The sequence below is a fragment of the Odontesthes bonariensis genome, chromosome 24 (assembly GCF_027942865.1).
Source record: "Odontesthes bonariensis isolate fOdoBon6 chromosome 24, fOdoBon6.hap1, whole genome shotgun sequence".
Lineage (NCBI taxonomy): Eukaryota > Metazoa > Chordata > Actinopteri > Atheriniformes > Atherinopsidae > Odontesthes > Odontesthes bonariensis.
This window is the reverse complement of record NC_134529.1, coordinates 23,713,174-23,857,352: the sequence shown is the minus strand read 5'-3', so window position 1 is coordinate 23,857,352 and position 144,179 is coordinate 23,713,174. Positions and strand designations below refer to the sequence as shown.

The window sequence follows — 144,179 nt, the reverse complement described above, 5'->3', positions numbered from 1 at the left end:
AAGGCAGCAGCAGGTTTCACTAACATGTAATGATGTGTAGCTTATCAAGATTGGGCAAACACATCCAAAGACGTGTTTGTAGATCAATTGGTGATTCTAAATTTGCAGTTACACTGTAAGAGTAAAAACTAAAAAAAAACTTAATTAGCATAACGGAGAGGAATAAAACTATAAAACATCCTTTTAGTTAATTAAATTTATTTCACACTGGCAATACATAAATGTAAATTAGAACAAGGCTATTGCCTGAGGAGCACTGAGCTGTTTGCCTCATTCCAGATTTGTTACAGTGAATGGAAAAAAATGCAGGCTGAGAACTCACTTCTCTTTAACCCAAAAAGAATACATTTCTATGAAGCTAACATAATAAATTAAACTGAGTATGGCATTAAGTTTGGCCATGGCTATCATCAAACTGATAATGATCTATCAAAAATAATTCTGAAGAATAAAAAGCTGACTGAAAAATATCATTACAATATAATATCTAAAAACAATGCTCTCGATATACTTCGAAACATAATATAACTTTGATCTATGTTTGTGACCAATTCAAAATACTTCAATCCTCTTGTCCTGCACTATATCATGTCATTATCAAATCTATTTTTCTTTGGTAAAATATTAGTCCTCTGGGCTGCCAACATTTCAGTATCACATCATGCCACGTTCAACATTACCTCAACATTCTTATCCTATGATATTGGTCTATTTGGGTTTTTCAGACCCAACTCTGATTCTACTCGATTTTGTTCTGCTGTAGCAAAGCCAAACTTGTTGCACAAGATTTCCACTTCGTTATCCCCGCTAAATGTTGTTGCTGCCACCCTTGAATCGGAAAGAGAGTTTTTCTTTCAATACGCCCATTTCATCAGCCCTTACCGAAAGCCAGGTGAAAAAAAAGAAAAACATTTCCATGTTGTCCTACAACCCCTGGCAGAAAATATGGAATTGCCTCCATTGGAAGATTTGACTATTTTATTTGTGTAGATATTATTGTGGGATACATGCATGACCGAAAAGTATTTTATATAACAGTTGAATATTCTGGCTTTGTCAAACATAGACCAATGATAATGATGATATTAATTGAAATACTTAAAATTGAAATACACTCTTAGGGTCAATTTAGAATTTAAAGATACGTATTTTCATACTCTTATCAACATAGGAGCAAATATGATTGCTTTATGCAAATCATATACATAAACATATTCATATATATTTATATGAATTCCATAGTCACTGATGATATGGGATTGATGTCAGGGAAAGGATGAGGGAAGATGGCATTCAATACCTCTACAGTAAATGTACAAGTGGACATTGAAATGTGGACAATTTTCTCATTTCAGTTGAGTGAGTTTGCTAATGATGAAGTCATTCTTAGTATTACAGCTTTTCCCTACCTATAAAAAAGCAGGCAAGATTTTTTTAACTTTGGCATGTAAACAAAACAATGGCCAAAAAGTACCTTAAATTCAACACAGTCTGATTTCAACTTCAAGTTCTTTGTACATGTCATCATATACTACAGGAGGACTGTGTTATTTGAGCTGACCTGCAAACTGTTGTATCTTTGATCTATATCTTTGTTATCTATTTGATTGACATGTTGCTTCATACTAAATAACTGTTTTTTTTGTTTTGTTTTTTTTTTAATAATTGTTGCATTTTTCTCTGTTGACAGCATGGACTCCATGTTTAGCTGGAAATTTAAATTTGCTTAGTTTTCTATTAAACTTTTGTTACTATACATACCCTGGATAGACGGGACAAAAATATTGCCCCATACATTTAATTGAAATAAGTCAGATTCATTATAGTGGTTGCTTGCTACCTAAGTTTTAGCAACTGAGATTTTAGCTCATAGAGCACTCGCAAGCTGGCTATCACTTCTGCCTGTGGTGCAGTGTTGTCAAAACCTTGGCCAGTTCAATGTATCGCCTGCAATAGCATTGTGCTAAAGAGAGATCTGCACTAACTAAAGCTGGTAAAATGAACAAAGAAATGAATGAATACATGAATACATGAATACATGAATACGTGTTCTTTGACAGCTTAGATCAGGCCAAATGGGGACACTGTTTCCAAACAGGTTGCTTCTCTGCTGCTATTATTGTTTGAAATTCATGTCCAGACTAAAATTCATCGCAAAACTATACAGATCAGGAAAGAAGTCCAGGCTTCCCGGCAAAGTCTGTAAAGACACAATGTATAGGGTTTGTGCACTAGGGAAAAGGTTGTTTTACACAGGGGGAATGCCTTTGTGGGAATGCCTTGCAGTGTGGGAAAATCAGGTCTGATTTTGCAAAGACTTGTGGGAATCTCATTATAACCCAACCAACGGTTCAAGTTTGTAAATCTTCTGGATTACTTCCAAATTTTCACACCCACTGTCTCCACCGCACACACACTCCCACCGACACATGACCCCTCAAACCAGTACACACTGATTTATCTTGAGGGCTTCTCTGCAGCTGTATTCCCTTCGTGGATTTTATTTTTCCATCAACATATAGCTGAACCATAAGGAAACAAGGAAAACAGTTTTAAGGCCCCCAAGGTAAAGATCAACTGGATTTTAACAAAGGGTATTTTTATGTTTTGGTTTTTTTTATCATTATTTTGGAAGTTTTAATCTTCATACCATTCAGAATAAGTGTTATAAACCGACATATCATCTTGCTGGGATATGATACCACCACACCCAGAAATGCTGTGTTCTTAAAAGTAAGATACAAGTAGGTTTAAAATGACATGTTTCTTTCCCCTTAAAATATGTGGGTTCTTCCTACTTTGCCTACTTTGATTCCGATGCTTTCATTCTACTCTTATCTTAACAAGCAGAATAATATCAGTCACCAGTTCTAATGTTATCATGGGCTGTTCTGTGTTGGCTTTGTTTTCACATGTAGAACAAAAGGTGTGGAAGGAGCCAAAAATTTATGTGTGCAGAACTCTGTGTAGAACATGGAAAGTTGGACAGGACAAACGTGTATGAATTAAGAAATAAATATGTGGATGCACACTGGTACTTACACCTAGTTTTAAATGGTCTGGGGAGAGTATTCTTGTTCCTAGGTTCAAGGGAAGTTCAGAAATGTATGTGCCAGAGGGACAGTCTTATTTACAGCAGAGTAGGGAAAACACACAAAGGGTTTTCCTGCCAAGTCCTGGATGCATCCATGTAGCTTGACAGTTGCCCTCCAAGTGGGACTTGGAACAGTAGAGAGGAAACCTAAGGGGAAATGGTGGTGTAACTGGTCTTTAAGACTGGTCTGTATATATACAGCATATACTGCCATGCTTAGATAACATGACAAATATGTGCACTGTTGGCTGATATTCTTGCATTAGTGCTTGTTCCATAAAAATGGATGGGAAAAAACTATTAACATTATCCTCCTTCCCATGGCTGCTGTAAAGTTTATATCCATCTGTAAAAACATTTCCTTTCACTGAAGACAAGGGGCATGGTTGTTTGTGTAGTTTGTCTCTGTGTGGCCCTGTGATGGACTGTCAACCTGTCCAAGACTTGATGTAACTATTTTCTTTTTGAAGTACGTTGAAAAAAGTGTAAGTGTGGTCTATAATGGTGTTTCTATGGAAAAAATCTTAAAGTCTCACTCCAGCAGTCATGAATATACTAACAATTCTTCTGTGTAAATCAAAATTGCACATTTTGAGTTTTTGCTGTGGAAAAAAAACTATCATACCTTTAAAGTTGTTCGGGATATGGCTTTACCTATTTTTCATCACTCACTAAATGGGGATCTAAGAATACCTTTTCCACCCACCAGCAGCTTTCCATTTTTCTGCTAAGGAATGACTTATCCTTATATTGGTGTAATTCAGACACATATTTATGTATCTTTTGTGTTATGGATTGACATGTTCAATAAAGCCCAGTTTAGCTCATGTTTGACCAGAGGCTAGCATCAAGCTTATTGCTGCCTGACATATCTCGGTGTGCCACAGGTCCTTGCTCAACTTTGCATCTGCTGTGCTCTCAGTGTAGCCTGTAGCAACTTTGCCTTGTCTTCCTATCTTTACATTTAATCTGTTCCTAACAGTGCATGCAAATTAGATGCACAGCCCCACCTCACAAACAGTTAGGATTGGTTTGAGATGGTTCTTCCAAATAGGCTATATAGAACTACAGGTTGTCTGATCTCACCATTTGGATACTTTGGGTAGTGCTCTGCAGAGCACTAAACAGAAAGATTGATTTTGATCATGACATCTCTTTCATCCATCCATTAATTTTCTGTAACCAGCTAATCCAGTTCAGGGTAGGCTGGAGCCTATCTCAGTTGCCATTGGACGAAAGGCAGGGTACACCCTGGACAGGTCACCTGCTCATCTCAAAACCATATGTCTTACAAGAAATATTTAATGGACATCTTATAAAGGTTAAAAACCTGGCTTTTAGCAGAGGAGGACTTTAAAACATTTTTCTTATTACATTTCAGTGAGGAAAGCCCTTAATATGGGCAGCAAGCTGCTGCTATTCATCTGTCTTCAAATAAGAAAGGAGGGAATTTATGGTGTGTTGAATTTTTGAGTATCTCCTTACTGTACTCCTTTATGAGATTAGACATAATTGCAGGAAATGTAATAACAGGGGCATGTGCCAATAAATCTACACTATGTTTGAACACGCACCTCCACTGTTTTCTAGGCAAGAAATGAAAACAGACAAAAAAATCCAGCATCTTGCTTTTGATTCCTGTTTGAAATGAGTGCTGATGGGACAGTTACAGGAGCTGCAATTTTTCTGCTGTGCTCAAGCCCTACCTCTTTCAAAAACACAGGGAGTAAATAATCTGGTTCTATGTCAGAAGAGTACTGTTTGGGGGTGGTCCATGGCGTAGTGGGTTGAGCAGGTGCCCCATGTACAAGAGGCCACAGTCCTCGCTGCAGCTGCCCCCAGTTCAAGTCCCGCATCGGACGGCCCTTTGCTGCATGTCGTTCCCCTTGCTGTCCCCTTTGCCTCCCCCTCCCACTTTTCTGTTTCTAGAAGTCAGGTGAAGAGGCAGTTGGAGAGACTGAACCGGAACAAGGCTGCAGGTCCAGATGGTGTCAGCCCCCAAGTCCTGAAGGCCTGTGCAGAGCAGCTCTGTGGGATTCTACAACACCTTTTCAACCTTAGCTTGACCCAAGAGAAGGTACCACTGTTGTGGAAGACATCCTGTCTGGTTCCGGTACCAAAGAAAACTCACCCTTCAGTCATCCATGACTACAGACCTGTTGCCCTGACATCCCACATCATGAAGGTCCTGGAGAGACTCCTGTTGACCCACCTGTGTAAGCAAACCAGCATATATCAGGACCCCCTGCAGTTTGCTTATCGCCATGGAGTTGGAGTTGAAGACGCTATTATACACCTGCTTCAACAAACCCACTGTCATCTGGACAAAGCAGGCAGCACTGTGAGGATCATGTTCTTTGATTTCTCCAGTGCATTTAACACAATTCAGCCTGATCTGCTTCGTCTGAAACTCCAGAAGACTCAGGTGGAGGCCTCAACAATCACCTGGATTAATGACTACCTGACAAACAGACCACAGTTTGTCAGACTGAAGAATTGTGTGTCTAACCAGGTGATCAGCAGCACAGGAGCACCACAGGGGAATGTACTCTCACCATTCCTTTTCACTCTGTACACTTCAGACTTCCAGTACAAGTCAGACTCCTGTCATCTACAGAAATATTCAGATGACTCTGCAGTTGTCGGGTGTATCAGAGATGGACAAGAAGCTGAGTACAGAGAGCTGGTGGACCACTTTGTGGCATGGTGTGGGAACAATCATCTCATCTTGAATGTTAACAAAACAAAGGAGATGATTGTAGATTTCAGGAGAAACAGGGTCAGATCAAACCCTGTTTCCATCATGGGAGAAGTGGAGGTGGTTGAGGAATATAAATACCTTGGTGTTCATCTGGACAACAGACTGGACTGGAGACACAACAGTGAAGCAATCTACAAGAAAGGACAGAGCAGACTGTACTTCTTGAGGAAGCTAAGGTCCTTCAAGGTTTGCAACAAGATGTTGCAGATCTTCTACAAGTCTGTTGTTGAGAGCGTCATTTACTCTTGCGTCATCTGTTGGGGCAGCAGCATCAGAACCAGGGACCTAAAAAGACTCAACAACCTGATAAGGAAGGCTGGTTCTGTTCTGGGGACGACTGTGGAACCTCTGGAGACAATAATGCAAAGAAGGATTTTGCATAAAATCAAGAGAATTATGGACAACCCTGAACATCCTCTCCATGAGACTGTTATCAGAAAACAAAGTCTCTTCAGTCAAAGGCTTCTTCAGTTTGGATGCAAAACGGACTGCTACAGGAAATCTTTCCTGCCCACAGCCATCAGCATCTATAATAACTCCTTGATTTAATTGAGTTACATCAACATTTAATTTCTCTCTGGGATAAATAAAGTATTTTTGAATTTGAATTGAATTGAATTTGAATTAACCAGCTCAACGACTCAACAAGGAAAGTGGAAGTCTTGATAACTTTCAAACAGGCTTCAGACGTCATCACAGCACTGAAACAGCTCTGGTCAAAGTATTAAACGACATCAGGTTGAATACTGATTCTGGTAATGTTTCAGTCCTGGTTCTGTTGGACGTGCTGCGTTTGACACTGTAGATCACAGAATCCTGTTGCACAGGCTGGAAAACTGGGTTGGACTTTCTGGAGTGGTCCTTAACTGGTTCAGGTCCTACTTAGAAGGCCGGAGTTATTTTGTTACAATTGGCAGCTATGAATCTGAGTGAGTGGCCATGACTTGTGGAGTTCCCCAGGGGTCAATTCTTGGACCTCTTCTGTTTAACTTTTATATGCTCCCTTTGGATCAGATATTGCAGAACTTTAACATCAATTATCACAGTTATGCAGACGATACACAACTTTATGTGTCTCCGTCACCAGACGACTGCAGCCCAGCAGACGTACTGTGTCAATGTCTGGAGAAAATATCCACCTGGATGAGAGAGAATTTTCTACAATTAAATGAAGACAAAACAGATCATTCTGTTTGGTAGCAAAGAGAAGAGGGTCAGCATTGGTAAATATCTTGAGACTTGGGACCTTACAATCACTGACCAAGTTCGTAACCTCGGAGTGTTGATTGACTCAGATCTGACTTTCAGCAGCCACATCAAAGCTGTCACCAAGGCAGCTTTTTACCATCTCAGAAACATCAACAGAATTAAAGGTTTTCTCTCCCAAAAAGACCAGGAGAAACTCATCCATGCATTCATCTCCAGTAGACTCAATTACTGTAATGCTCTTTTAACTGGACTTCCCAAAAAGAGCATTAAACATCTGCAGCTCATCCAGAATGCTGCTGCTAGAGTTTTAACCAGGACAAAGAGATCTGAACACATCACACCAGTTTTAAAATCTTTACACTGGCTTCCAGTCAGTCACAGAATAAATTTTAAAAGCCTGTTGATGGTTTACAAATCCCAGAACGGTTTAGGCCCAAAATGCATCTGTGATATGTTCAGAGAATGTAAACCTAGCAGAGCTCTTAGATCCAAGGACTCAGCTGGTCCATTTTAGTTGAAAATGTTTCGTAATCTCTGGCAGGGCTCCAAGATAATTCTGTCTGTTTAACAAGAAGTTTATCCTCATAGCTTGATGTGTTTAGTTTTACCATTTAAATTATCTGCAAGTGTGATGGACTAACAATCTTTGTAAGTACAATGCTTACATGTTCCTGACAAACACGCAATAAATAAAGTTTTATGTTTATATTTGTATTCTTCCTTTGGTATGTTATTAATTATTTCTTATGATCCAAACAGAGCTACTCAGGAATGGAAAAAAAGATGCTCAAGATAATGAAAATGTGACATGTTTTGCTTGTTTAACCTGAAGGCTTGTAGGATCATCCAGGAAAAATGGGGGGAGCATTTCCTGCCATTGAGGTGCTGCTACTACCATCCCCCTCGTTCCAACACAGTGGGATTTATGTCGTGTAAAATCTATCCCAGTGTCTGACATTATGGAGCATAATATCCTCACAGGTCAGTGAGGCTCAGAGAAGGAAAGCAGGATGCAGTCCTGCCAGAATTTCACAATCAGAACCAGCTGAGATGAGTTGGCTTGACGGTTGGCCAAAATATTTTGGCCATGATCTCTTATACATTTAAGTTTCATAATATTATGTTGCTTCATTACAATGTGTTATGAGATTATGATATCCACCTTAGGAACATGTATGGATTTCAAGACTTAAGTCTTGCCAGATGAAGAACTGCGGTATTTTCAACATTAAGCCTCATTTATGAGTCGTCTGCAATGTTTTAGAACCCCCCTCACCGCTTTTTTGATGTTTACTGCTGTCTCCGGTATTTGCCTAATTTTGATTCCTCTCAACCTGCTTCAGAATGGCAAGCATGGTGCATGTCCTAAAAGGTCCGTAAAAGCACCATAAACTTCCGTTTTCAAAATCATCAACTCACCGGAGTGGTTACTGGTGTGCACTGGTAATCCATATCAAATTTTGTTGCGAAAAGTTGCTTCTGTCGTGTTTTATTTGGCAGCTTGTTCATGCTTGCACTATTTTCTCAGCGGTGGCGGAGTAATATCAACGAACATCCAGTACAAAATGTCAAATGTCGTGTTTTATTTGACGACTCATAAATGAGGCTTAATGTTGAAAATACCGCAGTTCTCCTTTAAAGTGACAATCCGGGATTTTGGACACAGGACCTCATTTCCGAGTCAGCCAGGGTGTAAGAAATGTGTCCAGAACGTTTTTTTTTGCATTCCATGCAGTCCTTGTGAAATCCCATATCCCTGTTGCTAAGCTAGCGAAAGTGAACGGCTATGCTCTAGCCTGTCCCAAAAACAGTCTTATCCAGTTTAAACAACATTCAAAACAAAACCGTAATTATGCCAGGCTCCGAATGTAAATGTTTGTCTTCATATAATGAGGTCTGAAATAAAACCGACCTAGCACTGCCTGGATTTTAGAATGTTGAGGGACTATTTTCTCGGGGTCAGCGGAATTTTACCTCGCTGTCTTCAGTTGTGATGTAACCACACTGTCATCAACAGGGAGCCGCAAGAGAGATTGATGGTGATCAAACACAATTGCAAGGTTGGTTAACTTCCTAAACGCCCCCATCAACACATATATTTGCATCGATAATCTGCCATGATAATTGAGTTGCTTTCAGTGTTAAATAAATAGGTTTAGAGTGTTTTCGGGGCAGGCTAGAGCATAGCCGTTCACTTGCGCTAGCTTAGCAACAGGAACACGAGATTTCACAAGGACTGCATGGAATGTAAAAAAAACCACCTGGACACATTTCTTACACCCTTGCTGACTTGGAAATGAGGTCCTGTGTCCAAAATCCCGGATGGTCACTTTAAGTCTTGCCAGATGTTTTGGAGTATTTTCTTACAGCAGCTCTTATTATAAAGTGGATTGGCTTTTTAGTTGGTAGATTTCTAATTTATTGGACTGTTTTTAAATCAATTACATTTTTTGAATACCATATTGGTTCATCTGGTTTTTCTGAACAGGATATAAGAGGTGACAAAGATCTTTATGTCACAATAGTAAAAATTATAAACCCCTGATTGTGACAGCAGCAAAGAAATAATTTCCTGTGAGGCCAACAGTGACGTTAAAGAAGATTTCCACAACAATCTAACATTTGATTACGCAGTTGCAGCTATAGTTGCCATGGCAACATGTTCGCAAGGTAGCAACAGAGACCTTTGTATGTAAAGTAAAATCTAATCTGGCAAAAACACAAGGAATAGACAGTGGGATGGATCAGCCAAAACACTTTGTCCTCCCTCTCTGCTCTGCTTCATCTCTCCATCCTCATCTCTCTGATGAGGAGACTGCACGTTCCCAAAGCTCCTAACCATGATAAATTCAAAAGTAGAGTTTACTTTTTCTGCTGTCCTCCCCAGCTACACTGATTCACACTGGATTTGATGTTGTGGCTCATGCTAGACATTTTAAATGCAATTCATCTATCAAAATACTATCAGACTGAAAACAAAAGTGCTTTGATCTGATTAAATGTTTGCTTTTTCTTAAAAAATTTTTGTAATTTTTTCCAAAGTCAATGTCAACCCTTTCGGAGAAACAATTGCTCTGGCCATTTACTCAGGGAGCATTAATTAGGAATTTCCTTCCTAATACTATAAAACAAGACTTTTCAGGTACAAAAAGATCAGATAGACTCTGACTGACAAACTAACTGAAAAGTTTTCACTGGACCTAACTAGCTATCGGGTCACAATAACAGTGATTGAATTATCCATCCATCCATCCATTTTCTATACCCGCTTAATCCAATTTATCCAATCCAATTTTGCCGGCCGTGGGGGGGCTGTAGTGATTAAATCATAGTTGTGTTAACTTTCTTCAGAAAATATCAGACCTGAACAATGATTCAAGCAGTCATCTCAAATGTGAAAAAGTGCTATGATCCCAGTCAGGAATTAACTTATTCTGAAAAATTTGATGACAAGCATCATTCTGCAAGGTCCCCTTCTGTGATTGATGCTGACACTTTGCAGGGAACCAGACACATCTTTGGTGTGTCTGGTTCTCTAGTTTACAGGTACATGTAACAAATATAGCCTTTTTGTAGTTCTGGAGGCTTGGTTATCTGAATTGGAAGCTCAGCTCTGCACCATTGAAAACCATCCAATAGCTAGCATAGCTAGCCCCATTAGCCGCCCTTAGCAGAACCCGAGCAGCCCGGACCTAAGACAGGCTGGGTGACGGTCAGAAAGACGAGGCATAGCCTTAAAGTCAAGCCCATGGTTCCATCAACCTGTCCACGTTTCAAACAGATTTTCCCCACTGAACGACACAACCGCTGAGGATAAAACCCTGGTAATTGGCAGCTCTATAGTCAGAAACATGGTATTAGAAACACCAGCGACCATAGTCAAATGTATTCCAAGGGATAAAGCAGGCGACGTAGAATCCTATTTGAAACTACTGGCTAAGGATAAGTGTAAATACTGTAAAAAAGTTATTCACATCGGCAGTAATGACACCCGGTTCCGCCAATCAGACGTAACTAAAATTAATTTTAATCGGTGTGTAATTTTGCCAAAACAATGTTGGACTCCGTAGTTTTCTCTGGATCCTTTCCAAATCTGACCAGCGATGACATGTTTAGCCGCATGTCTTCCTTCAACCGCTGGTTGTCTAGCAAACAACGTAAGAAAATTGGCAATCTTTCTGGAGAAAACCTGGAGAGACAGCATCCATCCCACTTTGGAAGGAGCAGCATTGAAACTAAACAGTCAACAGTATTCCTTTATAACCCTGTCTCATCTTACCATTTTTTGATAACTTTCGAGTTTACATTACTTGACTAAAAAGCTTCTTGAAAAGAAATTTACATATAGAAGGTGTCTATCAGACAGAGAATACTGTAACCAGATTTAAAGAATTAATTCCATCATCCTTTTCTTCACTGCCATGTGTAACTATTACAGAACACATCTACCTAAATTTTACTCCAGCAGAACTTGACTTGACAGCTGCGTACTTTAAAGCAGACTGCAAGAAAGCTGGAGAGACAGTGGCGTTCCTTTAATTTAGAAGAGTTTCAGTTAGTCTGGAAAGATAGTCTAATAACATATAAGAAATCCTTTCGTAATGCTAGAACTGCTTATTATTCATAATTAATTGAAGAGAATAAGAATAATCCTAGGTTTCTTTTCAGCACTGTAGCCAGGCTGACGAAGAGTCCGAGCTCTGTTGAGCCAGGTATTCCTTTTAACGCTAGGAATGATTTCTTGAGCTTCTTTACCAGTAAAATTGTTTTTATCACAGAGGAGTTAATGGAATCCTTCCCACTATTGTCACTAATGTATCATCAAATACAGCAGCTTTAGAAGTATCTTTAGAACCTGATTTGTATTTACACGTGTTCTGTCCAGTTAATCTATCTGAGCAATAGTCTCTTCTAAACCATCAACATGTATTTTAGACCTAATCCTAACAAGACTGTTCAATGAGGTTTTCCTCTTAATCAACACTTCCATAATGGATTTGATCAATCTGTCTTTGTTGACAGGATATGTACCTCAGACTTTTAAGGTTGCTGTAATCAAACCTTTACTTAAATTCCACTGAAATGACCACTCTACGCTGAACTAAATTACAAATATGAAGTTTTGGTGTTGTTAGTCTAATAGAAAATTCTCCATTATTTTGTAGAAAACTGATAAGTTGGTGTCTGTGTGTGTGTGTGTGTGTGTGTGTGTTTACATAAAAACCAACTGCTCCCCAGAGGGTATACAAGCAGTCATTTGTGTGGTTATGTACACTATGTGTCTGTCAAGTGGTGCCACCCATTTCATAGCAACAGAGCTTAGTCAGTTCCTCTGGGTGTGGGTAGCAAAGAATAGCATTGTCAGACTTGCAGTAATTGTGTACAGTGTGCATTTACAGTAGACTTAGTTTAGAGGGTTCTAGTGTGTGTGTGTGTGTGTGCATGTGTGCATGTGCCTCCTTGTGCCTCCACATCTGGATGTGCAGATATGATTAACTTTGTGTAGATATGTGTACCAGAGGCCACATGTGAGGTCACACCTTCTTTTCATCCTCATACAGAACATGGAAACGCCTCCCTTTTCCTCCTTAGCTGATGATAGCACACTGACATGCTGTGTAGTTTCTGCGTGTATCTCACTCTGGTGGGCGACTGACATCAAACGGTTTACTTCAAGTTAAAGGTTAAGCAAATATTGTTCAGACAAATAAGATCTGAGTCAGTCTTGTGTTGGGTCAGCCATAACATTAGCTCCCAAGCTGCCATGGATGCAGAAACATTCTCAGTGTTTGGGCTCAGGCTCTTTGAAGACTGTTCCAAACCACAAGAAGAGTCTGACTAATCTGAGAGCAGCCAAAAGAGCTCATATCTTCAGATGAAAATTAAAAACTCACATTTTCCTTTTAGCCTGAATGTTTTATTAATTTACATCTTTTTACATTTAAATATTTCATACTTTTTGTTTTAAAAAGGTTTTTTTTGCTTAAATTTTTCTTTAACTATAAACTCATTTAAATCCCTTTAATCGGTCTTATCACTTTACCATTCTTTATTCTCGGATGCATTCGTCTACAGTCTTGTTGCAATGTTGACAGTATATCACACTGAATTGCACTTACCTGTGTGAAAACAAATGAAAATAACAAATAAAGTTCGATCACAAAAGCAGTATGTTAACTGCATGGGCCTTCAAATATTAAAATTATTTGGCAAAATCAGCAATAGAGAAATTCAATGAAAAACAATAATTCCCAGAGTCAGTGGAATCACCCACTAAATAGATGAGTAAATTTCCATTCTAGAAAGTAATCCAATAATGATAATTAACTGGTTCAATCCCTATGATGCTGTTCCCACTGACCAATTTAAATGGTAATTTACAAATCTCCTGGATTAGAGCTGATCTGTCATAATAGTTTCGCTTTCCTCTGCAGTTTTATTTTTTTATTTTGTTCTACATTATGCAACATTTCATTCAATAAAGAAAGTATATGGTGAGGAAAACTAAAGCTATCTGAGTTTACAAACATGCCATAGTAAGCAGCAAACATGATAGCTTACTAACATGACAATTGGTTCATACTGTTTTATCATAAAACAAGTCTTGCCATTGATTATGTTATATACTGGTCTGTGGCACACATTTCTTGATAACAGAGGAGGATTGTTTATAGTAGATGTAAAGTGTAACTGATAAGCTAAAATGGGTTCCACCATTTTGGATTATTTATCTTCTCTTCATAGGTTAGCGCTAAAAAGACCTGAGTGCTTGAACTGTTAAACATTGTTCTGTTTTCTCCATGTCGATGATCCATATGATGAACCTTAAAGGATCCACCACACAATGCAAATCCCAGATAAGTCTCAGAAAACATGGAAAGGAAAGTGTGTGTGTCTGTGCAGGAGAATGGAACTTCCAGAGCTCTGAAATTACTTTAGCCTCTACACTTCAACATCAAAATCTGTAGCCAAAAATAACATTAATTCAACTCAGCACGCCTGCAGAAAAAAATGAAGATATTTGTGATGTCATCCACAGTTTTGTGCCACTCCCTGCAATTTATTTTGGTTACCAAAGGCAAAATGTCCAGAAAGGGAAGAATTATTACCTCCATGAAGTGTAAACACAGTATTTCTTTGTTATACTTTTCAACTGACCTTTTCAGTCATATATTCAAGAAGAAGTATAGTTTACTGCTAAGATTTCTTTCTATACCTGTATTTTAGCAAATACATTTGGGAGCTATAAGCGATGTCAGTTTAGTTAAACTCCCTAAAATTCTCTGTTTTACATGGCTGACAAAGCAGATCTGTACAGCAACTTAGTAACTTTTGTCCTAAAAAGTTTTCACAACAACATGGCAGAGTTTTTCAGACTATATGTTTTTTCTGTTACTTTTCAAGATTCAAGATTTTTTTTTTTTTTTTTGCAATTTCCTTATGTCTTTATAAAAAATGGGTATTTCTTTATACTAAATTATAAAGAAAATTTTGAAAGATAATGCTTGCTTGCCAAGAGCATCCACCATTGAGGTTTTTAGTGCTTTTCTGTCAGTATGGTTGCGTGAGTCGACCTGTGCTTACAGTTCAACTGTGAAATTTAGCTGGACCATTGTCCTTGTCCCAGTATACACGTGTGGGACTAAAATCAAGTTATTGACTGAAGTATATTCTATGCCACGATGCTGTGGACTGTGTGAGAAAACATTAAAAACATCCTGCCATTTCTAACTTTTTCAAAAACATCTGAATGAAAATAGTCAACTAAATTTGAAGTTACTAAAACTTTTTCTTTTAATTAACAAGCTGACTTTGTGTTAAAATTACACAAAAGTGTTTGTCCCTCTGTTGGATTAAATCCATGTCACCCACTGCTATAGGAATCCTGGAAAAAATCTAAAAATCAAATGTTCATTACTCAAATAAAAACACTGAACTGATTATTTTTGTTTCTACAGCATGAACAAAGAATGTCCTTCCCCAAGGTCCTTTTTCACATCCCCTCCACCCTCTTCCATCCCACCACACCCCTTTCATGGTTAGAAAGAAGGAGGAACTGAATTAGATTTGGGCCACCTCTGAGTTCTATGCAGGTTTTTTGCTGTCATGAACGTCTGATATCAGAGCAATAATGACATTTTCAGGTTTATGAACGCAATTTAAGTTACAATTAAGACTTATTTTCTTCAGAACTTACTTTTGATTGGATAATTTACCGAAACATATTTACTGCATCCTCTTAGTCACTCTATGTCATACTGGAAGGGAATCAGTTGGGGGGTGATAACATTCCTTCAGATCTGCCCGACCCAAACTCCACCTGGAAACTGAGCAGCTCAAGCAGTGAGAATGTGGATAACAGGTTTGTGTAATGTAGTGATGATTTTTTTTTGTTGGGCTTTTCCCCCCTGCATCCTGTGGCATTAGGAAGTCTATTCAGCCTTCATGCTCTTGACTTCCTCTTCAATGTACCCCCACCCTGAGGACATAGGTGAATATGTTGTATGGTTTATGAATGATGACTGATTTAGACTGACCATAAATCCGACAATTGAGTCTCTCCCTCAGAGGTTATTTATGTTCTTTGGAGACATTTGTCCACCTTCCAAACACGAGTCAGACTCTCCAGGATGGAGTTTTTTTCTTTCTTTCTTAGAGCTGATCACATTTCCATTATGAGGTGCATTTTAAATCCCACTGCAACACACTTTGTACAAAGACAAAAATATTCAGTCGAAAGTAAAACATGTCCATACAGCACTCCATACAATATCACATTCTACACATAGTTTTTTTCCTCTTTCATGCACATACACACAACAGTGGACACATAGGAGGCAATGTGGAGGCTCAAAACACATTAGACACATAACTCTAATATTAGAACCTTATGGTTATGGTGGGAGCAAACACTTACTCAGATAATTTCAGCTAAAGCCGTGTTTCTGAATGTGCATTTAGGCACAATACACACTTTTCTTTCAGTTGCTCCCCTAGTTGATCACTGATGTGCATTTGGCCTCTTGCAGACAGTACATTTATCAACTTTTTGATTGAAACAGCTGCTGGGTTCACTGGAAGTTGATACGAGCACTTAGACTGACACAGTGGGCTTTGAAAGTAACAAAATTTTAGAAATAGAAGCTGATTGGTCCACAGAAATAAGAGGAACAATAAAAATGTTAGTAACCTATAAACTAGGCTAAAAAGCACTAACTAATGACACTGTGTAGTTAGAAAATTAACTAAAATTGACTAAAAACAGGCTCGCTGATTATCAGAGAGCCGTACGTGAAGCAAAATCTCAGTATCTCTCTAATATTATTTCTAGAAGCAGTCATTGTCCCGAGGTGTTATTTGATACAATTAACGCTGTGCTTAACCCATGCACTTCTTCTGTGATAGATGTATCAATAGGCACTTGTGAGAATTTTCTTCATTATTTTGTTGACAAAGTGGATTCTGTCAGAAAAGATACCAGTAATGTTATTATGAGTAGAAATAAGGATCTACCTGTTGCACCACCTCATTCTGCTGCATTTGATCAGTTTGAGCTGGTTTCCCTCTCTTCTCTCTGTGACATAGTGAAATCTCTGAAACCTACAAACTGCTCATTGGATATTGTCCCTGCCAAAGTTTTGAAAGGGGTTTTTAATACTGTGGGGCCCAGTCTCCTGGTTTTTATTAACTCCTGTCTGAGATTACGAACTGTCCCAGCTGCCTTTAAAGATGCTGTGGTCAGGCCCCTTCTTAAAAAGTCTAATCTTGACCCCTCAGTGTTGTCAAATTTTAGACCTGTGGACACAGGTAGATTGGACAATCTACCCTTTCTTTTTAAGATTTTAGAAAAAGTTGTTTTTATACAATTACAGTCCTTTCTTGAGGATAACTCTGTTTTTGAGAAATTCCAATCTGGGTTCAGATCTCGTCACAGCACTGAGTCTGCACTGTTAAAGTTGCACAACGATATTGCTCTGTCTGTGGATGCCAAGTGTCCTGTTGTTATAGTGCTGCTTGATCTCACAGCAGCCTTTGACACGGTGGACCATGCAGTCCTCCTGTCACATCTAAGTAATTATGCTGACATCCACGGCACTGCATTGAAGTGGTTTGCGTCTTACTTGTCCAGAACCTTTTCCGTTATGGTTGGTGACCTTTCCTCTTCCAGTGCTCCTCTCTCCTGTGGAGTCCCTCAAGGATCTATTCTTGGCGCTATCTTCTTCTCAATGTACATGCTACCACTTGGGTCAATTATAGTCAGGCACAACCTTTCTTTCCACTGTTATGCAGACAATTTACTAATTTATCAGTGCACAATGTTCTTTGTTTAATTGTATTGCTGAAATTGGGCAGTGGTTGGCCCAAAATTTTCTTCATTTAAATGATGACAAAACTGAATGCATTGTGTTTGAGGATACTGTGATGGCTGGCTTTGGCACCTTGTCTTCAAAGCTTAGTTCAACCGTCAGAAATCTGGGAGTGACCTTTGACAGTCATCTGAGGTTGGACAAACAAATTAACAATGTTGTCAGGACTAGTTTTTTCCAGTTACGTCTCCTGTCCAAAGGTAAAATGTTTTTAAGTCGTCATGCCTTAATAAGTTCAAGGTTAGACTATTGCAATGCACTTTATGTTGGCGTCTCCCAGTCTTCTCTCAGTCGCCTTCAACTTGTTCCAAACGCTGCTGCCCGTCTTTTAACCAACACCAACAGACGTGTGCACATCACTCCTGTTCTTAACTCACTCCATTGGCTTCCTGTCCTTTATAGAATTGATTTTAAACTTTTAATGTTTGTTTTTAAAGCTCTTAACGGCCTTGCGCCATCATATTTATCTGAGCATTTAACAGTCCGAAATCCTGGTAGAGCTCTGAAAAACAAATCAATTTTTGCTGGAAGTGCCCAGGTCAAAATACAAAACACTGGGGTGACCAAGCCTTTTCTGTCGCTGCCCCCAGGCTCTGGAATAAGCTCCCCGTTGAGCTGCGTCTTATTTCTGACTTGGGCCTCTTCAAATCTAGGCTAAAAAGCTACTTATTTAGGATTGCTTTTAATACCCAGTAGTATGATGACACTTTTATCTTATTTTATCTTATTCGATTTTGTTGTATTGTATTGCTTTCACTGTTCTTTTATTGTTTTCATTTGTTTTTACTTATTCTTGTCATTATTTATTACCTACTATAAAGCACTTTGGTACATCGTAATGATTGTTTGTAAAGGGCTGTATAAATAAAATACATTTACATTTACATATAGACCTCAGTTGTCCGTCTGTGCGGAGTCACTTGCTTCCTCTGAGACGTTATGGTCACATTTATGGTAATTCATTTTTTTTTTTTTAAAGGAAACTAGCAATTAAAGTGATTCTATATGCGTATGAGCTAAATGAGAGGTCGCTTTTTGGCTGAGTTCTCTTCTCATGACATTTAAGACCTTCGTTCATCATACATGGACGCAGGGAAAGAGTCACTCCTGGGAGAGTATTGTGGGATTAGATTCATCCCCATCTCATTAAAAGTTCATGGACGCGCGCACGCACGTCAGATGCGTGTGTGTGTGTGTTTTGATGAGCGAGTTTCTCTTAGATAAGGACTTTGGATTGCACAGGAGTTGAGCAATCAAACCGGGGCTCTAAACCACTGGCCAGAACGGAACTTCCTTCCTCACTTGGTCCTACAAAGGAAAAAAAAACAGTCCGGCGCTTTTATAAATGGGGACTATGATCAGCCCTCTGTTTCTGTATCAGCTTCAGACCGTCTAACTGAGAGGTGCGCAACGTCAGTGATCGCAATTAGAAGTCTTTCTTACACCGACAGTATGATTACTACAAAACGATCGATGCTTTTCTTTGCGCTTCTCCTCAGCGGGCTGGAGGAAGCGGCCGCATCACAGCTCGGACATTGCGTCCGCGCGGAAAGGAGTAGTCTTTGTTCCTTTGAAGTGCTCATCGATTTTCAAGTTGCGAGAGAAACCTGCCAAATGTCAAACGGAAACTTATTTGCGTTCAGCTCTGAGGAGGATGTGAAAAAAATAAGGAGCCTGCTAAGCGGATTCAGCGGCAGATACTGGCTGCACAACACTGACAGACAAAAACTCCAAAACTGCCCCGCCGTATCCGTGACTAGGGGGAAGAACGTGACGCTGTTGTCGGAGCCATGCGGAGACAATCTAGACGGTTTTGTGTGTCAATATAAATCCGATGAGGTTTGCAGTCACATTGGAGGCGAGAAGGTGACGCACTTCACCTTTCAAGGCTTCGACCTAGTCGATTCGGAGACGTTTCCATCGGGAACTTCAATCGCAGTGGGAAAGGTTGGCGACAGATACCCGGATTCAAAGCATTTATGTTACTCCAAAAAATGGCTTCAAGCTCCCTGGTCATGTGAGGTGCTGAAAGGCGGCTGTGAACACAACTGCAGTCGAACAACAAACACCTGCATGTGCCCTGTTGGACAGACAATCCATCCCAACACCATCTCCTGCATCGCGAACCCGTGCGCCGCCTGTACTCAAGGGTGCCAACAGGAGGGGGGCAACTTTGTGTGCAAGTGCAACGACGGGTACAGGCTGGCGCCGGACGGGAAGACCTGCGTGGACGTGGATGAGTGCAAGGAGAAGCTGGACGCGTGCACAGCTGTGGGTGAGGAGTGTGTGAATAAGCCGGGGAATTATGAATGCAGTTGCGCAGATGGCTTTACTGAGGAGGACGGAGTGTGTGTGAATGTCACAATCTGTGTGCACTGCGAGCACATGAAATGCCAGAAGATATTAGGGGTGTACCAGTGTGTGTGCAGAGAGGGCTTCAGGGTGTCACCCAAAGACCCCACCAGGTGTGTGCAGCACTGCCCTGACAGACACTGTCCGGCCATATGCGTCCCAAACCCTGATCTGAACAAGAAGGACATGCAGCAGTGCAACTGCCCTGATGGCTTTGTTGTAGAGAGAAGGAACGAGACTGCTATTTGTTATGACATCAATGAATGTGAGCAAGAGAAGATGTGCCACCACAAGTGTGAAAACTTATTTGGTGGTTACAGGTGTTTGTGCAATGAAGGGTTTGAGCTGAAAGATCAGGAGAACTGTGTGAAATTAGAAGAGCAGGACGAAAACGATGGATCAGGGTCAACTCCTCCAGATGTAACTCCTGCCAGCACACCAGCCAGCTCTCAGCCAGCTTCTTTGCCCTTTTATATTAAGACCGGCAGCGTCCTGGGTATCACAGTGTTCTTGTTGATCTCTGTCGTGATACTGGCCTGCCTGGCCAGAAACATGGTGAAACGGTGCAGCAAATTTGAGCTTTCCTCCTTCAAACACCCAGATATGGATATCTTCTACTTGCAGCAGGTGACAACAGAGACATACAAGAGATTGTCCTTTGACAAACAGTTTAAAAACAACTCGCAAAGACTCTGAGCACACCAATTACATTATATAAATTGAATGTATCTCTTCTTGTGTCTCATGCACTGTTTTTGGTCCTCACGGACATGAAATGTACTAAAGCTACAATAAGTTATATTCTGTAAAGTCATACCATATGTCACTCCACAGACGAATGAAGAACAACTCTAAGCCTTTATTCTTAGCCAAATCTTAGACAGATTTCTACATTGAGTAACTGTGGAAAATAAATCCATTTCAATTTATCCCCACTCACTTGAGATGAGATGCAGGAAGAAGTCTGATGGGCATGGTACTAATTACAGTGTAGTTCCCAACAATTCCACATTATAAACCATATTTTTATAGTCATGTCATCTTTGTATATCTCAAGCAAAAAAAATACTCCATCCCTTATTTTTTTCTTACCATTTCATTCTTAAAACAGATATTTTAAAAACAGCATGTGTAACATTTTAACACATCCCTTCTACGTGTGTTGATACAGTCACAAGATTCAGTATGCAAAGAAAGCTGCCCTAACCCCTCTGCGGTTGTGGGATGCCTCACTGTGACAGATGTTTGCTCATGGAATATTCCCTGTTCTTTGGATTTATGACATTTGGGAGAAAAAGTAGATCTCTTTTGGAAGAGAAACAAGTTAACTGGTCAGTTTTTGTAATGTAAAGGCTCCAAATCACGGCCTGGGGGTTCAGATGTTAAACCTCAGGCTTTTTTGGCTCAGTTTGTCTATAAGCAACAGACCAGACCATTTAAAATGTCACATTATAATGTCCACTGTTAATGTCTTGACACAGCTGCCACTGATATTTACACGAGGCGGAATAATTATAATTTCACTGTAAAACAGGCTGATCCTCCGGTCAGCTTCACATGAATGTAAAACTGTGCTGCTACTGACATTTTTAGCTGCAATGTCCACCTCACTCGGAGATGTTTAACAACTGTATAAACTGACTCACTGCAAGCTTTCACTTGTTTCAGTGTTTAACCATTTGCTGTCAGAATTAAATGATGATTTACTTTGTGTTTTTCTTCTGTATCTTTGTACGAAATGAAGAAAGATGACGTCTTTTTCACCTTTATGCACTTTGTGGGTCACACTTTTCTATGCAGACTCCATAGTAGAAACTCATGCAAATCTGTCTCTCCAATTAAAATTGCACCCAAACTGCAGAGGTAGTGTGATATCTCCAAAAGACTTATTCAAACTCATATTAATACACTATTCTCATTTGTGCATTTAACTGGCTCTGTTCAGCGAGAAATAAGGATTTGAAAGTTGCCCTTGTGCTGTGATGTACAACATATATTCCCTTCTTTGCATTTTCAGTTTATTTTCACCTTTTATACGGAGTAAAACATTAATCAATTTAGGAGGCACCGATCTATAATCTCTTTTAAAACTAAACATCTATCTCGTCACTGCATGGACCTTTTCTCATTAATCTCTCGTTTTTAAGTGTAATTATATTTAAAGCCAGAAAAAAACTCTAATACAAATTTAAAATGAGTTCTAAGACTTAAGATAATAACTTGTAACTTATGACTAAACTTCTTACTCAGATGTTAAAAAGGGTGGAAATGGGAGGGGCTATTTCGGGGTAGTTGGTTGTAAACTCCAGTGCGTGACCACGGCTTCTGTGCGTACATGCGTAAAAGCCGTCCATAATTGGAGATGCGGTCTGCTGTGGCGAGGAAGACCGGGACAGCAATATGAAGTTACGAGTCTATAAATGCCAACGGAACGGTTTCTCAAACAAACAAGTCAAATGACAACTGGGATACGCAACAACTTAAACGGACACAGCCGAGGTTCAAACATGAGTAATGCTACGAGGTTGTTTGCCCTTGTGCTAGTTTTCCTGATGGGAAAAGCTAGCGGAATAACGCCGAATAACGGGTACTGTATTGGTAATGAATGTTTCACGGTGTCTCTAGATCCGAGCGATTTTCAAAGAGCGCAAAGTCAATGCAGAACTGCAGGCGGACACTTGATGACGGTGCGCTCATCCGTTTCTCATGATATTCTTTTTATCTTGTTGGGAAACTTTACGGGGAGGTTCTGGGTTGGTTTGTACCTAATGAGCGGCTGTCCAGACACTGAAGCGGGGCTGAAAGGCTTCCAGTGGGTGACCAAAGACAGCGAAAGTGACTTCACCAACTGGCTGCCAGGCTTTGACAACAGCTGCTCTTCGGGCCGCTGCGTGTCCGTTTCCAACGAGGACGACTTTAAATGGATCCAGTCGCCCTGCGATGAACTTTCAGCGGGGTTTCTCTGTGAGTACAGCTTCACTGAGCCGTGCAAAAGCCTAACAGTGGCACCGGGCGACTCTGTCTCCTATACAACTCCCTTTGGGAATTTCGGAGAAGATGTGCTGTCTTTGCCCCCTGGAAGCATCGCCACTCGAATGCCAGCTGAGACCACGTACGTCTGCTTCTCCGAGCAGTGGCTTCAGGCGCCATGGAGCTGCGAAATAAAGGAAGGTGGATGTGAGCACAAATGCGCCGTGGACCCAAACAAAGTCCCATCCTGCTACTGTCCGGAGGGCCAAACCGTCAACCCCGCAAATAAAGTGACCTGTGAAGTGGAGGCCACAGACGATCCGTGCGTGGCCCTGCGCTGCCAGCATGTCTGCTATAAAAACGGGGACTCCTATGCATGCACGTGCGACCATGGCTTTCAACTGGCGGCTGACGGCAGGTCGTGCGTTGACTTCAACGATTGTGCAGACGAGCGGCAGTGTCCTGGGGAGAACTTCATGTGCGTCAACACCGTCGGCGGCTTTCAGTGCGTCTGCAAAGTTGGATACAAGATGAGCAACGGGCTGTGCGCCAACGAGAACGAGTGCGCGTCCGCTCCATGTGAGCACATGTGCACCAACACCCCTGGCAGCTTCATTTGCTCCTGTTATGATGGATACAGAGTAAACCAAAAGTTACCGAACAACTGTGAACTTTACTGCGGGATGCAGGAATGCCCAGCGGTGTGTGACCCGAACAACAAGTACCAGTGTAACTGTCCTGTAGGTTATATAGCAGACTTGAGGGAGCATGAAACATTTTGTCTGGACATAGACGAATGCATGTTCGGCTACTGCGATCAGGGTTGTGAGAACTCGTTCGGCGGTTATGTGTGCTCGTGCTCACCAGGATATACGTTAGTTGGTGAATATAAGTGTGTAAAAAACAAGGACGATGGAGACGGAGAACAGGAGGGCTCTGGGATGACCTCATCCCCAGACACCCCCACCACACCATTTGTCCCATATCCCGGTCCAACGCGGAGGCCCTCAGCAGTGACAGCCGGTGGTCTTGTTGGAATAATAGTTTGTACTGTGTTTTTTATTGTGCTGCTGGTTTTTGTTTGTCATCTCTTGCTCGGTCGCAAGGGGAAGATGGAGAGCTGCGGCTCGCTCAAAGCCGCAGAGGGCGAGGCTCACGGCCTACAGCAAGTCTCAAGTGACAGCTATAGGGACTAAACAAAGGGACAGTTTGAGCAAGACGTGTGAATGTACGAGTCAAGTCTTCAAAAAAACACATACATGCAGTTTGGAGAGGTTTGGGCGACAACACACGATAGAAAGCAGAGGGATATGGTAATGCCACAGAGGTTGGAGACAACACAAACTCATGTTGCAATAGGTTTATACTTTACAATAACCCCGGTTTTTCTTTTAGGAGGGATTTTAACCGCCTTGTAAGAGTGGTTTATTCGCCACTCAACTCACATACATGTGCCATGTAATGAGAAGGGTTTTTTACAGTCTGTATTGCGATATTAAAAATGGAAATGATGGACATGACTGCTGTTTTTTTTTTTTTTTTGCTGTTTTATTTACGAACCTCCTGCTCTTCAGACACAGGGTGAACGCGCCACTGTGTGGTGAAAATATAGAATTACAGCTGCACACAGACCCACTCACACAAACTCAGTGGAGAGACCACACACACATAAACATGGTTTACAACAAGGATCCCAAACTTTTTTCTGGGCGCGCACTTTTTAAATCTGATAAATCCTCTTGCCCCACTCTACTTTAGGCGTAGTTTCTGGAAAAGAGAATTTGTGCATTAAGAAACATTTATGACTATTTCTATTGCCAGTTATCATCTTAAAACTAGCCATTTAAAATTTGACAACATGGAGCTTACTTGCAGAGTAAATGCAGAGAGGGGGAAAATGCATCTCAGAAGAGTTGACAGGGCATCTCACTGTTTTTTATATTCTCATCAGTACAATTTACATAATTTATACTTAATAAAACAAAGTATGTGCAAAATAAGGCAGTTAATACTTTGTTTTTCTCCCTTTTATCAACAAGAACAAACAGAAACAAAAAAATGTCTTTATTTGGCGATCCACTTGTGGGTCGGGACCCTAACTTTGGGAATGAATGGTTGCAGATCACACACAAAAGTAAAAAAGTTCTTGAGCCACCCTTCATCATTTTATATGTTCCCGGGGAAACTAGAAATAGGTGCAGATTTATTTATTGTAGAATAAATTCTTTCTTTCCTCAAGAGTGGCCTCCCCTCCATGGACACAATTTCTGATGAGACTTCAGCGAACAGTAGATGAATCAACTGCAGGGCTAGATGCCTCCCACAGGTCCTGTGTAAGATTTAGCTGGATTTCCTGTGCAAAGTTTTTTTAAGATATTACTTTCGGATACTGTTATGGCCTTATTGAACACCTCCACCCTTCACACACATAAAACCATATATCGTAGTCTTCATACCTAATATGTAGAAATCACCTGTGTGGTTGTGTTTTATGTTCCTCATGATGCAAATCATCAGCAGTGATAGCATTCTCTTAACTGGTGATTTGTGGGGAGATCATGTATTAATGATGATGAATGATGCATAATTTTTCATACACAAATTTCATATTTGAATACTTTTATTTATTTATTTATTTATCTTATTTTATTTGATCTTTTATTTATTTTATTGCCGTTAGGAGCGTGCAGTGCTGACAGTGGTTGCACCGCGATTTGCAGCTGTTTTAAACACACAGCAGAGAGAGGTGAGACAGTAGATGTCGCCAAAGACCAGGGGCCTCATGTACAAAGGGTGTGTACTCACAAAAAAGTGGCTGGTTTCAACGCTTGTGCAGTGGTAGGAACTGTTGATCTTATGCTCCTCCTCATCAGCATTGGACTCAGCCTTTGAGCCAATGGTGTAGCTCTGTAAGCTAAGAGAGCTCTATGGGGGTCTGGACTTTTGCTGAGCAGCTGTTTAACTGTGTGGACAGCTCTCTCCGCTTCCCCTTTGCTCTGGGGGTAGCGAGGGCTGCTGGTCATGTGACTGATATCGTAGTCCTGGGCAAAAATGGCAAAGTCTGTGGAAGTAAACTGCGTCCCATTGTCAGTCATCAAGATTTCAGGTACTCCAAATCTTGCAAAGATCACCTTCAGGCACTCCATAGTTGTAGCTGTTGTCAGGGTTGGGAGGTTTGCTACTTCAATGTATCGGGAGTAGTAATCCACCACCACAATATAATGACCATTTTCCACTGCAAGATATCAGCTGCCATTTTTGCCACGTCCGCGCTGGTAGGGGCGTGGTGTATTAAAGGCTCTGTCTTCGTCTGTGAATACTGGCAACATATTTCACATCTTTCCACCATTTCTTTAATCTGTCTTGTTATCCCTGGCCCCCACAGGGATTCTTGTGCCCTCGCTACACACTTTGTCACTTCTTGATGGCCTTCATGCAACCTTTCCATCATTTCCCCCTGCATGAGTACAGGGATCAGAATCCTCACTCCTTAGAGAACCAGGCCCTCTGCCATGTGAATGTCATTCCTCTCTGGCCAGAATGGCAGAAGACACTCAGGGACGGTTCTCCTGTGAGGGGGCCAGCCTTTTTCTGTGAAAGTTTTTAGCTGCTTGCAAATGCTGTCTGTGCTCTGAGCTTCCCTGATGTGAGCTGGTTTACTTTCAGTGGAAGGTAGATGTTGTAGAATGTGGTCAATGTAGGCACATCATTCATTCTGTAAGCTGCTATTGGCCTTTCTGTCCTCCAGTCCTTGAGGGGCACTTGAGAGAGTGACAGCAGTGACAAGTTGTTTGCCAGGGACATGTATGATTTTGTTGTTGAACCTCAACAGTCTTAGTCTAAATCTGAGAATTCTTGGAGGTAGATCATCTAAGGCCGAGAGCCAAGCAGGGAGATTAAAGGTTTGTGATCAGTCCTCAATGTGAATTCCAAGCCTAGCAGATAAGAGCCGAGTCGCTCACAGGCCCATGTTGCTGCTAGAGCTTCTTTCTCGATTTGCGCATATTGAACCTCTGTGGGTGTCAGGCTTCGTGATATGTACACAACAGGTCTCCACCTATCTTCAGTCTGCTGCTGCAGGAGGCAGCGGCAGACTTTTTTTTATCTTTACAAAGGCTGTTTTCTGCTGTGTGTCCCATGTCCATGTGCTGTCACTTTTTAACAGGTCACGTAGGGGTTTTGTGAGGGCTGGTAGGCTGGGTGAAAACTTCCCAACATAATTCACCATTCTCATGAAACGCCGGACCTCTTCCACATTGTGAGGTTCTGGCATTTTCTCAATGGCGCTGATTTTGTCTGGATCAGCCTCAATTCCTGTTGCACTTATGTTGTTTCCTAGAAATTTCACTTTCTCCACTGAAAACTCCCATTTTTCATTGAGAGTGAAGCCAGCTTTTTCACACCTTTTGAGTACTTCCTGCAGTCTTTCATCATGCTCTGCTTTGTCTTTTCCATAGACCAGGATATCATCCGTGTGGCACACAGCGTCCTTTGCCCCTGTGATGATTTGGGAGATTCTCAACTGAAAATGTTCATGCGCGAAAGATATGCCAAAGGGGAGCCTCTGAAAGCAGTATCTTCCAAAGGGGGTGATAAAAGTCGTTAAAGGCTGTGATTCTTCGTGTAGAGAAACTTGCCAGAAACCAGATGTTGCATCTAATTTTGATAAGACTTTTGCCCCTTCCAGCTGTACCAGTGTCTCATCAACTGCGGGAAGGATGTGTCGCTCCCTGCACACATGGTCATTAAGTTGGGTGAGGTCCACACATATGCGGGGTTTCTTATTTAGCTTGGGGACCACACCACTCAGTTGGGTCTTTGATTTTTTTTATCACCCCCATCGCTTCCATCCTGTCTAACTCCTCTTTAACTTGTTCTTTCATAGGTAATGGGACTTGCGTGGAGCTGAGAGAGCATAAGGAACTGCCCCATCTTTCAGTTTTAACTCCTTGTAGTTTTCCAAGCCCTGAAAACACTTTTGGAAATGTAGCTCTATGTTGATGGCCTTTCTCCTGTTTCTTCTCCTGGACTGAAGCAACTTGTTGAATCAGGTCCAACTTTATTAAAGCAGGGAGTCCCATTAGTGGCATTACTAGGTTTGACACCACATATACATTCTACCTTGGTTTTGTTCTTTCAGTTTTAATGTGTGTCCTCATAATGCCCAAAACCTTTAATGGACAGTTATCTGGACCTTTAATTTTCTTAGATGGTGTCATCAGCCCACCATCCCGTGCTTTAGAGTACATGGAAGATGGAATAGCTGTGACTGAGGCTACCGTGTCCAGTTTAAATGTCACCTTTTCTCCATTGAGGCTGATTTCTTTTAACCATTCCTCTTCAGTTCCTTCTGTGTTAACTGTCCCCATGAAAGTTGTCATTTTCTGTGTCGCTGTCCACTATAGTTTCCACTCTTTGAGATGATCTGCAGGCCGCAGTGAAATGTCCCTTTTTTTTTTTGCATTTGCGACACTCGGCCTCTTTGGCTGGGCACTGATTCCATGGGTGTTTTGCCGCATCTTTTGCATGTCTCATCATAACTTGTCTTGTTTACAGCGTTTGGCTTGGACGTAGACTGCTCTGGTCTACGTGGAGGAGCTTGTCTATAGTGTGTTCTCCCTCAGTTTGTGTTTATGGCAACCACATTAAGCACCTTTAATTTCTGTGTGCCCCCTTGTAGCAGTTGCTGTTGTTTCCTTATTTCTTCCTGTTGACTGACCTGGGTTATTGTTTTCCCCAGCGTCAGGTGTGGGTCTAATTGTAGTCTCTCTGACAGCCTGGAGTCTCTTATTCCAACCACCATGCGGTCTCTTATCATTCCCTCCTTTAAGGCAATAAGGCACCAAATTTGCAGTGTTCTGCCAGTTTATGCACATCTGTGATAAAGTTTTCGGCCTTGTTGCTTCTGTCTGCTATTAAATTTAGCATGTTCATATAACATTGTGCTTACCAACATAATGTTCACTGAAGTCTTTTGTCACCTCTGCATAGACTGCCTTTTGTTGGTCCGTAAGTGGTAATGTACTGAAAATGCTGTCGCTTTTGTCGCCCATTACATACAGGTGGGAGTTGACTTGATAATCCTCTTCTTTTCCATTTAGTCCTGATGCCAGTCTGAACCTCTCAAACCGCCTTATCCATTGCGACCATGAGCTGGGCTTCACAAAGTTGAAGTTACCAGGCGGTGCGATCGAGAATATCTGATCCATCATTTCCCCGTCTCTGTCTGGGCTCCCGTGCGGGTCCGCCTGCTTAGCTTTAGCTTGCCCGCACGTCGCCAGGCCAACGGTCTCCACCGGACTATCTCAGACTTTCTTCCACTAATACTGCCTACCTACTTTATACTCATAGTAGGTTGATTCCGCTTCTGAGACCATGTAGAAGTGGTTATATTAATAAAAGTAGACTCCAGAGACTTCAGGTATGTTGAACACAGCTTCCTTTACTCGTGCCTCCTTAATAACCTAACACATACCCGGCCACGGCACCATCTATGGGCCACATGTGCTATTGCACTGAACATCTCTACATATGTCAACAGGAAACATTTTCATCCGATCATATGTGATGCGTAAATGCAATTAACCAACATTGTGGTGATGTGGCCTAGTTCAACGCACGATTCATACAGTCAGAGCCGGCGCGCCCAATACGCGCACTACGCTCTGTGCGTTAGGCCCCGCGCGACCCGTTACGTCACTGACGTTGACAATTAAAAAAAAAAAAAACGCGAATTGATTATTGATTGATTCCGTTCTTGCAGCAGCAGAGTGTGGTAGCGATAGGTAGGAATATGAAACGACATTTTCCCTCTGGGAACGAAAAAAGAAAAGAGAAAATCATTGAAAATGAGCAACGAGAACAGCAGTCAGGTAAGCAAGGCAACGTAACCCCTCTCTTTTTGGTTATGCTACCCATTGGCAATTGCCCTTCTGTGGCTAATTTCGTATGCGACAGGAGTGAGAATTGTGAGGACTGTTAACTGAGGATTCTGAGTAATAGCATTGTTGGGAACAGACTACAAGGTGGCACAGTGCGCGATAGGTGGCTTCTTGCAATGAGCATGTGACTATTTCTATCCCGTCTTCACAGCATCAATACTAGTCGGTGGTTAAGGTTAGTTTGTTTTTTGCTGGTTAAACTACAGCGTAATGTACACAGGACATGTTACTGTGAAGAGTCGTCTCTGCAGTCCTGACATTGAACTATTGGCAGTAAGTTTTCGTCCATATTATTTGCCAAGAGAGTTCACCAGTGTCGTTTTGGTGGCTGTTTACATTCCACCCTCAGCTGTTGCCATCACTGCATGTGATGTCATCAGTTCCATTGTTGCTAAGATACAGACACAACACCCCAATTCTTTTGTGGCAATATCTGGTGATTTTAATCATGCCTCACTCTCTGCTACACTGCCAACTTTTCAACAGTTTGTCAGCTGCTCTACCAGAGAAAACAAGACATTGGATTTGTTTTACACAAATATCAAGGATTCATACATTTCCAAATCAAGACCTCCCCTGGGTAAATCAGATCACAACCTTGTTTTTCTCTGTTCGGCATATAAACCCCTTGTCCAGAGACTACCTGTCACAAAAAGGACTGTTAGAAAGTGGTCACAGGAAGCTGAAGAAGCCTTACGGGTTGTTTTGATGCAACCGATTGGATTTCTCTTTGTAAGCCACATGGAGAGGACATTAATGCCATGACTGAGTGTGTGACTGACTATATAAACTTTTGTGTGGACAACACCATCCCCACCAGAACAGTGAGATGCTTCCCTAATAACAAACCCTGGATCACCAGTGAGCTAAAGGAACTATTGAACAAGAAAAAAAGAGCCTTTAGGGAGCGAGACAGGGAGTTACTGAGGAGTATACAGAAGCAGCTCAAAGTCAAGATCAGAGAGAGCAAGGAGGTGTATAGAAAGAAGCTTGAGAGTAAACTGCAGAGGAACAATATCAGAGATGTGTGGTCAGGAATGAAGAAGATCACAGGCCTCAAACAGAGGGAGGATCGGATGGATGGAAGTCTGGACAGAGCAAATGAGCTGAACACATTCCTCAACAGGTTCAGTTCAGGAACAAGTTCACCATCCTACCCTCCTGTTCCCAGCCAAAGAGACATCCCACCCTCCTCTGACCCACAGGGAAGTGGGATATGTTCAGATTTCAGGAGAAACAGGGTCAGATCAAACCCTGTTTCCATCATGGGAGAAGAAGTGGAGGTGGTTGAGGAATATAAATACCTTGGTGTTCATCTGGACAACAGACTGGACTGGAGACACAACAGTGAAGCCATCTACAAGAAAGGACAGAGCAGACTGTACTTCTTGAGGAAGCTAAGGTCCTTCAAGGTTTGCAACAAGATGTTGCAGATCTTCTACAAGTTTGTTGTTGAGAGCGTCATTTCCTCTTGCGTCATCTGTTGGGGCAGCAGCATCAGAACCAGGGACCTAAAAAGACTCAACAACCTGATAAGGAAGGCTGGTTCTGTTCTGGGGACGACTGTGGAACCTCTGGAGACAATAATGCAAAGAAGGATTTTGCATAAAATCAAGAGAATTATGGACAACCCTGAACATCCTCTTCATGAGACTGTTATCGGAAAACAGAGTCTCTTCAGTCAAAGGCTTCTTCAGTTTGGATGCAAAACGGACTGCTACAGGAAATCTTTCCTGCCCACAGCCATCAGCATCTATAATAACTCCTTGATTTAATTGAGTTACATCAACATTTAATTTCCCTCTGGGATAAATAAAGTATTTTTGAATTTGAATTTTGAATTGAATTGAAGATCTTGACCCCTGATTATCTGTGTGCAAAGTACTCATGTTAATAACCCTGTGTGTAAAATCATCCTCACCTTTTGCGCTAATTTGCAAAAATAGTATGTGATCCATATATGTAAGTATGTTTAGAGTAATGAATGAAAACTGTATATCCAGTTAACTTTGCCTGCATTTGCATGGTATGCTTTGCACCACTTTGCACATGCTTTTATATCCACTCGTGTAATAGCAGACACATGTGTGTGTTAATTATTCATCAGTGTTAATTGTTCATGTGTCTCAGATGTGCACATCACTCAGTCTGAGGACAAATTGTGTTCATATTAATTTATCAAAACTGTTTCCCAACATCCCCTCTAAGTGTCACCAAAGAAGCAACAGCTATAGAAAAGTGGTTACGCTAGCCCTGAAGTTGGCGTGAGGCACCGCTCATTTCCACGATCATTTCGCTCTTGATACATCTGATCGTTGACATGAAAACGTGTGTACGCCACTTTTTTGTGTGTATGCACCCTTTGTACATGAGGCCCGTGGTCATTTGGGAAATTGCTACATGCCTCTGTTTTAGCAGACCGTTATAAAGGGATAATAACAAATTGCAGACAGACGTTTATTAATCAGACAGAGAAAGTTTGGTGTAACAAGTCTTCAGAGAGGAGGCGTTTTTCCGTAGGCTACCTGTGACCCTGTGATTCAACAGCTCAGGTAAGATTTTTCACATTGTCTCGAGCTGTTCGCTCGTGGCAACAATGAACGGTGTCAAACATAATATCAAGAAGGTGGGGAGGGGACTTAAAACTAGTATTAGTCGTTTCGTTTAAATATGAACGTTGTTGATAGACACCTCCTGGTTGAGGACGAATAATTAAAACGAATGCAGTTAAAAGCAGTCACATTGTGGAATACAGGGTGAATGTCAGCCAGGAATTAAACTTCAACAACACTGGCAGAAATTGTACGGTACAGGATAACATGTTTGCTAATGGAAGAAGCTGCTGTCTCACTGCCTAACAGGCAACAACTTTGGTTGTTGATTTCAAGTGAATTAGCTCTCCAATCTCACAGTTCTGCACTTCTTCTTAATGTGGTTCATGTGGTCATTCGTGCGTGACTCTTACTGTTCCTACAGTTCAATTCGATATCTACCTGTGGTTCTATACAAATGCAGCCTCCAGAGACTCAAAAGATACACAAGCTGTAATTAATTTTTTAAAAAGTGCTTGTTTGGCCTGATATGGACAATAAAGCAAACACAATCTTGTTCTGTTTGCATACATAAATCTGAAACATCAACACTGATTAAACCTAACAGGCGCTGCAGCAGTAATAATTTCACAAAAGTAAACAAGTCAAGTATGAAAAATGGAGCTTTCATATGAGCTGTGCACTATTCACTGTGACACAGAAGCTGCATCAGTGAACCATGACCCTGCTAGAGCAAACTGTCTGACAGGTTTTTCTATGAGAATCTCAGTGTTCATTCATGCAGTCACCAGTATTTTTTACTACTGAGCCAATGCAACAACGTTACGTTCTCTAAGCTTTGCTAATTATTTTGCTTTCACCTTTTTTGTTGTTAGGTTAAGAATAGTATGTGGATGCTGTGATTCAGCTGATTTGGATTGGTTTGTGCCCATAGGTATGTACATATCATAGAGCTTGAAAGTCCCGCCTCCTTGACGTCATTCAACTTCCTCCCCTCGGGACCACGGAAGTGTAATAATTTGACATTCAAGTCAATGACAGAGCCATGACGGAATAAAACTATTTTTTGCGCTTGATGGAATTGAGTCTTGCATTTCACATATGTTGTGTAGGACATTTTTTAATATTTTTTCATACCAGTAGCGTAACAGTTTAGCGGGCATAAGTGCTTCATTGTTAAGTTATTTTTCTGAGCATTTCTCGAACTACAGCATGTAGCGTTTGGCACGGTAAATAAACGTCATCACGTTTGGGCGCGCGGAGGAGTGGAAGAAGAAGAGCAATCATGGCGCTGTCGTTGGCCAGTTTCACTCAGTTTTTCGAGGGCGAACGAAAACTTGTGAGCCGAGGAGAGAACCACTACCAGTCGGGGCACGTGGAGAGCTTCTGCTATGCTGGTGGTGATATGTCTGGCTTCGTCCATGGTGGGAAATATGATCAGTGACGTAGCATATGCGACGCAATGTAGTCTTTTTACCCTAACTTTTTTTTACAACGTTTAACCAGGCACTCCTACGACAAATCGCCAATGTTTTTGCATGAACTCATCCATATTTAACCCCAGAACATCATGCGTGTACTGTAAAAAGGCATATAATGACTGGGAACAGAAGACATCATCCTGCCCATGTCAATAGATCCAGGCATGAGGTCCCATGGGGACGACGGAAGTAGGAAAAAAAAGCAAAAAAGGGGGCGGGACTTTCAAGCTCTATAAACCTCACCTCCACAAATGAATTGTGCCTCCCCCTCTCTCATTTTGAACAGCTAGAGACAAAAACAAGAGATTATGCTTCAAGAATGTTTAGTCAATTCAAGGATCGGATTCCTCTTTAACAAAAGTAAATTGCTTCAAATTTTCATCAATTTTTCTAAAACACACTCATTCACTTTCTTGCCAACAAAATTAAACCATTCTCATATTTGTATGGCAAACATTAAGACTGGCATCTAGAAATGCTCTGTGCAAAGAAAACAATTCTGCCAAGGAGCACTTTTTAAAGGTCATGAATTAATGTGTTATTCTTACTAAATTTAGGTTTGCGTCCTTATGCTGCTCAAAGCTACTGGCTCCATACTTACAGACTAGGGAAATACTTGCATGCCCATCCATTACCTGGACTCAGTTATGTTTTAAAGGGTTGTTTGGAGAGGGAAAGTCCATACAGAAAAAGCATGCTGACACATAAAGGATTCTTGTTTTCCTTATTGTTGTTCTTCTTTTTTTTCTTCCACAAATTTTTCACTTTAGTTTTATTATTTTCTGCAATGTAAAACAAAAGGAAATGCATCGAAACCATGAAATGGCATTTGAATGTTTTCTCATTGGTGACCTATGAAGGTACATTGTGTACAGTAGACGGTGGGGTGAGGAGACACAAACGTGTCATGATCTTTGTGTTTTGGTTGGGTATATCATTGTTCTGATTTCTGTGTTTAACTTTGTTAAGTTCAGGTCAAGATTTCAGTTTTGTTTTCTGATTTTTGATTTGCTCTGTTCCTGTTGGGTTAGTCTTTATTCCTTGTTTTTGAAGGTTGCATGTTCTCATTTAGTTATATGCCATTTTGTCTCATTTCCCTGAGCTTTCTGTTAAGCTTACTTGATGTTCTTGTTCTAACCTGGATTCATTCAGCAAATTCCCACCACCCACCTTTTAGGTCCCTTAAATGCACCTTGGTTTTGTTTGTCCATTGCCAGATCGTCCGTTTATGTCTCCTCTGAGTTCTGTGTGTCAGTTTTTTTTTTAAAGATTTAATTTTGGACTTCCTGCCTTGCAGCAACTTCTGTTGTCTCTTTTATTTATAAAGGGTGTTTGAATTCAATCTCTCCGCCCAAGTCTGCACTTGGGTCCTCACCATACAACAAACAGAAACAAAATATACAGACAGAATATGTTGGCTGTTTTCTTTAACAACCTTTGGAAGCCTGAAGCAGCCCATGAGCCAATGTTGTGCCTGAAAATTAGAACAGTCTCTAAATACTAGTTTTCTTTTTAAAGCCTCCAGCAACATCTACAATTAAATCAATGTAATTTAGAATAACTGATAGAAAAATGTCAGAAGAAAAATCACTATTCTATCAAAACTGTCTGTTTTGTTTTAGGTTATTGTAAAAATTATGCCTGATGATTGAATGAGGTGTGAGCATCTTCCTTTACAAATATTAGTTTCTGTTTAGGAAGAGAAAAGATGAAAGCGTTATTCATGAATTTCACTCTGAAATAGTTTTCACATAGCTCATAAGCCTCATCTTTAGAATGTGGTGGAGTGTCTTGCCTTCTTAATGCATTTGAGTTAATCTAAAGCCTCGTTTCCACTATGCAGTCCGGTACGGGTCGGTTCAGAACGGTTCGCTTATTTCAGTGTTTCCACTACCACGAAAGCGTACTGGTCCCATGGTACCCGTTACCATTTTTGTAAACCTTCTGCTAAGGGTTACCTAGCACACAGGACCGGTTCCAGGCTCTGCTCTCCGTTGTTGGTGAGGAGGGTGTGCAGCGGGAGCTCAATGGTGCTGTGCGAAATGAAAAGGTTTTCCAGCTGATTGCCGCAAAAATGGCAGAGTGGTTTCAACCGGACTGCAAGCCAGTGTCTCATTAAGCTGAAGAAGCTTGGATGTCATTTGCTATTTACGCTTCGGCACGCACTCCGCCCACCCCTGAGGGTCCCCTTTGTACAGTGGGAATGCAAGCGAACCGTACCAGACTGCATAGTGGAAACGAGGCTTGATGTACTATGTAAGGCTAGTGATGAGCTATAGCAAGTCTTAATGGGGGCAGTTGTGGTTGAGCAGGTATCCCTACTACCTGAGCCGATTGGCTGGTTCATCCTCAGCCCCTCCACGTGTCAATGTTCTTTGGCAAGATACAGAATCCCACATTTGCCCAAAATTATTTATTCATCTGATTGTAGAGACAAAAGGGCTGCATATATAGAATCCACATATATAACAGGAAGTGCTGTGTGTGTGAGAATGAGAAAACACTGTATATTGCTTTGTAGGACCTGTGTCAGGACCAGACAGAGGAGGACCACAAATGCATCACGTTAAACAGTTTATTTAGGCTTCAGGGGAAAGGGAGTTGAGGCCGACTCGGATATCGAACCCAGGTCGCTGGCTTGGCAGACTGGTGTGCTAACCACAGTGCTATGGTCCAGGTGCCTGTGCATGTGTGTCCCCCAGTACTTGACCGGCGTCTCGTGTTGGTGGTGGTGGTGGGTCCGAGCTCACTCGCCACGGGGCTGGGAGTCCTGGGGGGAACACACACACACAACAGGAAAGATGACCAAAACGGCAGTACAGTCAAGGGCAATGCAGGAATCGTGGTAGGTAGGCGGAAGGCATGTCAACATTACCGGGGCAGGAGATCACAGAGGATTTCAGGCAGAAGGCAGGTCGGGTATTCAAGGACTGGAGATCAGACAGGGTTTCAGAGCAGGTCCAGGTTTGTCAACAGGAGTCAGAGTTCTTTTGCCAGGGAACAAGAATCAGGAGCGTGCTCGCAGACAGTCTGACAGAGTGGAACTGAAAACCAGAGCTTAATATACAGAGGTTAACGGCAGAGTAAATGCAGTGCAGCTAGCTGGCCAATGAGGAGGCAGAGTGAAAACAGGTGTAGCAATTAAGCAGAGCAGAGTGAGAGTTAATGAAAGCACTAAGTGCTTGTTACCAGGAGCCAGGGGAGAGACCATGACAACCTGGGGCCCGTTGCGCAAAATTAAGATAAGGGATTAAGCCGGGATATGTTGGCTATCCTGGCTCAACTTATCCGTGATCCAGTTGCACAAAAGTGGGATAGAGGGAAGTGGGATATGTTCAGACCCAAGTTACCATGGAGATTTATTCTGTGAAGCTAGCCTGCTCCAGACCAGGCTAAGTTCCAGGATCTATTTAATCTCATTCCTTATCTCAGTCAGCAGTCGCCACAAATGGAAACCAATATTTATTCCACTGCCTAGAACATATTTTTAAAACATTTAACTATACCCACTATCATTATTGAAACATTTGTGATCATTAATTGCAATCATTTTAGATAACTGATGATTTTAGATGAACTTGCAATCATTAGATAATTTAGTTTCCCACAGACTACTCATAAAGTACATCACCATATAAATATAAATACACATTAGAGAGTACCATGATGTTCCTTTATTGAACAAGGATGAATCAAAGCAAGTAAACCATCAGCTCATTTCAAAACTGAAGTCACACAGTGCTCTACACAAGACAAAAAGCACAGAATCAAAGCATGCAGTTTGAGACAAACTGTTTGTAAAAATGGGCTATACAAATAAAATTGCCTTGCCTATAAAGCACAAAAACCTAACAAAAAATCTTCTGCCATCGCAGGCCCAACTTAAATCAACATGCAATATTAATTAAAATAATTTAACATATATTGGTCTCTGACCAGCCGACCACAGTCGTCATCCGGGAAGATGGCAGGAATGTCCCAGTCTATGAGAGCTGGCACTCTGGGGGCCCTCTCCTTTCTCAGGCAGGCCACATTGTGGAGGACAGCACAGGCCACAATGATATCACATGCCCTGTCTGGGCTGACTCTCAGGTGGTTCAGACACTGAAAGCGTGCCTTCAGTAGGCCAAATGTCATTTCTATCCGGGCCCTTGTTCTGGCATGGGCATGGTTGTATGCCAGTTGTGCCTCCAGAGGGTCTGCAAATGGAGTGAGCAGAAAAGGCTGGCAGGCATACCTTCTGTCACCCAGCAATACACCCAGGAATTCACCTGTGAATACAAAATGTTACCATCACAACCTCATAAGTAGTGACATTCTTAACACAGCCATGTTAAAAGTGGTTATCAATAGAGGTTCTGTGGCTCACCTTGTGATAGGCGCTGATAGATCCGAGTTCCGAAACACTCGGGAGTCGTGGACCGAGCCGGGCCACTTTGCCACAACATTACTGATCAAATAGTCAGCATTGCAGACCATCTGAAATGATAAGATGTTAAACCAATTAATGCACATCACAGGCAATGTACAGTGTTCATTAATTAACTTTATCAAAAGTCATGTTCACCTGTACATTGATGCTGTGGAAGTTTTTCCTGTTCACAAAATCCCCCTCATGGCCACCTGAGAGGGATTTTATTTTGATGTGTGTGCAGTCCACTGCACCAATGACATTGGGGAAACCTGTAATACGATGCAATGAGTATCTTACTCTGAATGTTAACATTGTAATTGTAACTGTAAATTTATTTTTTTTTTTTCTTACCTGCAATCCTATAGAACTCCTCCTTGATGTCACAGTCTTCTATGCCCAGGGAAGGAGATGAAGATGCTTGCAAGTCCTTTAATTGCCAGACACACACTACGGTTTGTGCGACAAATTGTGGCCTCATCAGTAGATGAGACATGCCAGGCCTACAGTATGCCTTTGATGGAGTAGCCTACTCACTGGATCAGCATCTTCTGGTACTGGGGGCTCCAGCAGTGTGATGGTGTTTCCAGAGACTGCAAGGCAAACCAAAGTCAGATAGTCCAAATTGATTGAATATGAATGGTTGGTTATGTCTCACATTGAGATGGAAGAATGTACCATGTATGAAGAGGGTGGGATCTTGGGGGGGACATATTTGTGTCTGTCCCCCCAGGGATCCCCTCCAACACAGGCCTGCCCTTGTTGAGCTCCAGTGCCTTGTCCTCTGCTGGGGTTAGGGCAATGTGTGGGCAGGCACATTCTTAATAAAAAGTACACTTATTAAGTATTTGTCAGGGGACTTACCATTCTGCAGGATGTTCTTATATTTTACTTTGACTTGCTGCCATGTCCGTTTTGGCCCAGTCATGTTAAATCTACACACACAAAAACACACAATGAAACAGTGGAGGAGCATGGAGTTACATTTAGATAGTTTCACTCACATGCAGTCAATTTCAACTTATTCATAATCAAAGTAGGCTACAAATATGTTTTCAAATATGTTAATTAACATTTTATTTGGATTGTAGCCTAATTGTGATAGTTTCAATGGAGTGGTGAGTGTGTATTTGAGCACTACTTACGCATTCAGGCGGTCAGCAATGGTTTGCCACGCTTGCTCCCTTTGTTTTTTAAACCGTGGTAGTATTTCCTTTGTTTTATTTTCTCCTTCACCTCTTCACATGCTTCCATTAATAGTTCTTGCTCCGCTGGGGAGAAATACACCGCCCTTGTTGCCATGGTGAATCAGTGAATCTATGATCGATCGTGAGGTCTATTTAAGCAAGCAGTGTGCAGCACTTATCCAGGATCGGTTTCACCAGGCTTGATGAATCCGTGTCTGCTCATCCTGGCTTGGTCTTTGTGCAACCAACTAAGCCTGGGCGCCCATGTTTTGGATTCCTTGAACCTGGCTAAGTAATTCTAGCCTGGCGACGCCATCCTACGTACTTCCGCCCAAAGATTTTGGCTCTGCACATAGTCTGGCCAAATCCCCCTACCTCGGTTCGCTCAATGTTTTGCCAATCAGCAAACAGTTGCGAGTGGTGACGCAGAACTCACGCGCGGAGTCCATTGTAGTCCATATAATTGTAGTTCAACTGCAGCGGAAATAAACATGGCGACGGAAGAACGCTAGAAGCTATCCATGAAGTTGTCTCAACTCTGGAGAGCATTACACAATTAAAACAAGAGCAAGAGGAACGCCTCGTCAATTTTGTTAGTGGCAAGGATGTCGTAGCTCTCCTTCCAACTGGCTTTGGGAAAAGTTTGATTTCTCAAATGGTACCGGTATAATGAAAGCGGATGTGGGAAGCGTGATTCGCGAGCTAGAGCCTCGCGAGAGTAAGCCTCGGCGCATAACCTACGTCCTTTCTAAACATTACTGATTGGTTAAGGGAACTCCAATGAATTTAAGTTGCTGAGTAAGGTCCCACCCTCCATGGAAGCGGATTCCTCTTGGGTTTTCACAGACTGTTTGACGGAGTCAACAGTCTGCTTTCGCCCAGGCTAAAGTAATTCATCCTGGATGTCTAAATCCTACTTTTGTGCAACGGGCCCCTGATCAAGATTACCTCTTGTGTTTGTATATACTGCGCAGAGCCTTTACCACTGGACAATTTGACTGCATTCGAGCCATTTAGACCTGTGCAGCATGGACACTGTACTGTTTCCCATGTTTAAAGGGTATCTCAGGCCTAATGGGCTGACATATGAAATTTATTCTGTTCAGAAAATTTAAGAAACTTGAAAATTTCTTGAACTGCAGTAAGAAAACCTAACAAATACTCTGATTCTCATGATGACACACCAGGAAAGGAGGTCCAAGAGTTTTTTTTTTTTTGTTTTTTTTTTAAATGATGTTAAATTATATTTGAAATCCAAAAATGGTAAACCACCTTAGCTACAACATCCTGCCTTTACTCACCAAGATCTGAGTTTTGTTTGAGCATCATTAAGTTTTGCTGTGTTTAAACGAAGCCGTGGAACCAATGGTTTTGGGATGATTTGGATTGCAGATTCAAATCAAAACATTTTTCTGTTGGGTATTCTTCTATTTGCTGCATAATTCTATGTGTCAGTTTTTAGTTTTTGGTTGTTTTTGTTTTTAACATTGATCTAATTAGAAAAAGTAACCATGGACAGTTGTGTACAAACGTTGTAATTTTATGCAAAAAAAACCTGATGAGCATTCACTGTCACTTTTCCAGGTGATAGATGAAATGTACCCTCCCTATGGGCAGGTAACCACAGGCTAGGATCATGCACCCTGAGAGGACAAAGAGCTGATTGCAGCTTACAGTGGCACCACTGGGTTCCAGCTCTGCCTCCTAGCATCATCCATCTCTACCTGGAGATGAACGACATCGGTGAGATTAACAGCACTTCGCTCAGAGCCTACGAGGAGCTGCAGCAGCTAGAAAGCAGAATGTCATGCTTGTCATCAGGGATGGTGCTTTTCTCAGGCAGATGAAGCTGATGCGGTTGGTCCTCGACTTTAATCTTGGGGTGAAGCTGGAGCCGAGGATATTGTGGATTGTCAGACTCCAACTAACCGAAAGTTATCTGGAGTCACTTTTGGCCTTAGAAACGCTTGACCTCTTTGCTAACCATATAGTAATCCCCCTTTTCCACTGAACATTTTTTTTACCAGTACAGCTCTACACGGTCCCACTCTACCCTGATTGGGAGCTTTTCCACCGCGGGTTGAAGGTGGGACCTGTTACAATTTTTAGCCCCGGCAAGTACCTGCTTCAAAGGTGGGTCTAGTCAGTACTAGCACAGCCATTATAACGAACAGCCTTGCCACTCTCTATTAAGCCCCATTGTACCGGCTTTTTGGCTGCAGTTCCACCAGAATTCCACTGGGGGCGTCGGTGGAGACCAGAATGAATGGGGCCCAATGGAGCTAGATGCTACAAATGGTCAGTTTCACATAAGTCTCCTCAAGAGCGCTCAGATTTGAATGTAGTTTCTGAGAGCTCAACATGGGTTTCAAGTCAAAAATCTACTGAACGAGTACATATATCCCTTTGATTTCTTACAGGTTGGCTTCTTGTTGTCCACAACGCGCTAGCATTGTGCTAATGACAGCTGGTCGACCAGCTATGTATGACGTCATATACACTTCAAATCCTTTTTTTAAGCAAATGAGTGGCTCTAAAAATCTAAAACTCAGCCAGGGGTATTTTCTAAACACCCTCTTTCGAAAACAACATTCGAATTACTAGAGAAAAAATTATATCTTGAGATAAGGGCACGATAGGGCGTACAGCTCCATAGAACTCCATTCATTCTGGTCTCCAAAATTGAGCGCCCCACGTGGAAAGAGGGTGGAACTGCAACCAAAATCGCCTAGTTGGAAACCGGAAATGCACCGTGAGTGGCGTATCTGTCCTATTATAGAATCTGTGGTACTAGTCGGTGCTAAAACGTCACGTGATCAGTGCTGTCCACTGATTGGTCAGATGAAATTACGTCATATAGAGCTTGAAAGTCCCGCCCCCTTTTTTGCTTCTTCTTCCTACTTCCGTCGTCCCCATGGGACCTCATGCCTGGATCTATTGACATGGGCAGGATGATGTCTTCTGTTCCCAGTCATTATATGCCTTTTTACAGTACACGCATGATGTTCTGGGGTTAAATATGGATGAGTTCATGCAAAAACATTGGCGATTTGTCGTAGGAGTGCCTGGTTAAACGTTGTAAAAAAAAGTTAGGGTAAAAAGACTACATTGCGTCGCATATGCTACGTCACTGATCCCACATTAACTGTATACCGGCGGTCTCGCTGGCTGGCATGGACGAAGCCAGACATATCACCACCAGCATAGCAGAAGCTCTCCACGTGCCCCGACTGGTAGTGGTTCTCTCCTCGGCTCACAAATTTTCGTTCGCCCTCGAAAAACTGAGTGAAACTGGCCAACGACAGCGCCATTCTTCCACTCCTCCGCGCGCCCAAACGTGATGACGTTTATTTTCCGTGCCAAACGCTACGCTGTAGTTCGAGAAATGCTCAGAAAAATAACTTAACAATGAAGCACTTATGCCCGCTAAACTGTTACACTACTGGTATGAAAAAATATTAAAAAATGTCCTACACAACATATGTGAAATGCAAGACTCAATTCCATCAAGCGCAAAAAATAGTTTTATTCCGTCTTGGCTCCGTCATTGACTTGAATTGCAAATTATTACACTTCCGTGGTCCCGAGGGGAGGAAGTTGAATGACGTCAAGGAGGCGGGACTTTCAAGCTCTATGTAACGGGTGTGTATTTGGGGATGTAGGAAGAGGACTCAAGACGTTGCTTTTCTGTATTTAATTTTCTGCAGAAGACATCAATAGAGGTTGTTAGCCTTATGTCTCTCCCTACACCTCTGCTCCTAAACATATACACATAGAATGTTAAACACCGCCAGGAAGTGCAAACCAGCAGCCTGATGCTATGGGCTAACCTAACGCATGGATAAATCGCGCCAAAAACGCGAACCTAAAAACATCCATAAAATTTATATTAACGATAAAAAAAATTAACACAAGACAGCTTGGTAACATAAAGTATATAACAGAGAATGATGTACAACAAATATTTAAATCATAAATGGCTAAATTTTCAAAGAAAATGACACGATGTCACTGCTGTATTTTCCCCACAACTTACCCTCAGCAAAACACAACGGGACTGTGAGGACAGAGGGGAGGGGCTACAGAAGCCCAGGAGCAAGAAAAAGGGCAGAGTGCAGGTGTGTAATTAACTCAGGGAAAATGTATAAAATAATGGTAAATGAATATAGCTCAGAGATAAAATTCATAAATACTCAAAATAATCATGAAATGATAAATAAAACTTATAAATACGATTTGGAAATAACAAATAATAAGATGCATTTTTAACAACGTTACACACACACGCAACGAAGCTCGGGGAGCTTTAAATAATCACCCGCCGTATGAAAACCACCTGCGAGAGCAACAGAGAATAAACAGAATTGCGAAGATGGAAGACCAGAGAAGGAAAGCCAGCCCATGGACGATGAGCGAGGTGCAGACCTTTCTGTGTGTGGTGGCCGAGGACCGCATACAGAAGGAGCTGGACGGAGCAACACGAAATGAGAAGGTGTTCCAGGATATAGCCAAGCTGATGGCTAGCCATGTATGGCTAGCCAAAATGAAATGTGCCGTGGGGTGTAGTGTCGGGCTATATTGAACCGAGTAGAGTAGGGCTAGCTTGGCGGTGGAAAAGGGGCATAAGACTCCGTTCCGGCCCGTTCTTTTCAAATCTCACAGAGTTTACACATCTACATCTACACCTGAAACTGAATAAAATTGATAAAATATGTGAAGATCATCAAGTTGGTTTCAGGGCTAAAATATTTACATTCTTCAACATGCAATCCAAAGAATTCTTTAAAAAATATTTTCGTGGGGGAGTTGTTTCCACAAGAACATTGACACGTGGAGGGGCTGAGGATGAACCAGCCAATCGGATCTGGTAGTAGGGATACCTGCTCAACCACGAAGGCCACCCCCTTTCAAATTTTATCAATTTTATTCAATTTCAGGTTTAGATCTCTCACTCTGTGAGATTTGAAAAGAACCTTTATGCTGCAGAAAATTCAAGACGTGTGAAAGAGTAATTTGTTGGCTTTTTGACATGTCTGTTGTCAAATGTAGCAATGTATAGACTAATAAAAGTTGTATTTTTAAACCTTGAACCTCGTCTCATACTGACAGAGTGACTGTGCCTTTAATATGGCAACCTAATTCTCTGGGTGCAATTCCCAGGGTGGTGTTGTTGGTTTTCCTTGTTTTCCCTTTAGGTAAGACTAGTTTTATTTGGTTCCTCTTCCTCACCACATGTCTGTGATACAATAATTTATTTTAACTGAAAAGATGTCACTAGTTGTGTTTTTTTTTTTGTTGTTTCAGTGTAAAAGCTTCAATTTTTTTGTTGTGAATACTTCCTTACATTATTCGGAGTTTACAGAAGTAGTACATGTGTAGAGTTTTGTAAATTGACTAAAATGCATTTTTCTGCCTTTGTGTGTAAACACAGTTCTATTTCATCCCTACTGACCGCCGGAGGGCGGTGCTTAAAAGCACTGAATGTCCCCTTCGTGCATGCGCCGTTTGAGTAGTAATACCTGTGACATGTCGGATGATCAATCAGAGGCTATATAGCCTGACACTAGGCGGCAACTTTCAGGCCTCAGCAGGGGTATGCACCCTCCTCTGCCTCAGTGTCCAAGGCGCCCGCCGGCTGGCCACAGTATTCGGCCGCCACCTCGGGGTTGTGATCGGCCTGGTGGGTTTAATCTTCTGGTTGCACAGCAGAGGCCCAGCAGGGACGTTCGTGAGTCAGTCTGCCAACCAGTCAGGCAGGCCCGTGCCACAAACTCTGGCCGCCGCCCCACAAGGGCCCCTAGGCACCGTGGGGACAACAGACGGTGAGGCCACCAGGCCAACCGTCGGATATTTTTCCTATCAGCAGCTCAGTTATTGGGCTGCTCATGCTGGGGATCCATGGGTGGTTGCCACTCTGACCCATGGTTACTGGCTACAATTCTGACGGCGGCCTCACATGTCACGCTGGGTCAGTGTGACCATAATCACCGACCCGGTGAAAGCTCAAGCACTGGACCAGGAGCTTGCATGAAAGCAGCCCTCTCTCCTCTGCAGGCCTGCGGAATGAAGGTTCTTCCATACCTCGACGATTGGCTTGTCTGCGCCCCATCCCGAGCGCATGCTTCTCGCGATACAAGTCGTCTGCTTGGTCATGTGTCCCAGTTGGGCTTCCAGGTCAACTTGGAGAAGAGCTGCCTGACCCCATCTCAGACAACCACTTTTGTTGGGGTGTTTCTGGATTCACCCTCCATGAGGGCTTACCCATCTGCTCAAAGGGTGAACGATATCAGGCATTTTCCTTATGTTGCCTTCCTGCGGCTACTGGGCAAACTGACGTCGGTCACTCAGGTTGTGCCCTTAGGTCTGCTGTCACTGTGCCCTTTGCAGAGGTGGCTCAACAGCTTCCGCCTGGATGCAGGCGGCACAGGCATCGCAAACTCATGGTGACATGGTCGTGTCTTTGTGTCCTGAGGCCATGGAGAGACAAGAATTATTTGTCCAGGGGTGTCTCCATGGGGATAGTTGTGTGTCGCAGAGAGGTGGTCATGACAGATTCCAGCTCTATTGGATGGGGTGTGGCAACACAGAGCGGCTCACGGTTACTGGGGCCGAAAGGATCGCTCCAAACACACAAATGTACTGGAGCTGCGTGCTGTGCATTTGGCTCTCAGACACTTTTTGCCCCACCTGGAGGGGAAACATGTTCTGATTCGGTTAGACAACACCTCTGCGGTCTACCACATCAACCATCAAGGTGGCACCAGGTCAGTGCAGCTTCTGGAAGTGTCCAGAGATCTCCTGGAATGGGCCTCTCATTGCCTGTCCACCCTGCAGGCAGTGTACTTACCAGGGCGGCACAACCACGTCGCAGACTCTCTTTCCCGCCGCTGGGCGGCTTGAGCAGCTGCTGACTGGATATTCGGATTCCGTCAGACGCACCCTTTTGAGTGCCAGGGCACCCTCTACTCGTCAGCAATATGAAAACAGGTGGCGGCTGTTTTCCCAATGGTGTTCTGCCCGCAATGATGATCCAGTCACCTGTGCAGTGTCCACTATCCTGGAGTTTCTCCAGTCTCTTCTTGATAAGGGTCGATCTCCTTCAACACTTAAGGTGTATGTAGCTGCAATTTCATCTAATCATGCTGGCTTTGAGGGCTGTACTGTGGGGAGCCATAATCTAGGTTCTCTTTTTTTGCGTGGCGCTCATAGGTTGCACCCGCCGATGGTTCCACGGGCACCAGTTTGGGACCTGCCCTTGGTTCTTGAAGCTCTGTGCCACTCTCCAATCGAGCCTTTGGCGCAGGCGGACCTCAGGTGGCTATCATATAAGACTGCCTTTTTGTTGGCTATTGTCTCAGCTAAGAGGGTCAGCGAGCTACATGCTCTTTCTATCAGCCCTTCATGTCTCAGATGGGGTAGTGATGGCTCTGGTGTTACCTTGTGGCCAAACACTGCATTCCTGCCTAAAGTGTTATCTCGTTCTCATTGCAACCGGCCATTGAGATTGGCACGATTTCAGCCTGTGAAAGAAGAAAGAAGCAGCGTTTCTCTCTTGCATGTGTTTTGAAGTTTTTTTTTTTTTTATATATATATATATATATATATAAGAACAACGTCTTATATATTTTTACGTCTTATTTTCAATTCAATTCAATTCATTTTTATTTATATAGCGCCAAATACAACAAATGTCATCTCAAGGCACTTAGATAATAAAGTCCAATTCAAGCCAATTGGAATTCAATTAATTGTAATCATAATTATTCATAAAATAATCCAATTCGTTCATATAGAGCCAATTCAAAAACAATTTCCTAGCTAAGGAAACCAACAGATTGCACTGAAAACTTTTTCTTTTTCGGTCCAATCTCCCGGCCTGAGCGTGCCTGAGGCGACTGTGGAGAGAAACGACTCCCTTTTAACAGGAATATATATATTCAAAATAAGACGTAAAAAAGGGTGACAATGATGAACTAATGACCAACTTGACTTACTACTATTTGATGTATACTTTTTCTCCACTAGATGGTGATGGCTGCATGTTAGTCTGAGTTAATTTGTGGTCACCACATCAAGACGGTTTTATATTTGCACTTTGTGTATTGGATTACGCTACTTACTTTCAACATAAACTGCATATGGCATGGATTCTCTAGGCGCCTGCGTTGGTCAGACAGTGAGATCAGAGTGAATCTTTAAGGGTCAGCCTTTTTCCTTCTCTTTGAGCTGTATTTGAAAACAGGAAGCTACTGGGCAGGGGAAAGCTTCCGGCCTGTTGGCCCTGACTGCCTGCATCCTCCCAGCCTTTATGAGTCAGCTGCTCTGAACGTTAATAGTGGCTCTGCAGACTTCTGTAATTTATATGCTGTGGACAGTCCATTAATCTGAACACAGACAAACACCAACATCTGTGCGGCCTGCCTTTATAATGCAGTTTTGGATACTTTCTGAAACAGATGTTGCCATTGATGCCTCTAAAATGAAGCGGGCCTTGTTTAAAAGATTTCTATATTTTCACTGAGAAAAATGTTACCGAGTTCAGCTGTAATAAAGCTGGAGAGTATTTCATGTAAAACAAACAAGGGCATTGCATCTTTGTAGCAGCTCTCTAAACTCACGGAAAACAAAAGTGGTTGTCGAATATGCTTTGCAAGTTGTACCAAATCTAAGCCTAGAGCCTTCATAACTGTATAAGGGTGCAGTAAAGACCCGAATTTCTGTCTCCAACCCTGTTGGTTCCCTTTTTCCCCAGATTTACAGTTATGACAACATTTTAAAAATCAAGACACGGTGTAATATTAATGAGTAATATTTGTAAATTCATATTAACATCACGTGAAATATTACAGTTTCATTATTTTTCACAAAAAAGCTAAAACACAGAAGCAGTGTGTGGAAAACTAAGTCAACCTCAAGATTCAATAGCTCGTATGACCACCTTCAACGGCAATAACTTAAGTAATATTTTTCTCCATGACGTCATCAGTCTCTCACGTCGTTGTGGAGGATTTTTGGTCCTCTCTGCAACGTTGCTTCAGTTCATTGAGGTTTGCAAGCAGTTGTTTACAGCCTTCACAGCGTTTTAATCAGGTTACAATTTTCTTTTTCACACCTTCCGTTGTAGATTTGCTGCTGTGTTTGGGATTGTTGTCCCGTTTTGTGACCCAATTTCAGGCCTCTAGAACTCTCTGCAACCAAAATTGAGACGGACAAACGTGGAATGCTGTTTATCACATTGAATTGTATTTAGACAGTAACTTTTATTGTCTAACTGTAATAGGCACTGTAAAGACTGAAATACTAATATTTGAAAGGATGGACCAAACCAGCAGATACTTTCACCACCAAACTTCTGTGAACACTTTTAAAAGACCAAATTAGACCAGTTTTACACTTGTGATGTCATTGAGTCATTTATTGATACGGTCTAATTAGAATGCTGACCCGTTTTCCCCCCCAATCTTTTTTTTTTTTCTTTTTGGGCTTTTTATGCCTTTAATGATAGGACGGTTGGAGAGAGACAGGAAGCAGGGGGCAGAGAGAGGGGGAAGATATGCAGCAAAGGGCAATCCGGTGCGGGACTCGAACCGGGGCCCACTGCAGCGAGGACTGTAGCCTCTGTACATGGGGTGGCTGCTTAACCCACTACGCCAGCGACTGCCCCGTTTTCATTTCATTTCATCGTTTCAATCATTTCAGTTTTTTGTTGATGCATTTCATTCCAAACGGACATGTCTGTTTTGCAACGGTGAAGTTACATGAAATTAAATGGGAAAAAAAAAAAAAAACTTAATTTATCCCAAAGGGAAATGATGTGACCTAAATGTAAATAAAGGTATGGACTGATTTTAGATATGAAAAATTTAGTACTTGTTACTTCAAGCGGTTTTGAAATTAGAATGAGAAACATGCATTTAACAGAGGTCATTCTAAAAATCTGATTAGCCTATTGAATGAGAGATGAGAAAACACTTTTTTTTTTTTTTAAAGAGAAATAAAAAAGCAGGGTAAACCCTCTTCACTTCCATAAATCTGGACCAGCACAGGAGCTCCACCAAACTGTAATTTGAAAAGTAGAAGCAAATGTTTACCTTGTAAACAAGCTCTCCAGCTCTGCGGCTTCCTCGCAGTTATTCCAGGCTTGTGGATTATACTTAGAACAGACGCACATGCTTCTGAGAGTCTCCCTCACAGGGAAATGTAATAAACCCTGCCCTGTGGCCACTGCTAATATTTGACCTCTGTTTAAGCAAATATAATTACAGGGATGCTCACGCAAGTCCGTGGTGGGATCGTCAGAGTGAAGTGGACTCATCCTCACTGGACTGACTGAGCCAAAGTGGAGAAGAAAGACACCCGAGGGAGATCAGAGGCTGAAGAGGGACACAAATTGAACTGTATGAGCCAAAATAAGATTTTTCCTTCAACACAGAGGCATCAAGGGAGCCCAGTGCGGGCACCTTATGTAATGTGTTTTATAGTACTCGTTTGTATGCGTGTGTTTGTTTTGGGGATGAGGGTGTGACATGGATGAAAGCAAAGACCCAGCAAAACTGCAGTGGTACTTTTCCTTCAGTCTCTGCAAATGCAGATGACCAACTTCTCCATGAGGAAACACTCTGCCACTCTGACATTATAATCCCCATCTTTCCTCCAGCGATGAAAGAACAGGAAGGAGGAAGATTATCACAGGGGACGATCACTTCTTTTCCCAACTGACCCAAAGAAACAGCTGTATCCTGCCCTTGGTTAGAACTGATTGATTAGCAGACAGGGAGAGTGGGATGGGGGGGCAGCTCATTCCCAGCTCAAAAGTGCACCTCTGTTAGCTCAGGGGCAGATTTGCCGCCTGATCCAACCTCCAACTACACTAGTGGATTAATAAAGTACACATTTCTATTGCTCAGATACTGAGTTTGAATGAATCCATCTGCATATATATATATATATATATATACACATATATACACACACACACACACACACACACACACTGTGGCAGTAGAGACAAGCTTTCCACACAAAATGACATGTAATCCCCTGAAAGGTTCCTGTGACATACACTTAACACATCCAGCAGTTACAGAGCAACAGCAGCATTCCTTTGGGTTTGGGTTTCCAACCACCTGATGAATGATAAGGTTTCCTCTTTCAGAATTTTTCTTAAAATCTCATTTTGGCTTTCACTAACTCCAGAGGTAAAGATCTTTCTCTCGTGCACAATATGCTCTCGAATTAGTTCGGAGACAAGAAACAAACAATCCATCACTGTAAACAGTGAGTAGATTTTGTGCCAGTGTTGTCCAGCTCACATTATAAAAGCATAACTCATTCAAAATATATATTTGTTTGACATGCAAAATGACTACTGAGGCAGCGTTGTTGCTTTCTTAGTGCTTTGTGCCAGAGTGTTGTCTCCCTGTAATTAGAGCTGTCTGCCCCAGCAAGCCTGCTCTGTAAGTTTAGAGCGCTTCTGTCAGTCCATGTAATGATGTAATGTAATGAAGCTCGCAACACAAAAGGATTTTTTTTTCCATCCATATATCTGAATGATGATTTTATGATGAAGGTTTTATCTCTATGTGCAATTTTCACATTTTATGGCTTACGAGTGGAAATGCTGTGAATGGATTGGGAGTTGGACCCTTGAGAAAACGAGCTCAATCACACAAATGGTGATAAAATTGGATCGTTATTCTTGTGTAAATCAAGTCGACATGAGCAGGCAGTTTGGAAACCAGGCGCTGACCTCAAGCCACATGTAACAGATAGCACCAAAGGCGCCAGCCGTTCTGAGACAATGAAGCAGGTGTACCACCGGTGTAGCTAAACTCTTTTCTTTGAAGGGAAAGTTTTCGTTTTAAGGTCTGAACGTGAATCACGTGATGTGAATGCACACAGCAGCAGGACAACAATGATAAAAGAAGACATTTTAATCATACGGTACAACTTTTATCTGAGGCATGTCGCGACTTGAGCACAAGAGCACACTGAAACTTTTACACGAGCTCCCGTGAATACAAAAAAAGTGACAGGCAACAATTGATTTTTTTTGGATTTTTAAAAAAAAAAAATCAGCTTGTGAAATGTGACACGTTGTGTTGGTGATCATATTTGACGGCATATATTGATAAGTACACACAGTTTAGACACTGCACAATGTAATGGCAAATTGCTGCTGTATGGTTATCTTCAACACTCAGGGAGGAGCCCATCACTTCTCACAGTTGACGCACCATCAACTGTTTGTTTCACTGTAGAAAATAAAAGCATAACTGGTATGTGAAGAACTGGTGAGTATAAAACAAAATAGTCATAGTCCGCTCGTGCTTTTTTTGTGAAACACAAAGGCATTTGGTCAACATACACAACTGACACCTTGTACATTGCACAGACATTGAGACATTTTATATTTTTGGACATTTACCATTTGTTCTGGATTGAGTTTTCATTTAAGGAGAAGTTATTTCTGGCATAAAATACATTTATCTACTCGCCGATAACAGTTTGATGAAAGTCGGCGTCCTTCGGAAGATATTTAGATTACTCGAGATCCACGTATATCCATAAAATGGGAGGGAACAGGGCATAGACAATACAGCCTCTAAATAAGGCCAAATGAATGACTGAACGCGTACTATAAGCCCCCGAATAACAACAATATGTCAGCTATGAGCTAACAGTGCAATAGTACGCGTTCATTCAGTCATTTGGCTTAAAGTATTGGTGAAATAAAGACAGATAATGCCTTATTTAGAGGCTGTATTGTCTATGCCCTGTTCATTTACGTTATATAAGGACGCCGACTTTCACCAAACTGTTATCGGTGAGTAGATGAACGTATTTTATGCCAGAAATAAGGTCCAGGTTTAAAAAAAAAAAAGAACTTCCCCTTTAAAATGTCAATCTATTGTCAGCACACTGTTTCAGAGGAAGGATTAGTGTTTGCGAGGATAGGAGGCACGCTGGCATCATTTTTTGACACATTAAACTCTGAAGCTGAATTGCACTTCACTTTCAACGTCCTGTTAAAGCAATAGAGTTTCTTTGGGGAGGCAGAGGACGCCCGCTCTCTTTTCGAGTTCTGCTTGCACTTTTTGACACTTTCCTCCTGTGTAATGGGAACACTTTCAAGCTTCTCCTGGTTTCCAGGGATTTTAGAACAGGCATCAGTATGTGTCACTGTTTCTGGGATCGTGGTGGATGCAGGATTTTCACAAGGGAAATGATCACCGTCCTTCATCCTCTGTCTTTCAAGACAGGCTGTGTGTAGTGAGGGGGAGGGGCAACAAGTGTGAGGTTGTGTCGGGCTCATATTTTGGCAATGGTCAGGACTTGAAATGCTAATTCCATGTCTATGAATGTCCTCTCCTCCGACAGACTCAGAGCCAGGTCCTGGAGCTGGGCCTGTGTCCTGGTTTGAGGCTGGTGTTGTAGATCTCTGTTCTCTGACTGAACCGGCCTGCAGTTTTGCAGACTGGACACCGTACTTCCTGAGATGGCAGGTGTGAGTAGGTCCTTGCCTGGGGGTCACTACTCTTCCCTGGGAGCAGTGATGGAAATGTGTGAGGGGGCAGTGGACATAATGCATACGGCACTCCATGTGAGAGTAGACTGAGTCCTGGTTTGTAGGTACTAGGGCTGTGTTTTGTTTGCTTGGGCTGTTTCCTGAAAGGGTGAGGGGTTGTGGGGTGGGAGGACAGGAGTCCTGAGGTGGCTGAGCACAGGAGTGAGGGGTCCACTGCTGAAGCAGGTGATGAGGAGGATCCCCACATGTACATGTCGTGTTTTGAGAGTACTGACACCTGGATGGTGTGCTCAGTGTAGCTACAAGCCCATTCTCTGGGCCAGTTCTGCCACCGTCAGCACTCTTATAGTGGATGTGTGAAAAAGGCGCAGCATGGTGGTGGTGAGGAGGGATTCCATTATAGAGCTGAGTACACAACTCACGCTCTTCTCGCGGTTTTTCTTGAGCTTTCTGACTAGATGCAAGCGGCTCCAGCTCATAGTGCTCCACTTCCCCACCCCGGGTATCCAGCTGATATTTCCCAAGACCAGAGCTCTTCCCCTGAGGTTGGGGGCTCGTGGATGTGGCTTTGGTGAAGGCCTGACACTGCAGCTTTTTGGGCAGGGGTATCTGGCCACAGGTGCCCTGCGGCCCCAGACAGCGACACATGCACTGAAAGAAGAAAGTTGCAAAGGCCCAACTAATGCACATGATCAACATCATGAAGGTACCTAGCTGCGTGTAGGCTAGTACAGTTGATGGCATCATCATCGCCCCTGCAACGAAGGTGGTAAGTGCTGCCATTGCAATAGCAGAGCCAATTCGACTAAGGGAAAAAATCACCTTCCCCTCGCGATCGGGTTCTGGAGCAAGTCTGTAGGCTACGCCGTAGTGGACGGCAAAGTCCACCGAGAGTCCCACCGCAACAGAAATGGTAACAGACTCCAAGACGTTCAGCTCCCAGCCAAGAAGCACCAGCGAGCCGACTGTCACAAATATGGTCCCAGCAATCGACAGGATGGCGTACAGGCTGATGATGACATTCCAGGTGGTTAGCAGCATGACGCTGAAAGCAACAGCCACGGACAATGCCATGGCAACCAGAGTGCCATCAGACAGACTGTCCTGGAGGTCGTAAAACTCCAGGTTGCTGACAAACCAGCCGTGGCTAAGGCCTGCAGGGGCATAGCGCAGCTCCTCTGTGATCCAGGCATCCACCTAAAACATAATCACAAGTTTGGTTCAGCTCAATCAGAGACTGTCTGCAGGTGAGACTGGAGAAGTTTACGCAGTTAAACCTCAGATGTTAAGTAGCACAGGCCTTACCTCACGGTAGAATTGAAACATCTTCTCATAGGCCAATGTGAAGAGGTATGTACTCTGGAACTCTAAAACTATAGCTCTGATGGTGTCATTGATGTCAAATCGAGGTCCAGGGGTCTTGCTGTCCAGATGGTAGCTTGTACTCCGATCCAACTCCATAATGGCTCGCTTGATGCACAACTCAAATACATCCTGCTTATATGGGAAAGTGGACTGACTGCAGCAGGGGTAGACAGAGGCATCTTCACAGTCCTGGTTCTCCATCCACTGTTAAAAATCACATAACATAAAGCTGATTATGGCAGGTAACACATTACGGTTTACTCTGTATATAATAGATAAATGGTACTAACCTGTTTGAATGTCTCAATGAAGCAGCTAGTGAAGTCCTGCTCGTCTGACTGAAAGACAAAACTCTGGTTCCTCAGCTTCTGGCAGAAGGTGAGGATCCACAGTTGAGATGCTGGACTAGCTATGTTGAAGGTGTTATCCAGCATCAGCTTTCCCTTGTTTTTGGGGTTCAGGGGGTCTCCGTTGTCCACAGGGGTAACCCCCCAAATGATTGTTATAGGCATGTGGAGGTCCTCACCGTGATGTACTCTCTCAAACATAAATAGTTTTTTGTACTCTGCATCATAGCGCTCGAAAGGGTGAGAGGACCGGAACACCTGGAACTCTGCCAGCTCCAGGGAAGGAAGCTTCATTTTTGGGTTTACACAAACTACATATGCCCCACCAACTGTGATGGCAAGGAACCAGAGGAGCCAGAGGTAGCGCAGCTTGATGACGATACAGGGCAGGACCTTCTCAAAGAAGATCCTTGATGCCTCAGAGACTGTGAACAGGCATTTGTTGGCCTTCTGGCAAAGACCAGCCCAGAACATCTGGGTGCAGAAGCCTCTTTGCTGGTGTGGAGGCTTGGAACAGGTGAATATGTTGGGCAGGTAGCGTTCATGTAGCACCACCACAGCAGGAAGCCATGTCACCATTAGAATATAGTTAACCAAAATGGCAGTGCCAGCGTAGACTCCAAAGCAGCGTATGGCTGTGATGTTGCTGACATAGTTGGCATAAAAAGCTGCAGCGGTGGTGAAGCTGGTGACAAACATGGAAAGTGCAGCATGTTGCAGGGTCATGCCAACTGTCTCTGACAACTCAGCATGTGGCTTATCATACTTAGTGTAGTTCCATACATCACAAAGTACGAAGGCGTCATCTGCACCGATGCCTACGAGGATAATGAGGGCCGTGAGATTCATGAAGGGGAAAAACTCAAAGTTGAACACCATTCGATAAAGAAAGTAGGACACAATCAATGAACTGATGATGGCGATTATCGTCATTAAAGTGATGAAAATTGACCGTGTATAGACACACATGACCAGCAGTACAATCACAATGGCTATGGCAGGGTACACTGTGTCAGTGAGGAGGTAGTCCTGAAAGAGGTCGTGTTTGATGCCAAACTCGATCCCCGTGACTGTGGTGATGCCATCTGAGGAGTTCCAGTTCTCAAAATTGTCCAAGTAAATTTTCATCATAGACTCTCCTTTCTCTGTGGGAGAGAAGAGCATGCTGTACTTGAGCATCGGCGGGGGATGCTCCAGGCTCTTGGGACTCAGGAAGTCTTTGTCCACTAGGAAGTGAAGGATCTGGTAAACAGCATTGTACTTTGTGCACTTCCTGGGCACACTGGCACACTTCAGCTGGTCTTTCCGTCGCAGGGTCATGTCCCAGCAGTCAGGTCCCAGTGTACCATTGTGGTAATACTTGGCACATGAGCGCAGGATCTTGAGAGTGTGAGATACATCGCGTTCTGTGATTTTCTGACAGGACGATCGGTTGGCGAGGACAGCAATGTAGTTACCGAGTGTCCAGCTTGGGCAACAGGAAGCGTCACTGGTGCGCTGACAAAGACTCCAGTAGTCACGGTGGGAGCGCACCTGGAGCAGTGAGAATTATAAATACATAGTGGAAAAAAAATTCAGAGGGAATTAGTATGGTCTATGAGAGGCTGTGGTATTCTATGTACTTACTCTTATATTGTCCTGACTGCACATTGATTTGATGGCTTGAATATTCCACAGATTTTTCCCTTCAGCTGATGTGAACACCAGCCTAGAGTAACTGTCACCTGCAGAAAGAAGAGATTCTTATAACTTAAAAAGGAAACAATCTCTGCTGGAGTAATAAAAGTTTGGAAAGCTGACTGTCAAAGTTTTTGTTTTATAACCCCCCCCCCCAACAGCGTATCATTGTGCTGCTTTGGACAAATTTTTACTGAGTTATATTTGTTTTCCCGGAATCATCGTCTGGTTGAAGCTGGACAAAAGTCTTTTCTCAATGCTCCCTGTATCCTTCTGTATTCATAATTTTACCTGGCACATCACAGAAGAACTCTTTACTGAAGTCCCATTCTGCTTGCCGTTTTTCTCTGTCAAAGTGGTCCTCCGGCCATCTGGGTTCCTGGTGACTAGAAAACAATAAATACACATTCACATTGTGTTCATTCTTTACTTTACAAGTCTGTGCTGTGCAAACGTGTTGGACACTACAGCTTAGAGTTGTAAAGAGTAATTAAACTAGCTCTTTCAATACAGCTCTCTACTTAGAACCTGTCCCAAATAACTGAGCGCCTTAACCTCACCTCCAGCGGGTCAAGACGTCTTTTGGAAGATGGTAATTTACTCTTTTTTTCAGACCCTGAGATTGTCATGGAAAAACCACCTGTGTAGCATCATGTATCAAGAGTTACTTTCAACCAATCAGATCAGTGAAATGAAGACAGTAGGGAAAAGTAAAATCCTTATAGAAGCCAGTGAGAAGAATGAAAATATATTTTCCATCAAGGAAAGCATTCAGTGATGTACTGTCCTTCCATCAATAAAAAAATACACCTAATACACATCTTTATCTACCACTCTAGGACACTTGTTGGTCTAACACATCTAGCCACGGCAACAAATGCATAGCCCGGAGTCTGGAAAGATGGTTTCTCTCATGGTCAGAATTGGATATCCCAAGAATCCAGCTGCCTCTCAAGGTAAAGAGAATACCCTCCGAGGAAAGGGACGGCTGCTGTCATAAACTATCCAAAGCCAAAAGGAGAGAACCAAACAAGATGTATGATTTCATAAGTCATAAAACAGAGAGGAGACATGCTGCTGTGATTAAGGCTGAAGAGTCAGCGTGACACAAAATGAAGGAACAGCATTTGAAGGACGGTAATCAAATAAGCAGAAGTAACTGCTCTTCTCTCCAAAATGAGTTAGTATACTACTGTCATTATAATAATAATTATTATAGCAGCTGAGCTGGGGCCCTGAGATATGCAGACAGGCATTTGGAGTGTGTCTAGATCTTCTTTTAGCAAGAATAATGATTCAAGTTAGGGTTAGGCTGATTTATGGTTCAGACAGTCTTTTTTATTGTCCCTTTTTTGGGGCCACGTCTCAGCTAAAAACCGGAAGGCAGAGTAATCAGGTGGTTGTCAGACAGAGGCAAAGGGTTGACAGACAAAGGGATGAGGCAAGGACGCTTGCTGACAGAAGCAGAAGGCTCCTGTATGCTGTACGCACATAAGTACACAATTACATCTGATGACAGACACGTGGAGTGAGACAGACAGGCAGACAAAGGCAGCTACAGACACAGTGGGAGACAGAGAGAATATCCATTATCTCATCAGCAAAGTGGAGTTAACCAACATGGATGGAGGATACATTCCTTTGAGAGAAGCTGATTCAGAGAGCTACTGTCCTGTCAGTGTCATTAAGTGACTGATTTTGTTCTCAATTTGTTGAGACAGTGCAACGGTTTAAAGCTAATTAAGGGTTGTTTATTAGTAGTTATGAATATACATGAACCTAGTGAAGCAAAGCTCTTTGATTATGTGTATAGACACATGACGAGTAAAATATAAGGAATAGGATATTAGCAGGAATTTAGAGCTGAGCATGAGGACAGAGCGCGTGCAGTCATGCAGATATATACGTAGATAGTCGGCAAACACTCTGCTGTTGATTAGTGAAGAATCTCCCTCTGACTGCAGAGGACGACCTGGTAGGCGGACAAGTCTCTTCTTTGTTCCTCTTTTCTTTCACAAGAGGATTCAGACTTTTTAGCATGTCTGTCAACGATATGACTGCACCCCCAACTGACTCCAATCACCACCTCAGCCTCCAACCCTGATGTGGGGTTGTATTGAAGGCCAAATTTAAACAGCCATACACTGGATACATATTTTCCTCATCACAAGAAACAGGTATTTACTTGTTTATCAATCGTGCAGCAAATAACAACTTCCAATGGAATATTCCAGAACTCTGGTTTAACTAATTCTGTACAAACACCTATACTCCAGGACAGGAAGATTTTGGTTCCAAAAGATCTGTGTGGATACAGTATATATTTTACTCAGTGTATAGTAAGTATATAAATATCCTTTTGCAGACTTAAATTGTGAAATAATGTATTATACATTATATATCAATTTAGTGGTGACAAAACAAGGATGACAACAACTTAATATGAAAATACACAGCCTGTCTAAAATTGGGTTAAGAACCGTCCAATACAGCATTAAAACCTGGAGGGATAGTGGTAAACCTCAGGAGTGAATGTATTTGGAAGATTTCAACAATTTAGACCAGAGGTCACTTAAATGTTTGGTGTACTCTAATCGAAGAGAATCAACAGACGACCTGAGGGCAATGTTTAATAGTGAAACTCATTTCCACAGCAAAAATGCTAAGAGAACTTGAGGTATTGTGCCTAAACACCTGTGTAGCCTCAAGAAAACCATTCCACTTTGAAGCAATAGAAAAGAGGTCACATGGTCTAATGAGTCCATATTTAACCTGTTCGAGAGTGATGGGCATATCTTGGTGAGAAGAGCGGCAGATGAAGCGCAGCATCCATCATGCCAAGTGCCATATCTACAAGCCTGTGGGGGCAGCGTTATGATCTTGGGCTGTTTCAGGTGGTGAGAGCTTGGTTCAGCAACATTATAAACACAAAACATGAAGTCACATGACTTACACTGAATCAATAATTTTTTTTTTCTTTCCTGATGGCACAGACATATACCAAACAGACAATACAAGGACTTACTGGGCTCAAATCTAAAAAAGTGTTTCAGGGAGTTCATCATTTCACCCCTCATCTGTTGGTATGATTTAAAAAAAAAAAAAAAAATCAAATTTAAAAAAGCTAATGTCAGTGTGACTGGGACATCAAACCAGGACTAAGAATTTTGTTTTGGTCCAGACAAACTACAAGTGTGAACTCACCCTGTAATTTACTGTCTCCTGCAAGAGAAAAGCCACTGACTCTGAAACAAAGTGATCTCTGTTTCTGTAATCTAAAGCTTTTACTTATAAACTGGGTTTTAAGCACAATTTAGGATGCTAGCTTATCTAAATAATGTAAGAGATAATAATAATGTGAGATTACTTTTTGGCTTGCTCATCGGCATATTTGAAGGGATAGTTGGCCAGTGTGGCTTTATAGCCTGTGTTCTTCACCATATTGTTCCATGTGACCAATCGCTGGCCAATAGCAGTTCCCCGTGGCTCGAAACCCTTTTAGGAAAAGAAAAAAGAGCAATAAGCAAACAAGCTTTGAAATGTTAAGAAAGTTTTTGTCTTCATGAGTGCATAAAAAAAAAAAAATCTCCATCTGGATGTCATTCACAGTTGTGTTGTCAACAGTAACACAAAAACAGAACCACCCCTCCTCAGTAACCCAGGAAAAACAAATGGAAATGATGCTGTGACTGTACTGGTACACCGTGTTGTGGAAAATTATCCGCCTCGTACAAATAAACTAATATTCTCAACATTTATTTATTTTTTTTCAATTTACAGACCATTCTTCATGTTTAGAAGCAGACGAGGTATTATATGTTTCCAAAGGAGAGCTTCATGGAGCTGTACTCACCAGCAACGGGTCAGAGAAATCAGGCAGGTCAGGCACCAGGATGCCCACTAGGGCGCAAACCACAATGAGTACTGTGCACACGCCAAGCACAACTACTGGCCAGTCAGCTATCAGCTCAGCATAGCTGGAGATGGAGACAAGATGGAGACTCTAAGTTTTAATAAAAACACTGATGACAAAACCATATCTACGACAACACCACACCAAAAGAGAAGACTGCATAGAGCATACAGCAAGTCTCCATTTAAATGTGAAGTGAAAGAGGCAGAGAAGAAGATCAAAATAGTCACCAAAAGAAAAAGAAAAAAAGTCAGGTAACTACAGCTACAGATATATATATATATATATATATATACATATATATATCTATATAGATATATATCTATATAGATATATATAGATATATATATAGTTAGCTGCAGCTCTCTGCCAGTCTAAAGCACTGGCACTGATCTGTGATAGGTCTGTTAGCGCATTAGGTCCAACCCCCCCATGGGCGGTGTTGAAGGGTGGGAACTAGCGCTTGTAGTTTCAACAGAAATCCACCCCTCTTACACTACCTCCTACAATGACGCAAAATGACGATTTTTGCGTCATTGTAGGAGGAAGTGTAAAGAGGTGAATACGGATTTCTCCCGTCTCAGGGGGGAAATGAGAGAGTGTTGCATGACCATTCAAAAGTATGACTGGGTTTCTAACAATGCAAAGCCTAATGCAAATGGGTGGAGTGTCCCTTTAATGCTGGGTTTTTTAATGCTGTGTAATGGACAGATGAGGGCATCCAAGTTCCTGGCTACTTGAGGCCAGGTACAGAGAGACTCACAACTCCCCTCCATAACGCTCATGACTCACAACTGAGGAATGATGGCTCCGTAAGAGCAGTGATGGATGGGTGACAGAAATAAAGGGGAGAGGAGGAGGAGAGCTTTGCAATCCAGAACATCAACAGAGTAGAAGCAGATTTTGGCAGGTCTTACCTTTTGGGGAATCGAAAGGGCCTCGCAGGGCTGAAAAACAAAAAGAGGGAGATAAATCAGGTTTACATTTTGAAGTCAAAGCAACAAGCAATCAAAACCAGACTTTTGAGAAAGAGTTGACATATTGTCTTTGTGATCTGAAGTCTTCTCCTTTTTGTCCAGCACAAACACACATCTTTGGTTCTAGACCACTGACAACATTAAAGCTGACATGGCTGTCAAAAGCACTTTCCACTGAACTCATCATAATAGCATGCTCCTTTCTGATGTGACAGACAAGCTTACATGCTGTGTGTTTTTAAAAGACACGTGCCCAAAACAGACAACTCCGATGTACCAAAGTTATAAACATTTACTTTAGAGGCTGACTCAGACCTGAAAATTCCTGCCTGGCTTAAACGAATCCTGACGGATTTTTGTTTGAACCCAAACCAGATCTGAAAAGGGTATCAGCTTGAACCCAAATAAAGCCCCAAATGTTCACAACAACATTTATGAAACTGATCTGAGCCTCAAACCATGAGCCTAAATGAGAAATGCACAATGAAACTTTGTTTTCTAATGTATCACTGTCCGTAATAAGGCCTACTGACACGGTAGGGTCGACCCAAACATACACACATAACATACACACACGGCCTTCAGCTGCTTGGGATTTATCTGGATTTCTCGTCAGCTCCTCCTGGGAGCGGTGGGGGAGCGTCCGGTATGCCGGGAGCAGAAAAATGCCCCAAGTGGAAAGGAGGGAGTGGGAGACTCAGATATTGCCACCTGATCATAGCAAGGCTGAAGGAAACAACTGATCTGAGATAAATGGGTTAAGGGGAGAGAGAAATGTATCTATTTGACAAAATTACAGTTAAAATTACAGTGAAAGGAGTGGCAATATGGGATGGATCAACTTAGAAAATTAAAAAATGTTTTTAGCTGCAAAAAGCACATTTTACTTGATCAGATTCAATTGCCTTTCATTCAGGTGAAGCTGGACATGATATGGCTATGTTTAAAAGACAACCAGGTTAAAAAACTTAAAGCATAAAGTTGAAGCCAAGATCTGTGTCTTTGTCTCATTCAGACAGAGGCCACAACAGCTTGATTAGGTCTACCAGAAAAGACATTTGTTAAGATAAAAAGTCTGCTTCATTTGCCTCAACTAAAAGCTAAAAGGATTCTAGAACTTTTTTTCTTTGAACACAACAGATTAAATCCACATCTCCACTGAAAGGAAAGTGTCCTAAATATGATCATCTGACAGCAAAGGAGGAAAAGAGGTGTCAGCGTGTCACCTTCTTTTGCAGCCAATCAGATCAATTGCAGACCACAGATCAAAAATGTTTGCCGTCAAAGTAAATCTGCAGAATGTTATAATTAGCAGTAATGGGAAGCAAAAATACACAGCTATTGATGAGGAATTTTACTCTGCGGGGGTGAGTTGTAAGAAGTCGGTAAATTCCTTTTAAAGTTTCATTGCGTACATTAATAAGATGGCCAGATGTCAGGTGGTACAGGTTTAGAAAGCCAAGCACACACAGACGTAACGAGGACATCATTTTGCAGATAACACAAGTGATACTTGATAAAAATGTAATTTTAACTCTATTTTAAGGAAACTTGTCCTTGCTCCTCTTGAATATTCAATTATTCCCTTTTCTTTCTCTCTTCAATTTAAACAGCAACCTTTAACCTTGCTTAAAACTAAAATGGCTAATGAGAACCACATTTTCTTGCCCGTCTGTGAACTAATAGCCAGGGGGAAATTTTGTATTGCTAATGTAATTCTAGTCGGTGTGCACCGTCACTTGGCTTTCCATGTATGGCCTTGAACTGCAGACCTCAGGACAGAGATATGGCCCAAAATGGAGGAGTAATGTTATTACAAATACTTGGAACCGATTCATGACAGCGCTCTGAGGCATATCTATTTGTCTGCTAAAGGTCTGTTTTGAATTTCGGTCAGTGGTGCTCTTATCTGAATTTATTTCAGCCAATTGGAAAGATGTGCAGCATACCTGAGGACTTCTAAATGACAAAAAAAAAAGGGATAAATCAAGGATCCATCCAGTCAAGAGTAATAATTCATCATGTTCCCTTAAAACTAATGCTGAGCTTGAAAACTGAGTTAATCTCTGTGCCTGGGACTTCTAGTTTAATCTGCTTGTAGTCTATAAACTAAAGCCAAATTAAAGATGAATTACCCTCACAGCTTGTGAAACTGAAAATGAATGAGGGTGTAAAGCACAAGGAAGGTGGTGAGCAACAGAGAGCTAGTGTTTACTGATGAGGCTCTAAATTCTGCAAGATGACAACCCACTGTATCGGGTTTCCTCCATGACTGCATGATCAGTTCTACTCACTATGCCTTTAATGCAAAATTCAACTGCAGACCCTGTCTTTCTGTCCAACTTTCTATGCCTCTCTCCTCCTTTCCTTGGCTTCTGCCTGCCTTCTTATTTTCTCTCTCCTCTGGTTGTGAGGAACGTCCCAGTGTTATTCTATTTACCAGAGGGAGAGTGTTTCTGGATCACTGGGCTAATTAATAAGATAAACAGAGACCGCCAGCCGCTCACTCAGCACTGTGGTGACAGGAAAGAAACAGAGAAGCAGCTGGGAATTGAGGATGCCGAGGGGCTGCTTTACAGCGCTCAACAGTGCGCAGTATTGCCTTGTACAGGATGATAGTTACGGTTTGTGAGAGAAATAATCACATTTTTCCTCGAGCTAATTGAACAATTCTGTTAGACTGATCTGCTTAAACTCTGCTAGACTGATCTGCTTAAACTTCAAACAACAAAGAAACCGCAATAGATATTTTTAGTCATACAATAAAGAAAAGATACTGTGGGGGACAGCTTTTGTCCGTGTGCCTGGGTTTTCCTACAAGTCTTTGTTTGCAGGGGGGTTGAGGGTGAGGGTTAACTGTCAACACACAGGCAGGTAAATATTTCACGAACAAGGACTTCGTGTCGAAGCAAGAACAATTAATGTCAACAATCAGACCCGCTGGGTCTGCCTCACCCTGATTAGTGCCTTACTGGAACGCTGCACACAATTAGAGGCTCGAGTTAGCCGTGAAATAGGCCCAGGCTACCAGAACTCCCATCCAAAGGAAACTATGAGAGAAGTTCGGCAGAAAACTCTGCACTACATATGTATTTGCACTGAGATAAAAAAGGTTGTGCAAGTGTTTTTAGCGTATTGATAAAGGACTCTTGTGGCTACAGCAGAGCACTGATAGAAACATCAATGAGTCCCAAAGTGAGCAAGTGTGTCTGGCTGAATTAAATTAATATGACTGCAAATATCTAAAAGACCTATTGGAGTTTAGGAATAAAACTTCATCAAAGAGAAAAGTTCAATGAATAATTAGAATTATTCTGTATATCAGGACAAATCAACTGTATAAGATTAAAAAAGGCCTTAAAGAAAACAGCAACAAGTTTGTTTAACAAAGAGCCCAGAAATGGAATTCGGGTGAAATTAGAGCTGCAGTGCAGCTGTAAACAGACAATAAAATCCAACAGTTTAAAAGCTTTTAGATTTATGACTCAAAACATTAACGAAAAGCCCAACAAGGGCTGAAGATGTGCGTCAAAGAGGACACTTTTCTGGAACATCAAGTACTTTCTCCAATATACTTTAAATCTCCAAAAATAGGTGAACAAAATAGATATACGAGCAGTGTTTTCAGTCTTTATCAGTGGTCAAATGTAAAGACCAATGTTACACCGCAAACAGTTTTAATAATAGATTGGAGAATTATCAGCACTGTTCTGAGACACATTGGCTTCAGCAGTAACACACTGATTCACAGGGCATCATGTTTCTAACAGGCCTCCAATAAACACTGGAACAGGCCTGGGCTGTTTAAACACAAAGTTTAAATACGGGTCAGTTGGGGAACTTCTCCTCTCATTATCACATGGGGGAAGCACAACCAGACATGGGACATTTCGTGGAAAAGAAGCAGCAGTTGAAGTTTAATGGGATTATTTGTCCATATGACAAATGACGACCATATCTGTATTTTAAGTTGTGCAAAGAATTAACTGAATTTTTAATGCAGCTCAATTTTTTTTAGTAATGCTTCCATATGTGTGCATATGGACTTCTTTGGGATGACTGCATTCACTGGTGAGCATGGCCTTTTCTGTCTGCACATTCCACTAGCTTGAATTCCTCAAGGTGAAATACGGGCATGCAGAAATTCCAGGCAGACAGTTGGGATTTGAGGACTGTAGCCAATGGTTACAAGCTGTCAGTCTGTGTGACGTCTTCATCATGGCTGCTCCTTGCCTAATCTTTATCACGTCAAGCTTGCAGCTCCAGAGCTCTATGCAGGCTAGGCTGAAAGCGCAGTGGGTGCAGGTCTTCACTAAGATTGTTTTTAAACATTCCCTGGGTGAATCCTGCGCTATTATGGCTGAGTACAACTGTATGCAGCAGTGTGGTCAGGGAGAGCAGTAGACTTTTAAAGGTGGAAAAAGTTGTTTATACCTTCTACTGCATCCATCAGCCTCCTGCCACAGACATGTGATGATTACTGATGACTTAAAATCATTGTGCGATGACCACAAGCGTGCGGTCTTGGTCAAATATGGTCACTGACCAACAACCCAAACCAAACCAAAGAGCTGCATACAATAGTTGCATGTTAAATAAAACCACACCCCTTCAAAACAAAGCTGATCATTGCAGACCTCAGGGACAGAGGCTTCGTTTTCAAAGCTGATGAGTCATTAGCTATCATTTCAAAAACAGGCTCCGTAAAACAAAAACTTTTGACATTAAATAAAAGACAAGTACAAGTCTAGACAATGACAAAGCTTCTCTTTTGAAAGACATTTTAGCTGCTGCTGATGCCGTTGGCTTCTCTTGTGTAAGTAAGACATCTTGTCAATACACTAACTTGAAACACAGCCATCATTATAATCAACATGTAGGGCCACAAACGTATGGGAACAAAGAGCAATTATAGACTTCATGTGATTTCACATGTAGTGGACTGTAATAAAATCTGTCTCCTGCTGATATATGATCCCCTAATGACTCAGACATCACATGTATCTTCACTCAGACTTTCTCTGATCTCATTTATTAACAAAGGAGAGAAAGAAAAGGTCAATGTCCATTTCATTTTTCAATTTTTCACCCTGCGTCCATGCCAGTATTACCTTATTGCGCCAGACTACGAGTCTATTTTCCCCTGAGATTTGTTATTGTCACTTCATATTTGACAATAGGTCTTCTGAGGACATGATAGCTCAGAGAGTTTAAGGGTTGTTTGGAGCAGTGCAGTGACATCTGTTTTTTCCCCCTTTTTTTGGGGAAAAAAACTACCCTTATTTTTTGGTAGAAAACCAAAGCAGCTGATGTGGGCATCTAAAAAATGGCACCACATGCAATTTGGTAAAGATGCACTAAGGAAACCTTGCCACAGCTGAAGCTAAATGATGAACAAAATGTTTCCTCCCAGCTCCTTCAGAGAGCGAGAGAGTGTGTATGTGTACGTGCATGTTAGGATGGGTGTTTTGGTGGGTGTCTGGAAAATTCCAAGCGAAAGTTCACTAAGTAAAGGAGAGGAAACAAAGGAAAAAAAAGGGGTAGCTGTTCATCTCAGTGGGGGCATTGCCTGGTTCTTTTAGTTTCAAACAAACAATAATATGAACCCGATGATGGAGAAGGTGAAATACATCTGAAGCTGGTGTACATTTTACACAGTATTTCCACTTTGATTAAGTTCATTATAATACTTATTAAATACTAACCTAGTGCAAATACTGTGACAAAGTGCCTGGTGACACTGATGTGTCATTTTGGGTTTAGGAAAGCAACTTAACTTCTGCAACCAACACTGTGGGTGTATTTCTTATACAGGAAGCCAACTGATTTAATTTCATGTAATTCAAGAAGATTTTCTTTTAACTTAAATGTAATCTTTTCTGTTTTAAGACCCATCTATGAGCAAATTTTGATAAGTATATGTGCACCATTTTCTCAGCATCTCCCTCCATCAGCAGAGTTCAGGGCAAAACACAGCAGGAATGAAGGAATAGATAAATTATGTCTTTTGATGAGCTACAAAGTAAAGACAGTTTTACAACCTCAGAGAAACATCTGAGGATTCAGAGAATCACAACACTAACACAGTGATTTAAACCACATTTTCAAAAAATAGCCACCATTCATTTTATCTTTAGCTTCAACAGTAAACTGTTCTCTTACTAATCCCCACTCATGAAAATCCAGTAGAACCCACCAGTAAACCATTTATCTAACATATTGAGAAAGGACATCTCAAACAGTCTGGACTGGACACATGTAGTGGTTTATCCTCTTCAAAGTGCAATGATAATCTTTACCAGCCTGTAGCAGCAAGACGTATTTATCCAGCTGAGGCCTGGATAGCTGCTCAGTCAGCTTATGAGAAGTTATGACAACGTTGTGCTCACATCAGTCTTTGATCTGGCTTTATGGGACAGAATGGGCCTTTGATCTGTACTGGCTATCTTATGGGCTTTGCTTAATACTCAGAAATGGAGGTAGTAGAGAAGTACAGAGAGAGAAATGAAAAAATGTCTGTAAGAAAGAAAGTGAAATGTATGTATGTATGTATATATATATATATATATATATATATATATATATATATATAATATATATATATTTTTAAATATGTAAATGAAGACCAGAGGGAACAAAGAAGAAGAGCAACTAGCGAATATGCTCTAAAGGTCCTCATTTCATCACTGCTGTTCCCAGTCAGTCTGTCCCCATCTGTTTTCTACTCCTCTCTCTTAACCTGCATCAGCGAACACTTGCAAATTGAACAGTTGGTTGCTTCACCTGACATCACATTACACCGCTGGCCCCTTCCCCGACTACCAAACCAGCATATGTGTGTAGTTTTTTTTCGTTGCTATTAGTTGAAACTTGTATCATTGATTTTCTTTTTCTTTATGTTCAAGAACATATCAAAATACAAATGGTCAAAAAATATCAGTGGTGGTGTAGCAAAAAACACAGCATTATGTGTTAAGCCTTTTATTTTTTTCTTTCACAATGGGGGAAATCCTTTAAAATATTTCAGCAGTCAAGGATTTAAAAAAATAGTGTTAAGGATTAAAAGTGAATGTCTTTAAATCAAGCTCCACAAGGTAAATATCATGTTGAGTGCGTCTTGAGCGAGAAACTTGTAATACTGCTGTGCATTTAAATAAAAATAAGGCGAGCCTAACGAATGAAAACTCGCTCGTCAGTAAGTTAGATGAACCCAGGTAAGTACAGAGTTCTGACTGATGTTGATGTCACTCAGATGTCTCAGTAGTGGGAAACAAAAGCCTATGTGCATAATAAATCAGAGGTAGACTACAAACTGAAGAGAGTCTGATCCGTCAAAAATTTAACTAAAGCAGAGGAAGGAAAATCCTACTTAGAATTGTCTAAAAAACATTAAAAAAAAAAAAAAGAAAACATTTAAAAAAAAGCATCAAAACCCTGCATCTATATCTTGATTTTGTAGAGAAAATGCCAGCGTGCACTGCTTATAGCCTGGGCTAACCTCGTAACTCCAAGCACTCCAACAGTACAGAGCGGATAAGAGGAGGAGGATGTCAGTAAATCTCCCCCATCCTTCACAGAGCCCTCTGACGTGCCCCAGGAGCCACAGAACATACACATAAATACAGATAATCTTTTTTTCAGATGCAGTCCTCTCATTTCGGTTGACTTTTACAACGTATAACTTGGGCAATAAACTAAACCTATGTAGAGTCGAAACAATCCTAACAGGTAAAGGTGCAGGAGTTTAATAGACCCATATATATTTAGTTTCCCTAACTTCAAATAAACTGGGTAAAGGGTTAATCTACTCCAACACGGCTGACACATACGGTCCACCAGAAATACAGATGCTTGATGCAATGTTGCAAAATGACACATACTGAACTGCTCTGCTCTTAGGAGTTGTCATGTTTGAGGTTAAATACTCAGCGTGACCCTGGATGCCTGAGTGTCAGTGAGCTCCTTCCTTGGTGACTCTGGCAGGGTCGCCAGTGCAGGTAGTAGCAGGTTGGCTGAACCTCAGCTGCCCTGAAGCTACACATAATTTGTTTCATACATATTCTCTCATGACACAGCTCTCTCTCTCTATAGCTACTGTCAGTGTGCAAGTGCAGCCCTCAGAATTTAGCTGTGGTCAAAGTTGGCACTCTTAACCCCAGGTTAACACTTGCACTTCATCCTTGGGGCTTTGCTCGACTGCAGTGAATGATCGTCTTCCAAAAACAAACATTTAAAAACTCCTTGTTTTGCCCAAGAGAGTGGCTTAAGACCTACTAAGCTACGAGCAACGGGGAGCCGAGCTTTCACTATTTCCCCACTACTGAGGTCTAAAGTGTTTCACCTGAAGTCTTTAAACCTGCTAGCACACACAGAGCTGGCTGGAGCCAAACAGCTACAGACATCCCAAGGACACACCGCTTCTCTCTGCTCTAAATAACCCTGTACACATAAAAAGTAGTGAAAAATAATCTCACAATGCAGACAAAAATGGTCCTAATGTTTTCAACAGATATCCACAGAAAAAAAAAAAAAAAAAACTTTAAGCCAAACTGCTGAAAGGGGCTTCAACCTCTCTAAAGATTTGGATTATTTCGTAGATGTAAAAAGACCCAAAGACCCTTTGATCGTTTCTCAAAATAGAAACATTAGGAAACAGAGTGTAGGCTAATCTTTGTAACTGGATTAAGGTTTTGTGAAGCTGAGAATAGGCACAGAAAATGCCCAGTTGTGAAACCCACATAAAAAGGTCTTAATAAAGAGCTGAAGTTACAACTTATCACTCTGTGTGTTTGAGGGGGACAGACTGTATGTGTGAGCAGGACACGAGAACGATGTGATCACAGACGTAATCCCTCCACTAATCTGGCAGATCACAGCCCTGCGGCAAATCAACATGTTACATGACACCGTTTTTTTTCCGACTCTACATCCCCAAATTATCAAGGGTATTATGAATATATAGCATATAAGTTTACATGTGTTGGGGTAAGATATATTTAACTACCACCAAATTCCACAAAGTATTAGTAAAGGGATTGGAGAACTGGAGTAAAAGCGCAACACAGTCTTAAGGTTTTTGTTAGTATCTGAGATCCGGGAAAAATGGCACAACTGAGACAGGTTTATCATTTCCAAAATCTAATCTCTCAATCTGATACAGACACACAAAAACATTAGTGTTCAGGAAAGGGGAATGTTGGGAAAGCAGATTTGGAACAGACCCAGGTTCTATAATTCAAACCTATCATCGCTGTACAAGAGAGACCCCATTTGGTGCATAGATATTCGACAGCAAGACAGATGTAAATGTGTCCAATCTGCTCTAAATACTGATGTGGAATGAGAGAAGGATAAGAAGGGACATGCAGCAAAAGGAGTAAACAAAGACAACATGAGTGGTAAGTAAGAGAGCTGGGAGGGAAGGAACCACAGAGGCTGGTGGTTGCTTCTAAATCCTGGCAACACAATCCAATGGTGCTTCTCTCTGCCCACCCACAGCTTAATATGTGCACACCAGGTTTTGGTGCATCTACCCGCTGTGGCTACACAAACCTCATCCTTCAACGCCACCCACACTGCCCCTCTTTCTAATGAAACTTTATTTCAGTGAGGAAAATTCCACGTTGAGAAGTTAACCAAAATCCTCTCATGCAAATCAGATTCCCCACAACAATCTGCTACCATAAAAAGAAGCTGACATGAGTAAATAATTTGCCCCACGCCTCCCCTTCTCTGTGTAGATGGTAAATAGAGGATTATGCAAATGATTATGAAAGGAATTAAATGGTTCCAGTTTCAAATGTGGTGGAAGGCCTGCGGTTTGGGAGTAAACGGGAAAGAACAAACTCACTAAATATGGATCAGCAGAGGAGAGGTTTGCCAACATATGCTTTCAAAAGTTTGCCTCAGCTGTAAGAGACATGGTCACCATGTGTGTATATACAGCACATGTGTGTGCTCGCTCACTGTTCCCATTAAATTAACGAAAACATGCAAACGTTCTATCATCTTTGCTTTGGCTGTTTCCATTCCAACAGCCTGGAGGCCACAAGCCAGACAAAACTGCATAAAATACTCCACAAAGAACACACAAATTACTCTCAAATAAGGCAGAAAATTCAATCTATGATGATATTTAATACAGGCCATGCATTCAGCCACTTTACAACACTAATCTGTTCTGAGGGCTTCCAGGAGCCGGAGTTCAAGAGTCCAGTGGGAAATTCAACATGGTCCACAGATCATCATAAAGTAATCATAAATCATAAAGTGGACGAAGACTTTTTCCACACACAGTACAGAGAGATTAAAATTATTCTTAATATTCTCAGTTAATTTCTTATTCTTTATAAGTCCTTGCTTTAAATCTGAGACAAAGGAATCAAAGACATAGGAAAAAGCTTTCATTCGTTCAACATGGTTATTAAGTCTTTGTAACCAGTTGGTTGTGACAGTGTGATGAGCCTCTACTTGGGAAAAAAAATTCAATAAGATTTCTCCCTTACTTTAATTCAAATTACTGATCCCTAACAATTGTGACCACTTCTTACTACATTCCAGGCCGAAATGGTTCCCAGGATGAAACATATTATAAACGTGGAGGCATAAGGAGGTGTTCATGAGGGACAGGAAGATTAAGGGAAATCCTCTGTTGCCTGTCTGAGTGTGACTATAGTTAGGGTAAAAGAATCCACAGAAAAGGGGACACATGAGAACATACACAGTCAAAGAATAGCTATTTAAAGGAAATAACAACACATAAATTCTCTCTCAACCAGTTTAGATTACCATTTAAATGAGTGGAGCAGCAATCTAAACTGTTAAGTAAATCAATCCCTTTCCCCCTACCTACCTGATCCCTGGTGCATGTGTCTGGCTCTTTAGGTGCTCTTGCCAATGCTGCTGATGGTGGTGATGAAGAGAGAGATGTGAGGATGGGTGATGGGGATGCTGATGGGAGTATGTGCACGCAGAGAGGCAGCACGGGCAGGAAGAGCTTGTGCCTGTCTGTGGACCAGAGCTGGGGCCGGGGCTCTGGAAGAGGGGACACTCCTGCTGTCCACAGGGGCAGCACAGGGTGGAGTGGAAGTGGCAGTGTGGGCAGCAGAGTGGGGGAGGCTGGAGAGGAGAGGAAGGGGACAGGGTGGAGGAAAGGTGATGTCTGGCCAGTCTCTGGGAGTCTGGTACAGCAGGGGAGGCAGAGGAAGCTGCCGATGGGGGGAGATTCCTCAGCGAACCGTTCTGTTTGACCACACTGCCGTTTTGACTGGGCCTGTTAGCTCTCTGCACAACATGTGATCTCTGCTGCAGTTTGGACGCTTCATTCGAAACAGCAGCATCTTCATCTCCCTCAGCTGTGAGGGAGTCACTACTGGAGCCAGCTGTGAGAGGGTCTTGGCCACTGCTGACTGGTGTACTGGTGCTTGAAGAGGCATTTCCATTAGTACAAAGAGGGTGGTGGCCTCCGTTGCTGAGGGCTAGAGGGTCGCCACTTGGGTCACTGAGGGCCATGTTCTGCTCCCAGTGGGCCTGTCACAGGCACGGTCACTCCTCTAAGAAAGAAAAGAAAAAATAAATTAAAAAAACAGTCCTCCTTGTGTGCTTAATGTGTATACAAGGATTTGTGTATTCAATCATTTCTTGGCTGGAAGCAGTACGTTTCTGGAGTTCAAGCTGAAAAAAACTAGCTTCAGAAAAAAATCCCCATTCCTTGGCAAGAGGGGTCCACAAATATAAGCCACAACGTCATTTTTATATTATGGTATTTGTACAGTTTACAGAGTGGAGAATTGCAGTGTCAATTAATGAGCTCCAGAGACACTGGAGGAGCTTTATTCAAACCTTTGGACAGAGCCAGAAACAGTCCTCTGACTGTGGCTTGACAGATATGACAGTAATATCAATTTTCCCATACAATTCTCACAAAGAAAGCATTTTTCCCAAAGAGTCACATTATTTCATTAGAATGTGAAGTTTTCAAGCTCTTTATTTGTTATTTGGCAGGATCAGAACTGTTGACAAAAAAAAAAAAAAAAAAAAATTATTTTGAGGATGGACCAACTGGATGCATGATGTGCCTCGTCACCACTTAAGACAAAATAATGGAAGATGAGCTATGAAAGTAAGCCGAGAAGGAAAGAAATAGAGGAAGGGGAAAAACTCTAAACTTTTCATGTTGCTCAACCAATTCTGTTCTCACAGAGTGAAGCTAGGTCAAGTAAAATGCTATTAAGATGCAGTGAACATGTCATCTGTCCATCTTGTGTGCAAGTAAAATAAAACAAGCAGATTCAATCGATGCAGCCTGCTTGCTTGTGTAATGACCTGTCATCAGAAACTGAGCAGGAGAGAGAGACAAAGTGTATTGAGATTTTAGCAGAATACCAAGGTCTCAAAACAGTCAGAAATGCATCCTCAAAATGAAATAAATCAAACAAATGAATAGATGGACAAATAAACAGCTACCTGCAGTTGCTAGAGATCTCAGTATTGCCCACCTATCCAGGAAACGACCTGCTTTGAATGCTTGGGTTAAATATGAGGGATTTTTGTCCCTTGAGGTTGGGGTTCACAGATTCTGTTACAAAGGGTAACAGTACAAAGTGGTTCTGAAGTGTCCAAAGAAGCAAATACCATGATTCTGAAAAGAGATGCTGTAGTTTAATTATCTAACAGTGAAAATCAAGAGTAAGATGTCTCAAATAAAATCTGAGCCACTTTGACATTCAGTCTGGGGACAGGAAAGTGTGTTGACTTACTGCAGGCTGACTAAAAGTTCCCTCATTATGCCTTTCAATAATCAGATAATCAGATGCCTGCAGACATGCCGCCAGTGTGAGTATCACTGCAGCAACAAAACCGAAAAATGAATGAATCCCCTCGGTAGTCTTGAAAAAATAAATAAATAGCTGGGTTGGATCTTTTGGATCTTTGGTTGAGCTTGCTTTGTTTGCAATTCATTCATTATGAGTGTTAGTAAGAGTTGCAGCTTGGCTGTTTTCTGGACAGAAAATCATTTAGTTTGGCTACGTGACCTCAGTGACGCATCAAACGATGTAAATAATGAATTATCTAATTTATTGCTGTTGAGCTGTCTGAAATATCTGGACACGAACCTTTTTAAATTTGGAGAACGAACCGATCCTGCTTCTGCGAAGAGATGCAACAACTAATCTGTTTGTTCCTCAACTTGGTCTGAAATATCTGGAACGTGGCCATTCCCTCTCTGGTTCTTTTGTTTGTTCACTCTTTACTTTGTTAAAACCCCGACTGTTGGTGTCTCTGCGTTTTGACATGGCGTGTTCCATAAACTTCAAAGTTGACAGGCACATGTGTGCTCTGCAATTCTGACTGGCACGTGTAGAAGTTACAAAGTAAAGGGTCTGAATACTTATGTAAATGAGATGTGTCTGTTTCTTATTTCTGACAAATAGACAACACAGTCCTATGACTGTTTTTCTAATGTTTCCATTGACAACTGTGAGTTGATTAAATGAAGAATAAAAAAAATCAAATACACTTTTTAGACAAGACTGAAACATAAAAATATGGGAAGCACGAGAGAATCTCCTTCGCTTTTACTCTCCCCTTCTCTGCCTTCTCCAAAGTTAAACCGTTTCTGTCAATATGAGAAAAACAGTTTTTGATGGGGAAAAAAAAAAAAATTCAATCGGCAATATAATGTGAAGAATAACCACTAGCAGTCACTATCTCACTAATAATCCACATTTTTTTAACAAATATCATGATTTACAACAAAGAACATCCTCATTTGTGAAGCTTTAACAATTGAAGGTCATATTTGCCTAATTTGTCAAATGAAATCATTAACATGAATTACTTCTTAATTGACCTAATGTTGATGACAACAATAAAACCCCCTGAGCTGTTTAAGATAACAGATATAATAGAGAATAATAGTTGTGATGACATTAAAAGCGCACAAGTTTTTCAAATTCCACAGTGAAGGACCTTCATCATCTCATATTTGAGTCTGCATCGTGGTGTATTATGAATAACTCACTCTTCATGCGTGAAGAAAGAGCCAGGAATCAGCTATCTTTTGTACCATCGAGTGATAAAACCCTGAACTGGAGGCTGATGACGGGGAAAAAGGCTTTCAGATGCTGCAGACCTTAACGGATTACTGTGGTGTTTTAATTATGTGCCCATATAGCATGAAATATGACTTTTATGTTGTCATAATGCCACTCACAGTCATAGTCACTGAAGGCAGTTTAAAATTTGTAATGTATCCTTTCTGAAGTTAAATGATCCAAGGTCCTATAGTATGCACTCAAACCTCTGCTATTTACTCCGGCTGTCTAGGACAGCTATGTACACACACATGATTTCTGTTCAATAGAACCTTGACTTCAAGAAATAATTTGCCGCAAAATGGATGCACTAGCATTTGAGCGCCAAACGATACATCACATTTGCCTTTTTGCTCCAATGTGCTCTGTGACACCTCAACATGAGTGAGTGGCGAAATACGAGCATGAGAGCCTGGTTGGGTCAGAGGTGGCTGAGAGGATGGGGTTGAAAAAAGGGAAGGAAAGGAGGAAGGAATAACTGCAGAGCCCTGAGAGCTCAGAATAGCAGAGTGCTGAGGGGAACCCAGATGAAGTCATTAGTCTGGCTCCCACAGCTGTCAAAAGCCCACAATGACTTCAAAAGGCTGAATGGAAAGGAAAGGAGAGTTTAACAGAGAGTAAAATATGAAAAAAAAAATTTAGCATTAAGGAACTATCTTTCAGTGCTACAGTATACGAAATGTAAATATCCAACAAAGTGTGCTCTCTGCTGTTTGCGGCCTCATATCTGTGTGTGTATCAATCCACGATGTCGACACACAGGTGAGACATCTAGGACAGACTTTACTTCGAAGACTCCTCTTGTCTCCTCTTCGAAGTAAAATCTGACGGCTGGAGCCAGCTTGATCATGAACAACTGAACGCAGGGCTCAAAAAATGTCATTTTTCATGTCTCTATGATAGAACTTTAGCTGGTGTTCTGAGAATAAACCATAGTTCTGCAGTGATGTTTTCTAAAAAGAATTTTGAAAAATTCCAACACTAGCAACAAAGTAAGCGATAAAATAGCAGTGTTTGAAATTGTGAAGAGAAGATTTCCGCTTGGCTTTTAACATTAGCATTAAATTAAGTCACCTTGAAGAATAACCCATCACTCCCACTTAATCCAACATGTCAAACTCTGTCTAGACTTAGAAAATGTGGTGAAGTGTCATTTCCTCCTCATTTTCACAATAAAACCTGCAGCTTTTAGAGATTACATGTGCCAGTGGGGATAATACTACACTCAGCCCTGCAATCCGCCCAGCTCCCACCTCCCCCTCGTCCTTTCCACCCTCAAAGCCCACAGATCCTTGGTCAGAGGAATTATTTCATAAATCTGACATTCAAAGTACCACAAAATACACCAACATGTTAAATGATTCCAAGTCCAAGTGGTTTTGAAAAACGCAGGTGATGACGAAGCGCTTCTTCTGCCGTCTTTCATGTCAAGTTTATGATTATGGGGTGAGAGCAGGAAGACGAGACCTTAGGCGACAGCATAAGGCAAGGCATCCTGCATCCCTTTAATTAAAGCTAATAGGCAGCAATTACCAGGAATCAGTCAAGAGACAGTTAATAACAACATTGCTTCTAATAATAATACCATCAACAGCAGGCAGTCCTCCTTGCAAAAGTACACACACGCTTGACATGGCTTTAGGACACATACAGTATTCTCTGACATGTTTCTGGTTGTCAAGAGAGATTTTGGACATATATCACCTGCCCTCCAGGGCACTTACTTCCAGCTGGGCTGTTGAACATACCGAGCGGATTGGGGTGGCTCAAGTTTACAGTGTTGATTCTCAAGATAAACCAGCCATTATTCAATCAACCCAAATGTTTCTAAATAATATTATAAATGTAATGCAAATGAACACTTAACTTTTAATTAGTTTAATAGAATTTATCTTCCAATTCATCACAGATGTGGGAGAAGGTTACGAACAGCAAGTGTTTGATTCTAAAAATCACAATAAGTTGAATTAATGTCTGTATAGGTATAGTTAGTTAGGGAGTGTAACTTAAATCGGGGCTGTTTTATTCTGTCATGTAGTAGAAGAACAAAAAAATATCATGACAGCTTCAGAAAATAACTTTTAGGAGCAAAATCGTAAAAAAATTGACATAATTAAAAAAAAAAATTCTGCAAGAAAGTAACATGACTGTAAGAATAGCATTTCCAGCGTATCATGTTCAGAGAAAACAGTTATTAGCCATCCGTTAACTCTTCCAGCCAAACCTCGTAGACAGACCCACTGACGCTCAGCAACGGAAACTCGTGTACTCAAAATGGTCACAACTACCAATTCAAATTTCCTCAGTTAATACAATAAAGCACTCTACGGCTGAAAGTCTTCGATTTTTTTCCATCAATAAAGGTGTCCCAAGTCTACAGAGAGACTGTTTAAAGAAGGGAGCAAACGACAACTAGATACCTGAACAGTGGTCAGTATTTGAAGTATCCTACCGTGTTTCTGTGTCTCCCGGTGCTTTGCGCTCGTTGTCGCCGGTAGGATCCGCAGCACGCGTCGCTTCCAACCACCAAAGAAGGGGGATAAAAAGCCCCAGTTAAGTTAATATATCCGCAAGCGCCGTCAAGCAAGTGACCGAGTCTGAAAAGGCAGCAACAAGTCTTGAGGAGAGCGGGCTGTTTCTCATGGGAGTGTGTACTGCCAGAATGACAAACAGCTACACACACTCAATCCCCAGCTCTGTGCTCTCTCCGGAGGGAAGGAGGCAGGAGGCGGTGGGCCGGGACTACTCCGAGGAGCACTGATAGGACGGTCGCAGTGTCTGCTTTAACCCGCTCACTGCCACAACAGCGGAACGGCACGCGAGACCGGCGATAATGTTTATTTCACAAAGATTTCAGAAAAGTGAAATAGCAAACGGAGGCCAAAGGCTGCACTAAACTAAGCCTGAATACGATGTGAGAAAGTAAACCTCACTAACAGCAATTAGCTACTGTAATAAAATAAAATAAAAAATACGAGAGGACACATCAAAGGAACGTTTGCGTATGGGCCATTAATTATCCTCATAGCTATCAAAGGAGTGTTGAAATTAACAGATTTTTTTGAAATTTCAGAAAAATATCACAATTTAAAATGTATAGGCCTACTGACATTGTTTGCAAACGTAATTAAGTGGACTGGTGGAGAGTTAAGTTCTGTTAAGTTTCAAAACCCATTTAACATTTTTAAATTAGCAAAAATGCCTTAATAATGACTAGGTTTCAGGCATGGCTAGCTCACAGTGCAAAAAAAGGCTAGTCTTTTTTTCCCCTTCTTTTTTAATAAACTTTAATGAAAAATGTTGTATTACCTGAATAATATGCAGTTTTGCTTCCTTGGTTCAACAGCATGCCATGGCAAACAGTGTCATTGCGTTAGCTTGTGGCTACATGACATGGAGCTGTTTTTAAAACAAAAAAAACAAGAGTTATCAGTTTATTTTTTTTGTGTGTGTAATATAAATCTACACTGTCAGCTTTAGAAATCACATGGTCAAAGTAGGCTTTCATCAACCTAGCTTACAGAGACAGAAAATGGCCTTTAATTATCTGACATTCTACCACATAATTCCCTAATGAGGTTGCACTCGTTTGCAACACGTTTACTTAAATTATAGATTACCATTCAATGTGTTGGCTGCTCTTCACAGTTTGATATAATAGCTTAAAAACAGCTCTGTTTCTTTTTCCCTCCCCAGCCAAGACAACAAAAACCTCAGGTAACTGTATTTACAATGAGGGAGAAAACTCTAATTATCAGTGCATCGTCACTTTAAAGTCCTCCTCTAACAAAAAACATATTTTTAACTTTGCTTATAAGATTTTTTAAGTTTTTTATGCCACAAGTTTTTAATGCCACATGTCATGAGAAAAATCAGCCATTAAGGCCAGGCAACCCTTAGGCTACCTTTACACGGAAACGATCTGAAACCAAAACGCAAAAGTGCCGTTTCGTTTTCACTTTTAAATCTGCGTTTAGACGAGCGTTTTAAGGTGAAACTCTGCGTGCATACGGAAACGCAAAAGTGTGTGACGTTTCATTATCGATGCAGTAAACACGCCAGATGGCTAGGTGGCAACACTACCAAGACCAAGCCTTTCTACTTCTCTTTCCGTGATCCATTAAAAATCCGGACACTAGCTCCTCTGTCTCTGGCACAGTGAATGGCAGCTTGATCAATTTAGGCCCGAGGTGAATTGCGATAGCCTCGCAAGTTTGCCTGACTATGAGCGACACAGTCGGTCGGGATAAACCGAAGGCATTTGCCGTTTTGCGCAGCCAACCCTCGTCGCTTAAGTAGTAAAGCGTGCAAGCTACCTTCTTAACGACAGGGACAGGCGCCTGCATGTTTGTTACTTGTCCCTCAATGTGAGGACGGAGTTCCTCACTCAGGGCAAACAGAGACTCCTTCAACATGCGAAAATTTTCATGCCACGCTTGGTCGTCTACCACTCCATTCATGAAGTTATCCCACCACTGAGAAGTCCTCCCAGGTCTCACCCACAGCTGTCTAGGTCGCCTGCTCTCTCTATGAACTTCAAGAATTTTGAGAACGTAGTTCATATTTTTGGTCTGTTCTTTACTACTCTCGCTCATCATTGCTGTTATCTGATGAAATTACTCTTGAACGTCAATTACCGCGCCTAAAGGCTCTAGCATGGTTGCTGCGTCTGCTCGCGCGAGCGGTGTTGATGACGTCACGAGTTCGTGCCTGCGATATATAGTGGCGCAAGTCGATGTGCCAGTAGTTGCAATTTTCTCCGTCACAGAGGTGGCGCTGCTACGTGAAGGTTACCGCTACTCTACAACCACAAAAGTGGAGAAGAAAACAATGAAGAGCAGGAATACTGTCATTAATGATACTGCTGCAGTATTCGGATAATTTAAATTTTTTAATTCAGTTAAAAGAGGTGATGGTCTGAAGCCCCCGGCATCACCCCGTTTTGAGTCTCTGCCCTCTTCTTTGCCTTCACGTATCTGTCCCGTAGCTTCTTCCACACAATCTTACAGAACTTTGCGTTTTTAACCCGTTTTCGTTTCCGTGTAAACGGCCCCTTATATGTCACATAGAAGATTGGTGGAAACCATCCTTTCTGTGTGTAGGTGGGACTTTACAGCTAATATGCATTTGCTGTGAGAAACTGATAAAATATGGAGGCTAGGAAATTTATGTTATGTTTATGGTTATTTAAGATTTAAGATTACTTTATTGTCATGTAGTCACACAAAATCACTCCTCCGCATTTGATCCATCCATGTTGAAACCTGTTGAGCACACACATGCACAGGGTCGCACACTCATGGAGACTGGAGCGGTGGGCAGCCAATAACAGCGCCCGGGGAGCATGGGGGTACGGGGCCTTGCTCAAGGGCACCTTGGCCGTGGCAAGCAGGTGGACTGCCACCCCTCCAGCTGTCAGTCCACCAATCTTTTTTCAAGCGGCAAGAGTGGGAATCGAACCACCTCAGATGTTGTCACACCACAGCAGTTTTGGGTTAAAATTGTTTGTCATTTTTTAAGAATGTTTTTAGAAGAGTTTCTTGTGCTAATTATGGTTATCGTTATTTATATATTCTGAAATAGACTTTTTAAATAGTGAAGTTTATGTCTGCAAATAGATGGCAGTAGCCGCTTTGGTGTGACATTCATTTGAAAACTTTTACAGATATTTTTTCCTCCAGAAAACTTAATTTCAAGGACAGCAACTCAAAACTTTCCTAAAGAATAATATTTCCAGGTTAATTCCAGTATTGCAGTCACAGTGTTATCACCATGAGTATTATTATTTTTAACAGAAGCAGAAGCCAGAGTAACCTGAGTAATTACATCTTTTATTTTTGATGTGAGTCTTTCAGAAAAGTTCTGCTACTTGTTTTTATGCAATGTCAAACTGGACAGATATGTTGTCCAATGGGAGGCATGCTGTGGAGTTGGATCGCTTAGAAGATCCAATTAGACAGCTGCGCTATCCTGCTGAACTGTTCAGTGTGTCGGGCAGTGTGTCCAACTGGACATATGGTATCTCTTTTGGTTAAGCAGTTTAAATCTCTGGCATAGCATACAACTCACCAAGTGCTTTTTGACGAAGCCTCTGTAAAAAATAGACCACCAACAAGATTTTACCAGGACTTAGCCGTAAGACCAGAGCCAATTCTGGTGGAAACGCTAGCATTGGCTTGAGAGACTGCAACCAGCTCCTACAAATCATAACCACCTCCAGGGGGTTGAAAAAAAAACAAAGGGGACACTTATGGAGTGCAGGAACTTTTGCATAGTTCTTAGCAGTATTATCAGAAGACACCTCCCTCTTTTTTTGTGTCCACACCACACAAACTGCGTACAATCATAGTTCCAAGAACTCTGTAGGATCCATTTTAGCTCTTACCTTGGAGTAGGTACATTTCCAGTATAAGGTGAACCCTCCAAGATGCAACAGTGAGTTGACTGATCCAGATGATGTACAGTGTAGTCTATGATGATTGGTTGAACATGTAAACACAGAACTAGGACCTGCCATTAAAAAAGTAGAAAAAACTAAACCAACTCACAAAAATTTGCAGAATGTCATTCTTAACACTGACCACTAAAAAATTAAGCACAACACAAAAGAAAGGACTGACAGTGAAGCCTTGAGTTGAGCCAATATGCGAAACAAGCTTCATACAATAACTGGCTTTATGCTTGTGTTGCTATTTTATGTCATCACAATTAATCAGAGCATGTCATTCGAGTTCCATCAGAAGTCTCGGATTTATGAAAACCTGGTTTGTCTTTACAAGCTGAAATGAGTTTAAAACTGCATCTTGCTCAAAAACAATTGATTTTTCTCAGCAGGGGAGGAGGTTTATCACACGGAATGCTGGGAAGGCAGAGGGCCATACCTGGCTTTAATTTTAGCTGTCCACCAGGATTAGGACACAGTTCATATAGCAAGTGTAATCATCTGCAGTCATCAGGCGCTTGTTCACAGCTGGCCCTAAGGCCAGTGGGAGCCAAAGCCATTCAGTGCTTTGTAGTTGTCTCTGATAATAATAACATGGCATTGATAAGTTGTGTAGTGTTCAGTGTATTGTATTTCATCTTGCTTTTGCCTAAAAAGAAAGTATGTTTAGTTCACCCCTGTGTGAGCAGCAGTTTGTGGGGGGCAGTCAGTTCAACACAATAACACCTTCCCCAAGAAACACACCAGTGAAAATCAGCACTAATGCCAGAGTCTAGCTTTTTACCTCTACCAAGATCAACAGTGAGTTGAAATGTTGTGTTACAATGCATTACAGAAGCTGAGTTTTTCTATAGAAGCCAGCCTGGGCCAAGGTCTACCCGCATGGAACTAAAGAAGGGACTACATCAAAAGCTGTGCACTGTACCAGGAAGGATAGAGGCCCTAGTGAAAGCATAACGGCCACTGAGAAGATTGCTCACAACTCATCAAGTTGACAGGTTTAGAGGACAACGAAAAAAAGGGAGGAGCAGTTTAAAGGAGAGAGAGGACAGGATGTTTCCAAACCATTTAAAGATTTGGCATGGCATGTTAAAAATAACATTTAATGTGTCATTTTCCAAGAACTAATTCCAAATTTTTGTGTTAGAATTACTACCATTGCCCTTACATTCCAATCCTTTCACTGAATCAACTGCACATCGAGCAGATTTCAAGCCCAAACTGCACCCATCATTGAGAAAAGGACATACAACCTCAAACAGCTGCAAATAAGAAAGGACAGGGGAGGGGAATTATACAAAAAGAAGAAAAAAGCCTGCAAGGCTTTGTCCTGCAAGTTTCCAAACATGATTCAGCTTGTGTGATTTGAAAGCACATGAGCCCTGATCTAATAGTAGGGCATTCAGACGTTGGATTGTAATGTGCTTCGACATTTATGCAGGAAGGCAGCAGGTAATCCTAGAAGACCCCTGAGCATTACAGCTATTTCTTCATGTGATAATGCCTGGCTAGGAGGAAAGGGAGGCAGATGATGAAAGAAATATTTAGAGATGAAGGAGTGCATTAGAAAAGTTGACTGAACACAATGAAAGAAGACAGAAGAAAAAGGTGGGTGTATGACTGCAGTGGATGTGTTAAAGACTGATAATAAAGAAAAAGCATACAAGTGCTCCCAGTGTGGATTGCTCACTTCGCTCACTGGCTTCTGTCGGTCTGAGTTTCAGACTGTGAGGACGGACATCGCCCAGCCGATTAGTGCAGCACTCCCTGACTTGTGTCTGGGAGGACCCAGAGGGGTTTAGGAATTACTAATACCCGAGTTTTATTCTCATCACCCACACAGACAACATTACCATTTTGTTAATTCGATTTAATTCCTTTCTATATACTGTCAAGTTTAACAGATGGTCTTTGGGAATCTATCATACACTTTCTAGCTTTACATGTATGTAAAGTCCATGAACACATCTATATATAGATCTCCTTTAAAGCTGCAGGGTCTGTTTATCTATAGTCTTTAAAGTAGCTTTATGCATCCATCCTAGTTTTGAATATTATAACAGTTTGTACCTAAAGAAGAGACTGTAAGTCACTCAGGTGTCCAGCCTACCCTCAGTCCAACATTTGGTTCCTCCTCAGCAATGCTCATTTCATCTAAGCTGGGGGGGAGACAAATATATATTTATAATTATTATCAGACAAAATACCCAATTCAAGATTCTACTTACACTCGAACCCGTTCATTCTTAGTTGGTCTTTAGTACCTTTGATCCCCTTTTTTGAAGGTGGCTTGTCTCTGTAACAAATGAAGGGAAAGAAAAAAGAAATCACACAACATAAAAAAAAAAAAAAAAAAAGAGTACTGAAAAATACAAAATTGTGGTCTTCAAATCTTCACATGCGTTTGATGACCTTTTACTTTATAGCTTGATTAGCTCAGTTTTTACCAAGATCATGTGAAGAAGAAAATTGCCTCAGCAAACCTATCATTAGCTGCACAAAATAAGAAAAAAAAAATACTCCTGAAATGTCAAAACAAGGTCAGTATGGTCTGACTCGTTTCATAACAGCACTGCTTGTTTCACTACATCATCATATTGTACACTTATATAAAATGTTTTTGACAAATTCATGTCGTTGAGCCATCTTACGTCTTAAGTATCTTCTGTCTGACTCTAAATTGGTCCCAACATAAGACATCCACAAATTAGCTCTAGAAATATTCAGGAGACTGTGCAGACTATTTGGTCTGGATTTATTCCACAGCTGATGTTCACAGAGGCACTTCAAAGCAGGAGAAAAAGGAAGACGGTGCAGAGACAGGACATGTTGCATTAAGTACGCTGTGGAGTTCTCCATGTATCACATACATCATGGCAGAAGATGCTCTTGGACAACCATTTTTGTGTTGATACGAGTACCCTATTTACGTGAACGTATCTATATGCGAGGAGAAAGGGGAAAAATCCAGGTTAGGAGAGAAGGGGAAGATGCAGCATCTGCTACCAGAAAACATACTTGTTGTAAATGCTAAGCTGCAACTTTAGCTTCATTCACACTCTCAGCATGGTTATGTGCACAGCTGAGTCGATTTATGCTTACAGCAAAACTTGGCCATTTAATTGGACCATTGTCCTTGTCCCAGGATACATGCAAGGGAGTTTGATTAGGTTATTAACAGAAGAACGTTTTTGACGTTGTGAACTGTGTGAAAAATAGTTCAAAACATTCCACTGCTTCTTTCTCTGTGGGAGATCTTCATATATGCAAGTAGAGCCAAATTCACTGTACAGATATTGTATTTAAGATACTTGAATAGTGATTTAAAATAATAAAAATCTTTCGTAGAAATAAGAATTTGATTAGGAGACCGACAGCCCTAAAACGTTTTAAGAAACTGCGAGTTGGCACAGTCTTAGACCATTTCCAGAGGAATGTATGTTTTTGTTTGTTCACCCACTTAACATTGACCTATGAATCATTCAAGCAAGAAAAATCTCAAGAAATTAACCAGTGCTATGTCTAAACATAACTTAGCACAGACCCTATTCTGAGTTGAATCTTTTAAAACTTATATGGTTACTTTTGGTCCTTCCAACTCCTCATTTAGTTTTGCAAGCCTCTTAGAATCTCTGTCTTTTAATCTTCAGACTCAAGCCAGGAATTTCAGAGTCATATCTGACAGATAAATTCAGTGGTAAAAACTTTTTTTTAAAACTGAAATCCATTATTTCTGGTAATGACTTGAAGGCAGTTGTTACAGCCTTAATCACCTCATGGCTGGGCTATTATAACTGCTTGCTCCTGGGCATCAGTCAGTCTCCTTTAAGCAGTCTGCAGCTCATTCAGAATTGAGCAGCCAGGCTCATAACTTGTACCAGAAAAAGACAAAGTGTCACCTTTGTTCTGTGCTTCACTGGCTCCTGATTAAGTACAGAATTTATTTTCAAAATTATTTTGTATATTTTTAAAGCTTTGCATGGGTTGGCACATGAATATATTTCTGAACTCCTCTGCCCTTAATCTAAGTCCAGACCTCTTAGATCTTATGAGAAACTGCCTTTAGCTGTTCCCTGTACCATCTCTATTGAGAGCTTTAAAATACAACTCAAGACTAATTTGCTCTCCTTGGCCTTTAATATATTAAATCTAGTATTTTTTAATACTATTAAGCATTTTTATTGTTTTATTTCTTTATATTTAAGGAAATCATTTTAATTAGCCTTTACTTGGTGTTGTCTTTTTTGGTTTTATGTGGTTTTAATCTGCCAACTGCTTATATGTTTTAAATCTTATGTTCTTATTTGTTCCATGTTCTACGACATCCAAAATATTGACTTTGGAGCTAGTTAGAATTATGTATACTCTGTTTTTGCGTCATACACTGTATTTGTATTTATGTTTAAAGACGACATAAATCGCTGCACTCATTTCCCGTTTTGCTGATAATATACAAAGAAATGAGGGATGGCTGAGGACTTTTGCACTCTATTGTATGTTAATGAAAGCAGATTTATTGGAAATTTGACAGTTTTCATTATACACTTACATTTTACAAAAAGATGTAACTTTGGAGCATGTGCAGAGCACTTACACCCATTTGTGATTTAGCCCCCAACCACATTATTTCAGTTGGCCTAATATTTTTTAATGGATTTGATCAATGATCATTTTTGGTATGTGCGTTTTTGTCTTGTGTAAACATGCTTACAGTCACACCAGCTAATCTTGGTAGATCAGCTATTGAGACAGGAAGCTGATACCATACTCCCTACTTCAGGCTACTTCAACAGGAGGAGATGGCACTTGACCATCAGTGGTGGACCACAGTTTCTGGTAAGTGTGACTTTCTGGGAAAAATATATGGTAATTTTTGGCTGGATTGCAGAAGCCAGCTCTATACAGCAGGACTGGAATCTAGCGCACAGGCAGGTAAACAGATCTGTTACATTCTCTTTTGTCCATGGGCTCATGTCTTCAGTCAATCTCACATTCTCAATGTGAGACAAAATGGTTTGCAAATGTGTGGTTTGAAAACAAAAAAAATCATATGGCTCTTGTGCCCGGTATTTCAGCTACAAGTGCAGCCCAACCAGCGTCATGTTCTTTTTCAATCACTGCCAACGAATACTCTGAACAAAAATGGCAACATCAGTGGTTCACGTTTTTTTTTTCTACTGTGGGAATGGGGCTGTAATCACTAAGCTAGCAAGGCCCAGACATTAAATATAAATATTTCTTCTTAATCAACATCTGCATTAAATTACATCTAAAAGCAACAAAACAACGTAGGCTGGAAACATGATGACCTTTTGCATTCCCAATCAGCAATCAGCAATGATGTCAACATTGTTCATTTGAATGGGCTCCACTAAAACTGTTCAATAGGTTTGTTTTTCCTTTGATAAATGTTGTTGCGTCACAGCCTTTATTCTGCTAATCATGTCTATAATAGCTATGGCACATACACTGGCATGTGCACACTGACCTGCAAAACAGAGGCTTATTAGGAGTTCTGACAGTTCTTTCCCTCCCCTCTGATTTAGGCGGAGGGTTCAAGTGCAAGTGAGTAAAGCCACCTCGTTGTTGTGGTTGTACAGAGATATGCTGTATCCAGATGATCAATCTGTCTTTTTCCTATTGTTTCCCAAAAAAGAAAAAAATTCAAATTTCTTTAAATTCCTAAATTGTAACGAGTGAGATACATTACATCACATTACAGAGATAAAAAATAAAATAAAAGACACAAGTGTGCATATGTGTGTGTGTGTGTCTGTGTGTATGAACCGATTTGGGCAACTTACTTGAACTATAGAGATTAGCTGGACCTGTTGTCAGCATTCTTCTCCAAGATGTGAGTAACATTACATTCGTTCGTGTTTGGCATACTTTGGTTGGCAGGTAAAAACCAAAAATGGATCATTGTAATGTTGATATTTACAAAAAGAAAAAGAAAAAAAGAAAATACACAAAAGCACAAAAAATCTATGAGGGGTGCAGGCTAACAGTAAGAATTTGATTCTAAAGAAAATGTAATTCTTTGTTACGGTCAGTAAACGTGTGTTTACGTTGATTTTAGAGTTCAGTTTATAGCCAAAGTCTGGCAGCACCAACAGGTTTTCAAAATCAATACTCACCAACTCCATTTTGGCACAAAAACCAACCAATGTTTAGAAAGTAGAAACAGAGGCCAGCTGTTTCTTTTGTTGCTTTAACACATTAAAATATGCACACTTCTGGCACAAAGCTAGGCTCAGCCTTTTAATTATGGCTGTTTTTCTTAAGGATTTCACATGGTGTTAGAGGATTTGGAGCTGCCTTTGTCCTTCCTTAACACAGAACACCCCTGTCTTTTTCTCCACTACTCCACTACTCCAATTCTCCCTCTTCCCTTTTTTTTTAAGTGCCCAAGTAACTTCCTTGTCTGGGAAAAGACATAGTTCAATCAAAACCCTTCTTTCTGTTGTCTGTCAGTGGGAGCAGAGTGGGGAGGGGTAAGAGATTGAAAGGGGAAAGTAAGGATGGGAGAGTGGTGGTATGCAGACGCAAAGTTCTTATGAAGTAGAAAGGAGGAAGCAGCAGAGGTAGAAGAGGCCTTCAAATGAGGATTGTCCAGGATAGAGCAAAGAGATCTTAATTTGTTTTACCAGAATCCCAGTTTGCTCTGAAAAGGGGGAAGTGTGAATAACAAGAACAAGAGACAGATAGACAGACATGTAGAAAAGAAGGAGGCAGATGATTCACACAAAGGTTTCTGCAGCCGGAATTTCATGGACAGATGTTTGTGTGCATGAATTGATAGAGGAGCGTCTTTCTTTGAGAGGAGCAAAGTTAGCGTTTGCTCTTCGGGAGGATAACAATCTTTGAGGAATGGAACCCAAACACTGACTGGGACAGTTTTTACACTCAGCTCCCCCTCAAAGCTTGTGGTCAACAAACACTGTATACGTGGATGTGCTTGCTTGTGTGTGTGTGTGTGTGTGTGTGTGTGTGTGTGTGTGCGTGCATGCATGCGTGCATGTGTGTGTCCTCTCAGAATAGAAAAACAGTTAAATTCTTTCATTTACTTGTGGAGTAACACTGAGCTATGCTTGGTGACTTTTACTTTACCATCACTCGTTATTAACAGGCAGATTTCACCACGTTTAGATTCTTCTTTTCCTGTGACGGAGGCAAGCAATCACAATAAGGACGTTTACTGTAGCGATCCCTTCCCGAGAAGTTAATTCTTGGAAAGGAAACGGCTATGAGCCAGGTTTCCATTGTTGATTTTGATTCACATTTAAAAGAAAAGAAACTGTACAAATAAAAATAATAAAATATTCCACTAATGAGAAAATAAGTTCATACGCTCGCTTGAGGAGGTCCTTTGTTTTGCCTGTTTCAAAGGAGACTTGATGAGGCATTAGGGAAAGGATAAAAAAAACTTCCCAATACTTTTTGTTTTGGGAACCGATCTTCATTTTGTCTGCTCCTCAAATCAAATCTAGATGCTCACATAAATCAATATAGAATAAAACATTTGAAAGACATTACAAATAGAATGAATCAAGGGCATTTTATGGAAGCAAACAAAGCCTACATACTGAGTCACAAAGTATCTAACAGTAAGACGCTACGGCAGATATGGCACATGGCTCCAGAGAAAAGCTGTGATAAAACCTAAAAGATTGCATCCCTGTGTCAAATTTCTCTGGGGCCCTGTGAGGGTGGGGAACTGTGTAGCCCTGCACAGGAAAAAAAGAGAGAAAAAAAAATCAGGACATTTATTGTGTGGTTGAAAATATTAGATGTGTGAGATAACATCCTGCTGCTATAAAACATTTGGCAGTCAGAAATACTGAGACAAAGGTGGATATGTGGGGATAACACGGGTGAAATGCAGTAGAGTTAAAGAGGAAGTTCATGGTAAAAGAATAAAATACTCTTCCTTCCTTCTTGCAAATACAAACTCAAGACGTCAAGAAATAATTAAGTGTCACCACAGTTAGCAGCTGGAATCCAGACTAAAATCTTCTTTCACACTGAGGGTACTTCAAAGCAACTTCCCTGCTCAAACACTTTTTGGTCTCTGAAGATCTTTGTGTTCCCGACCTTATCTCAGACAGATGAGTTTTATCTACAAGCTTTTACTTCATCACACAACCACTGGTCCACTGTTTTTTAATCAAGGGCTCATATACACTGTAGTGTTTACATCATAGTCAATACATTTTTCTATGTCTCACCGCAACAATATCACACAGGCCAACCACAAGACACATTTCTAATACTAACCATCTGTTTTTGGTGTTGTTGGTATCTTATTCAACCCAGAAACAACCACCACAATTGTCTAAAATAAAACTCTGTGGGATTTTTACATGTCTGAAACATGTCACTTCATAAGGTCAAGCTGCTGAACCGGTCTGACTTAGTCAGTGACCAAATGAGAAGACAATGTTTTCGTCAAAGTGTATTATAAGCTTTTATTAAAACAAACTCAAAATCACCACTACACAATACAGTATAGCACCAGCAAAAGTATTCTACACCATTGGATGGAGAGTGAATACTTTTGTTGAGGACTAGATATGTTTCATGATAGTCTGAGGTAGTACCTCCACTGTTATCTTTGTTTTGCACCTTGAATTTTCGAGCGTTAGAGATGGGACATCTGATGATTTTATATTGCAGAGATAGAATTTTCCAACCTTGTGACCAAAGACTGGACAGTGACTGGCAAGATTCATCTCAATACAAAGTGAAGTCAATGTGGAGGTACCTTTTATTGCAATACCACTGATGGCCACTAGATGCTAGCTCCAATAAATTTCCATTCAAAAACACATTTCTCTCAACAAATATCAAGTAATTTTTTTCTCAACAAGTCTATATGGTCTCATTAGCTATATTTCACCCTTGCTGTTCAGTGTGCTAGTAGTCCTGTGATTATTTTTGTATAATTTTAACTCTCTAGGTCCATTCTCTAATCTAACTATAGTCACTTTTGGCTCAAGATGGCAATGATCAAATGATGAATTTGTCACATCAGGCCAGCAGCAAACAAAACAATGGTTTATATTACAGTGGCTGTACCTATCCTTTATTAAGCCTATGGTTGTGACACAATCACAATCACTCAATGAACACACTACTGGTATTTGAAAATTTAACTTACTCCAAGCAAAAACCCTATTGCAATTCTACTCTCCAGTAGCAGTGGCCTGCCTCTGGTGCAACAGGGCACAATATCCCCTGCCCAGTCATACTGCAATACAAGGAAATACAAAAAGAAGCTATCAAGTCTCCAAAAACCACAGATCTCAATCCAGCCAAACATACACCAGGAGGGGTCCTGTGGCCATTCCTTGACAGATCTTTAGTGTTTCAGGGAGCTCTACACAGCATCTATGATTGTACAGCATTCTACCTCATACATCCTTTACCCTGTAACAAGCTTTCCATTATACTACCATTTACTGTATCCCCATAAAGGCTCCACCTCAGTGAGAATAGTTATAGTATTAGAGTTATATCCATGTAACTTATTATTGGTGACCTTTTTCTTTTTTCAGTGGCAATTTTTTCTTTCTATCCCACACGGTACATTGAGTTATATATCCAATTACTAGTTCATGATACAGTACATTCATGGCTCTAGAAAACTGTAACAAACATAACTGTGGTTTTCCAAGAAGCTGAAAAAGCTTTTGTTATATTAAGAAAAAATATGATGTCCAGATAAGTTGCATTAGGGGGAGAATTAAATTGTTAAGACTTGTTAGACTAGTTTCCTGCTTTGCTCAAACCTGACACTGTCTGTTCTACGCTAGAATGTGTTGAGCGGCTTTAGTTTTTATTGCCTTGTTCCTCTCACAGAGCACTGGGCAGAACGCTCTGCTGTGAGAACATAGGGCTTGGCAAATCACCACAGCGCTTGAAACAAAGGTACTGGTGCCAAAGCAAACAGAGTGACTTCATCCTGTGTCATCTCACTGAGGGACAAGTGGGCTCTTGGAGGGCCCTGTAGGGGCTGAAGGGGTACAGAGTTGTTTGGCTCCACATTTTGTTCTGTGTGCATGTAGGACACAGAAATGTTCTCACAATGTACAACACTATTTTTCACAACTGATCCTATGAAACTGTATGTACCAATACAAAGTGTTGAAAAGAATGCAACTGAAATTTAGTTGATATAAATACTGAAGTACAGAGGAAGTAGGGCATAAGACAAGTGACAAGGGCCTGGAGTACACAAGGCATGTATGCATGTAATCTAGGGTATGTATCCATGTGTGTGCGAGTGTGTGTGTGAGCGAGAGTGAGAGAGATGGGTTGTCTGTTGCCAGGGGTGGTGAGTTCAGGGCTCTTGGAGCCCTTCCTACTCCCTGCGGAGAGGTGTGCGCCAGAGAGGCGGGAACCAGGGCCTCTGCAGCTGCTTTCTCCTCTCCTCACACACAAACTTGACACCAGCACAATGTCCATTTCACATATCTCTCACAACCTCTGCCGCACTTTGGGTGCTTTTTTGATTTTCATTTTCAGAATTTCCCAATGGTTTAAAATTACACGATGAGTAAAGTAAACCACTTGAAATCAAGCAGACATGCATTAAAATCCATGTGTGCATAAATTTAGAGTTTAGTGTCTGAGTGGATGGTCAGCACCACAAGAGGGCTACAATGAACTGTACGCCCATCATTTCTCTTTACGCTATATACCTCAGACTGCCAATACTCAGATTAATATGAAGATGGGGTGTAACAGTGGTGGACAGGTGCCTGAGTACAGAAAACTGGTGGACTGCTTTGTTGCATGTTGTGGGAAATATCACCTCATCTTGAACTTCAGCCTATTCCATCTCCTCCTAAGTTGTGGCTTTTAGGAGTAGTGGGAATATGCATAACACTGTTTCCATCCTGGGAGAAAAAGTGGAGGACGATTGATACCCGTGTAGTTTTTGACTGCTCTCAAGCCCCTAGGGTTAGTTGTAGAAAGAATAATATAAGTTGCTAAAACATCATTTAGCATCTTGCACATCGTCTGCACAATATACTGATGAAACAACAGTGTCTTCAGGCCAGAGGCTTCTTCAGCTCCACTACGACAAGGACCGGAACAGAATAGAACTCCTTTGGGATGAAAGGAGTTCTCTTCTGTACCATGAAAGGGGTGAAATGCATGATCTATCTCCCTCTTTATTTTTTGTTATTTATTTTCTATTTTTCATTTTGTAAATGATTTACTATAATTTAATATCCCTCTGTGATTATCAAAGTTCTTATCAATTTTGTTCAGCTGAAATCTATGACAGCTTTCTTGCTTTCTTTTTTTCTGCTGCCTGCTGCCAGAGATGATGAGTTTAAAAGAACAGGTGCAAGGGCAAAGGAGGGTCTTAGTCAATGAATAATGGCTCTCTTCTCTTGCCTTCTGCGCGACAAAAAGCCACAGGGTGAGCAGCAACACGAGCGCCTCGATGTCCTCCATGCTATCCTCCTTGTATGTTGTTGTTGTTGTTGTTCTGGTCGCGCAGCCGTGTTACGACGACCCCGCCCACGTCGAGGAGGCACGAAGTGATACTGGGTTGTAAATGGAAACACAACCAAACCGAGCCATGCCGAGCCGTATCGAGCCATGCCGAGCTAGTGGAAAAGCGCCAAAAAAAAATAGGTGATCAACATTAGCTGATCTGCACTAATGCTGATAATGACCCGTTTCAGGTGCTTACAATCCTATATGTAAATTTTTTTTACATATATCTGATGAGAATTTGCACTCTTTTCACTTTGTTATGGTATTTCACATGTTTATGGAATTTATCAACTTGAACATTTCATTTTGAATTCTGGAAAGTTTTTTATGATTATATTTAAAATCTATTCATTCTTCTCTGTCTATTGAGAGTAAAGTAACAACTGAATTAGCACACAGCATACAGTCAAAGGCTGGTGACACACATGATCTTTATACAGGTCTAATGGGGCAACAAGTTGCCCAAGGACATTTTAGCAGAGCGGATGCCGCTGTTAGGACCAACTCTTCTGGTTGAGTAGTGGCTGGAAGTTGCTGTTCAGAGTTCAAGGTTCTGGTTCAGGGATGGGATACAAACAATCCTGCCATGCATTTCGGTCCAAAACCAGTTTCTCAAATCCTTAAAAAAAAAAGCATGGGAAAGAAAACAGGAGAGTAAGAATAGTCATTTTAAGAATAGAACTTTTTTTTTTTTCTTTGAAAAGAATGCAAACTTTTGTCAACTTTTAGGGTGGGACTGAGCTGTCTCTCTCATCAGATCTTTTGTTTGAGGGTGTCAGGTATGGTTGGGCTCTGTATTTTGTGCAAATATCTGTGCACATACTTTGTATATGTAAAAGTGTGTGTAAGAGTGTGTGTATGACTAACGTTATGTGTCAGTTCAGGTGTTGAGTGTCTATCTGAGTACCAGCAGAGAGTAATAGAGACGTGGTGGGAAAGCAGTAGGTCTGACACCAGTGGGCTCCATGATAAATGTACGCTCTGACAAATGGACCCTAGAAATAATCCCATATATCCAGTACTGTATCTTTCAAGTGTGCACACATGCTCTCTGTCGCTCTCTGTCTCTCTCTCTCTCTCTCTCTCTCTCTCTCTCTCTCTCTCTCTCCCTCTCTCTCTCTCACACACACACACACACACACATTCACACACACTGTTGGCTAAAATACAACAGATGTAGTGTAGAAAATGGGGGTAAAAAAGAATGGTGAAAGAAAAAGAGCAGTATTAGTTTCTTCCTCCTAGATTCTACTATATAAAATCCTTTTGAACATCAAAGGTGCCACCTTAAGAAAGATAAACGTCTGTACTGAAACAATAGCGGTGCCCCTTTCTCCTAATGACAGCTCATCCCATTCACACAACATCTAACCCCTCTGCAGCCACTGAGCCTCGACAACCAAAAACAAACAGTACATCAAAAGGAAAGCTGATACAGTATCACAAGGGGAAGAAAGAGCCTACAGGTGTCTGTGTGTGTGTGTATGTGTATACACTTTTGAGAGATTGTGCGGGCATGCATAGGTGGGTGTGTATGTCTTTGTCTACGCAACATCCCTAGGCACCATGCCACCACTTGCAGAGCAGACATGAGTTGTGGATTCATGAAGGTATGTTTATCTTTGCCAGGCATGTAGATACAAACTTACTGGACCGAGGGCCTGTTTGTAACCCCCCCCATACTTTCCTATGTAGAAAACAACTTGTTACCATGACTTAAAAAAATTTAAATAAGTGGAAATTTGTCCACTTTTCTTTCGCTTGTGTGGACTTCATTAGCTGCCTGTATGTGTCGATAAATATTTATCAACAGTGTGAAATTGTTATAAAAGCAAACGAGGAGGGGGGGATTCCACGCCCTGTAAATGACAGGGGCCAAGTCTTGGTCTGGCATTAATCTCGGACAAATAAAAAATGAAGGAGGCTTATGGAATTACATCATTCTTTCGGTCAATGGGCCCCAAAAGTCCATAATAATGGAAGGACAAGAGGTGCCCCAGTGATATCTGCAGCTAAGGGATTGGTGGTGATCCAAGTTCTGTGAAGTCTCACATTAGGTGTATAGTAAAACACAACCTAAAACTAGGGCTTTCAACAGATGATATGACAGATTTGGGGCCATATAATGGTTCCTGCATTGAGGCTCCAACTGGCACAGTGTGGACAGGCTTCCAGTCAAGGCAATACAGTCAGTGAATCATTGACTACAGTTGTGCAAGAACAATTTTTTTCCCCCTTTCTTTTTCTGTAGTCAGATGTAGACATAGGTTTTTCCAGGTTAGATGCTTCATAAATTATTTCCACATTGGATATACAGAGCAATTATGACAAACTTCCAAGAGCCTTGGACAAAAACACATCCACTGAATCTCATCTCTGAATGCCAAACCTGTTCTTGTTGATGTTTTCCACATTGCCTTGCTTAATTTTCATTCATAGCGAATGAGTACCAAGAACATTATTTTCATGAATGTTCTAATTGCAGTTTTTGCGTTTCAGCTACAATTGTACTTAATATGTATAATTTTCCAACTGTAAACTTTTTACCTTACAGTGGTAGTACCTGTAATATCTCTACTTCTACTGACACTCAATAAATGTAGCTAGCAAAGCATAATCTAGTCATTCACCTTTTAATTTAGGCCACTTCTTGCTGTACTATTAGGCTTTAATTTCCATATTAGTGCTTCAATGCTCTGTTATTATATTACCTTGTTAGCTAGTATATGCACTGACCATGAAGTATCACTGATTATGATTCCAAAAGGTGTGTTAGGTTTTCACAACACACAAGTTATCAAAATTAAATGATTAGAATGATCACCTTAAGTATTCCCAGATTGTGAAAGATTTTGTGTTTGGTGTCTTAGGATGTAATGTAGATCGGGCCATCCATGTTACCCCAAGAAGGCCGAAGCCCTTTGCTGTCACACATGTCGCACATCCCACACAACAGTTCAGCATAGATTACTAAATACTAAATGAGGCAAAGATGTGGATTTCGTCACAGCCATTTTAAAGCACGTCTATCAAACTGCAATCTGCCCCCCCCTTCCCCCTGTGCGCGTACCCTGCTCCGTGAACGAAGCTTGGCAGGAAGCTAAACTAGAGCCAGCTTTGCTAGCACCTAGCATTATTAAACGTATAGTTAGCATAAACTAAATACTAAATACTAAATACGGCAACGATCGATGCTTGCTGTCAGAACAGCGCTCGTGCACCTTCGTGCTCATGCGCGTTCATGTAATCTAGAGGCGTGCCTTCGGGGGAAAGTGAAGAAAAGGGTTGGGACTTTTTACCTGTGTATTTTCAAACTGCAGCTTCGCTGGACTCAAAATCCAGGATCTCCTACCCTACCTTTAACCAATGTTGAGAGGAAGAACACTTCATATGCAATATATCATATCACAATATGCACACACAATCACAAAATATACAAAAACACACACCTAAATGTTTCTACAAAAAAAAAAAAAAAAAAAAAAGCCTTAAAACCACAGTATGAATGTCAAGCGTCTCATACACTGGCAGATTTCTGGCATCCACCAGCCTTATCCTTGCCAGCCCTTCAGCAACAACAATTTCACACTATATTTGTCATATCAGTGTGTCAATATGGATCTTGGCCTAAACAAATCTGATTGGGCCTATTAACAGCTGTATGGACAGGCCTAGCGCAGCAGCAAGCAAATCTATAATGATTTGATTTGGTTGCTGCCTTTGTGAAATGTGCTGATTCACTGTCTGTGTGCTCTAATTAGCCAACACAACGGTGATATGTGTGTGTGTTGTGTGGGAAATAGAGGGGTTATCATATAGCATAAAATATACGAGTAACACCCATAAGGTCTCTCCATATAAGGAGAGTAAGTTGCACCTAATTGATGATTCTGTCACACAGCATTACTACAGCCTGAGCTGAAACTGTTATACTGCATCACTCAGCAGAACTACTCTGCAAGCCTCCACTTGCAAAGGAACAGTTCTGAGTGTGCCGACCACATCTCTTTCTATTTTGTTCATGGATGCTCTAAAACTGTTTGTCCATAATTTTAAACTTGAATTTTAACATTCTTATTTCAAAATCAGAATTTTAAGCAAAAATCTCTGTACTCCACCAGCCACTGCATTTAGCAATATCCAAACTTTCAATGTACTGCACAAAACTAAATAGGTTTTTAACTGACCAAGTGTGTAAGAACCTGCTAGTCATTTGGCAGATTTCCTTGACATGGCTAACATATACATACATATATATATATGTACGTAATATGACATGGCTGTGCTGAACATTTTAGCTCAATGTTTGTACAAATGCATTAAGACAGCTTCAGCATGGCTGCTTAAATACATATAAAACAGGTTAGCTGATTATGACAAACACTCGCCAGTCAGTCAGTCATCATACACCTAATGTTGCCTTGCTCAACAAACAAAAAACATCCCACTCTTGTTTGTGTTGATATCTTTTAGTGTATCCTTTTTTAAGACCCCTGTGATCTCCCCCTAAATACACTATATTGCCAAAAGTATTCCCTCACCCATCCAAATAAATACCGTGATAGGATGCCACCTGTGCAACAAGTCATGAAATTTCCTCGCTACTAAATATTCTACAGTCAACTGTCAGTGGCATTATAACAAAGTGGAAGCGATTGGGAACGACAGCAAATCAGGCACAAAGTGGTAGGCCACATAAAATGACAGAGCGGGGGTCAGCGAATGCTGAGGGACATAGTGCGCACTAACTTTCTGCAGAGTTTCGCTACAGACCTACAGCTATGGACAAGTCTGGGTTTGGCGGTTGCCAGGAGAACGGTAATTGTCTGACTGCATTAAGCCAAGTGTAAAGTTTGGTGGAGGTGGGATTATGGTGTGGGGTTGTTTTTCAAGTGCTGGGCTTGGCCCTTTATTCCTCGAAAGGAACTCTGAATGCTTCAGCATACCAAGAGATTTTGGACAATTTCATGCTCCCAACTTTATGGAAACAGTTTGGGGATGACTCCTTCCTGTTCCAACATGACTGTGCACCAATGCACAAAGCAAGGTCCATAAAGACATGGATGAGCGAGTTTGGCTGGAAGAACTTGACTGGCATGCACAGTCCTGACCTCAACCCGATAGAACCCCATTTGGGATGAATCAGAGCGGAGACTGTGAGCCAGGCCTTCTGGTCCATAAGATCCGTGCTCCTTAAATGCAATACCAGGAAGAGCCCAGGGCCATATGATCACTGGAAAACTCTTAAAAGTCTGCGCATATCAACTATGTGATATTTTCAGTTGCTTAATCTGATGCAATTTGCTTATCAGCCAACTAGAACTGGAGGATGCTACCACCACTCTATTTAACTTTCTTTACAAGCATCTTGAGGGTAAGAAAATGTTAGACTTTTATTTGCAGACTTTTCCTCAGCTTTTAATACAATTCAGCCACTCATCTTATACCAGAAATTAGTGTCCTTTTTTAGTCTTGATCTTGGAATGGTGAAATGGCTCACAGACTTTTTAATAGGTAGGCCTCAGTCAGTCAGGGTAAATAGTGTCTTATCCTAAAAGAAGATGACTTCTACAGGTTCACCACAGGGGTGTGTCCTGTCCTCTTAATTGTTTATTTTATATATAAATGGCTGCAGGAGTCACAACACTAACAGGCATTTCTTGAAATTTGCTGACGACAAAGTCTTAGTCAGTTTACTCCAGGATGTAGAGGTTGACCATGGGCCAGTTACGACTGACTTTGTTGAGTGGTGTGACTGCCATTTTCTCAAGTTTAATGTTCATAAAAAACTAAGGATATGGTCATCGACTTTAGGAAAACACCACATACAGCTTACCCAACCATTATTAAGGGTAGAGCAGTGGAGATGGTGGATTCATACAAATATTTGGGGACAATAATTGATAAAAACTAGACACATGATCTAAATACCTCAATAATCTGCAAAAAGGGCCTGCAGAGATTATACTTCCAGCGCAGACTAAAATCTTTTAATGTTGATCAAACCTTAATGATTTTGATTCGTAGATCTTTTATTGAGTCAGTTTTAACTTTTTGCTTAATCTCATTTTATGGAAATCTGTCGGTTAAAAACAAAAAATATCTGCTCAAAATTGTGAGAGATGCTAATAAGATCATTTGCATGCAGCAGCTCTTTCTCTCAGAGAGCTTTGACAGACGAGTCTTACAGAAGGCTTGGTCCATCCTGTCTACCCTGAACTGAACTGGTTCAACATCAGTGTCTGACCTCACAAATGCGTTTCTGGAAGAATGGTCAAAATTCCCATAAAGACACTCCTAAACCTTTTGGAATGCTTGCCCAGATGAATTGAAGCTGTTATAGCTGCAAAGGGTGGGCCGACATGATATTAAACCCTTTTGGATTAACAATGGGATATCACTTAAATTCATATACGTGTAAAGGCAGATGAGCGAATACTTTTGGCAATATAGTGTATATCACAGGTTTTTGACTCACATACAGCAATGACCCATGTATGCCAGCATCTAGGGATGGGAATAGTTAAGAATTTAGCAATTCCGGTTCCATTATCGATATCACTTATTGATTCGGTTCCTTATCGGTTCTCATCCAGTTATATAGTACAAATATAGTACAATATATAACTCTATATATCTAACTCTGCCTCACTCTTGCATTTCTAGTCAACTAAATGTTAATACCAGATGGAAATTATTCATGCAGTGTGTAGCTAACATTATTACAACAGGGCTCTGAAGTTTTGAATGCAGACAAGAATGACAATCTCTAACCCCCCATTACGAACTACAGGTGACACAGAATTAACAGCACTTGTAATTGCTTCCCATTCCTTCGCTTTAGCAGGTTCCGTAATTCCACTGCTGACACTGCTAAAAATTACAGATTTTCCTTTTTGAATCTTTGAAAGCAGAACTTCAATCTCAGAGCCCATAAAGTGGTTCTTTTTTCCGCCTTGATGCCATTCTCATGACTCAACACTCAACACTTCCTGGCAAAGGAGATAGGAAGCGTGACCTTATATGGTATTACTTTGGGCGTGGAGTATGAAAATGTACTATCCTCGTGCACATGCACTTAAATACGCACGGGTGGCATGCATCATTTCCGCAGGTCGTTTACACACTTTTTCCAAAGTTAAGAGCGTTTGTTGAATCTGACGTGGTGTGTTCGTACGATACCTTACCCATACGAAAAAAGCGAGAGAAATTTAGAATAAGAATACGAAAATGTTCTTGCATGAGGCCCATTCTGAGCCAAAAAACCAAGCGTGCACATGACGTCATCGCACAAATGCATTATTTTTCAAAGCCAAACTAGCACTATAAGAAGGATGGTTATTTTGTCCAAAACACAGCTGCCAGTGCATCACTCCTCTGCAGTGATGCAGCCAGAATGGTGTAAAAAGAGAGTGGCGACACTCCCATAGAAATCTATAGAACGAAAGGAATGCGGAAATCACGTGGGTCATAGAGATGCAGATAGTTCCAGATAGTTCCAAGCACAGTAGTTCCGCCATTGAACACCATTCATTTTTGGTGTTTCTGAAGTATTTTCTCCAGTAAGTTGATGAAATTAAAACATTTTTTGGCACTGTGAGGCATTAGCTAACTGCTTTATAACTAATCAAGTCAATAGCGTTATTTCATGTAGCTAGCATTAGTTAATAGTTAATTTAGTTAATAACAAGAAGCACTGAGATTTTGCCGTTTGTTTGTTGAGCAAGGCAGTGTCAGGTGTATGATGACTGACTGACTCGAGAGTATTTGTCATAATCAGCTTCAGCATGCCCAAGATTTTTGTTACTATTGGCTTTGTTCTTAGACATTTCACTAAACAATCTATGTTCCTATTTTGTACTTTTCCACTTTGCTCATACTACGCAATAGATGACCTTAAATGGTCCAAGACTTTAACCATAACATAACTAGACTAAATAACTGGGTCAGATGAAGATTTTCTTTCTTGTCAGATAGACTGGTACATTAGATACCTGCCTAAAACAACACACACACACACACACACACACACGCACACACGCACACACACACACACACACACACACGCACACACACACACGCACACACACACACGCACACACACACACACACACACGTTGTTTATCTCTTCCAAAGAGATTTCTCCAGCTTGTTCTTGGGCTTCCAATGAAAGAATCGGGCTAACAATTTCCATGTAAAGATATGTACCCAATAAATATTGTTTTGGGAGAGAGGTTTCAGGAGATTGGGATAGAAAAGGAGCCATGATAAAATTCCAATTCTAATTTCAGGTAGAAAAACAGAAGGACTTTACTAAGGATTAACACCTTATGAATGAAGACTGGTTTTGATTATGATTAATGCATCAATGTGGCGTGGCTGTTTCAATGAAAAAACAAAAACAAATAGAGAATATATGATAGCAAGAATTCTTAGAGGACATTTGAAAAATTGTGTTGCATCTCAGACTGGATAAAACATCTAACAGGTAAGGTCTGTTAGATGTGCAAAATAACAAATCTAATCTATGTGAATAATAGTACATTTGGTAACAAATTATTCACTACTGGGAATATGAAAATATATAAAAAATATAATTCCTACACGTGACATACTTGGTCTTCACAGATTTAAGATTGTACTGATGTTCAACGTAAAACTAAATCAGTATTTGTGATGTAAAAAAAAAAAAAGGCCTATATATTGTTTTGCTTTGTATTGCTTTGTATTCCTGGCCTTGCATTCAACCTAACTTGAACTATCAGGATCCTTCTGGCAATGCAACAACTTATGGAATGTAAAGGCCTCAGTATGCTTTTCCGTCGCTATCCGTCAATCCGACTCCGTGGTCACGCAGAGGCTATTAAGCCTTTAGAAGTTCTCCGTCAGGATGTCAGATACGCAAGGCAATTCACCTCCGGATCAGTAGGTGTCGCTACGCTGGACGACCTAATCTCGCGACGTCTATCGTGAAAGTCGTTGATTGATTGTTTATCTTCCGGCTCCATTTCACCCCTCACAGTGAACGATGGCGACCGAGAGAGAAAGACTTTTGTTGGAGTTGGAGCTTATTGATACTGAAATGCAAATAATTTTGACCAAATGTTGACTGGCACACAGTAAACTCTTTCAAAAATGGCGGTGTTGTTGTTCTGAGAGGAAGGAGCTAAACTGGAAAAGTGATTCCGGAAAAAATGTTGTTAGCCGACCAATCACAACCCTTGCGGTCTCCGGGAGGGTCTCCGTCCTCCGTAGCCTTTCCCGGACGACCATAAATCAGGCTTAATTCCCACACATATTCTAAGGCTTATTATCTTATTCTTCCAGCAAGCCCCCCCCAAGTTGGCCATTGTTGTGGGGGCTGATAAATATTTACTCTTCCCAGCTTGGCAGGGAAATGAGTGGGAGGGGAGAGAGAGAACCATTGTGACAGAGAGGTCAGAGACGCTGACAAGCCAGCAGGGTCCTTCCTTCCCACTGACACCTAGAACCCCAATACACGATTATCTCTGCACTGAGATGGTGGGAAGGATATACTGCCAGCAATGGTTTTAGTTGGGATGGGATTGGGGTGGGGGTGGGTTAGTGATGAAGATAGGAAAACAGAACAAGAAAGGGGATGGGGAATAGACACAAGCAGTCAAGAGGCTGTCCACAGAAAAGATAGACGGAGCCAAAGGAAGAAGAGGGAGCTTTTGAATAGGAGAGTGGAGAAGATCCCCCTATGAGAGCCGTTTACATGTGAGACCACCAGCAGAACCCATAGGACAATAGAGCAAAGAGGATCCACATTGCCAGACAATTATGACTAAAAGAAAGATGCACTGGTGTTATGAATACACATCTCCCTCCAGGTTTTATTTCCTCACTTGCATACTTCTTTGCAAAAGAAATGCAAGGCCATTTTTCTGTTGAAGAATAAGACAGGTCTTTTGTCATTTCTTCATATTTTGTTTCGAAGGAGACAGACTTTCTTGTAATCTTTTAAAGTGCTCCTGACCAATACCTCTTGACACTTCCTGAAAGTCCTTTGAATGTTTTCTTTGGATACTGGCAATTTTTTAAAAACTAACTTTAAGTAAAGTTCTTGTGCTTGACCATTTTCAAGAGGAATGCATTTTTTTTTGTGTTTGTCAAGCCACTTAACTCTGACCTATGAATCATTTAAGCAACTAAAACACACCTAACTCGAAGCTTGGTATCTTTAAGTACTTTGTTACGAAGCCTGTCACAAAGACACATCATTTGTTCCATCCCTTTAGTTGCATCTGCAAAAAAAAATGCCAACGATAACACAGTTTGACAGACAAAATATTATTTTTGCAACAAGGTGATATGCAAAGAGCTGGTAGCTGAAAACATGACATATCTTGGTATAGTGTGCAGTGTGTCTTTTAAAACTACACGAGATGACAAGTATCTGAAAGTAATGTCTTTAATAGGAAAAAATCTGATGTATCTGGTCCTTCGTTTATCCATTACTGAGGCCTCATTAGAAATGTCAAGAAGCCATTTTCAAGGAAGGGAAACAGGCATAAAAGGTTTCGATTTGCCAAGTGACACAAGAATTGGACTGAAAATCAGTGGCGGCAGGTCTTATAGAGGGATGAATCCTCCTTAGAGCCCAGACCTCAACATTACTGAAGCAGTGTGTGATCACCTTGACCGACAACCAAAAGGCTGCCAACATCCAAAGAAGAGTTTTGGAATGTCCTTCAAGAAACCTGGAGAACTATTCCCAAAGACTACTTAAAGAAATGACAGAAAGCTTGTTTAACAGTGTTCTTGCTGAGTTAAACAAAAAAATTGATCACACCAAATATTGACTTTCAAGCTTGTTTAACACATTGACTCCCAAGTCACGTAAAACTACGTTTTTACTGCCCATGTGTTGGCTCCCACATGGTAAAAATACGTTTTTACGTTTTTTTATGGATTCTGAATCTATACATTCTAATGCACATTCTGTGTGATTTTTGTAATTATGTGATGAACAGAACTGACATAGATGGCAGTCAAAAACTGGTGTCATCATCTGGACATTTTGATCATTACGCCAATGGCTTTGCGTCAACTCAAGAACAATTTTGATAACGCTGCATTGATTGTTGTGCATTTCTGCATTTTGTCCAATCGCACGTGTCAGTTTCCAGAGGGTGACGGTAAAGTAACATAAACAAACAACAAGAAGGAGAAGAAGACACGCGACAAGTCTAGGGAGGCGGCCTTATGAATAGGTTAGCTTTGCAACATGCAACACGACGCAAATCCTCTGACCCGGATATGTAAGTATCTAAAGTGCGACAGGCTGAAAGAGCGCACGTTTCACAAAAGCCCCGATATCTCAGTTTGTTGTTGATTTTTGTGGATCCCGGTCTTGGTTTAGCTAAGGATAGCTCGCTAATCGCGGCACCTAGAGACACTCAGTTTTGACCCACAAAGAATTTAAAGTCTCAGCTTTCAAACGAGCCATAACATGTTTCAGTGGCCCTATCACATAATATGCTGTGACTGTACAAAAAACGTCAAAAAAATGGTTTAGAACGCTGGGATTCTATGACATAATTCTGTAAAAACCGCTGGTAGTCAATGTGTTAAGAATTCTACAAACTCTGGGGTGGTCGATGGCGTAGTGGGTTAAGCAGGCACCCCATGTACAGAGGCTACAGTCCTCGCTGCAGCTGGCCCCGGTTCGAGTCCCGCATCGAACGGCCCTTTGCTGCATGTCATTCCCCCTCTCTTTGCCCCTGCTTTCTGTCTCTCTTCAACTATCCTGTCCATTAAAGGCATAAAAGCCCAAAAATATAGTAAAGAAAAAAAAAAGGATTCTACAAACTTTGTTTTTGCCTTATATACTACATTTCTAATTATGTTTGCACATATTTCAGTAAATCGCTGAACTAATTCCCCATTTTCCTGGTAATATCAATAAAAATTGAGGGTGCTGTTCCATCATTTATAATTTCCTCTCTAGTTATAAGATCCCCTTCCTGCCACAGAAAAGCCTGGAAATGAAAAGTCAGCCAATTTAAAGCAAATGTTTCTTCGACTATGGGCTGAATTATACATGAGATTGGTTCAAAACTTTATGCTTTTGTTTAGCAAATGAACAAAAGCGGTGGAGAAAGTCAGTCAACAAATAAAAGTTGCTTAATAAGAAGAAAACAAACCCAGAGCCAACAGTAGAGGACAGTGACTCTTCTGAACTGAAATTTGTGTTGCAGCCCCACATGCATAGCTTGGCCAGATTAATTCTCACAAGAATCTGACTGCTTTACAACGTAAAGGTAGTGATCGTTATTGCTTAAAGAAAGTAGAATAAATTGTCTGATTAGCTTTAAGTATTGAGAAATATTTTATTCACTCAAAAACAACAGCACTGGCTACCCCTACCATGTCTGTACCTTTGTGCAATAATATCTGCAGCCACTTTAGATCTTTTAACCCGACTCTTACCTCCTTTTTTAATCTTTTATATATTTTTATATTTTTCATTCAAATATTTTTAGATTTATAATGTCCTTTGTTGTTTTTTTTTGCCTTGTTTTTGAACCTTTGTGGTGCAGGATGGCTCTGCAGGAGCACCTTCAATTTCGTTGTATCTCCACAGGCAATGACAATAAAGGCTATTCTAATTCTGATTCTGATGTCAGCTATCAAAATCCTATGTTCAAACTTGTTTATCTATCCAATATGAGACTACATTTCATCTGGCTTAAAAGTCTTAAAATCTTATTCACAAGCATCTACGGCCATCTGAGAGTCACAGCTGGTTCTTTTAAACTAAATGCTCATGTCATCACATAACGCTGATGAAGAGCCTAACACACCATTTCTCTGAACTCTCAGGCTCAGAGCAAGGTAGCAAGTTAACAGTGGTTTTTGACCTCTGGGGACCATGAATATCTGCATCACATTTAAATATCAGTGATAATATTCCAAAAAATTGTTTATTGTATGCCTGTAAATCTCACGTACAGCCACAAACATGGAAGGACTGATGAAGGAGAGCTGCACTACAGTAGACAGTGAAGATCCAACCAAACCAGCTGTACCTGCCTCTGCACTGTCAGACCTGTGCTGACATTCTCCAGCACAAACTTCACTGAACACAACATCTGGTATGAATCCATCTATACTAGAGACATTGATGAGTCCTTCTGTTTCATTAAAGTCCCAGTCAATAAGCACAGTGCATATTTTTCGCCTAATAACCTTATAAGAGTAAAGCCAGGTGGATTATCTCTGACATTTTTCATGCCATTACATAACATGCAGGAAATTCTCAGATATACCTGTGATACAGCGCTTGTAATTAGGGTCACTTTCTTTCGGCACACGTCAACCATCTGCCATCAGTACTCTATTTGTACTTTTAGAGGTTGATCTGCATGCTACACTTTATGCCTTGAACATGGCTGAGATCAAACACATATAAAACTAATTTACTGGTTGTACGGTTGACTGCTAAATGATGCATTTATCCAACCCTGATGGAAATATAGTTTCAACCAGTTCAAAATCTTAGAAGAACCAAGACAGATATTTTTATAGGCATCTGTTATTGATCACTCACTAAGACTTAATTCAAACTGACCAAAATGCTTCAACACTAACAGTTTTTCATCATATTTATTAACCCTCAATATTAATGTTTTTTTCATCAAACAGGGCAAAATTAATCATAAATCACAAAGAGAGGTTTTATTGTTAAAAAAAACCCAAAACAACATATTTTGGCTCGAGAGCCACTTCCAACTAAGTTTTTACACTGATGTCATTGTACACCACCTGTATTTCATAAACATAACAAATCATAAACTTTAACGAAAACATTGTCTGCAGCCATCGCAGCTGAAGCTAATGAAGCCGACAACACGCAATTGTCCACCAGCACGTGCTGAATGGACATGAACTGGCTGCCAGAGGCATTTTCAGATGGACCAACTGTGGCATAGATAAAAATCCCCGAACCATTCATTAGGCTAATAAAGTTTGGTGGATAACCTAAGGCCTTGGGTAATGGAGCAGCATCATTTACAACTCTCCACGATCAAAGTGAAGAAACCTATTCTGTGTGCGTGTTGGCCGGGGGAGGCACAGTCAACTGGCTGACAGAATCCGCCCAAATGTACAGTCAACCCAATAATCAAGGATTCCCTTGCACGAGACAGTCAACGCAGCTGCTAGCGGAGAGCGGGGAAGGTGGATCAGTCAACTGTTACAAGCAGAATTCTTTTGAACGAGCAAGCTAAGAATCTTTATTGGCAAACATGAAATCCTTCATGAATGTTTTATTCTCTTCTAGTTCCCTTCCTCTGGGTTTTCAATCAGTCATTTGGTGGTTGATGTCAATATTTGGCCACTACTCTGTTTGATAAATTCCCCTAAAAAAGATTTGTTGATGGACTGATTCTACATCAAGTGTGACTTAATTTGAATGCTGATTAAATCTTACCATCACATTTGGAACCATTTAAGTTTTCCACTGACAAATTATAGTGGAGGAGGGTTGGAAATGACAACCAACAATGGGAAACGGCATAGGCACTCTATGTAGGTATGTATGCAATATGGGTGAGATAACTGTTTAAACCTAGTTTGACAGGTTTGAGCTGATCTTTAGATGGGGACCCAATGTACAATTACATAAATTTCATGTCAAGTTTGCAATTCTCAACACATTATCACATTTGCAATCATAGAGAAGCATATGAACAATGCTTTAATTGTCAGAAGAGCATGTAATTTATTTCATGCTGCACTAACTGTACGGTTCAGCTTTGTTTACAGAACACTTTGCCAACTTGAACCAAGGCGATTGTATTGCAACAAATTAATTGTAAGAATTCTGATAAGAACAACTAATATGAGTACAATTTATTACATTTATTTTCAAGTCTTTATTTCATCAGCTACCTTCCCTCATTAGTTCCACCATGCATACACTACAGAACTTAGTGTAATTTGGATTTTTCCTAAATCATGATAAAATGTTAATTGTTCATTTTTCACTTTATGACCAGGTCCATGTTTACTCCCTCCGGGGCTCTAAATAGCTTTTCAACAAGCTATGAAGTTCAAAGGAGAGTCCAAGCAGCTGGGCAACGCCGAAGCATCGACAACAGACTGTGTCCACGTTGCAGAGCAGGCGCAGCTGCTTCTCTCGACCATGATTACACACACAATGATCACACATGCTAATAAATGCATCATGGCACGCACACACTGCAAAAGTTAACATTTTGAACACATGCATGTACATTTGCAAACATTCTCCAAGAGACATGTTGCTTAAGAAACACACTGTTTTATGCGCTGGCGCACAAAAAACCCCAAAACAAAACAAACTAACAACAAAAAACAATCACAACTCAGCAAATGAAGAAGTGAAATGTATGTGTGGTCATACGGTCATACACCATGACACACTGCTATAACCACAAATCACCTAATATGTTTTGAGAGGAAAATTATCTACGACTGTGTCGGTGGAATTTAATCTAAAAATGTGGAGATAAAAAAGTGGATGAAAGATGGATTTCCAGATTCTTTTCATTGTAAGCCGTAGATAAACACCTTCAACTAGCTCACTGACCCAGCTGTAGCGAGGTGAAGAACAAACATCCTCACCTTTTACTGCAAGCTAGTCTGGACTCGCCAGACAGAGACATGGTGAAAGGAAGAGGACCAGCAACGGCTGCTTTACAGCAAACGTCTCGACTCCTTGCATGTTTTCTTTATTAGGCTGCTTGTGATTAAGGGACACTGATGAAAGGGGACCTACATAAATCAGCGGTGGAGGGATTTTACATCATTTCACATATCCTAGCTATCTGCCAGTATCCCAAGATTAGTGTTTTATTCCATAATGGCTTGATTCCCAAAGAGTTCCATCTATATCAAAATAACAGCCATAAATCAAACCAATCGTTGCAATGTTGCAGTGTAGTCAGGTTTTTTTTTTTATAATCCAATATTTATCCAATATAAATCCAAGATTTCCAATAAAAAATTGTTTTAACTAATTAACTGCCTCACAAAAAAAACAAAACATTCAATGTTAGTTCTAAAGAAACCGGCTAAACTCCATACATATTTAAAAAAGACAGGAGGTCATCACCCCTATCTTCACTGGCCGTTTCGTAACAGATTTTGAGATCTTACCAACACTTAGGGTTTAGATGGAAGCTATGTTTCAACAGCACTGCAATCTAAAGCTTATTATCACATCCTCAAGCAGGAATTTCACAACTCCATCTGTGTTGCTGTCTGATGGGAGACATGAATGCTTAGATAAGGATTCACATGAAGCATAGTGAACAGACCCTGCTCCCCATGACCCTCATATCCTTAGGTATACCCAGGGCTCTTAAGTTTTGAATGCAGGCAAGAGTGACACCACCACCTGTACTGTAACTTGCGTATTTTTTAACAGATCACATGCTTATTATATCTGTCACAGTCATGTGGGCTCAAAAATATTCACAACATTAATGAAGTAAATCAGCCTATTCAAAATTATTTTCCATCAGGCGGCTAGAAAATGTTTTATGAGGCAAAATACACTTTCATAAAGAGGAAGACACTCAGTATCTTAATCTGACCACCCAGAAACAAACAAAAAAAAAGCATGCTGGACAGATGCCATTACATAAACATAGATAAAAACATTGCTCATGTCAAATATTTATTTTTTCTGGATGCCATTAGTTTTACAGACCTACATTACCCCACAGTGCATGTCTCACATCAGGCAGCAACAAGGACTCCTCCTCTGGTTGTGTCTGAGGCCCAACCAGAGACTAAAACAAGTAAATCCTTTCCCATTGCCAGTAGTAGTGGTTTAATCTTGGATGCACAGAGGGGAATCAACGTAGTCACAGTTACGCCCAGTGACTACTACTACCTCCAAGGGTACAAGCCTGTAGGCTAGAACAACATGAAGGGACGGCATTACACTGTATTCAGCAGGCTGTATTAGACCGCAGTTCCTGATTAGCGTGACTTTCTTAGATAATTGGGCTATTTCTTTTTTTTCCCCGCTGGAATGCAGATGTTAGCCTCACACAGTAGGACTGGGAGTGAGCTGCTAACAATCTTGCAGATTGCTGAAAAGAAAAATTTAAATAATTAAAAAGATAAATAAATACATCAATCCAGTCTCCTTTTATGCAGAAGTTGCCAATATCAATTTCAGAGCCTTCGTGTGAGCTGTGTCCACTTCTGTAAGCCTTGAGTGCCATACTTAAAACCAAATATCGGCAATTTCAAAAGTAGTGTGTGCACCAGGTGATGTGTCCCCATCAATTACTATCGGGGTTGGAACTGATAACGACATGCAAATACTGCAGTTATTTGTTGATTAAGCACTCAGTCACAACACAATCCCATTCCACTCAAAGCCATATGTTGGTGTTTGTTTTTTTTACCAACGTATTTTACCAACGTATTTTGGACCAACGCCTTCTTTGGCCCATTTCCCTTTTTTTGTATTGTGCTAAATCATTAAAACACAAAATTTCCCTGCGAACAGCAAGTTTTATATTCTTACTACAAAGCACAACTTTGTGCATATTGATCAACATGCTTCTATATGTCCTCAGTAATAACCAGTAGGTAAAAACTGTGGTTGTACAGTTGGAATGTTTCTGTCACCGATAGCGGTTTGTATATCCACATCTGTACAGACTCATGCTCCAAGATAAAAGAGTGGAAGCAATGAGAGGTAAATGGTGAAATTAAATAGGCCTGAGTAAACAGAGCACATAAAGGTGAATAAGTTCGCTCACGTATCAGCTTTGAGTTTTGCTTTGGATTCCTGTACATGTCTTACCTGCAAGATGGTAGCAGAGCACGTTCTGCACCTATTCATGCATTCAGCCGATCAAAAACCTCATAAAACCTTGTCAATCTGTGAATAGAAACAAAGTCAATGTTCATCTACCACTGGTGTTTAAATCAACGACAAACTTGGGGCCTTGATCAAAGCTTATTCCAGTGGAGAAAAGATCAGCAGCAGTTTGACAATATGTAGATCGGTGCCTTAAACAGGGCAGAACTACAGCCAGTTTTCCAAGAAATTTGTTGGAAAAACAAAAAAACAAGAAATTCAAAGTTTTTTCGCAGCAGAAACTTTTCTGCAAGAAAATGTGTTATGGAAGAAAATTTGTCTTGCATTAATTCTTAGAGCGTAGAAGAGAAAGACCTTGCAGCCTCATGGCTGCAATGGAGACGTACAAAAACCAACTTCATAGACACATGTTCCCTAAATCTGCAAGTCTTTTTCTTCCCAACCTCTCCAGCTGAGAGGTCATACCATTGCCGGATCCCCTCCCTTGGTTAATAAGGTCTGAGGAGGTCACTTAATAGTGAATATTACAGAGACTGACAGATCAACACAGTGTGTGCCTTGAGGTTATAGGTGATGATTTGACAGATATAAAGAGACGAGAAGATCTGAAAGGCTGTATCTTCCAGCCCAGGAAGGAACAGGTAGCTCTAAAACAAGGTTATGATATGTCCTTGACTATGTCGAATGGCTTTATAGAACAGAAGGCCATTCAAACCCAACATATGGTCCATATCACCAATTACTGAGGTGTGTGTCGATAGAGAGAAGATGAAAAGAGTGGTAGCCCACGTTTAAAGATTGATTATGGACAGATGAGAAGATGGAGGAACTTTTAGCCAATTTAGAACTATGACCTCAGGTCAAAGGGACCTATTTAAACCAGCAAAAGGCTTAAATTTCTTCCCAGCCTCCCTGTCTCAGCTTAAGTGCAAGCAACTGAGTTATCTAAACTAAAAAATGAAAAACCATAGATATACCAAGAGAATATCCCACCTACCTTGTGATTCAAAAACAACAAATAAAAAAAAAAGGAATGAATAACTTGTTCAGAATATTCTGTGCTTAAACTAAAGAAAAGGCCTTGTTTTCCCTACAAATCGAACGTTAACTAGGTTTGTTAGACCAGAGGAAAATAAATTAAGGTTTCTGTCACTTCCACCGACACGTGTATGTAAAAGAAAATAAATTACTTAAGAAGCAACATAAAAAATTTAAGTGAAATAAAGAAGTCTGTGCCTGTTCAATATCTAGGCAAACAAGCCCCAGTCTTCCAAGACACTGGGTATTATTCTTAAGAGAACCGAGTGGTTCTTGTTGAGGAGACAGATTAATTGGGATGATTTTTGCCAGTTTTTCAGGCGCCTGAGCATTCTATGGCAATTAACAGGTAGCCACATCTGTGAATTGTACGGTGTTATATACGGTTACTCTGTAAACACGGGACCTTTTCACACATCACATAGAAGCTCGGTCTGATATACATTTGTTGTGTATGTGTAAAGGTAGAGAGGCCGAATGAGCCAGCAAGGAAGATAGCCACAGAGACGAAAACATCTGTGTGTGAAATGGAGAGCTGGAATCAAACAGTTGCTTTGAGTCAGTTAAAGAACTCAAAGCAACTGCCCTCAAATACAATACCACCCATCAATGCCACTGAACGCCAACAAACCCTTTCTTAATTTGTGCGTAGTGTCGCAGTCACAAGTTGATAAAGCTATGTGTGGCCTCAAAAGCTCTAACGCCAAAGATGCATTTTGTATGGATGTAACATTTCTAAAATATCACAAAGATTCTTTCATAGCACCCTTGACTACTATTATAAATAAATCCATAAGCGAAAGTTCCTTCCCTGAACCCTGGAAGTGCTCTGTCATTACACCAGTCTTTAAAGGAGAACTCCGGGGCATTTGAAGCGCATTTCCATTGCTAGAGGTTGTCAAATACTGATAGTAGGACACAGACAGGTGCAAATCTGCGCTCCCTGTGTGGAGATCGCGCTGTTCGCTCAGCCTGTCATGCGAGGCTAATACGTGGTGGCTAGGGGCAAGCGCTAACCCTTCCACGTAAAACAACAACTTGCCCACTGCAGAAACGTCACACAACTTTATAAACCATCCGACAATAAAGTCACAAGCCTTACCATCAAAACCATATGCATGGTTCTCACATTACTGGCATGGGGACGTTACAAAACAACTTTATAAACAGCATGTAACTCACCGGTTAGTTGTACGCTCGCGCATGTGAAAGCCCAAAAGAGTCGATGGACGATAATCCCATATACAAAGCAATTATCTTCTCTAGAAAAACTGCGTTCAAGTATTTAAAACATTACAACAATATTACTGGGCATGTATTGTAGATTTGCACCTGTCTGTGTCCTACTATCAGTATTTGACAACCTCTAGCAATGGAAACGCGCTTCAAATGCCCTGGAGTTCTCCTTTAAGTCAGGTAACCCTGCAATAACCAGCAACTACAGACCGATAAGCATACTTCCAGCAGTCTCCAAAGTCATGGAAAAAATAGTAGCGGAGCAAATTGTAGATCATCTTAACAACAGTCCATATACCTTAAACAGGATGCAATTTGGCTTTAGAAAACATCATTCTATTGAGACGGCGGTTTGCTTCTTTCTAGAAAATATAAAATCAAAGCTTGATGCAGGCGGTGTCGTTGGTGCTGTTTTCATTGATCTTAGAAAAGCGTTTGACACCATTAACCACCAGATACTGTTGACCGAACAGTCTCATTTTAACTTCTCCGCAAGTACTCGGAATTGGATTGAATCATATATATCTGCAAGATCACAGTGTGTTAGGATACAGAACATGAAGTCAACATCACATAACAACACACGGGTCAGTACTAGGCCCACTGCTTTTCAGTTTGTTTATAAATGATCTGCCAAGTTGTTGTCCTTTGAATGTCACCTGTCAAATGTATAATAAAATTAAGTTCAACTTGTCCACCTTTAGGTTTATTAGAAACAATCTAACTCTTGAGTCAGCAAAATTGTACTTTGACACTATGATCATGTCACACATGTCCTATTTTATAACAAGTTGGGCATCGGCCTGTAAAACGACACTAAAACCGATTGAAATAGTTTATACACAAGCTCTTAAAGTACTAGATGAAAAATTTAAAAAAACGTACCATCATTGTCAGATAATAAAAAAAAACATGAGCGCTTAAACTGGGAGAATACTGTTAAACACACCGATGCTATATTGATTTACAAAATCTTCCATGGCAAAGCGCCTCCTCCATTACAAGAATTTGTGAAAAAAAATTCAAACAGATCGACAAGAGCTGGCTCTAGAGGTGACTGTGTAGTTCCTTTCAGAAAGAGTGCCTTTACTCAAACCACGTTTACTATTTGTGCTTCTCACACTTGGAATTCAATACCACACACAATACGTAAACTCCCGACTCTAACCTTCTGATCATCTTAAAGCTTGGCTATTGGAAGAACAGCACTGTTGCCACAATCCTGCCTAAACATGTATATTGTGTGGTATATATGTGTTTCAAGATCCACTAAACTCTTCATTGTTCTTGCTTTTTTCTTTTCTGTCCTATTGTGTTTTCGCTCTCTGTAATTATTCCCTCTTTTCACACTGGCCATGAAGGCTAACTATTCTAATTGTTGTTACCGTTGTTTTATTGATTTTACTATCCTATGTTGTGGACATCAATCTGCAGAAGGGACTAAAGATGGAAATTAGCCATTGGCTATAATCTTGCATATTTACATGTATATGTTTATTAATATGTATTGTCCCTGCTTTAAATAAATAAACTCAAACTCAAACAGTAGGGGAAAAAAAACAGTATGTAGGCTAAAGAGGCTAAAATGGTCCCTATAGTGGAAGGTGGAACAATGGACAAGGAAAAAAAGCTAGATTAAGTAGATGTGATAAATAGGATGACGAAATCCAAAAATAGGGAAATTGGTCATATAAACTAAGATAACGTGTGTTTTGGGGTTTTTTGTTCTTTGACTTTATTACTCAAAACGTCTTCCATACAGCTTACCAGTCATGTGACAACAGTGTGCTGAAGTGGAAAAAGCTTCCATGCAGATTTGGTCCCGGTCTGACCCTAATTAATTCACATACAACCATCTCCTATCTACCTGAGTTCACTTGTAGCCCTGGATCAAGCATGCACGCACACACACACACCAATTAATCCAATGGCTCGAGTCAGTCTGCTCTCATTTCCAAACAAGTCACTCAAAATCCAGTAATCTCCCTCCCAATGCCAAACTCCTTTCAAAACTTTAAATGTAAAGGCACAGGAGCTAAGCTACAAAAAAGCACCATTTCAGTGAAAGGGGTTGATTAAAAAAAAAATAAAAATCCAAGCCATATGGTTCAAAGGAGCTACTCCTCAGATCCCAACCTTTCCACAATTCTGAAAATGTTCCCTTTGAGCCAGTGAAGATACAAACAATCTGTTGATTCAGTGGCAGAATCCTTCCCCCTAAGCCCTTATTTGCTTTAGCAGCGATGACACAAGAGGAGGAATTTGAGCAATGCTTGTGCATCGTAGACTCATTTCCTCTGAGTGAAAGCCATTTCCAGACAGACAAGACAGCACTAAAATCTGGTTTATTCCGGCTCTGTTACCGGGTAGGCAGCGTCCACGCGGACACCTTGCATACTAGTTTTCCAAAGCCAGGGACAATAGAATAGACAGACATAATCTCCCATAAATAGGCAACTTCAGAAAAATGTATTCCTTACAAGTAACAATGGTTTAATGGCAAGAGGAATCCATAGAATGGCACACCTTGAAAAATGCTATATTTTCCAGTAACCGCATCAGGCTTGTAAGATCAAACCAAACTCATTCAGTCTAGAGATAATTTTGCCATTTTTCCTCCTTATACCTTTCTCTTTGTCTCTCTTGATTGTTTTTTAATGGTATATGATACAGCATGTCCTGAATTTACTGTACATGCTAGTGAAATACTGTGTCATTTAAAAAGCACTGAAGGTTGCTCTGAGGATACCAGCAGTCTTTGCAATATATGGATGCCAGCCAAGAAGCATCTACCCGCTCCTCTCAACACTTGTGTCTTTTTTCAGCTGTTCGATTCTACGCCAGATATGCAAATTGCAATGGGACCAGTCAGATTTTAAAAGAGGGGAAAAAAGATTAAGCCAGTATCAAATGGCAAATGGATATCAACATGGAAGATCTCCAGCGATAAAGGCAGCAGTGTGGGGGGAGAGTCAGGAAAGGCAGCAGCACGACCAAAACAGGCTGTGGTGGCTAATCAAATCAAATGATCTCCGGATGGGGGAGGCAGGTTTAGAATCAAGTCATACCTTAGATTTAATACAGTAGCAAGCGATAGAAATAGCCTTTTAGTAGAAGCAAACTTTTTTTTCCTCTAAAGAATATGAAACCTGCAGATGAGTACCCAGATGTGCCGCATAGTATACATCCACTCACATACACACCTGTCACCTCCCTCATGAGGGTGGATTACTCACTCTAACTTCTTATCCAGATAAACAGTGGAGCAAGTGGAAGCTGCTACGAGGACTTGAGGCTTGAGCTATAATAAAATGCATCATCTGATTTTAATCCGATTTGATATCAACATGAAAAATTATTTTACATTTCACTAAATAACCTTAGCTAGCGCTCCCTAAGAGATCAAATATAAACTGAGAATGCAGTGCCCTGACACCTGAGGGGCATTGGTCATGGCAATTCACCTCTTGTTTATATTTCTCCTTTTCCAGTGAAATGACAAATGAGTGTAAAAGCAGGCCGACGTACACAAGACTGCAGTCCTGCAGCTGTTCCTGTGTGCTTTTGTACGTTCATTGTTTGAGTTCCCAGGAGTTGGGGACAAAGTGCTTCCAGGTCACCTACTAACCTACCTTCTCATTACCAAAGGTCATCCTGCAGGAACACAATGCTGACCTCTCATGCTGAAAGTTACTTATAGAAGAGGGGGATGGGGAGGGGGTGGGGGGAAAGAAAAGACTGGGGAGGGTGAGCAAATACTAAAATGCAGAGCAGTCCCTTACCTTCATTTAACCTCATCATGTTGAGACAAGCTCTTCCTGGTTTCACACAGTTTTATCAGAAATGATCTTGACTTCCTTCTTGTATTTCTTGGGCCAAAGGAAACAAACAACCAGATTTAAATTCTGTAAATAAGGCCTCCTTAAGGCCTAATGGAGGGCTGTCTTCTGTTCTCTAAGTTTCCAAGCATTTGGCATTTGGCACAGGCTGGGGTGAATGCCCAAACATGGCATTGCTCTTAGATCACAGCAAGCTCATTAGCTCTGACCCGCTGTTGTGTTCACTCAAACCAGACCAAAGAAATGATCGGGTGGAAATTCAAAGAGGCTGGGAGGAGGGAGGGGACAGGGGGAACAGTTTCCTTGGATAGGTGGAACCTAATAATGACTTCCTATTTTAAGTCAAGAAAGTAAAGAAAAAAATCAAAAAAGAAAGGGCAACGTGGATGATGGCGCGAACACATGTAATATCCAAGAGAGCTGTGATGGCATGAATGAAATATAATCAAGTGTTATGGTTTTAAATAGCAAATGTAGTATGATAGGGTCAGGGTATGCTGGAGAGTTACAACATCTGGATCTTGTAGTACATGCCTCTGGAGTTTTGACAGTTTCCCTCTGAACTAAGAAACTCTTTCTCTGGCTATCCACACTGAATTCTCCCCCTCCTGTTTGCGTTGTCTTCCATCCCCTATTTTTTACCTCCCTCCTTCAGGACCATGTGAAAACTCCCAATTACCAGAAACATGAGAGCGCTAAGAGTTGGACATGAACTTGGAATATGCAAAACATGGGAGCTCTTAACAAGAGTCCTGCTGAACTGTGATCGAATGCGTCAGCAGGTCATAACGGGCCCCCTTAAGATCAATGTAATTATGAAAGTTTTATGTGGAGGACTTTCCGGACAGGGCAGTGAACGGCGACAGGAGGAGGAGGAAAAGGGTACTGCCAGCATTATATTCCACTAACAGAGACTCCTTTCTAAAACAAGTGGAGAAAAAGCAAAGTTGATCCAGCTGTCTTCCATCAGCAACTATAATAGAAAGTGGACGAAAGAAAAGAGGTTTGTAACACCTGCAGCAGGGTGCCAGAAAACATTCCCTGGTCCTCCGGCTTCTTGGTGATGCACTCTATAAATTCTTGTGATTAGCTACAGTAGCGGGCCTAAGTGCCACTTAAATAGAACCCTAAAGGGCAAGTTGTTGTGACCTACAAGCTACGGAAATGTAATTTCAGTTAAAGTGATAATTACAAAAACAAAGCAGGCTCTTGTTTCTCTAATAAAATAAGATGTAGGGAGGATAGGTGCAATAGAGGCACATGGGAAACAAAAGAGACCGTGACAGCAATTTTGTAGTAATAGGCCATTATTTGGGTGAATCATGAAGAAAAAAACTTTGTTATTAAACTATTAAGTAACCTTCAACTAAGAGTAAGTCCATTGTGCTTTAATATTCTGGGAAGACTACACACCAAAACGAGACACAGATGTGAATATAGGAGCAAAGCCAAAGTTTTTTTATACTTAATGTGAAAACTAAAGTTTCTGTTGTCTGCTTTTGCTCTGAAATCAAAATCAGCAACGAACCATTTATCACGTTTTTAAAGTGTCCCCACTCGACAGCATCTCCTTCAGGTGACAGCAAAGATGGGAAAGGTCTACATTGTAAATCAGATTTAAAGTGGTGTCACAGAAAATTCCACCGGTGCCGGGATAATAACAACATTATCCTGAGCCCCAGTTGGTCAATAAAAAAGAATGCGGTTGACCCCAAAGACAAAAACTCCACAAATCACAATTAAATCTACCAAATGAATCAGCGGGCCAGGCTTTAGCAAAGAGTCTCTAGAGGCCTTTAAACAAGCTGTGCTCGTGGTTAGAGCGGATGGCACGGCTCAGGCCAGGTCTGCTGCAGCCATGCTGACAGCTCACAGAGACCAGACCCGAGTGCAATACAAATAGTACTCAAAAGAGAGTAAACTGTACAGTATTTCTGCATACTATCTGTCCATAAGATTAACCTCCAACATCAATAACAAAACACTACGACCAATAACCTCCTGAACATTTTGCACATATTACTCCTATGCTGTAGCATTATGTCAGTCAGGTCACTATAATTAAGACGTAGGTTTCTCTCAGCATTTTAGTATGTATTTTCCACCTTAATTCATAAATGTTATAATTACAATGGCAATGCAAAGTAGCTAAAACACATATGTGTCAAGGCAAGTTTTGTACGGCTGAGTAAATTGGGGTAAAAAAATAAGTAAATAATTTTTTTCATCATTTTGGAACATTTGGCCCACAGATGCATTTAAATTTTGCTCATGTTTGTAAACTAAATCTACAGATACTTTAAAGAAAACGACTGCATTACACAGTACATACGATAATTTTTTTTTTTAAATGCCAAGAGAGAACATAATAGAACTGCATTATTTTCCCATAAGACATAAATAAAATTATCTACTCATTGCAGCAAAGATAGAAAAATGTGTTGCGGTATAGCTCAAAGGCAGTATCAAATCACTAAAAATCAACTTACCAGTATGTGTTCAAAACATTGCTGTGTAAAACCCCCAGAAAAATCTGATTTGCAAACAACCGGTGCACAATGTCAAACTGAAATAACCTATTACTGATTAGCTGTCAAAGAAGTTATTTTATGACTAAGACCCCCTCATGATGTTTTCCAGAGCCGCAAACCTGAACTGTTTGTTAAGTTTGATATGGGACCGAAATCTTTTAAAGTACATTTACAAAACTGTAATTTTATGAGTACATTTCATACGTCATGTCTTGTATGAGATGCAATCATGGACAGTTGTGCATTAAAGGTAGGGTAGGAGATCCTGGATTTTGAGTCCAGCGAAGCTGCATTTTGAAAATACACAGGTAAAAAGTCTCAACCCTTTTCTTCACTTTCCCCCCGAAGGCACGCCTCTAGAGTACATGAATGCGCACGAGCGCTGTTCTTTTTTTAATTTTTTTTTTAAAGTATTTTTTGGGGCTTTTTATGCCTTTAATGACAGGACAGTGTGAGAGAGACAGGAAGCAGGGGGCAGAGAGATGGGGAAGACACGCAGCAAAGGGCCGCTCAGTGCGGGAGTCGAACCGGGGCCCGCTGCATCGAGGACTAAGCCTCTGTACATGGGGCGGCTGCTTAACCCACTACGCCACCGACCGCCCCACGAGCGCTGTTCTGACAGCAAGCATCGATCGTTGCCTTATTTAGTATTTAGTATATGCTAACTATACGTTTAATAATGCTAGGTGCTAGCCAAGCTGGCTCTAGTTTAGCTTCCTGCCAAGCTTCTGGACACGTAATTCGTTCACGGAGCAGGGTACGCGCACAGGGAGAAGGAGAGGGAGGGAGGAGCAGATTGCAGTTTGATAGACGGCATCAGTATCCAATCATCGTTAACGGTCCGTTCATTATGATTGGATACTGTTTTTCCTAGATTGTACGTTATAGAGGCCACTAAAACTTTTCATATTTGTGTCAAAACTTTTAATTAATTGGTTGCAATGGGGGTGTGAAGAGTATTTCAAGCAATATGTAAAAAAATGTTCCAGAAAAAGATCCCCTACCCCACCTTTAAGAAAGAGACAGATGCTGTATTAAATTAATACAATTATATAAAATTAACAAGAACAAAAATAAATTTGTGGTGTTGTCGAGGCTCGACCCATCAAACATACCAAAAAAAACAAATTCATAAGAACAGACATAGACATACGCACACGCACACGCACACACACACACACACACACACACACACACACACACACACACACACACACACACACACACACACACACACACTTTTAGTCAAACATTATGCAGTGAAATGCTCTCAAGCTGACCTTGACAGCTAAGGACATATTGTGTGAGGAGGGTCACGTCTGCACTTGGCAGCCAGGGGCAATCAGGAGTCTGGTCCAACAGGGTGACGTAAGACTTGGACATCCTTACCCAGACTTGTGTACATTCATCTAAACATCAATGGGCTCTGATCATTTCAGAGAGGGAGCTTTCTGGCTTCAAGCCTCGTGCCCTTGAAGACTCTGGTTTCTGGGACGACAATAGGTAGAGTAAGCAATTTGCATGAGCAATCAATGTGAACAACAACTAATGTGTGTACCACAGAAAACACTAGCCCCTTTCACACTGCCGAATAACCTGCGTTTAATTCGCGAATTTAGCGTGTCCGCTGTTGCATTCACACTGCCGACCCGGGCTGCCGCGTCAACTCGACTCGCCTTTCGACCCGCGTCGGACCCTAGTCTTTTTGCCGAGCCGAGTTTGATGTGAACGCAATCGACGCGGGTCGGACGTGGGCGTGGCGTGACGTGAGGAGTTTAAAAGACAGAATGGACAGCTGATTCAGAACAACAGCGACAGGTGAGGACAAGTTTTACTCTGTTTTAGCCTACATCAAGTTCGAGACATTTTTTAATATGGCCAACTGGGGAGACAAGGAGGTCCGCGAGCTCCTCAGCCTCCGAGCAGAGATCGTTATTTACCGTCACATTTCGGGGACGGATGGACCTCTGCTGGAAGGGCTGGCGAGAAAGATGGGAGAGCATGGTTTCCCACGCAGCAAGACGCACCGTAAAGTAACATCTCCATGAACTGCATATACAATTGCAAAAACGAGTTCTCAAGGTGTATTTAACCCTACCTCCGACGCATGGCTTGTGCCTACGTCATTGTACACGCCCAGCATTTTATGTGTTTCGTTAGACGCTCTGCCACTAGGCAACGCCCCCTGAACTCGGCTTCTGGCAACACGGGTCACCAACACGCCAAGCGTTCACATTGCTCGACGCATGTCGAAGGTGCAATTTGGACCCGCTAAGGTAGCGGGTCGCAGTGTGAAAGGGGCTATTGTAATGGGTAAAGTGATATCCAGGAAATCCTTTGCAAAACAGCAAAAACAGTAAATGCACTTAGTGCCAAAGTCTGAGATGTTTGAGGGGGGAAAAGTGTATGATATTTGGTTAACAAGCTACCTTTCTTGGAGCTTAAAATAAGTCCGGACTTCTATTCAAGCACTTAAGATTTGTACAGATGGCACACATCTCCTTACTTCAACCCAAAATAATGACATTTAAGAGACATATGGCACAAGTTACTATAGTACTCCTAAAGAGCCTAAAGTGCAAAGACACCAATCTTAAGTTTAACATAAGCAGATTTTTCACATAAGCAGAAGAAAACACTAATCTTTAGCTGTCATCAGTGGTCACAGCATTTGAAACGTTTCTCACTAAAATGACCCCCAAGTTTTATCAATCACATCTATTTTTAAGATGACGAAAAACATTTTCCAACACAGTTATTACTCTTTCTCTGTGATCATTAACCCACTAGATTTCCATGTCACTTTAAGTCACAAAACATTACCAACTTTCAATCATCTCACTTTGTCTGACAGAAAATGAGTGGGACTTGTGGGCTTAAAGTTCCCATGGCATGGTATAGTAGCGGCGCTTTAAATGGGCTTTCGGAGGCTTCAGGATGTTATACCCCCAGGCGTTCTCAAAATTCACCCGAAAAACGCAGATTTGGCCACTTAGAAGAAAGCCGCATTTCAGAGCTCTCTCCAGTGCCCTGTTTTCCTAATGAGAAGCAAGGAGGAGCGCGAGGGGTGTGTCATGGCTGAATGGGGGCGTGTCTGATTCTCTGTTTTGGCTCCGCGCATGTTAGCTGCCTGCTAGTAGGAAAAAAAATAGAAATGGCAGGTGAGCAAACCATCGTACCGTTCGCCTTCGACCCGGAATCGGACCCTGAAGCCGAGGCGCAGGCAGTTCAGCAACAGACTGCAGATCAGCAGCGCCTTCAGCAAAACGTCTCAGAATGGTGAGTTTGAAATGTTATGTCTGGAAACGTTTATAGTTGGGTCGGTCCGAACCACTGAGGTGCGCAGATATAGCAGTGGCTTAGCCTACGGTAGCCTAATTAGAGCAGAAATTAGTCACTACATCAGGACTACCTAAAATATTATTTTTGCTTACAAAACGTATAAGTTCCCAACTTATTTTGCAATGTGGGCACGTATTTGCAGTGCTAACATTAGTGAGTATGGCTGCTGGCATCTCCAGTCTCTACACCAAGTAACTTTCTCAATGTCGCCTTGCATTGTACAACAGTAACACTGCCAAAGTATTTCCCATAGTACACATTGCCAACATGCAAATGATTCTCCACCCAGTGTTGACATAAGGGGAGCGATTTATAACCAAGTTTTCTAGACAAAAAGGTTTACATGCTGTAATATACAAAAAAAAAAAAAAAACATACCTCATCATATCCTGACCAGGTGCTGGATCCAAAGTGTAACTACACGGAATGAAACTTATGCTACATATTTCTGTGTACACCTTTTTAGCAGCCCGTCTTCACTGGGAACAGCCAGCTGTGCGTTGCCCATGTAGTTATACAGTAGCCTATGGCATGCAAAAAACATGATAGTATTCTGACCAGCATGTAATTATTCTCCATGCTCACCTGTTAACTCATTTACTTCTCACTAAAGATGTTTCATTGTTATATTTGCCGGCATTACCTGAAAACAGAATATCAGTACACTGCCTTTTTTTTAAAAAATAATAGGTGTCAATGTGGAATTTGCGAGATAATGCCCACAGAAAGGGAGAATAGATGCTGCATGGAGATCCCTCAGGTAACACTGTAAACATTTGGATCTACCTGTTTGGCAGTTTACGCCTGAGAAGAACCCATCGGTAAGCGTTGTAAAATAATCACTCATAGCCACATACATAGAGTTTACAGTACACCCACCCAACAGAGCCTGATAATTCAACTATGCAGACAGTATGAAGAGTGTTTGTAGATTTATTTACAAGACATTATTAAAACACAATCAAGAATAATCCATAGGAATATGTAAATATGTACAACATAGCAATAACAGAAGAACAACAACATTCTCTTCAAGTGTCATTTTTTCTATCTGTTCTTCCAGGCGCTTCAGGTATTTGGCCTACAGGCAGTTCGTGGCGTGGTGCTGGGGCTTTTTGGGTCGCCGGATCAGAGTGGTCATTCCTGCCTGTGTGGTCCTGCGTATCCGTGCCAAGTACCCCGATGATGAAGGACACTGCACCGGGTTTAGACTGCCTCGCGTGTGAAAAATTAGGTCCATCAGGACATCCACATACCCTTTCACACAGAACATTCATACACACTGTACACACACAACATTTGTATATTTCAGTTAGTCATTTGTACATTTCAATGTTTATTTATATATTTATATTTGTTCTATATATATATTTATGTTTGTTTATATTGCTATTTCTCACATTTTTTGTATTCCTATTTGTTGGAATTAACCTCAGTAAATTTGATAAAGGCAAAAGTAGTTGGACTTGAATTCTTGAACTTCTGAGGTCTTACCAAAGGTTGGCTTAGTCTTTTGACGTTTGACTGCACTCTCCCTTCTTGGATTTGGGAAAGGAGATTTTGAAGAGAGGTACACCATCTGCTGTCTGGGCCTGTGGTCGGTTTGCATTTTCATTAAAGTGGATCGCTGCCAAGTACCGTCTGAAAGTACAAGAAACAATGTGTAAACGGTGTTTCTCACAGAATTTTCATTTGTCATGGTGGTGGGGGTTAGCTGGTAGAGACACATGCATCATCATGGGAGAGCATATGAAAAGCTCTTTTCCAAAATGCTATAGAAGCTGTTCTCATTACTTTTTAAAAATCTGATTTCAAGCATCAGGAAAGTGATATCAGCTGAGATAGCATTTGAAACATTTAAATGCTGCTTTTAATGGTAGTAACAAATAAAACAATATTTTTTAAAGTAGGTATAAAACATTTTGGAAAAAGCTTTTCATATATTGTGAAGTTTCATAGGAACTATGATCTGAAAACCCCCTAAAAGTATAAATTTTTTGGTAAATCAAATGTAAATTACATTCACAAGACAATCTTTTCAGGGGACCTGGTCTAAGTGTTTCGTGCCTTATAGTGCTGGAGAAACCCGGCTCAATAATGACATTTCAGACAACAAAAACTTTCAACAACTACAAGGTAAAACATCTCACCTGCAAAGCATTCCAATATAGAGAAAGACAACATTCTTCGGTGTGGCTGCAGTCCTAGTGACAGACAATGGGCTCAGTCTGGCAGGCAGCATCCCTGCTCCGGGATGTCTGGACGTGAGCACTTGATGTGCTGGCCAGTGAAGAGTGAACCTGGTGCAGACAGAGAGCACACATCTCATGGTTCGAAAGCCGAGCATTACACTCGTGATAAACTGACGTGTCACGACAGATTTGAAGTAAAATTGTGTTCGAATTGACAGATACATAATGGTGTATGTTCGAGGGTAGTCAGCAAACGTTTGCTAAACATCCTTCACCTAGCCACAACACCCGATCGCATATCACACACGAGAGACGCAGAAACGACTCGACGTTAAAAAAAAAGTCACCAAACCGTAACAAATGCTTTCAAAATATAAAGTCACCAATCTAAAGAAAGGCTTACAAAATATGAATTGTTATCGCCGGGGGTCATTTTCCGTGTAACAGACGTATCTAGCCGCAGAACATAACTAGACTTGCTTACCTAAGTATTCATGCTGTATGTAGTCCCCTACACGTAAGATACTTGGTCAAAAGACAAATGTCTTGTTTTACAACCAATTTTCCAAATCTAACCAGTTTAACAGAGTATTGGTTTGTAGCGCAGTGTAGGTTTCATGGATAAATACCTCCACAGCTAATGTTGGCTAGTTAGCTGGTACCCATGAAGTGCTAGCGGCTACAAATAATTATGACTTACTTGATCGGTGTGGGTAGCTGATGGACCGGCAAGGCTTGGCACTGATCCAGGCTTCAACTTCAGGTGTAGGGCAAAACCTGCCCTGTACTGTCCCAAGTTGTGAAAGCATTCCTCTGAAATGTGTCGCGCAAACACTGACGCTCTTTGGAACATGCATGGGCACCCGTACCTCTAAATGAAATTAGCCATTCCGTTTTCAAAGGGACAGAGGGTGGAAGCGGAAACATATTCTTCTCTTCATCTTCACATCCTGGCACAGTACATTTCGCATGGTAAAGTCGTTTGGAAGCCATTGCTGTATCTTCTGTGACTGTCTTCAGTCGTGGCGAGTCTCGGTCTACTCCACATGAGTTGGGCGGGTAAGATACGGGTAGTTTACCAGCAGTGGGTGGAGACAGAGGGCGTGGCGGAGAGAGGGGGTGGGAAATTTTGATGAGCTCTATCCTGGCATGACGTCATGCCAGGAGCCTTGAGTCAACGAGACAATTCGAGGCGCTCTGTTCAAAACACGGAGGAAATGCTGTACTGCTCAGTGAATACATTTCGCAATTTCTACTCACTGGGGTGACTTAAGGAGACTAGAGAAACTCATTTTAAGGCTCAAAAACCTCTGAAAGTGAAATTTTCATGCCATGGGACCTTTAAGGTATATTACATATAAGAGGGGATTCCTTTTGGGGCTTGATTCCCTAACCCCCTTACCCCTTTATTTCTAAACACAAACCACGTCGTCACTCAATTCCATTCCCATAACGTTGCAGCTTAGCTCCAAAACGTGTTTAAAATGGCTAAAGGAAAGAGCATCTTTTACAAAATACTTGTGGGCGAACGTGTTTCCTGTCCACTCCTGGCTGGCAGTAGCCTAGTTCGTTCAACAGTTCCCCTTTTTCATATATGCCTGCTACCTTCCATAATTGTTTATCTGATTATTCCCATAATTGGCAGTTCGTTCATTTTGACATGTTAATAGAGGTCTTAACAGTCTTAACGCAGGCTACATTAGCTTTTACAAATCCATTCATCTGTACGCATTGATCAGATTCAAAGATGATAGAAAACGGATTAAAAGTAGGCCAATCAAATGTGCTTAAGTTGCAGTTTACACAGTGTGCATATTTTATTGCTTACTACTGTGATAGGGCTCTTATATCATCATATTCATATTCAATTGTAATTCTCTTTTTATTGGTAGCAGGACAAGGAAGAATTTCACTGCACATTGTACTGTGTATGTGACAAATAAAACTATCTCTTGAATGGAAGGTTCCATCTCCATCAAATCTTGTTCCATGCGCCCTTTTTTCAAATTTGAGCCCTTGCCCCACTAAAGGACTCTGCACATCCCAGCTGCTCTATGTAGTGATTGTTGCAACCAGTCACCCATATCAAATAAATCCTATAACATTTGCTTTAAGAGAAAAAAAAACAAAATCTGAACAAGAAAATGTGGACTTTGAGGACTCTGGATTCTGCAAGTAGAAAGTAAATCAAGTCATTTTCTGCTAAAGGTTGGCTTGTTGTAATCTGATTATCTGCACCTTGTATGTTGAGTCTTTGGCTATTTTCATAAATTATTGTGTATTCTTTGCATTCTTCCAGATAAAGAGAAAAATGCAGTATATTTCAGTAACAGCTGCTTCACATTATTGTTGTCAGAAAGTACGACCAAAGACTATTTCATTAACACACATTCCTCTGCAGAATTGCTGTGGTTAATGTGTTACCTAAATACTTTATTGTCCATCACACAAAAGTGAGCCAGAAAACCTACACGTTTATCCATGTTACATGAGCTGATATGAAAAAACATTGACTGCATTCTGTTTAATAAAATCCATTTTCATTTTTCTGAAACATTGAAAAGAACAAAACAATCAGAAACACTACAGTGGAAAGGTTTTAACCCCTCCAACCTTATTTCCTTCTATTTTTCTTCCAAACAGCCAGACTTGCTTGTAATCTTTTAAAATTCTACTGAACAACAGTTCTCCAGGCTTTCTGAAGGTCTTTTTTTGGACATTGGCTGTTTTTTGTTTTTTTCATACTAATTTTTAACCCTGTCCTTATACATGACCACTTTTAAAGAAATGCGTGTCTTTGTTTGTTAGGCTACTCAACACTGACCTATGAAACATTCATGCCTAAAAAAAATGCACCTTACTCAAGAGATGAAACAATGTTGTGTGTACACATAATAGACAACTTAGCAGAGGACAACTTTTAAATAGTATCCTGACATATTTTGTTATCAACAGCCTGTCAGAAGTGTCAGAAAATGTCAGTGATAGTACAATTTCACAGACATAAAATTAACGTTGTTTTTTTCATCAGCAAGGTGATTTCAAGATAGCTATTAGCTGAAAACTTGACATATCTCAGAATAGTGTGCAGCGTGTCATCTTCTTACAAAACTGGGAAAGCAAAGACCTGACACAGGAGCTGAGAGATGCATCTGGCCTTTCATTTGATTCATCAACTGAAGCCTCATCAGAAATGGTCTCCTGGAAGCATGGCTGTTAAGAAGTTCTTCTTGAGGAAGGGAAACGGGGAGAAAAGGCAGAGGTATGCCAAATGACACAAGAACTGGACTGGAAATCAGTGGCAACAGTTCTTATGGAGGGGTGAATCCTCCCCAGAGCCCGGACCTCAACATTAATGAAGCAGTGTGGGATCGTCTTGGCAGAGAATGGAACAAAAGGCAGCCAACATTCAAAGAAGAGCTTTGGAATGTCCTTCAAGAAGCCGGGAGAACTGGTCCTGAAGACTACTTGAAGTCTGTGTTGAAGAATAAAGTTGGTTATACCAAATATTGTTTTTTAATCTTGTTAGAACGGTCCAAACTCCTGACAGGTGATTAAAGACTTTTTCACTGTTAAACTGTAGGCTAAAGCCCTTGTGGAGTAAGAGAAGAAAAGCATGTGTAGAAGTAGAAAGTTAAAGCAATAAGAGGTGTAACAAATATAATTGGAGGGAGAAGGTCCATGTTAAAAGCAGGTTGTAAATTCTGCCTCTACCTCATTCAGTGGGCAACACAGAGACAATGCATTAAGCCTGATTCTTACTCGGCGCAACCTCGCTTTGACCCATTCTTACTAGCTGGTCGCAAATGGCGCAAACGGTCACGTGACCCAAAATTCCGCCACGCCCCCCGTCGCAAGCTAAAAAATCCTCGCGTGTCGCAAGGGCGCGCACACAACTTTTTTTCTGACTTCGCGCGAGCTCAACCGGAAACAGCTGACCAAGAGAAAGGAAACATGAACACTGCAGAGACCGCGGTGACCGAGAGGGTGCGCCTCTACAAACATCTGTACGACACGTCTATGAAGTTACACTGGGACAATGCTGTCCCAAAGGACAACGTTTGACAACGTTTGACAAAGTTCGTCTTGTTGCAAAGGACGAACATTCCACCTTCTCTTCTGTTTTTGCCGCAGCCGCTTAGCTCTGAGATACATATACAGTTCTACACCCAGAGTAAATTCATTCCGCATCTGCATCAGATGTGCCAGCCTCTGCTGACGTGACACCACAGGTGGCATTGTGTATGCTTTCTTCGAATGCTATTCTTCGTCCGGTTCTTCAGCTTGTTTCCTCAACAGTGACGCCCGCTGGTCTGGAGAGAACTGCAAATGTGACGCATACTCGGCGCAAACTGCGCTTATGAGCTGAAGGAACTGTGAAGGGGCTGGCGCTTTCGATGACGTCATTAATGGTTCTCGAGCCAGAACAGTTGCGCGGTTGCGCCGAGTAAGAATCAGGCTTTAGAGTCCGAGGAGTTGCCAACAACCCAGCAAGCACCATTAGTAAACACGGTTGAACACATGGAGCAGGCAGGAAACTCTGTCAGAACCTTCAGCTCCCACTGGTCAGGCCCACGCTCAGCCACAAAGAGGTCTGCTCTGCTCACAGAGCCGCCGCATCCACCAGGAATCCAAAACAAAATGAGCAATGATGAAAAACTGTACTTTAAATAAATAACTTTGAAGTACACTTCGCCTCATGGGTCCCTGTTCAATCTACCCCACCCCCATCTGCAAAGAAGCTGCCAAGGAAATGCAAGCCAAATGTCGATGTTGTTCACTTACGCTGACTTATGGGTGTGTATGTACGTTCATGCTTGTGTCTGCATGTGTATATGTACCATACGTGATTGTTTGCACGCAGGTGTGTCTGTATAACTTTATCAACCTGGCATGCCACGCAGTGAATATGCTTTTCGTCAACTTTAATCCACAAGGAGGAAGGGGAAGCCCCTGACTGAGAAAGTGTTATATCAGGTTTGTCAGTAGCAAGGCTAAACAAAAACAGATAGGTAAGTTTATGTTAACAAGGCTAAACACAATTAAACTGATATAAACTATGAATTTCTGCAAATAACATTGGCTCTCAAGTTAAATCAAGTCACAGAAAATGAAATATGAAAAAACGTCAGACAAAAAAGAGAAAGAACGAAATGAGAGAACAAAGGTGAAAAGTGAGAACATTGAAGCTAGAGCAAAAAAAGAAAAAAGAAAAAATCAATTCCGTCTAATGCTAACAACAGTGTGGGTGAGAAGGAACGAAAGAAACGGGAAGGAACAGGAAGAACTAAACAGAGAAGGATGAAAAAACAAAGAAACTCAGAGGTATGTTAAATCACTCTGCTTGGCAGCCAGCCCTTCTGTCCAATTTATGGATGGACCGAAGCTCTGCAAAGGTCTTTGTCAACTGAAACAAAAGGAAAGGCTTTAGCTGACCCATTGCTATGGCCTGCTCTATCCCCTCTTTCATCGATTTCTCAATTCTTCCATCTATCTCTCTCCACCCAACTCTGTGTCATGGCCCAAACAACAGGCCCTCCAGTGGTAAAAGGCTTGGGCCCAGACCAAAATTACTCTATTTCCCTCTCATAGAGGGCACCTTCCCACCCTTGCAAAGCCTTTCTGGTTTGTGTCATTTTAATGAACAACCCTAGCCTAGAAATCTAGACGCCCCTAGCGGCCGCAAATGGAATTTGCTCCGGGCCTGTACAGCTTTTTGCTGTATGGGTCTGGCTTGCTAGGCTAGAACAACCCAACTGTTCTGTAGCAAGTAAGGAGATGGAACTCAGGAAAGTTACTGTCTACAGGCTGAGAAAATGAAGGAGGACAGAGGGAAATTGAGTTAAAAAAAGGAGTCTGCAACACGTACACAAAATGTTCCTCTGGTCAGAAAGTCAAATACTCCTCATATTTTCAGAATGTATGATTTATCCCATGGTGAATTAAGGTTTCAGAATAATGGACACAGGTTTAATGTGACATGGGAACACGTCAGAGGAAGGGAAAAATCTTGGCCATTTCCTTTAGAAGGGCTTAATTGTGATAAAGATTGATGCTGTACAATAATGACTCAATCCCTTTTCAGATTGCACAGAACTAACACAGCTCTGTCTTGCAGGTCCATCTTTGACACATGAAGACACCAACAACTTTTGTCTCTGAGGGACTGGGAGAGGTGGAGTCGATACGCTTGCTCAGTGCCTTCTTTCTGATTGGCCTCACTTGCTTCTTGAGTGCAACTTCAACTGAAGCCTTCTGTTCTACTGGGTGTATAATCTCTTTTCAAATTTCACAAACAGTATAAATCCCTGCTTCCTCTACACTTGAGTCTGATGGCTCTCTGCCTGTGGAAAAATAAACTTGTCTGTTGCTGGTTCTTCATAGAACCAACATGGAATTGGCTCCAACACCAGCCCTGAACCAGCACTGGAACTGTTTAGGTAAAAGGGGGGTAGTCAGCCCATCTTCTGAGGTACTCATCTTGGCCCCATCCGTTTTGGTACTACTGTGTTCAGATGGGTGCTTTTGCATAGCCAAAAGACAGCACGTACTTTTCTACCAGAGGGAGATTTTCCACTGGTCAACTCCTTCCAACTGGGCATCCCCCTTCAGGTACTCTGCATCCAGGGCCTGTAGTCCAAGGTACAGATGACCTCACAGCTCCAAGTGCTTGACTACTTCATCCATCTTAGCATAAAGCTTTGTCACATGCATAATATGTGGTACACATCTAGAGTGAACTCTCTTCCGACCTATCATATTCCTTTGATAAACACTGGTTTCTCCACAAACACACAAATGCTCTCCAACATAGGCTTGATAACGCATTTGTCGCCCATAATCAAGAACTCAAGCAGCTACCAGGGGACGTTCATGTTGTTTAGGTCCACCCTTACCCACACACAGAAAAAAAAAACTTGCTTGTTCCTCAGGTACATTAATGGCTGCCCAAGTATATTCAACCAATTCACAGATTATTTGGCGTTTTTTTTTTTCGTTTACAATTCAAACTACCAAAGTCTTAATTCTCAGTTAAGGTAGGTGCAGCACATCAATTTAGCTCCTCTCTCATCTTGTTTTGGATTGTTTTTCACGAATAACACTTGTTTTTCAGGTTAAGGAAAAGAAGTAGCAAAGTAGAGACCAGTAGAGAAAAGTGCTTGTTGAATGTAATATTGTTCTGACAGTGATACAGAGGAAGAAAAATGTCTGAATAAACTGGTTCCCCATCTGTGATCATTAAGGTCCATTTTCCATTCCATTTCTCTTTAGTGTCACCAAGGCTCTGTGTAAATGGTCAAATAATGTGGATGTTGTGTGAGAAGACTGTTTTAAAAAGATAGTCAACTGAGACCTGACACTTGGAAATAAAGACTTTGAATGTTTCGAAATGTCAAACATTAGCTTTGAGGATCACACCCAAGAAAAAGAATAATGAGAGAGCACAGGGAACAATCTTTGAAAATTCCTGACTTTTTAAACATTTCTTACTTATAAGCCAATCTGTCAACATGAGGATAGATTAGTCACACTTTCTTCCTTTACCTGCATTTGTTTAATATCTTGATGATAAACCGTGAGGTGAACTGCATTTATCGAATGAGAGTCCTGGCAGAGTCAGAGGTTTGTCAGTAATGATTAATTGGTGTGGTTCATTGTGGTGTGAAGTTAGAATTAGGGGAATTTGGACTGCGCTGTGTGTCAGTTTGCAGAAGGTCAACAGTGTGAGGAGCAGCTGTTTTCTGAGCTTTTCTTATTTTAGTCAATTCATTGAAGCCAGTTCTAGCCAATTTCATTCAATTAGGAAAAATAAGATGTCACATTTCCCACTTAACCACTTTCAACAGAGACGCACCACTGTACCAGAGAGGACTGTCGTAAAATTATATTTTGTCTTATTTTTCTAACTGGTGTCACATTCAAGTTCCCATTACATTTCTGACCAGACCGCTTGTAAACAGATGTGACTGTTGTGGAGAGAATACTGCAATTAGAGGGAACAAATGGTAGCTTTTGTGGTTTTGATAACAATCTCTAGCGTGCCCATTTTCATTCCTTCCTTCTCAAAACAGGAAGACCAAAAGATGATGGTGGTCACCCTAAAATAAATCTAAAAAAAAAAAAAATGAATAAATGAAAATCTCCTTCTATCCGTTGACTGTGTTAAGACTATGTGTGGACTTCAACATCACACAGAGACCAAAGAACCTCAAAAGTCATCTCAACATTTGATTACATTCCTTTAGAAGACTTTTACCCAAACCGACTTATAAGTGAGGAGTGGAGACCATGTTGAGTTTAGCATCAGTGTCATATCGGAAAGGAGGCCGTGTAGGGGGAGGTTGAGATTGATTTGCCACTGATATGCCTCTGAGACGACAAGAGAGGTAGTGACAAAGACAAAATGGGCTATGTGTGTAAGTATGTATATGTGTCGGTTCATAGGTCTAACCACCAACACTGTCGTCACTCGGTGAATCCGCATTGTCAACTTGGTGCTTGTAAGCACACACTGATGTGGGGCTGATCCTTCTCTGTCTGGCATGCCTAAACTGCCAAAGAGAAACAGCTGCAAGTTAACAAGGACTTATTTTTGGCACAACTGGCGCAACTGATATGTCAAGAGGGCAGTACAGTCCTGGTAAGAATTACTTGCACCCCAGACTTGGAACTGTAATTTGTAAGAATTAAAACCATCTTCAGAATTAAGTGCTGACATCTTTTTGATGACTAATTCAGCTCCTCTGTTTAGATAAAACAAGAGTTTATGTGAGATAAATCATCCTATGAATGACATTTGACTGCTTCCTGTTTCCATTTGATAACTTATAACACCTAAGACAAAGCTGTTGCCTGAGAACATTAGAAATATAATTAAAAAAAGAAGAACAAACAAACAAAACAAGAAATAAATAAATCAAAATAACTGAAGAGCTCCAAGAGTGGTTTTAGCCTGCACAACCAGTGACAGGGTAATTCATTTGTTAAGATACTCAGAATAATGTTCTTGAAACTCAGAACTGTAGAACTACTGTTTTTTTGACCAACCCTTATTCAAGGTGACACTGCACAGACTGACTATTCATTTACTAACCACCCTTTTTAAATCAGAATCCCAGCTGTCAATTCCAAACATGAAAGACAATGATACTACATCAAGCTAAAAGCAGACAGAACTCCCCCTGTAAAATAGACTGGGCAGGCTTGTCTGACTAATTAAATTGAATTGCCGCCTTACAATGTCACATCATGATGACGTGATCTCCATTCAATTTAGAATGAAACCCGAAACCATTTCATCCATATATTTCTTTATACAGTCAAATGAGCTCATGTGCGTATTTAATTGGTTGATTATCTGCTGGTAGCTTATGTCATCCTTGTCAAGTCAAGAGTTAAAGGCTCCATAGTGTTACAGTTACACCTCTGGCTGCAATGAATGAACCAAAAAACAATCCAGAACAACAGAATCACAAGAACTCAAAAAGACCAACGAATCGATAAATTTGAACCACAAATTTTGTAGACTTTTGCAGCAATGCCAAGCATGTTCCGTCATACAAGACTGTTCTATGTGCATGTGTTACAATTCGGATACTAATGTTGTGTTTCATTGACCTTCATCAAGATTAGTTATGCATTACATTACATTAATTTAGCAGAAGCTTTTATCCAACACGTTTTACAGGTAACACTTTGGGGGCAATCATGGGTTTCAGTAACTTGCCCAAGAATGCCCAACTTGCCCAAGTGGTGAAGCAGGGAACTGAAACCAGCAACCTTCTCTTTGAAAGATCACAAATCTATCTCTGTGGATAGAAAGGAGGAAATAATCATGCTCTGGAGCTACAGCAACTGTAATAGTAATAATTTTTTCATTGCTGATACAAGTGAAGGATAGCAGAGGGTGCTGGTCATGTGCTAGCTTGAATTTTCACTACTGTTCCTTTTTTAGCTTCATTATTGCCTTTGCCAAGTGACAGGCGCATACCTAATTAAATTATTAAAGCTATGACACCATGAAAAAAGGGTTGCTGAATAGAACAATCCCTGTGTTAGTACAGATGGGTGTATCTAGTATAATGCAGGGTATCATTTAAAGCGGCACTATGCAACTTTCAGTAATACGGGGTTTGTTTACCATGCAATACACACCCCAAAGCTGTAGGGGGAGCTCCGTAGAAAATAAGGCGACAGTCTAGCCATATTATATATTACTACTCTAGAAGCTAACCACATTCAATTTAGCCGTCGACAGCTAATGGAGAGAGGTGTGTCTTATCAGGCTACCTGGCTCGGCTCAGAGCCCTTTAGACCTGCCGTGAAGCAGTAGTTCTCGGCTCTCGTGTGTCGCGAGACTTCCAGAGGTAAACAAAGCACGCGGCGCCACAGGCAAAGTTGCAAGCGCTGTTTCGGGCTAGGGCCACCAGATGGAGATGGAAATGTCACCGTTTTCATCAGAACAGGTCAGCCAAGCTATCTGATGATTGCCAAGCAATTTTTTGACCATGAAAAAGTTGCATAGTGCCGCTTTAACAGGAGCAGTAAGGGGAAAGTTAAGCTACATCATTGGTCTCTATAAAGATCAATGATGTGGACCGAAGATTTTATTGCAATTTCAAAATTATTTCCAGTGAGAATGCAGTAGTTGCTAGATACTGCTGAAGACATGTTCCTGTAGCCCCAACTACGTTCAAAACTCAGAGAAATCCACCGAAACAAACTGAATGCAAATATTTACATGACGCAAATTCTGTTGGTTTGTGCTTACATAAAGCCGCCCGCAACACTAAAGCCTCGTTTCCACTATGCAGTCCGGTACAGGTTGGTTCGGAATGGTACGGTACGGGTTGGGTCGCTTTGGGGTCAGCTCGCGTTCCCACTGTACAAAGGGGACCCTCAGGGGTGGGCGGAGTGCGTACCGAAGCGTATAACATCCATAATTTCGAACCACCTCCAAGCTTCTTCAGCTTAATGCGACACTGGCTCGCAGAGAGAAACCACTTTCTGCTATTTTTGCGGCAATCAGCTGGAAAACTTTTTCGTTTCACACAGCGCCATCGAGCTCCCGCTGCACAGCCTCCTCACCAACAATGGAGAGCAGAGCCTGGAACCGGTCCTGTGTGCTAGGTACCCCAAGCAGAAGGGTCTCCATTTATTAAACCCTTAAGTTCCATTTTGCACACGAGCCACAGTGAAGCTTATTCAGAGGTAACTGAACCCATGACTGGGACACATTTGAGCCAAATATGATTCGACAAGACCCAGAGCTCCAGGGTCAGGCCTCAGCAAGAAACATGTGTCCCTTTGAGATGGGGCCTAGTTGCTCCCTTAGACAGTCAACATTCTCTAGTTTGTGCAACAAACCCTAATGAGGCTGCTCTCTGTGGGGGGGGATCCAGAGCCCTGTCTGTGGGGATTTGCCTCAAGAGCAAAACAACAGAAAGATGATGCAGTGAAGCAACACCACCACCTAACTTTGGGTTGAAATTTGTGTTCAGTTCTTGACTGAGCAAGCAGCCCGTGTACAGAGACTCATTGCCCCTTGGCAGCTATCCTGGGTTTGATTCCGGCCTGTGGCCCTTTGCTGAATGTCAACTCTCTCTCTTCCCTGTTTCCTGTCGTGATTCTTTTGAGTAAAGGCCACTAGAGCCAACAAAACCTTTTAAAAAATAAATTTGTGTTCAGTTCCAACAAAAACTTTGTTTAGTAGCCACAATAATAAATATGGAAAGCATTATAATTGAAAAGACAGTCTAAGTTCAGATAGGTCTTAAAATGATCATTAGGACAGAGGAACAGCATCCATTTTCCACATGTAGAAGAATGCTAAAAATCAAATATGATCCCATCTGTGGTTAATATTCCTGCAAACTCAATGAAGTCCAGCAGAACTTACGGGGAAGAGACAGCAGGATGGAAAATGCAAGCTTTCAAAGACATTCCCATGCTTCTGATCTGTCTTTGGGGGGAGTGCACCTGAACCACATTAATTTATTTTCCCTTTAGTTTACGTGCCCCTTACTTCTCCTCGGGAAAAATGGGAAGCCACTGCTTCGTAACAAAGCTCAGGTTGCCATATATTGCAATGATCCACTCTAACAACTCTACTGACCACCGCTTTTTTTCCCCCCTTTTCACTAGGGGGTTGAATCAAATAGTGGCACTAATATGTAACACCTGCTCCTGTTCAGCGTCCGTCAGCATATCAAAAACACAAACAGTGACAACTCTGGTGCCAGTAGTGATATAGCACGAATCTGGGTGATGCAAAAGAGAGGGATGCAGGTTGCCTCTCGCTGCACTTCTTCACTCACAGGGCCCTCTCCAGGTCAAACAGTTGAAAATGTAGCCTTTAATATTTCACATATGGTTTAGGAGCACCGGGCTCTATCAATTTCTTTAATCTAAAGCCCAAGAACTGTAAGGAAAATAGCCTATCAGGCCATCTGCTTTTAATTACGAAGCCCATAAAGACTAAGATAGAAGCTGATGTGATGGACAGTCTGTGAGATGCCATGATAGGATCCATGCCTGTCTGCTGGGGCTCAAGTTTGCCTGATCTACATGCCAGACACACCTAAAACTTTCAGTTCAGCTAAGGTCAAAATAGGCTGGGTAGCCAAGAGGCAGAAGGATCAGTACTGTGGTTTAAAATCAACCTCCACAATCCAGTGACATTAGAATTTATCAGCATAAGACCATGATAATTCTCAATCTTTTGCAGAGTTAAAGCACAACAGGATATCTATCAAGAAAGCACACGTCAAAAAACAGCGAATATAAAAAAAAATCTACAAAGATTACAATGAAATATAGCATATATCTTTAGTTCATGGATTGAAATGAGTCACTTTAGTGGACAGTTTCACAACACATGTGCCTGGTTACACGCGTGTCAAGGTTTTATCAAGACCAGCAAAAACAGAAATGCACTCTCTCGTTTGACTGCGTTTTCCACTCTGCCTTTTTAGAAAATGTATATAAAACCAGACTGATTGAAAAAGTGAGGGTATTTTATCTGATTGGAGGATTCAGTCTTTGATCGGTGAAGATAAAACTGGATGGTTTGGCAGCTAGAACCAAGGAGCTGAATTCATTCAACATTGCAAAGAATCACAAAGAACGCTGCATGAGCATATTGTAATGTTAGTTGATAAATACTAAATCAATTGTCAGGCTTCCACTAATTTACAGAATAACCCAGTGATTCAGGCGCAAAGGCTACACAAAGGCAATTAAAGTAAAACCTACTTGGAGACCAAAGTTTTCAAAGTCATGTGTCCCCTCCTGTTTGTGGATCTTAAAACAAACGTGGCATTTAAGGACACAGAGGGTGAGGCCATTTTTAATAAGGGCTTTGCAAAAGAACATTTTCCCCTTTCTTTTCCATGTTTCTAAATAAAATCTGAAAATCAATATCTTCTATATCTTCAAACTGCCATGGTCACAAGTACTGATAATGGATATAGGGTCTGGTCAAATAGTCTTTTACGTTTAGGAGGGTTCCTAACTGAGGCAAATGATCAGTGGCAGCCATATTAAAAGGTGGACAAATTCTCTAAATGCTAATAAACCAACTTCAGGTCTTCCTTTATCATTTAATTTAACAAAGGAAACATCGGACTATCTTTAGTAAACAAAAAAAGATTTTTATGTCCCACAATTTCTTGTGGCAGCAACTTCCAAAGCAATGCTTGCTTCTTTTGACAGTGCTACTAACAGGGATTAGTAAATAAATATGAGGACAAGAAGGTGAGTGTGAGTAGCCTGTGGCTTTTTCCTTACTTTTCTGAGTTATCAACCTTGATATCAAAGAAAATATCTTATTAGATATATAGCTTCCAAAAAACCCAAAAACATTAAAATAACATATTAGACAAAGTATAAAGTGCTTATTGTAGGAAACTATTAAAGAGCTGTGGTTTCACTACCAAAGGACTACATCACAGCTTAGTTTAGCTGTGCCTCGATTAGCCTCCATGTACACTGTTCAGGTGTATGCCAACATCGCTACATGCTACATTTCTATTAGTTCAATTTTAAATCGATACTGCGATATATATTGATATTTTGTTTCCCGATAAAGTATCGATTTTTAAATCTTTATTTTTATTTTTTAAACATGTCACAAACATGTCTGTTTGTTTTTGTTTGTCTGGCGGTGTTGTGTTCAAGGGACCAGTCCAATCAGCGACGATTCATGTCAAATCACACTGTCCCTTTAAAATCTTTCAGAAAATGATGCAAGTGTATCGAATCGAATAGTTGGCTGAATATCGTGTATCGTATTGAATCGTGAGATTAGTGTATCGCTACAGCCCTATTGGTCAGTATACGTAGGATGTAGCAGCAGTTGCAATCCATGACACATTTCTAACGCTGTCAGAAATTCGGCCCCGGCTATCTTTGGTGACAAGACTGTGGCAACTGTGGTCTCAGAACCACTCTCACTACCCAGTGTAGGACAATTGTTTTTTTTAATTTTTTTTATCTAAAAATCAATAATATTCCCCACATTCTTTTATATCAGTCATCTTTCATCTGGGACAGATGAAAATCTCACAGTGTACATCAGACTTTCTGCTTGTAATGACAATCTGAGCAGTTTCGAATACGAGCCATTTTAATTCTGCACCTTGTTATAGCTTTGTAGCTCTCATTGCTTTCTCACTCACTATGTGCACTTATGTGCACATTAACTTATAACTGCCAATAAATAGGGCTCAGGTTGAAAAACTCTTAGAATGTGTGTCATTCATTGCTTGCACTAAGCTCTTTGTATGAAATGTCTTTTCACTATTTGGCAATCCTTTTTTTTTCTTCTTCATTCCTTGAAAAACTAAAAATCAGTTGCTGCAGATTATATTGGTCACCAAACTAGCTGACAGACTGTTTCACATTCCCTCACACCAGTGAGTCTGTTCTCTTAGGTCAAGACTAAAACTTTGAAATTTGAATCCTGGATCGTATTTCATCCTTCGTGAAAGCAAAACATTTATCCCTAATAAATCTAAGTCCACATCCTTGACAGGCCTGATAGCACAAGGCTTTGTCTCCTCAGGTCTGGGGATATCTCTCTCTCAGAAATCCTCCATGGATCTGTCCAGCTGACCTGTCAACATCAGAAGACGCAAATCCATGCTGCGTAGCAGTTTCAAGTCTCCAGAAAGACAGACAGAGATTAGGCATGCTGATGCCACAGGGGTCCACAAGATCCACCAGTGTCTCTATCCCTCAGCTCCACATCAAAGCGAGCAATGCAACAGTTTGAATTATAGGCAGCAAGTGTGCAGTCATGCCTCCAGTGTCACCCAGCTCCCAGCAAGATTAACCCCTGTGCCGCACTGAAGAGGAGAAGCAGAGGATACCGCTCACAGCAAAGCAGATAAATTACAAGATCAACAACTGCACATCAGCAACAGGACTAAAGGTCACTAAAGATCACATCGCGTCAGGGTTTTTGATAACTCAATCCCCCAATTGCAACTCCGGTCAAAGTAAATGAACAGGAAAAGGCACAGTACGTTGAACCTCTGTCATATCTACTGAACTTTAACAACTTGATTCTGAAATGAAACCTGATTTTCAACCATGTTTGTCATTTTTTACAGAAGTCAAAGGAGGACCTTTACATAGATGGCCTGAGATCTTTTTAGAGAGAGTTTTTCCTTTCCTCATTTTTTCCTTTCCTGAAAGAAATCCGTAGGTAATATCTTGAGAGACAAGTCTACGATTTACAGCCTCTTTTTCTGGCAATTTCCAAAACTTTCAGCCTGCTGATGCATTACTCCTTAACCATCAGTGCCCAGGGAACATTTTCCTGAACTAAAAACCAGCACTTATAATCTGGAAAAGTTATAGCATATTATCAGCAGTCAGACAAATGACTATTCAGACAAAGCCGTTAGCTCAGATAACATATGGGATTCATTCTGTGGCAATGAAGACAAATACCAATGTTGTCAGTTAAAGGTAATGAGGGTAAAAAGAACAAAAGAGAGCACAGGGGTGTAACTTAGATGCTTATGAAGGAAATAACACTTCCGTAAATTGATATTGACAAAACTTCGCAGACCAAGCAAAGTTATAAGAGCAAGCGTAAGCAGCGCAAATGCTGCCAACATCACAAAACACATGCTAAAAAAAAAAAATCTGGATTCAGCAGGCAATTTGCTGAAATGGTGACAAGGACAGTATCAAGACTGATTTAGAAACAGAAAGATTGGCTCATGAAAAGACAACCCTATGTAGAAAACTTGCCCAGATGCAGACAGAGGCCAAAATGAGATGGTGAGCAGCTGTTACAGCCAGCTGTCCAGGCCAGTTGTTCATTAGGGCTGGGAGGCCAGGGTGGGGGATTCAAAGACATTTAGGAAGGAGTTGGGGTGGGGAAGTCAGATATAACAAGCAATGAGCGATATTGAAGGATCGGTGAGGGCTGGGGGTACCAGATTTAGAATGGGACAGATAACTGCTCTGAAGACCGGCTCACTTAATTAAAAAAAATAATAATTAAAAATATAACTGAAGCAGTTTTCAGTATGTTTGGATATATACTGAAATAAGAAATCAAACACAAAGGTAAACCAAAATCAATGTGCTGTTTACACAACACTTCGATGATGGCTAAAAGACTACGTGAGATTCAGCCCCAAAAATCACCTGTAGGAAAACTTACTTCAACTCACAAAAGGCTTTTAAGTTCATCTTTGAAACCCTCTCCTGCACTTTGTACCAGCAGGCAAATGTTAACAGCAACATGGGTGCAAATGATTATGAAATGCGTCTGAAGTTTTCAGAAAATCCCATTAGAGAGCCCCCCACAGAGACCCATATTACATGGTCACCACAAAGCTGATCAGGGGAATAAAAAGCATAAGAGTGCCCTCTAGTGTTTTTTTCTGAAACATACAAGCACCTATAGGAGGACGTAGGGGGAATAATGAGGAGGGAAAAGCATAGCCTGGGGCTACAGTTTTCCACATCTACACATTTTCAGAAGCTTTAAAGTCAAATTATTTTGGTGGTGGAGGGGGCCGATCCAGCATGCGTTGCACATTAAGACTGCAGTTTGAGAGTATGTTTGGGTGCACATGTGTTCCACGTACTCGCTGTAAATTATTCGGAGGAGCTTTTAGCCTGCGTTTCTTGTTTAGATGGAAATACGTGGATGCCTCCAAGAAACTCTGATAAGATTAAAGTATTAATAAAAGGATCAAGTTCTCTGTAATTGATCAAAATTGTTTTTGTGTGGGCACCAGCATAGGAACAAGGCAGGAAAAAACTTTTTTGGAGGGGAGGGGGGGGGGGGGGGGTCTTAATATTAATATGCCGATTCACAGAAGACTGCAAGAACTCTGAATCTCCACTTTCTATACCAGACTATTCTACATTCAAACCCCACCCAACAGTATCAGTAGGTGTTTCTGTAGCTCTCTTGATGCAGTGCAATAATTCTTCAAAGAACACACATACAATCACAAAAAAACGATAGCTTCACCACACCACTTAGCTGTTCCATTTGCACTTGCTTTTCTGAACAAGTTATTGGGCTCCGGAGCTTCTGGTCACGTTAATATGACGCTGAAAAGCTATAGGAAGAGGATTAGTTTGCTAATGATTGTGAGAGGAATAGTTTCACTCCAAATTACTGACGGAGTTCAGTAACCAATTACCAACAGCGCCTAGTTTTAAAGAATTGAACAATTAGTGACAGCAATAACAACAACAAAAAAGCTCAGTTGAATAGTGATGGTTTCATTAGAGTGATACGGATTGATAAACTAAACTGAGGGACAGAGATAATTGCACGCTTTGGATTAACCGACACACGAAACTGGACTTCAATGCCGTGCAAACAACTTCTGTTTCCACAAGCAGGTGTTCAAATAAATGAGTTGAGCGACGTCTTTTCACCACACCGAGCTCTGTGTTCTGTGTCTACTAACGCATTTTCTCTAACAACACAGCCAGACACAGCAGTGAGGCAGAACAGTTTCGAAATTTCCCACTTTAAAAGACAGAATTTGGCTGCTCTGGTACAGTTTTAGGAAGATGCTGCATTTGTTACAGTGCACCTTTATACGCTTTATGATGACTCTAGATGTTACCCTATTTAGTCGTACAATAAACACAGAAACAGTTACAACATACATCCCGTGGGTCTTAAATAGTTGGTTCCAAGTTTTAATCCATGCTGTAACGTGTCACTGTGTCCATTACCAGCCAAATATAACGTTATCATCATAGCTTCGGCCTAAAGTCAAATCACAACTGACCCTATTTGTTCGCAAGCTAGCGTGAACTGCACCGAAGCATATGCGAACCTGGAACACCTCACATTCAGACAAGCCCTTTCGTCACCACCGAAGGCTCGTTTTAGCTTCAGTGTATCACCACAACAGCACGTCGCGCATGTACCCATCCACCCCCCTCCTACACGCTAGCTAAGTTTATGTTAGCCGACTGACGCTGCTAGCCAGCTAACCTCGCTGACCAAAACAGCTGGCTAAACAACAGCGGCGTCGCTGTGGTTGCTTTAAGCACCAAGCTGAATACTCACATGAGCAGCCACTCGGTATGAAAGCCAAACACGGGGTGAACGCGAACTAGCGATGAAAAAAGTATCCCCAGTGTTCTCCTGAAGTTTCTGCGGGATGCTCAAGTATCCACTATTCAAGGATCAAACCATGTTGGGTGGGCAGCTGCGCACTGAGTTCTAGACTGCACTCGAAAGCCATTAGGAGGTTTCTGGAAGGCTGTAGGAAACTGGGAAGGGCACTAGGAAAGGACTATCTCAACTTTCTTATCTCCTAGTGATCTATGTATTGGTATAAATAGGCTTATTTTACATTATTTTGATCGTGATGTAGTTTTTTGTCGCACTAGTTTCATTCTGTTGTATACCAGAGGCCCTAAATGAATAATGACTAAAGAATAAACGCGAGGAATATCATATAG

At 41.2% G+C, this 144,179-nt stretch overlaps 3 protein-coding genes and 1 long non-coding RNA gene across 7 annotated transcripts; 3 read left to right on the top strand and 1 right to left on the bottom strand.

Moving 5' to 3' along the window:
- The first annotated feature begins 18,695 nt into the window (after positions 1-18,695).
- LOC142374914 (thrombomodulin-like) lies at positions 18,696-21,494 on the top strand. The gene has a single exon (XM_075458785.1). It carries the CDS (start codon positions 18,884-18,886, stop codon positions 20,477-20,479), a length of 1,596 nt encoding a protein of 531 aa, XP_075314900.1. The 5' UTR covers positions 18,696-18,883; the 3' UTR covers positions 20,480-21,494.
- Positions 21,495-22,109: 615 nt separating this feature from the next.
- LOC142375041 (thrombomodulin-like) lies at positions 22,110-24,263 on the top strand. The gene has a single exon (XM_075458961.1). It carries the CDS (start codon positions 22,204-22,206, stop codon positions 23,947-23,949), a length of 1,746 nt encoding a protein of 581 aa, XP_075315076.1. The 5' UTR covers positions 22,110-22,203; the 3' UTR covers positions 23,950-24,263.
- Positions 24,264-51,243: 26,980 nt separating this feature from the next.
- disp1 (dispatched homolog 1 (Drosophila)) lies at positions 51,244-143,915 on the bottom strand. 4 transcript variants are annotated; one of them, XM_075459782.1, is made up of 14 exons: positions 143,782-143,915; positions 83,899-83,966; positions 81,614-81,738; positions 81,298-81,442; positions 77,681-78,627; positions 71,985-72,684; positions 61,073-61,102; positions 60,096-60,219; positions 59,610-59,737; positions 56,534-56,628; positions 56,192-56,289; positions 54,509-56,098; positions 54,159-54,422; positions 51,244-54,050 (listed from the first exon to the last, which is right to left on the bottom strand). In XM_075459782.1, exons 6-14 carry the CDS (start codon positions 72,641-72,643, stop codon positions 52,239-52,241), a joined length of 4,800 nt encoding a protein of 1,599 aa, XP_075315897.1. In that variant the 5' UTR covers positions 72,644-72,684; positions 77,681-78,627; positions 81,298-81,442; positions 81,614-81,738; positions 83,899-83,966; positions 143,782-143,915; the 3' UTR covers positions 51,244-52,238. The 4 variants fall into 4 exon arrangements, with proteins under 4 accessions (XP_075315897.1, XP_075315898.1, XP_075315899.1 ...); XM_075459783.1 differs by lacking the exons at positions 83,899-83,966; positions 143,782-143,915 and adding an exon at positions 83,741-83,813; XM_075459784.1 differs by lacking the exons at positions 77,681-78,627; positions 81,298-81,442; positions 81,614-81,738.
- Positions 122,922-124,191, top strand: LOC142375346 (uncharacterized). The gene is made up of 3 exons (XR_012768934.1): positions 122,922-122,961; positions 123,715-123,845; positions 124,088-124,191. It is a non-coding gene; the product is annotated as an uncharacterized LOC142375346 (long non-coding RNA).
- Positions 143,916-144,179: the final 264 nt, after the last annotated feature.

Bases quoted from the DNA above. Each gene is read 5' to 3' on its own strand.
- LOC142374914 (XM_075458785.1), top strand. From the start codon at position 18,884: ATGATTACTACAAAACGATCGATGCTTTTCTTTGCGCTTCTCCTCAGC.
- LOC142375041 (XM_075458961.1), top strand. From the start codon at position 22,204: ATGCCAACGGAACGGTTTCTCAAACAAACAAGTCAAATGACAACTGGG.
- disp1 (XM_075459782.1), bottom strand. From the start codon at position 72,643: ATGGCCCTCAGTGACCCAAGTGGCGACCCTCTAGCCCTCAGCAACGGA. The intron at 56,290-56,533 runs GTAAAATTATGA...TTCTTTCTGCAG, and splicing joins GTTCTTCTGTGATGTGCCAG to GTGACAGTTACTCTAGGCTG. The intron at 56,099-56,191 runs GTAAGTACATAG...TCACTGCTCCAG, and splicing joins GCAGTCAGGACAATATAAGA to GTGCGCTCCCACCGTGACTA.